The sequence below is a fragment of the Micropterus dolomieu genome, linkage group LG13, assembly GCF_021292245.1.
Source record: "Micropterus dolomieu isolate WLL.071019.BEF.003 ecotype Adirondacks linkage group LG13, ASM2129224v1, whole genome shotgun sequence".
Classification (NCBI taxonomy): domain Eukaryota; kingdom Metazoa; phylum Chordata; class Actinopteri; order Centrarchiformes; family Centrarchidae; genus Micropterus; species Micropterus dolomieu.
In genome coordinates this window covers 11,891,516-12,001,968 of record NC_060162.1, presented here as the reverse complement: position 1 = coordinate 12,001,968, position 110,453 = coordinate 11,891,516, and the positions used below count along the sequence as shown (strand labels likewise).

Here is a 110,453-nt window from a genome sequence, read left to right as displayed (position 1 = left end):
TGCAGTTAGCTCACTCTGTAGAGCGGTCGCTCTGTACAAGGCTTACTGCAGTGGCCTGTGTTTGAGTTCAGCCTGCCTGTTGTCCCCCGTTGTTATCCACTGTCCTGTCTCTCAAATTAAGGCAAAAAAGCCCCCAAAAGATCGAAATTACCCTTTAAGCACATAACCACAATGTTTGATGTTACCTGCTTCTTCCTCTTTCTCCTGGTGATGTAACCTCTAACACCTTACAGGCTGCTCTTTTCTAAATATTTCATTGTGAGCCCATCCATTGTCCTTAGTTCACACACATACACACACACAGACAAACATAACATGCGCGCACATGTAAAGGCAGATACTTGTGTGCATGCGTGCGTGTGCGTCTCTCCGTGTGTGCCCCGTGTAAAAGGAGACCAGCTGCAGATAATAGACGTCTGTGTTTAATATTGGAGGAGTTTGAGGTAACCGCAAACCTGCAAACCTGGGGTCACTGTGTGTGAAGCTGGACACCTGATCTGCAGCACTACTGAACACAGCTATTGTAAAAAAAATAAAACGGTAGACGGGATGACTGATATCCTTAACCTGATTTTTGTTTCATTTGCCCCAATCACATTTTAGGGTTTAGGAGATGTAACCATTTTGCTATCCACAGCTATGATACTGCTTTTCTTCTTCATGTGAAATATTTGAATATGAAAAAGCAAAAAATGAGAAACATTCAAAGGAGAAAAACGCTAGTGAATACTGTTTCTTTCTTCCAATAAGAGGCAGGTTGTTAAGAGAGCTTCAGGAATCCCATAAACACTAATTGACACTGGTAATGTCCCGTCAGCTAGCGAAAAAATATGAGGTACAAGGGTGATAATTCAGACACTTAAAGCCCTCTGCTGACGTCTGGAGCAACAGAGAGGGGAGATGTAGGAGGTAGGTGCGGACAGCTAAGCAGAAAGATAACTTTTGCTGCCAGGTGGAGGGATAGTGGAGAAAAAAAGCTACTAGAATGAATGAGGTGTAGAATGAATGACGTTGGAGAACTGAAAGATTTAATAAAATTAATGTGAAAAGTGAAAGACTGGTTAAAACGAAAGGCAAACACTTGTAACGCAAGAAATAGGGAAAGTACAGACAGCCGAAGTGACTAAGCAATCAAGCATTACTGGGGTCCATATTCTAAGGTAAATGTGCAGCTACTACAGGACAAGGTTTGAAACCTTTGTGATCTTAGCTGCTGTAATCAATGTTTTCATATTAACACGGATCTGATGTGAAACATAGTGACCCAATCACACAGGCAACTCTACAGTTCGCCTCAGCTCTATGCAGCTTTGTAGCTTCTTTCAGGTCATTGTTGTGGTTGTACAGCACACACCTAGGGAAAAGCTCTGATAAACTCACCGTACGCTACTAGCCAGGCACAGAATGGCAGGCAGATAAAGTTAGTGACTAGCTGGTGAACATAATGGAGCATTTAGCTGCTAAAGAGCCAGATATTTCCCCCAGGAGTTGGTGACCAGACCAGAGCCAGAAGCAGCAGCAGTGAATATTGGACTTGCATTAATCAGGCTGACACAAACACAACCCCAAATGAATGCTAATGTTGCCCAGTATCCGCTGGATGCGTAAATGGGCAACTGTTTGTTTCCTATATTAACTTTAGAAGATGACAGTTGCGTTTACAGCATGTTGCTCCACTCCCAAGAAAAAACAGTTAATGCAGATTTAACAAAGTACAAAAAACTATGCATTTGTTATTATACAGTACAATATCAATAATATTCATCTATGCTCTTTTCAAAAGTTTTCCCTTTAAATTTGCTGTCTAAAACATGTGAAATTGTTTTTAGTTAAATGTTGCTCAACACTATTAAACTAACAAAGATATTACATAATTAATTAAAACTGCACCTTCCTTAATTAGACATATGGACCTGAGTAAGGTTATGTTTCATGTCTGGATCTTTAGTAATTTGCATCATTAGAAATTCTGGTTTGAAACAAAAAAGTTGTTTAGAACTTTTTAGAGCTGTTTTCCCCTTTTAATCCTTTCATTGCTTTGTTGGTGGCAATGATGCAATGAGGTTAAGTCACCTGCTCTCCTGACCCTTGACCTTTTGACCCCTGACATCATGTTGCTGGGAGCAGCGTGTGGAGGTATTTCTTTCTGGTGGCTCAGGCGGATCTGGATTTGGCAGGTTAAAGGAAGAGTGGTATCCGAGCTGGGGTACTTTTGTACTTGCTGTATCATTAATAGGGCACCGATAAAGATACGCAGATCTCCTGGCACTTTGCTACAGATTAGGAGACAGGCTTCGAAAACCGATGCGTTTATCTTGTGTTTTCTATCTAGGCTACGTTTTGGTTCAAATCACATGTGGGTCTGGCTTTTTTAAAATTGATGGCCGTACTGTAAGTGATACAACAGTGAAAAGACATTGAGTGACAATAGTGACCTATGTTGTTAAAAAGTGATGTGAAATACTTTTAAAAAAGAAAAGATATCCGATTTCTTATTTTTTTAAATTCAGTAAAGAGTCTGGTTTGAAAAAATCCAATATGAGCACACAGCTCAGATGTCAGACCTCATATTTTACCACTGTAAAGTAATTTGCAGCATAAATCTTCTTGCATTAAAAATGCTCTCTTGAGCTGGTCAAGAGGGTTGATGGGGCAGTGCAGTCCCAGCGTAAATCAGCATAAGTGATCGAATAGATTTTTCTGTGTTAATGTAACGTAGCCTTGGCATGCACAATAACTCAGACCCAGGGAGGGAGAGCGAGCGTGTCCAGCATCCAGCCCTCTATTTGCCAACGCAATGTGGTTGGGTCATCAAATCGACAATGTGATTGACCCATCAATTGACCCCTGCTGACCTCTCTGGCCAATCAGGCTAATGGCGGCTAGTGGTTTGAGCTTTACCTCACTAGTATCCTTTCACTTGCACTCTTTATTTGTGTGTCCACACATACACACACATGCAAACGAACATAGGCTGACATCCAGTCCTATCTCACACCCTAGGTTTCTAACCCATCTCAATTTTAACTGCCTGTATTGGCACCCCCTTCACTGAGGGACCCTCGTTAGCGTTGACCTTTCTCTCTCTGCACACTAAAATCAACAGGCCCTTGATCAGTTCACTTGCCTAATACAACAACATGATAGGACTGCTAGTCAGGTCGGTGATGGAGCAGTAGATAAGACACATGCCTATGGTGTAAGAGAGAGGTTCAATTCCCCACTGTGACACATCCGCAAATGATGCTCCAGAGGCGTGCAAACTCCGACATAGCAAGTCGCTTTGAATAAAAGCATCAGCTAAATGTAAATGTAGTCTGTTTGGGAATCAGTCTTCTGTAAACTGAACAAAATGCTATATTTGGGACCCCTTGTTCATATAATTCATAAAAAATGCTGAATCACCATATTCCATCAAAACTTGCCCCATGTGGATCAATATGTTTCTGCATATTGAATCAATTTTATAGTAAAATGCTGTGTGTGTGTGTGTGTGTGTGTGTGTGTGTGTGTGTGTGTGTGTGTGTGTGTGTGTGTGTGTAGATGGGAAGTGGGTGCTGTATTGATCAGAACCGGTATGTGGCAACTGTATCATGTTTCCACTTATTTGATGTAATGATAGTGTATGGATCCTTAATTGACAAGAGGGTTTACATCAGGGGTGTAAAGGTGGACAGGCACTGTAAAGGTGGACAAGCCAAACAATTTTAAAAAGGTTCAGAAACCAAACCCCCTTGGTAAAGAGCACCTGTACGAAGATTTTAAGTGCCCATTGTCACCTCTTAAACATGCCCGAATCACAGAGTCACATGATACAGTAGCTGATATTAGCCAAACAGATAAGCAAATGTTTCCAAAATTGCTCCTTTTCTGGACAGATGGATTGTGCCAAGATGTAGCTGGTGTATGGGATTTTACAATGAAAACATTTGATAAAGTTAACAATAAAGTTATCTCATGAGGTAATGTGTAGATTAGTTCAATAGCATTTTAAGCAGCAGTAATCAAAAGCAAAAAAGCTTATATTAACACATTAACACGTATTAACACATAACACATCATTTTTGACTTCTTGGTGGTGGATATCTGCTAGAGCTCTACTAAAAAAGGTCTACGTGTCTATGGCCACACATTGTGTGCCATGTACTTAACATTAACACATCTTACTTATAAAGAATTGCATTGGCTTCAACCAAGAATAGTGGACAACAAGACAAAAGTAATGATAGAGTTGATTTGAATTTGCTCAAATCAAACTGCCATGTGCTTGCAACACACTCTGGTCTATCATGATTTATGGTAATCTAGAAACCTTTACCCAATACCTGTTTTTCAGAGTGCCGTGAGAGAAACATTTGCCCTGCCAGTTCTTCAGTAACCTCGTGTCAGCCGTCTTTCTCTGCAACAATCCGTTCTCTTTCTCTATCTCCCTCTCTCTCTCTCCAATATCAATTGAAATAAATTGCACATCTTTTCCAAACAGAGCAATTTCTCCGCCATCTGTTCGCCAACGTAAATCAGGGCTTGTTGATGTAAACCTCCTCCTTCTCCTTCCAGTGAGGACTGAATCAGGCTTAATCCCCCAGTCTCCCCTGCCCTCTAAATCATCCCCGCATATTAATAGCTCTATGCAGATAGAAACGAGTCTATATGCAAAATATGAAAAAACACAAAACTCAGGCCTTGGTCTTATTGGGGCTCATGATGAGCAAGAAGAAAAAGAGATAGATAGATAGATAGATAGATAGATAGATAGATAGATAGATAGATAGATAGATAGATAGATAGATAGATGATAGATAGATTCATTCTAGCATGCTTTTTTGTGCCAGTGCAATTAAGAAACCAAGCAAATGCCACATTCTGACTCCAACTATCCTTCTCGTCTCCAACCATACTGTACCTTTGACAGCAGCCTCACCACTCCCACAGTCCACCCCAAACACCAGCTCCTCCATTTCTAGGTCCAAGTTTCACATCCCTCTCATCCACCCCATACAGATGTTTCCACATCAGTCGATAATCCAGCCTAGCCCCATTATGCCAAGGATTAACACTAGCCAGGCCCAATTCAGCCACATGTGGCTGGGGACAGAAGATGGACAAGAAAGATAGATGAGACAGACCAAAAAGGAAACATCTGCATCAATGATGCCTATGAACTGTCCTCTGTTTTGTCTGGTTTTATCCAAACATTTACAATTTATAGGCAAGATTTGCAGGCCAAAAAATGTTGGCTAATACTACAGGGACCAATATCACTTCTGACACGTGGAAACTTAACATTTTGGCCAAGCTGTTCAAAGGTGCTGAGGTTTGTGCAAGACAACCAGCAAACCTTTCATATACAGTAGTTCAAAGTAACATCTGGCCAGATGAACACTAGGGATCTATGGTGCAACAGGAGCAGGTTTTAATGCCAACAGATGGCTTGGCAGGATTATGAAACACACACAGATGCGTGCATGTAACAGACACACATGCACAAGAGATGATGAAGCCATAAGAGAAAACACTGAAGGAGATTGAAAGTGTTTGAATGGGCTTGGAGCTATTTCCTTAATAATTCAACTTTATAGAGCAAAGAAACTTGGAAGCAACTGCCTGACCCGACTGCCGGCATCATGTTTTATTTTAATTAGTTTAATTGGGTACTTAATTTGCTCTCAGAGGCTTGGCATCCTCTGCACACCTAACTGTCCTGGAAGTGGATCAGTGTTAGGCACTTTTCTCATCTTTTAATCTTGTTTATTTTAGGTTTTTTTTTTTTTTTTTTTTTTTTCATAAATAATTTGATTCCTCAACAGAAAAACATGCTCAGGCCGAGGGGACAGAGGGACAGCCACATGCAGTACATTCCTTAGAGACAAATAAAAGCGAGGAGAAACTCTTATTACTAAAATGGAACTAACAAGTGCATGAAACCAGGGACATATTTTCATATATGTGGCCAAAGTTTCTTCTGACAGGCCTAATGGATATTTCTATAGGAGATCCATTGAGCTGCTTCATAATGTAGCACAGCTTAAACATGGCTTTGATTAAACTTTCACTAATTAAAGTCTCCCTCATCTTATTAGCCACGACTAATTGATTTAATTTGTCTTAGCTTCACTATTGGCTGTGACCTCTACTTAGTTAATGAATTAATTGATTTAGCCCAAGTGTATTTGGAGGAGTCAAAGAGGATTTTGACATGTTGCCCCTTTAATCTTGCTCACTCTAGACACTCTTTGGGTCATGATGGCAATGTATTGGCAAAGGTTTGAGGGGGTGGAGGGCGGATGGCTGTGGATTGCAATTGCCACTCCACAAGGCTCCACGTACAGAGGCCTTCTGCAGTTCGTCAAGGAATGAAGAAGGAGCCTCGGCAATGACATTATTTAATTCCATTCTTCAACTACTTGGAAAGAAACTTAAACCTACACAGAGTCTGCTTTCCCTTACCAACCTCCACCTTTGGGAAGATGAGGCAGTACTCTAAAGGTCTTCATGTTTGGAAGAGAAAAATATGGTTCAATAATATTGCCATAATGCATGATTAGAACCAGGAAACATCCTTTACAGGGGCACTTTGATGCCTAAATCACAAGCATCCACTTTATTGACATCGTTTTTCTTGATAATGGTAGGAGACAGAGGAGCTTCCTCAACTTGGATGCTGTTATTAACCAGCTGTGTGTGTGTGGGAGGGGGGAGGCAACATCTACACTTGGCACTATTTAGTGGTATTTGTGCTGTAATGGTGCTGTATGTGTGCATTTATCACATATACATCACACAGCAATAATGTAGGCGCTGGATTTTGTTCAAATACGTCTATATAAGAGGGAAGCAGATAGCTTGATGCCATATGCCCTTGAATGTGCTGTTCCTCTTAAGCGTTCCATTGGAAAGCGCTGTCCAACATGCAGTGAAACCTGAGCCAACAGCTCCCTCCAGTGGCAGAAAATCAAAAACATTTCTGTTTCTCATGAATACATGAAAATAAAAAGAAATGTTAGAAACAATGCAAACAAATGTAAAAAGGGGAAAATATTGGGTCTCTGATAATATTATTATACTATATGACTGATATTCAAACTACAATAACACCGTAGGATTTCTTTCACTGTGGGCCTGTTTTCCTGTGAGCAGATTATGTCAGAGCGCCCCATTGTGAAACATCAATTTGGAACTTGGCATCACAGCTAAATTCAAACTTTACTTTGTTCTGTTTGATCAGTGAGCCTTGTAAATAGGTCAACTTGTGTAATTGCGACTCATTTAAAAAACAGCTGATTGGCGATGGCAGGTTTAAGAAGTGCCCTTGTCAAGAGTATACTTGAATTTGTGCGCTTACATCAAAGTGTAACCAAATTAACTGCAACATTTCCTTTGACATTTCTCTTGAACTAGAAATTTTCTTTTTACAAGTTTCTGTTTTTTTCAGATTGGTCCTCAGCTGATGAAATAAATCCATATTTGCATAAATTTAATGCCCATGTTTGCATATCAGCATGAATGTGAACTCACATGGAGATCATTCTGATGCCTTGTCCTCTACATTTGATCTACCTGTGTCCTCTCCTGCTATGCCAACATTATTCATCCGTGAGAAAGGGATCTAGTTCTTCACTACCTGACAAGCAAGCAAGGATAACTGTCAAGTCATTTCTTTTCTAAATGGCCACCATTAATCTTCTTACCAGAAAATAGTGCAACCCATTATAAGAACACCTCGCGATGGAGTTACAGGGGAAGATACGGAGAAAAGTTTCTTCCCAAATGGAATCACCTCAGCTAGGGGGGAACATTGCAACAACCTGCACAGAAGGATCTGGTCCCAAAGGGATCAAAAATCCAATTCAGAGCAAAGTTAGAAAACAGATTATTGCTCAAAGGAAGGGTGTTAACCAAGTTACTGCCAAACATGTGCGATAACTAAGTGATTTACAGTACAGGGAACTGATTTGTGTGGCTACAGGTGAACTATTTGGCGTATACAGTGATAAGGTTAGTCCACACGAATAAGCTTTGATGGTACAACTCATAAATAGATTTTCAGCGTGTACATTAAACAGAATGATATATGGATGAGGCCTCAAGTCAGTAAGTAGCCATAATTATATGTTTGGGTTTCCGTGACAAATTTCCCGATGTGACATGTGTCTATTAATATTCAAAATGAAGAGACGTCTCTATTTTCTGAGGCAAGAGTTGTGAAAGTCAAATAGTATGAATCATAAGTTTGATAATTTATTCATTCTGTTAAGCATTACGTGCCTTTGTCCCTCTCTAGGCATGCTCTTGGAATGATTGGCTTAGACCCCTAGACTGAAGAGATATCTAGGCTTGAGTGAAAACAGGTGCTACATGTGAGACTACTAGATAATGTGAGTTCTGGTTATGTCAGCGCATGGACAAAGCATGCTCAGCTCATGCTATACACATGGCTTTTTACAATTGTGTGAAAGTTGTTATCTTTTGATAGACAAATATCAAGTTTGCACAGAAGCAATAACATTACATGAGCAAATGGGAGAGCACTGACAGCAGCTGATTCCAATGATTTCTACAGATGTGCTAATGATGAACCTGAGCTTTAAAAACTCTTTATCAGGGAACCTTCATGGAGAATACTAAGCTGTTTAGGTAAAAGTATCATGCAACAATACTATCGACAACATGCTGAATATAGATGGCTGGTGGTAAGAGGATTTTAAGGCTGCAGTCAGTTGCCTCTGGCCAACACACACTTTTAGTACAGCTTTGATGTCGACTAAGGTAGCAGATGACACTTTGCTTTCATGGGAACAGATGAGATTTGATGAACTGATTGTTTGTGAACCAGGATTCAATATAAAAGTATCTCCTGTACACAAATGGGATTCATTCCAGCCCAGTATGGCACTACAGTAGCGGACAGTGAGTGCTCTCTTGTGAACAAAGAAAATACTCTCCATTTTAATAAATACAAATATTTTCATTTGTGTGGCCAAAACTGTCTTCAGACTTTGGCTGCCACTCAAAATTATTATGCTATGGATTTCATTACTAAACTCAATCATAATGTGAAAGCACACCGATTAATATATTCAGCCTCAGTGACAGCTTTATGTATGTTTGATTAAATATTATAAGGTTTGTTTTTCTAATTTTGCATAATACACCTTTAAACTTCTCAATAAAGTGATCCAACACACTATTAACAACTGTAATAAACTTCTTTTTTTTTATAAAACGCTGTATTTATTGTGATTTATCATCACCTGCTACCATCTGGCTTGCTGACAGATAGCTGGGATGTAATCATTCGGCCAACCCATAAATCTGCACAGTGAAGGTTACTTGATATACAGAGTGAGAGGCTGGAACACGTTTCAAAGGACGTGCGTGTGAGCGCACTGTACAACCTTGTGTGAGGTTTACAAACACATAAAATGCACACATGACCTTTGCCACATCTTTTTTCTTTGATCGAACTGCTGCAGGTACAGTATAGTCATAAGACTTTACTTCCTCTGTAACAAGTATGAAAAGTAATGGAAAAGGTAATCAGCCCTCTGCAGTTGGGTAGCTAGATAGGTGATAGCAATAATACTGATTACAAGATAATGTGATAAACATGTCCACCGACTTGGAATTAATCAGAAAGTGTTGAAAATTAATTTAACGCTACATGATCAATGTGATGTTTTAGTGTGTGAATCTTGCGTATTTGTTGTCAAATTTCTCCAAGACTGCAAAAGTACAGTTTTGAGGTACTTTATTTTTTTCCCATTTTATGATACTTTACTCCACTACATTTCAGAGGGAAATATTTTACTTTTTACTTCACTACATATATTTGACTGCTGCAGTTACTAGTTACCTTTCAGATTAAGATTTTACATAAAAAAACATATGAGAAGCTTATCCAATTCAATGCACTGTTAAAGATTAAAAATGTGGTTCTCTACCTTTTTCTTTTTCTTTTGATTTTCGTTTGAGCTTCTTGTCTCTTGTTTCAGGTGTCTTTGAGTTATTCCACCAAAAATGGCTTTCCCCTGTAAACTTCTCACATGGTTTAGTTTAAATTATTATTTTAGTCCAAAGAGGTCAAATGATCTAAACTTTTTCAAAAAATCAAAGACTAGAGAAAAGCGCAAAGAAAATCTGAAAACAGATTTGTCTGTCAGACTTTTTTCTTCATCCGTTATCCATGAATCCAAAACCACTGGACTAAACTAGATAACTGTGCATAAAGTGGTTAAAACAAGCTAAACCTAGAATAGTTACAACAGTAAAACGCTGCTTACGCATCAGTATTAAAAATCTAATAATGTCAGAACAAAGCATCAGTCTCACTGGACATTTTACAGCACAACAAATACTTTTACTTCTGATATTTTAAGTACATTTTATGACTAATACTTCTGAATTATAAATGCATGGTATATTTTTACATTGTTGTATTGTTACCTTTACTAATATAAAAGCTCTGAATAGCCAATTTCTTCCACCACTGCACTCCACAAATCTTGTGACATATTGGAGGGACATAATGATTCATTGCTTTATTTTTTTAAGCCATCAGTGCTGTAGATAATTATTCTATAGACCAGGTGGTTGTGAAAGTGACCTTACTTTCCCTTTGTTGTAGGGAAGTAGACTATGGAAAATTACTCATTTTCCCAATGCAGTTTAGGACCTAGACGCAAACTCAGATCATCTGACTTTTATTTCCCAATGCACTGTGGCAAACCTACACACACAGAAACACACACACACACACACCCACACACACATACACACACACACACAAACACACACACACTTTTTATGGTGAAATCCTGAAAAGGATGGTCAAGCACCCAAATTACAGTATAAGGATATTACATTTTGAGTAAAAAATGGAAAATGCTATGATAGCTTGATTATTATGGCTAAACAATTTATTCACATGAATGAGTTATTTAATTGTAAAAAAGCATTACAGTAGACCTACATGTATAAAAATCAAACAAGCCTTGGTTATTCATAAGAACGTATTTGTTCATATGTTGTTGAGACTTTATTTTATTTATTTAATTTACTTATATTTAGTTAATTTATCTTTTGTAAGAATGTTTTCTATCGTTATATGATAACTTGGCAGCTCAGTCTATGTTGTCTGGTTTGTAATGTTTAACATGAGGTGTTTGCAATGGCCAAATATATAACAGTATATCCGAAGCGAGCTTCCTTTCTCGGGGAGCACTTCCCCTTTAACTCGACAGCTGTCGTCACAGCAGGATGACTCGTATATGTTGCGACAGGACGTAAACGCACCGGCTCGTCGTCGCTGCCTCATCTTCGCTGGCATTTAACAGTGCATCGTGAGGGGGAATAAAAACAAAATAAATCCCGTGTGTTTATGTCACAGCCAACTGTTTATAATGTGATACAATGATCCTGTCGTCTGAGAATCAAACACCAGCTTCTTTGGTGAGGAGGCGGAAGACGTCGTAGTGTTCCATGTAAGGTTAATACCATTGGTTCTGCACGATCATTTTAGACCAGAACATGGATGAAAGGTCCTTTGTGGCAGGGGATACCGCGTGCTAGCTGTGATTTAGTTATTAAAACATAAAAGGTAGCTTCATGCTCAGTCCGTGGTTTGAATCTGTCTCTTAAAATGTATCTATACTTGTGTTTTCAAAATGTATGAACAGGCCTGCATTTTTGGAACAGTGTATGCATGTGCATTTTCAAAAATAACATACAGCAACAATGTGATTTCTTAACAGAACCTTGCTGCATTCGAAGGAGAAAACCTTGCTGCGGGGAGTTCACAGCAGACCAACACGACCAGCAGCTACATCTCACTCCTGGGGCTCCTGTAAGAGCCACCTTTTGCACCACAACCAAATGAAGCTACTTACCTCCCCAGAAGCAGCGCTCACAGAGGACTCCACCTGTAACTGGGACTCCTGTGCACTACGCTGGGCTCCAGTAGCCCATCCATGCCTGTGATCCCCATCCCACGGCGGGTGCGCAGCTTCCATGGCCCCCACACCACCTGCATGCACTCGGCCTGTGGGTCGACGCACACTTCCAAGCTAGTGCGCACCAAGTACAATAACTTTGACCTCTACCTGCGCTCTCGCTGCATGTACAGCTTCCTCCGTTTCCTCCTCTATTTTGGCTGCAGTCTGCTCACCTCTCTGCTCTGGGTGGCTCTCTCTGTACTCTTCTTCCTGCAGTACGTCAGCGTGCGCGTACTCCTGCGGCTGCAGTACAAGCTATCTGTCATTCTGCTTTTGTTAGGGCACAGGCGCCTGGATTTTGGGGTGCTTAATGACCTGATCATCTACAGCATGCAGATCACCATGTTTCTGGTGGGGGGGCTTGGCTGGTGCTTCATGGTGTTCGTGGACATGTAGCTGCAATGTGAGCGACGTAGGAAACGTGGTGTATAATGTGGATGCTTCACACTGTAACTTCAGCATTGTGTGGTGTTACAGGACAACGTACCACTTTAGCATGTCCTGTCAGACTGCTCTGTATCTGTATCTGAGCTCAAGTAAAAAAGACCCATGTGACATAGACTTAAAATCTAATTGGTTTAGTTTCAGAAAAGATAGAATCCAGTTAGAATCTGTGTAACATCTATATGTACAGTCCTTTTACAATTGTCGGTCCTATATAACTGAGAGAAAACCCCCTGGTTGCTTAACATAAAAAAGGATGCATGAAGTCGGTCAGAACATGAGTCAGACCTGAGTCATCATGTAGGACTGTTAAGGGACCAATAAGGTCAAAATCTCTATTTTTTCATGCCATTTGTAAATCGTTTTAACACATTTTAAAGGGGCATTCTGTCTGGAAACCCATTTGTTTACAATAATGGAAAATGTGACTTAAGTGTTGCATGGAAAAGTGACTTAACATATGACTGGTGTGCATCATGGCGGGATCTGATGCAAGACAGTCATTTGTGCCAAAACACGAGTTGGGCTCTAAACTCAGAAGTGTACCATGATCCCCAGGTTGAGATGATTTCGATAATGTTGTACTCAAAAAAGACACTTGTAAACTTGTAACACAGAGATGAAGCTGCATATACGTTAACTTACGGTGGATAAAGCGACCAAAAAACAAGTGAAGTCGTCAACAGTGTATGTGTGTAATGTGCTTTTGTGGAAAGGCTGGGGCAGAATAGGAGAACATCAACTTTTTTTGTAAAGTTATTAAATAAATTTTTTGTTGATGAAATGTTTTGGGGTTTGTTTTGCTTTAAAACGCATTAATGTGCTAACTGTGTTGACTTACACCCATGATGGCATGCCTCGAGCTGTGTCATAAGAGTGTGTGACAGTTCAAATTGAGAACATCTTTGGGTCAAGTGTTCCATCAGTCGCCCTTCACATTGTTTCAGAGCTGCTCTGACAGACTTCTCTGTTTAGCTTCCTCCAGCACACAAACACCAGCCACAACTAGACCCCACTGTTACTGCCAAGCATAACAATGGAAATGGCTGTGTCCCAATCACCTTATATAGCCTCATTTCCACATGGCATGAAGTATGCTTACAGGATCTAACGAGGGCACAACAGGTTGAGGCACTGAAATAAGCAGTTTACGCTTAACCTGGTATAATTGTGAAGATTTGAATTTTGCGTATGTGCTGTCATGCACAAGCATCAGCATAGACTTCCATGTTTATCACCGGTTATTGCAGGAAACCAAGCAAAAGAGGCTGGAAACTCCCAGCCTGCCATCTTTAGATATGAACTTTCGACACAGTGGCCTGACTGAGACATGCTTGAGACTGGTATGGCCACAGGCTGTAAATGGATAATCGGGGGGCAACAATAAGCTTTTGTTCAGAGGATCAACACATCATATGCCTCATACTCTGAGCCAGGCCAAATTTCACCAGAGAAATAGAGAACATGAATCGTCTTGTGATGTCAATATAGTGCAATAGGTAGGCTTGATGATTAAGTCATGGCCTACTGATTTTCATTTCTTCTTTTTTTTTTAAAGTTGTTTGCTTAGTCTGAATGACTTGCCATTTTTGTGTCTTGACCATTAATCAACATTGGTGCCACTTCTTCTATGTTAGATTACCTTCTTCCAGTCCAGACATTGAACCCTTGAACGCTAGCCTGGCATAGCCAATCAGTTCAACAGTTTCGCTTCTGGACACAATTGGATAGACCTACAACCAATCAGAGCAAGGAAACATGTGATGTTGCGTTGTTGGTCAATTAAAACTACCAAATCCTGTGGGAAATGCACAGCAAAAGCTTTAAGTGCAGTTCCTCTTTTAGTATCTGCCAGAGCAAATGAAACATGAACTCACAGATTTCACTGGCTCCCAGGATACTTGATTCATGAAAAATATATAACACTGCATGATGCGTTAATGTGTAAACCATTTAAATATCGAGCCTATGTTGGATCACCCTGAATGAATTAGAAACTGATGATTTCACACAATCATGTCAACTTCACTCATGTCATTCACAGCGAACAAAATAAGCTGCCATTTTATTAGGCTACAGTTTTACTAGTTCAGCTGAACAATAAGCCATAATGAAAACCTTTAATTTCCTTATAAACATTAATGAGAATATAATTGTACTAATGGCATAGACCTAAAGTACAATGAGGTTATCATAAACACCACTGATACCACAACCGCATGATTGTCCCTATAGGAATATTATAGTGGTACCATACACTTTTTAAATACCAAGAAGTACAATAAGGCCATCAGCCGACTGTAAGCTCATATAGAAATATCACAGAGTGATTCTTCATTATGGTACAGATAAATACATTTCTTTTGAAATTTGCAGAAGACTGGGTAGCACATACAAGTACTTTTAAACAGTGAGATGACAAAAGGTCACGGAATACATTTGACGGATCACAAGATGATGAAGGACTTAGGAAAGAAACATGTCTGCAACAAAAAACTATGACACCTATGGAAGCCCTAAGAGGCAAATGAGAAAAAATGTGGCCATCCATTTTCTAAATCTGATCTAAATTGTTTAAGACTTAAAAAAAAGAAGAAATAAAAAAGGGTTTTGCCAGGATAATCTTTCAAAGTTCCTTAAAACATCTTTTATCTTTGAAACAGGTGCAAAAAATGTTTTGGCAGATGAAAAAAAAAGTTTTGCCAGGATCATTTTTTTAAGTTACTTTTTTTCATCTGTGAAAATAAAAACGTTTTTTATCAGGATAATTTTGTTGTTGTTGTTACTCATTTCATCAGAAGAGGCTGGAGTGCACCACAACCCCGTGTTCTAAATAGCTTTTGTGTTTTATTCCAGGTGATTTTTAATATCTCCATGCACTCTAAACCAAGGGCAAACTGCAGTTCCTCGAATGGCCACTTGAGTTTGGCCCATTACGTAGTATCTGTATCTTAAAATTACAGCTTAAAAATTATTATTATGGTACAGTGACTTCAATAAGGTGACTGGTGTCTCTTTCATTGCTACTCCAGGCCCGGGGCCCTTGATATATCTCTATGTACCATTGAAATCCTGTGTAGGAAATCGATTGCCTTACAGCACCACATCACACCAACAAACCTCTTCAGCAAGCTAGATATTAGAAGAAGCAAAGAGTATAGAATGTACAACATAAGTTATTTGGAAGAAGCTAGCTCAGTAATCTCAGTATGGATATTATGGCAAAGGCTGCGAAGAGACGGAAGAAGACGTTCTCTGATATAGCAAGGAAGAGAAGTGAAAAAGAGAGTGGCCATGCAAGACACCGGACAAAAGAAAATATCAGACTGGCTTTTACTCGTTGGTGTGAGTGGTTGAACGAGTAAGCAATAACTTATTAGATCGCTTGCTATGCCAGTTTTGCTTGCCTGTCGAGAATTGCATGCACCTCCAAATAATGTTTTTAAATGCTATAATATCCTTTGTGGGGTTCATCAATGGTGATAAATGATTCAAAGTATATATTTTATGAACGTTTAGAGTCGTTAATATTTTATTCTACTTAGTAGAAGTAGCATTCATTGAGATTCAGCAAAAATATGCAGTGATAACCCCGTTTGATCAGTGTGCAGAGCAAAGTATCTGAAAAGGACCTTTAAGAGGTGAATGAATAATTCGGCGGGAACAGATGATGAAGGCTACCTGCCAAGATTTGCATCTACCTCTTTTCTCAGCACAAATGAGCGTTACCAGCCGCGAGGTGCATGAAATTCTTGGTAGGCATTCAGAACTCTGCACAACCGGGCAGAAACTGCTGATGAGTCCTGAGTTACAAATTCGCTACATCAGAACGCCACATCCCACAAAAAAACAAGTCTTACAAAAGGTTCCTTTAAAATGCCCAACTTTACAACAGAAATAAATATGTTTACAGCCTGGTACAAAAAGCAGTGTTGGTCTCTATAGCTAATTTCCCCCTTCATGACAACTGTATGGGGGTGATTTTTCATCCCCATTTATATTATTTAAAGACTTATAGTTAGGCATAAATCAGGATGTAACCACCCACATTGAGCTTCACAACAACTCTTCAGAAACCAAGGGGGGACATCACGTACACTACGTCCATTTTTTATAAAGTCTATGCTCTAAACACATACATAGAGATTGTGTTTGAGCAAGTTATGTAACATTACTGTCATGTCTTTCTTTTGGCTAGAAATGTATTTGAATCTGCGCTAATCTGCCGTTAGCGTTAGCTATACTGGGGTAGTGGTGCATTTCTGCCTCTTGTGGCCAAAATGAGTATTACAAAAACAACAACAACAAAATTCACCTGCCAAGACTTTTTTATTCATCAGCTTTCACAGGCGAAAAAAAAAGTTACTTAGAAAAATTATCCACAAACTGAGGTTGGGCACTGATTAAAATCCAAGTGAATACAAGTTTATTTTGATTTTTCTTGTTTGCATGTTAGTTCTAAAAGAGATAAAATGCAAGTGAACCCCCAAAATATCAAAAAACAACAATCAGCCATAAATAATTAAAACAATCAAGGGAACCTCAAATCACTTGAAAACTCTTTTAGGGACTTCCTCACGCGATGTTTCATTTTATTTAGATTTTAATACATTTTCCAACACAGGGTAAGGGTATGGCTATTAGTATGAAGTATATTAATATACTGTGGGTGATACTCTGCTGTGGATATGTACAAAGAGTAAATCATGACAAGAAGTAACATATAGAATGTTAAACTATATTAAAATGTTAATGCAAGGTATTGTAAAATTTTAAATATAATTTTGCATTCTATGTCAATTGACCATGGTGACCAGAAAGATGTTAAAGACGAATATTCTGCCATTATGAAGTACAGCAGGCCCTGTAACAGTGATTTAGTGGGCTGTGGCACTGTGATATTGTATGCCTGCAGTAAAGAAAGTTGACTTGAGGTCACACTGCCAGCAGTTGGCGCATATAATTTAGCAGAATAGCACACATGCGCATCATGTAGCTTGAGCTGCCAACACGTAAGGACACGCGAGATAACCACACATGTAAATGTTCTCTAGGAGCACAACAAGGCAACCCTGTGTTACTTGTAGCTCCAAGTGTGCCCACACGTTGTGTTTTCGTAACACATTACACGCAGTGGTGGTCATCTGGTGGGTTTGTTATAACCTACAGTACAGTAGTCTGCACCTTTAAGCCCACAGGAGTGCACCGGGTTCATGTGTCCGTAAAGGCGCACGATATGACCGAACGCTGCTGACCGCGTAGACTACAGTAGGACAGTGTACCTACAGTAACCTGGCAGGTCCTACCAAAAATGTCTGTGTCTTTAAAAAGAACTCTTTACCGAGTGGTGCATGATGTCAGGCTGCTTGCAGTCCGTATACTGTTCATGTGAGCGGCGTTCACTTCCTGCAAAGGGACAGAAGCGGGCAGAGAGAGAAAGAGAGAGTGGGATAGAGAGATGGGGGACGAGCGGCCAAGATAGGACTAGAGTGATAGAGTGAGCCAGCGGACGAGGGGAAACCGGGGCCTGCTTCTTTTTTTTTTTACACCCCGCAAACTTTATAGGTTATTCGAAGAGAAAGACCTGCCACATATGCGCCAGCTGACAGCCGCAGTTGATGGAATAGCGACATATCGGGTAAATATCCCCCCTCTGTCTTGGCTTGATGTTTACAGTGCCTGATTTGTATGACGCATAGGTTTTACCATGCATTATTCCCTCGCTTCTCCTCCTTTAGATACGATAGGCAGCTGCACACGCCGGACAATCTGCTGACATTACAGCACGAGAGTTAATGCTGATAAAACTACCAGATAAACTTAGTTAGACTCTTAAACTTTCGTCAAGTAATGTCACGAAATGTAAAAGATTTTTTTACGCGGAGGATGGCGGGTGATACCCGCAGAAGTGCAGCCTACCACGCGCCACTAGAAGAATTTAATCAGATTTGTAGTCTTTATACCACCCAAAATTGTAGTCTAATGTTAATGTTGGGCAGCACTTTTAAACCGCAGGAAATAGTGTTGTCATTAGTTTCAACTGGAGAAAGTGGCATGATATGATCGGTCTTGCATCACGATGAAGTAAAAAAAATAAATAAAAGAAAATCCCCACCCATAATGCATCCATTGTAGTGCGATTCCATATGTTGCATGATTGCTACAAGGAATAGCCTACTTTACGCAAATCTACTGAAGTTGCTCGCGTTGTCAACATTATTTCACAAGTGGAGTGATCCAAATACAGTTGGCATCTCAAATCCTCAATCATAAGCATTTTCAGTTAGTTCTTGCTGCTTCTTTAAATTATGATTTTGATTTTAAAATAGCAACAGACATAAGACCAAGCTCTCTATAATATATATTCATTTCCAGAATGGCATGATATGGGCTATAACATGTTTGGGCTGTGAAACAACAAGGATCAGTAAAAATAATAAGGTTAAGGATAGAAAAGCCAGAGCGATTGCAATATTAAGAATACATTTTAAAAGTTAAAAACAAGTTTCACTGCTGCACTTTACTGTTCCCTGCTGTAGTGTCAGATCTGTCAGTTGTGGATCTGTTAACCTTAACTGAACCCTGTGGGGAGCCATTTGACTATAGGCTACATACAATAAGCCCCCCCCCCCCTACATGGGTGCATTGTGTGGCTTGCCGGCATGTAGCTTGTGGCAATTTTCTTCATTTCCTGTCACTTTCCTTCCCTCTCACATGCTCTCATTCTTATTCAAGTCTGCCGTCAAGCACAGTGTGTGTGGTTTTTTTTGGGTTTTTTTCTCAAGATGACTGTAACAAAAAATCCCAACTATTTGCAAGTTTTGTTATGGTCTACGTATTATCTTTGTCATGCGGTAACAACCCAGACCAAGTGTGTAGCTCATAGTATATCTAGCAGCCTGGTCCCTGACAGGTGTCACACAGGTCAGATGTTAAAACTACTACTTAAAGCTTGATTTACAGAGTCATATGAATAATTTAAGTAGTGTTGTGTGAACATCACATCTTACATCCCTCACCAATTTACAGGTTTACAGTCTTGAATCCAACTTGAGAGTATTTGAGCATTTTAGTGCATATCTGTTTCTGCTTCTCCTGTGTAAAAATATCATTGGGATAACAAAAAATATTGCACTTCCCTTGTGAATACTCAAATCAGTGTGTATCTTTAGGTGTACCTGTCAGTCCTGTAAGACAATACAAAGACAGATTTTATCATGGTTGTTTATGATACCCCATAAACTAACAAGATGTACTGTACTTCCCTAAATTAGTATGTATCTATAGGTGTAGGCCTACCTGTCAGCCCTATATGAGATTTTACCAAGGTATTTTGATACCCCCCTCCAATACGGGGAAATCAGTTTGGGGTAATGCAGGATATGAGTTTGTACTGCCAAGATTCTATTCGGAGTTTAACACAACATACATGGAGAATGTGGGACTTTTTTTCTCTTTTTCTCTAAACGGAGGCCTTCCAACACCACTCGTCTTTGATTTGGAAGTCTGCCAAAGGATTGTGATGGCTCTCAACAGCTGTATTTGTCTGTGTATGTGCGTGTGTTGGCGAGTGTGTTAGCGTGTGTGCTCTCGCTGCGTCCCGGGATGCCCTTCCTCCATAGGCCTCACACTATACAGCATTCCACAAGGGGGCCCGGGGCTGTGTGCAAGTGGGGAGTGTCAAGGAGAGAGAACGACAATACAGTCTCAGATATAATTGATGCGGATACTGACAGAAAGAAGGAGAAAATACAAAGACTGTGAGGTTCTTGCCTCATTGAAGGTCTTGCCTCATCGCTTGTTAGGCCCATAAATGAACAAGAGTTGATGTTGTCTCAACACATGGACACTGTAAAAAAAGAAAAAAGAAAAAGGAGATCCTCTATAAAATTCCTCTAGAGCTTTGTAAAAGATATACAGTAGCATTTGCCATCACTTGACTAACATGTCGACATGCTAGTTTTGGTCTCAAGCCTTACTGTATTTTACAATAACAAACTAAAAAGAAGAGAAAAACTGCATGCTACATTTATAACCTGGAGACCGTTTTTGTCCTTGCTTCGTTTGCTCTGTGTGCGTGCCCTCCGCCTCGGTGCACTTTTCTTTGTACTGTATATGCATGCATACTCATGTGGGGAGTGTGTTTACGTGTGTATGATTTTCCTTTCCTGAGACAGTAATGAGTCATTGCTGATGGTATGCGATACAGGGCACCAGTCATACATCATATTCTCATACATCAGCGGAGGGCAGAGCCTGTTCTAGTTAAACTCTGATGGATAAAAGAAAAAAAAAAAAAATGCTGGTGTGTCCGGACTTGTTGGTTGCTGTTAATGAAACTGAAATCCAAACAGTTAGGATTAACTGTGAAGAAATGTCTTTCTACTGAATGTTAAGCCGCAGAGATCCAGTACAGATCAGTCCATCAAGAAATTCTGTGTATCTGCATGTTCTGGACTAATCAGTTGGTCTCCACTCTACAACACTTTACACAGTAGTTTCTGATTGACTGTGTAGGTGTCAAGGTGGTTTTTCCTTGCAAATTACACTTAACTGTTTCCAGCTCTGTATGGCATGGGTTCTGTTTTGGCAACATACATATGTTTTCTCTTGTAGTTATTCTTCTTTTTTAGTTTTTTTTTTTTACTCTTAAACTATTTAACATACCAGAGAGAGACTGAATAGAAAGTAAGATAGCTTGTGTCTCTTCTTAGTGAAGTGATAGGACTAGAGTTCAGTATAAATGGCTGGTAAGTCTGTAAATCTGAGATCATTTTGATGTTCACCGTCCAAAAAGCTTTAAAGATACAAAAGCTTCCTGTAGAGAAAGAGTATCCACTCAGCTCCATGTGTGGGTTTAAAGGGTTATAGGTTCTCAACTCTTGAATAGTAAACAAAATTAGATGCCCCGGTGACCTCGCCTTGTCCACATATTTTCTTATTAAAGACAAAATTAAGTTGGGAGTCACACCAAATCAAATTGACTGCTAAATGGGTGAACTTGGCAGCTAAATTACCTCCAAATGGCCGATGTGTCCTGCTGGTCCGTCTTGCAACTAATAGCTGCCCAGTAGGTCACATTTGTCACCCAAATCAATAGTAAAAATTGTTTGGTCAGGAAGAGGGAAAAGAATAAAAAAGAGAGCTCTTTAGTTGTTAAGTTGTCTTCTGATGATATACATACATACACACACACATATATATGTGTGTGTGTGTGTGTTTAAGACCTCACTGATACAGTTGGCACCAGAAGATTTGCATATGCATGTGTCACTTTTGACAATATTAGTTTGCTGCCCCTACTTGCGTGCCACATGTTGATGGTGGAAAAGGTGCGTGCAAAACCCACAACAAAAAGGGTTGGGCAGTTCCTCGAATTCACTGCTCATTTAATATGTAATGTGGTGGAATTTATTTCTGGGAATTTGCTACAAGCTTTTGTCAGTCCCTCCTACATTCCACCTTACTCGAGGAAAACACAGATTTGAGATTAAGATAAAACATAAAGAAATATGGGTGGTTGTAAATGAATTTCTTATTCCCCCAGTGGTTTGTTGTCCACGCAGAGATAATTATGTAGCTAATGGATCTACGTTTCTGATACCATAAAGTACAAATAGTCCAGTTTAGCTTTTTTTTTTTGTCATTTACTATGCACAAACACACACTCGCGCAGTGCATTTATGTGCATGCTGAAATACAGAAAAGTGGGGAAATAATGCGGGAGCAAATGAGAGAAAGAGAGGATCAGCAAAAGCCATTAGGAATCTTGCAGTGTAACTGATTTAGGCTGCTTTGGCTCGCTATGTGCTTTTCAGGAAGCCTTCCAAGAATTTAGACAATGAACAGTAAACATGGCATGTTCCTCAGAACAATTCCACATTAGATCTCAAGATCACGTGTCTCTTTTTTTTCTCAGAATCGACAGCCCCCACACCACAGTACATTGCAGATAACTGTGGCAGCTACATTTCATGTTCCCTGTGTATGTACTGTACTTACACTTGACAAGGAGCTCACACAAACTGACTAATGTGCAGAATCTCTCTGTCTCTCTCTCGCTGTCTCACTCTGTCTCAGAGATTTCTGGTAAGTGACATGTTTGGCCGTTGGCATAATGCCTAGCAAGATCACATGGCATGAATGTTGTGCCTGTGTTGTGTGAGTGTGTGTGTGTTTGTGTGTGTGTGAGTGTGTATGTCTGCATTTTGTGCTTGAGTAGAAAAAAAGAAAAGAAAGGGAGCCTGTGCACATTTGATTGTTCCAAGTATTTTCAGCTTGAATAGGAGCACGTAGCCATAGCAGAGAATTACAGAGTGCTGAGAAGTATGACGAGGATGTGTTTCTGTTACAGTCATGAGATCGCATTCTCAAACAGGAAGGAAAATTAGATTTTGCACAATAATAACTTAATAGTCAAAGCTATTTTGCTTCATTTGATGGTATTGTGGCATCAGGACATACATAATAAATCAAGAGTATGTAGCCTTACAGAGAGTTTACTTCACTTTAAAGTAGTGTGCATTAGGAGCAATTCTGAAAAGCTTAGATGATTTCCAAGTTGTTCATACTTGTGTAATGATTCTTAGTATTACCTGGTACTTGATTTCCAGTCCTAGAACCTTAGTTGAACTCCTTTTGTATATTCAGTTTACCGTACGTCAAGGCTCACAACCATAAGGTCACTGGCATTCACTTAAGCATCTCTGGAGAAAAATGTGTGGGCTTAAATACACTTTTTAAACTCCCCCCTTTTGTTGCAAAGGCTTCATTGTAACAGAAGACAGTTGCCTGAATAGGTTTAGAACAATTTTCTCAGATCCGTAGAGTTTCAGTGAGGGGACATTAGATTTACTGTGAAAGTCAAACCTATAATTCCGGGGGATGACGCACACAGTCATGCACAAACACACACGCACTGACAAACACATAAATAAACCCCACAGAATCATGCAGATACACACACACACACACACACACACACACACAGAAGTAGACAGAGAGAGAGAGCACTGTGGATGGCATTTATCCTTGCAGCCCACCTCAATTTTCCATGCTCTTTTGCTGTGTGCTGTACATAATTAAATTGCTGCAAACTTCAAGCCTCTCTCAAGACTGCTGCCAGTAAACAAAGCTTGCTAATTAGTGTATAAGGTAGTAAGTGAGGAAAGCAAATAGGCTGGCCCCTTTTTTTGTGGCAATGACCTGTCCTGTATGTGCTCTTCATGTCCTAACAGCCTGGCAGAATGCTGGTAGGGGCCAGTGGAAAAAGACAGGAATCTGAGGCGGGTAGTTTTCACTACACATCCCCCCCACTATTCCCATTTCCACAGCTAACATGCGTTAGCAATTACTGCTAAATCACAGCATTACCTACCTGATGCTAAGACTACAATTGTGTTCTCTGCATAAGGTGGAAGCAACACAATTTTATCCTGACATTTATTGGTTTCCAATATATTTAAATGCTAGAAATTTGTTTTGTGATTATTTTGATGGTAACAGTTAACATTAGAATCCCTTAATGTACTGTTTTTGTACACTTATTTCTAAATAGTAAAGTAATACACTGACATTTAGGGAGATGTAATCGTTTTCTTGCCGAGATTTAGATTAGAAGATTAATTCCCCTCACTTCTGTCCTTTCCATATGTAACTACAGCCAAGAGATGGTTAGCGCTTATAGCATCAAGACTGGAAACAGGGAAAACATCTAGCTGCCAAAGATTTAAAAAAGAGAGAGAGAAGAAATCTGTCTACTAACACCTCCAAAGCTCACTATTTAACACACTGCATCTTTGTTTTGTTTCATCCATACAAAAAACATTCATTGTCTGGCAACCTCACAACGACACCAGTACTCTGCTCACAGGAAGTCACTGCTCCTAGCCAAGAAATAGTCCAGCACACAACCAACCCCCCGTAAAACCACACTTTTTTTGTAACATTTAAACAAATGAGATATTATGTGTTAAATTAGTGAGCTTTAGAGATGCTGGGTGGTAGATTTTTATTTATTTTTTTACCTATGGACAGAGCCAGGCTAACGGTTTCCTCCTGTGTCCAGTCCTTGTGGTAAGCTAAGCTAACTGGCTGCTGGCATAGTTCCTGGAAACACTATAGAAATCTGTTTTGTAAACACTTCTGTATTGTGTGTGTTCATTTTGTGGAACCATACCATGTTTTAGCTGCTGCAATTCTGACTTGAGACAGAGATTATCCAGCTCCGTCTGCGTAGGTCAGCCAGGCTCCTTTTCAGTGTTTTACCAGTGTGACGAGGTAAATCGGGGTGACATGTTATTTGAGCACATGTATGCTAGCTCAGTCTGGTGCTGACTGGAAGACTCTTAGGTCACATTAAAGTGTGCGTGCGTGTGTGTGTGTGGGTGGAGGGTCGGTTGGAGGGGTGTATGCACCCAAAATAAATGTGAATACTGCTGTGCACTTGAACGTCTTTTATGATACATGTTAACACTAACCAACATTATGATTTTTATTATGGGAAAGCTTTGCTGCATGTCATAAGATGTTTCTTTTTGAGTCACCTACCCTGATCATGACATCAAACAGCATTTCGTTCCCCTACTGTTTTGTGTTGTTTTGTTTTTTTGCCCATGCAGTAGAATGAATTAAAGCATTCTGTCTGCTCTAATTGAAAAATGTACATGGAGCACTCAGTTGATGTGGGCACTGCTCTCTCTGTATGTCTTTGTGTGGGTGTGTGTTTGTCTGTAGACAGTGGGGCACTGATGCTGAAAGATGTGTCCTCATTTCTGTATTGCACTGGGCTCCTCTGGCGGTCATGTTGTGCTGCTGTGATGTCATGCATGTGTCACTGCAGAACATTCAGCTCAGAAATGACAGCGCGGGCCGATCAAAATGGCATGTTTATTCTCTCCATAGCTACGCTCCCTCTCTACACTCATGTGTCACTCTCTTCCTGCCACTCACTCATTTACTCATTGTCGGCGCTATATGCACTTGAAAATTTAACAAGCAATTTGTCCTTCAAGTTGTTTTGTCATTATGCCCCCTCTTGTTAGAATCCAATTTATTTTGTTTTTAATGCGTAGAGATACTTCATGAGGGGAAAGAAGCTGAGGTTTTGCTGGGGAGGAATAAAACACTGCTTTCACACTTAAAGGTGCGACAATCCTATCCGAGCACAACCTCTTTTTATATGTTTTTTAAATTCCTCTCACCTACAATTGACAGTGTTGCTGGAGCTGTTTAATTGTTCCTCGATGAATAGCTACCTGCATAACCTGTCACATTCTTTCAATGTGTGAATACCTATAGACCTATTCATTGAAATTGCAACGTGTCATGTGTTTCCAACAGGTAAATACCTATAGACCTCCTAACATTAAGAAACACTGCAGGAGGAAGTAAACTTGCACCCAATTAGACACGTTCATATTTGAAGTCCTGAAATGGTCCATAGAGTTAAATGGCAGAAGGTAATGAAAGGGGGTTTAAACTCAAACTAGCAAATAAGAGCTAGTGACTCAAAGGAACACCCCAAAAAAATCTCCAAGTTACATTACAGGTATTTTCAGATGACTTCCATTTTGGTGGTCAAAATGTTAATAATAATAATAATCATCATCATTTGTTGCTAAGCTTCTTTTATTACTTTCACTAAACACTCTGTGTATTTCGTTTATTCCTGTTATTGGTGTCAAATTCTCCCAACAAATACAAATGATGCTGTATGAGCTTTAAATGCTCGGGAACCACCTGTCAGTAGAACCGATTAAGCTCTTTAGATGAGTACTAAAACAGCAAATCCAGCTGGCTTTGACTTCTTGATTGCATTTGACCTGGATGACTAAGAATCTCCATAGACAAAGATCACAATGCTAATGTAAAGACCAACATATCCACCACAACAGTCTGCAACAGATGAGTGGAAGATGAATGTCGGGTATGGTAAACACCTAAAATGTTAAATATTTCTCGTTTAGTGTCACCATTAAACGTACTCTGTAAAGTTTTTGACCACATTTTTATGAGTGGGTCCCAGTTTTGGGTTTGATGCAATCCATACTCCTGCTACTGGATCCACGCTATTCCACTGATAAACAGTTGGTGGTACTAAACATAGCAATGCGCCGACCTAGGCTATAAAGAAGACGACTGCAAGCTAGCAAACGTAAATGTAAACAGGGCTGCAACTAACGATTATTATCATTATCGATTAATCTGTCGATCATTTTCTAGATTAATCGATTCGTTGTCTGGTCTAGAAAATGTCAGAAAATGTCTCGGTGTTTCCAAAAGCCTAAGATAACATCCTCAAGTGTCTTGTTTTGTCTAGAACACAAAGATTCACTTTACTGTTAAAGATGAGCAAAGAAACCAAAAAATATTCACATTTAAGAAGCTAGAATAAAAAAAATGTGGTCCTTTTTATTGCTTAGAAAATGACTCAAAACAATTAATCGATTATCAAAATAGTTGCAGATTAATTTAATAGTTGACAACTAATCGACTAATCGTTGCAGTTTTAGATATAAACAATTCCAGATTTGAAAGAATAAGAGGTGTTTTAAAGAAATGTCATCAGTGGGTCAATTAGGACTCAAGGATGCACACAATGTGTTATGGTGAGTAACACTGAACATAAACATAGTTTTGTTTGTTTACAAGAAAACTCAACAGGGCAGCTTTAAGTACTGCTGGGGCAATAGGACATTTTGAGTTACTGAAAAGTCAAGACAAAACAATCAATAAACAGCAACATTTTGATTATTGTTTTATATCCAAGTCAGTATTCAACAGATCAATATTAGAATCCATTTGGTATGTACAATAAAATCTGTATTTCCTCACCCATTCCATTCACTTGGTGTCTCTTTTCTGTATAGGATGTGTGTGCGCAGGATCACCAATGATCTGCTTTTATTTCATGGTGATACATCCTGTTTCCTCCATGTTTTACTGTCTCATTCACCATGAAATCAAATCATGTTTGGAACAAATGCATAGGGAGTGTCACCACTGATGCACATACACTCGCAAACGTACAGACCTCCTGTGAAATCTAACCTAATTGTAGTCATTGTGTGACAGTCAGTGACACTCAGCAGGCCATCTCATGGCCCCTGTTGTCCCCAGATGAAGGTCATCCTGAGGTTTTAGGGCCCTGTGCTTTTGAAACAAAGTGCAAGCACCTGCACAAATCCACCGTGTTTTAGCATACTTGAGTATCAAATGTCTTGTGGCCAGGAGCGCTAGCACAGCAGTGATACACCTGCTTTGTAATTGTACTTGCAAGAATAAATTATCATGGTGCTCTGAAGGCAGGCATCAACTATAACCAATTAGCTCCTTCTTAAACCAGTGCACGCCCTGCCTTGGCACAATCACAGTTTGGAGATGAAGAAGCACATGCAAGATGCCACAAAAGCTTCTCCCAAGTGTAAACCGATGTCTTTGTCAAAGCAGAGTCACAAGGCAGGAGTACATCACCCCTACTGTGATGCCAAGGGCAAAATGTTGTTTGTTTCAAATGGAGTTCACTTTCTGGAGATGGACAGTTATCTGTTCATGTACACCTAACTTTGTTCCCACGAAAAAGTTTTATAATTTTCTCTGCTGCTTGATTTATAAAGCTGTGATCACACTGTTGCCAGTTTCGTAGGTACACCAAGCTAATGGAGTCTAGAACAAAAGCCTTGCATTAAATCCTATCTTAGTGAAGATTAACATAAGAAAAAACTGCATAACTATCCTCCTTTTTTTCTGAACAATAATTTTCATACAGTCCCTAGTGGTGCAATGAAACTGCAATTAAAGATGCCACAAATACCCAAAATGACACCAATATTAGTTTTGCTCTCCACTGACTAAGTCCTGTCCCAGAAATCCCCAAAATCTGAAGAAAATCTGCCTGAACCCATCCATACTGATGCAGAATATCAGTGCAAGCCAGCATGAAATTAGGACCCGTAGGCTCATGGAAAATGTATAGTTCTGTGTTATATTTCGGACACCCACCAGTCACATGGCAGCTGCAAGCCGATGCCAATGTAGAGGATTTATTAGTAAGAAACCGAGAGATATCACATGACAGTCATGGTGCAGTATACTGTGTCCTTGTGTGAACACACAAATGCTGCTGCTTAACATACACACACTGATTCTACTGATGCCTCCTGAATAATTTTTTGTGTTTGTGGACTCTCTCTTCCTTCATTTTCTTCCTGTGCTGCTTACGTGGCTTCCTTTTAAGTTGGAAATCTGGAGGGGAATTTTCGGTCTTGTGTCAGTGTTTGTTCAAAATATCTCAGTCTTGCGTGAGTCCTGGGCCTGAGTTTCCTTGCCGCTCTGACGTCACACGTGTGTGTTGCCATAAACTGGAACGACCTGTAGGCCCCCGTGGTTCTGCAATATGAGCTTAGTATTACCGAAAAATCTGTATTTGTCTTTGCTTTTAGCGCTTTCCCCTGTTGTTCTCATGTTGTACTGTATTCTCTTCACTTTTCCGCTGTCACGAAGCAGGGTTTTCTTTACCAAAAAATGGCAGTCTGGGAAGCCTTCTTGGTGGAGCTGACATTTTGGAGTCAATAATGTGGAGGTGGAATCTCTTTTGATTAGAACAAAGTGTTAGTTTGTTGATATTGCTTGGCTTCGACTGTTGCCTTACTCTGAAAAGCAGGTACCAAATGCATGCAGCATGCAAAGGAAATATACCATATACCAAGGTATTGCCCATTATGATCAAGTCTTGAATGGGAATGTGATTGACACAGTCTATCAAGTCTGTGTAGCCTTCAGCATTTTCTTTTTGGGCCTCTTTTTACTTTTTGTCATCATGGCTCAAAAAGGTTTCTCATCCAGAACTCTTTTTGAGCTTTACCTTTTGCTATCACTCCGCCTCATTTCCCTACTCCTCTCTTCTCCCTGTTACTGTGCTTTGTCAACTTCTCTCTTGTTCTTTTCTATTTGCATCTTTCACAAACACTCCCTCTCTCTGTCCTCTCTGCTTTTGTTCGTCTATCGCCTCTATTCTACTCCTCCTTTCCGCCACTCTCAGTTTAATCTCCCCTTATGTACCTTTCAATTTTCTCGCTCCTCTATTTCTCTCCCAACTGAACACCCTGCAGCCATCATGTATGTTCAAGGGTATGTGGGCTGATATGTTTGTGTGTGTGCAGCCATCCCGATGTCCTAGTCACCAGAGTGTGGTGTGATGTAGTAGCCGCTGCTACTGTTTGTTTGTTTACCTCCCACAGCCACTTGGAGTTCATTAGCAATGCCTTTGCCTCAGGAGGATCACTCACACTCACAAGCGCACATGCACGCACAAGCACACGCACACTCTCTTCCTCAGTCATTCCCACTGTCTGGTTTTCTCTCACTCACATCACCACGGCTACAAGCTAAACTGACAGGTAGCCCACCGTAACAGGAGTTTTCTGTCACAACTTTGTGTTTGATGAAGTCCACGACTACTGTCAAGTGAAGTGAAGTGAAGTGAACTTGCTGCTGTGCTGTCTTCCTCTACAATGCTGCTGCAGATTTACATATGTATATTTGTGTATACATGTGCACATGTTAGTAGTCATCCCTTGTCCCTGCACTTGAAAATGGATGGATATTACTATTCATTTTGCACAAATGACAACTGACAACTTTGACTGAATTTAGGGGATATTCATGGTGACCACTAATTACAGTACAGCAGGCAATAATATAGTATGTGATTTCAAATCACCAAAATTATGAATGTCTTACAAATCCAAGTTTCAAACTGCTGATTTAATTGTCTGATAATGATAATGTAATAATTCTCTGTGGGTTCTTTGACATGACACATAGTTGTTTGATACTTTATTATTATAACAGTATTGATTGTAAGTGCTTTAATTGACAGCTGACTTCAGATTAATTGTCATGGTAATGTTACATATAAACAACAAAAGTCCAGAAAACTCAAAGTGGTTATATTGTATTTATCAGGACAAATTAATCAGACAAGAAATAAATTATCAGGCACTGATGTATAAACATTTTTTTACATTTAAAATTATCTAACTTATTGTGACAAGTTATTATGATACATGTTTTACGTCACATCATCCAGCCGTTGTATGTGGTTTTATACATAACATTATATTCACATGGCCACAAGTTACATTATTGGTGTATATTGAGTGAATACAAGTGGAAAGATACCAGACAATATTCAGCCCACAACAAATCATTTCATAGTTGTCTGTTTGTTACATAACTGTGCTGTGTGAATCATAGGGAGATTTTTTTTCCAGTATTTTATTTTTTTTTTAAATAAAAGATGATTTTGATCCTGACTATGTGCAGACAACTTCACCCAGCGGGGTCTATACACAGAGAATGATGTTGCATTATAAGCAGTGATAAGCAGCCTCCCTCACTCACTCACTCACTCACTCACTCACACTCTCTCTCTCTCTCTCGACATCCCATAATGATACTCAGACAGACTCAGGCAGACACTCGCTCGGTCCCGATTGGTAGAACTGTTGCCAGGGAGCGTTGCCGTCTCAACGTGGATAGAATCTGTTGTCTGGTACACTTTAGACATGAGAACAACTGCAGGATCTGAATATTTATAACGAAGGGACTGTTCATATTGAGATTGTATAGAGGCAACATAGGCGAGACGGGAAGGAGCTCCTATTGGGCTCACTTCAAATTTTTCTTTTAGTTTAGTTTTGTGGATTGCTGTACTCTAATTGAGATATTAATTAATGGTACCCTGTATCCGTATTTGTCTTTGTATGTTTGTCTTTGTTACATTTTGTTATCTACATCTTGAATTAAAAGTTAGTGTGACACCAACTTACCTGTAACTTCAAGACTGTTCCATAAAGTGCTAAATGGTGAAAGCATGAATTATAGTTGTGTATGACTTTTATGGTTTTATGTCTGAATGTTACTCCATTGTCATTTGGTAGGTAGCTACAGTATGACTCGTAATTAAATCTGTGTGTATGTTCGTGTGTGCATGTGTGTGTGCCATCTGGCGAATCGTCTCACTTCTTCATATTATTCAAATATGCCTGGACCTGCTGTTACAGTTAATAACACTGTGCGTAGGTATGAATCTTTGATTAAAATGGATGTAACACATTCCAACAAAGCAGACAACGACAATCAGAACCGCGTTCAAATTTCATATCTCAACTCAGAAGCACACACACACACACGCCTGACATACAGTGCCAAAAGTCACAGCCGAGTTTATAATGATGATTATAAAAACACGCCTTGGTGTGCGAGAAACTTTGACATGGAAATGCAAACACACGCAGAAGGAAATGAGGACACAGGCAGCAGAGAGGCATACCCACTCGTTAGCAAGTTGAGGGAGTGCATGCCTTATATTTTTTTATCAGGGATGTGCAAAGTCTATATTTAATGCAGGAGGAGGTTGCAATTTCCGTGTGAATGTTTTTTGCGCGTGTATATGTGCGCTTAAATGTGCACGTGTGCGAATGTGCGCGCTTACCATCATGTGCATGTATGTTTGTTTCATATTCATTCGTGCATACATTTACATGAACATGCAGCTGTGTGTCTGTGTAAATGTGCTTGCTGCCGTCCTGTCTGCCTGACTCAACATATTCTCCGTTCACTCTCCTTTGCTCCCCCCCATTCCTCTTCCCCCCCACCCCACCCCTCTCCTCTCCCTCTCGCTCTGCCCGGCTGGCACGTACATGCATGTCTGTAGACTCTGTACTGTGCTTGCTGCCGTGGCACGCGCCAACCTCACTGCAATGCAGCCCTGTGTGCATTAATTGGCAGAGAGACAGTGGGTATGTGGTATGCAGGGCGGAAAAGAAAGAGAAAAAGGAGAGGGGAGAGCGGAGAGGCGATGTAAGGACACAATAGTCACAATGACTGATGGACGGACCGATGGACAAGCAGCTGTCTGGCAAGTTCACAGAGGGACAGACAGACAAACAAACAGAATGTGTATCGCTGAGTGTGCACAGGGAGATTACCTGACTGTGTGTTAGCGTGCGTCTGTGTGTGCGTGTGTGTGTAAGAGAACAGCGGGAGTGTGCATATGTCTGTTTGCATTAGTGTGTTTGCGGATTTGTGTCTCCTGCGTTTGACTGTGCTTCTTGTGTGTGCTCACTCATGTGTGCCTGTGTCTGTCGTGCAGATATCACACTGCTGGGGCAAAGCTCTCTAAACCAAAGTCTGACTCACTGTATTCAACGCTTTGTGATATCCTCCCTTTCATATTTCCGCTGTGACTGAAGAGTAAAAGTTTGCTCAGTTTAGCACAACTTTCTCCACTTGAGGTTCCTTTTGGCAAAAAAAAAAAAAATTAACTGCAATGTGTCTGGATACTTTTTTTTTAAGATTGTGTATTGTGAGGTTAAAAGATGGATTTTGAATTAATTTTATGAAATGTTTACTGTCTTCATGTCTCTTCCACCAAAATGCAGCACAGAGGTCAGAGAGCTTCCTCTGTTGTGTTGTTGCTCTGACATGCAAGAACAACATTTACGTGTGTGTGTGTGTGTGTGTGTGTGTGTGTGTGTGTGTGTGTGTACATACTGTTAAAATGCACATACTCCTCTGTCACAGCAATTCAGCGCTCCTATCCTCCCACACACATATTTCTGGAAGTTAACCTCTCTGTTAGCTGTTGTCTTTTATCTTTCCTTCCTTCTGTCAAAGGCTGTGACATCTGGCTCCTGTCCTCACTTATCCACATCAAGCAACATTTCGGGAGGCCTTCCATGTTCTGGTCCCCCCCAAAAAAACTAAACACCAGAAAACACAGAAATGTCATAAGAATAAGCTGAGCCACCAAAGTGGAGGCGTAAATTAATCATTTCATTTATCAATTCATGTAGAAATACAAAATAGTCTTGCGTGAAGACAGAACTTCTCTCCGCTTGTGTGTAGGTGTTTGGCAGAGAGGTCCTTGCATGATTCAGAGGAAAATACACAACACTTGCTCAAAAGTAAACCCTTTTATTTTTAACAATTGTCTTCCACAGATTGTAAGAAAATGGGAAATGCCTTGAAATTACAGTGTTTTTGATGAACCTTTCTGATTCTACAATTGGACGCATTAGCGGGTTACTGCATCGTGTATATTAAAGCTTCCAGTTTATCTTTTACCAAGATGTGACGCATTCTCTCCAGACTTGCGTCAAACAGGGATTTCAGAAGTTTCAGTATTCGATGTCAAATTAATTAATTGTGGCTATGACCTCTGTGAGCTTTTCTCATTTCTCTTTTGTCTTAGTCATTCTCCCTCTTTGTGTTAGACCATATAGGCGTGTGTGTCCAGGGGCAAGTGGCAGAAGTTGCTTCAACCTAATTGTCTTTCTCTACTCGTACTGTCCTTAAATGACTTTCTCTCTGTCTCAACTCTCCCCTCCCTCCCTCCCTCCCTCCTCTGCTTCTCTCTAGCTCTGCCCAGTCTCTGTCTCCGTCTGTAACTGTAGCCTGTGTTTTTCTCTCCCTCCCACTCCCTGCGACGTATAGATACTGCATTGATCAGACACACGCGCGCAGACACATGCACACACACACACGCACACACTGAGCCTCCCACTCCTTTCATCATTGATTCGCTCCGCTGTGCTCTGCTTTCTTTCTTTCTCCCCATTCTGTCCCTCTCTCTCTCTCTCTCTCTCTCTCTCTCTCTCTCTCTCTCTCTCTACAGCGGCACTTGTTGAATTCAACCCTTGGAGAATAGAGGGGGGGGGGGAGAAACAGAGAGAGATAATGACAGGGAGGCAGAGGGAGGCTTTGAGACAGCGCTAGAACAGACAGTGAGCAGAGAGAATGGGGCTTTGGAGGATATAGAGATAGAAGATAGGCTGGGGGAAGACAGACAGACAAAAGTCAGGCTAGCAGAGAGAATCATCTTTTGAGTCAGCGGGAATGACACTTTAAGTGAAAGAGAGAGTCGACCAGACGGAGTACATCAGAGTGCTCTCCTTCCATCTCTTAACTCCTCCTCTTCTGTCCTGGTCCTGACTGCTGCTGGTGTGTTTTTGTGTGCCAGGACTCCATGGTGTGTTTTTAACCAGAAGACTGGCTTACACAGGTCAGAACTGTCTGGGATAACAGTGAGCCCCTTTTTCTACATTTGTGCATGTGTGAGAGACTGTTAGCAGAGCAAAGTCGTGTGCTGGTTTCTCCAGGTGAGTGCTTGTGTGCCAGAGTACACAGTAATTTCCCTATGCAGCTTGTACTGTATGTGTGTGTGTGTGTGTGTGTGTGTGTGTGTGTTTATGTGTGTACACTTTTACATAAGTATGCCAGAGTGCATGTCTGTATGGAGTGCATGAAGTGGGAGAGAGAGCGAGAGAGAGAGAGAGTGTGTGTGTGTGTGTGTAAGAGAGGCGGTGACATTTTTTTCAGTTTGTATTCCTGGAAACTGTTCTGCAGCATTGCTTAATAATGAAACTAGTGCGTATATGTATGTGTGTGGGTTGGTGGGGAGGAGGAAAAAAAACAATGACACAAGGTACAGGGAAGGAAAGAAGGTGCAAATAGGCCTGGAGAATGTTACTGAGGAGCAGAAAGGGGAGCTACTGTATCTAAGTTAATGTGAAATTGTGTATGTGACATGAGTTGTGTTGTTTTGTTGAGTTTAGAAAGAGGACAATTGCTGACAAAGGTGTAGAGTCAGCAAAATAAAAGAGTATCTCTAAACTGTGACATGGAAAAACTGGTTGTATTCGGTGTGGTTCAAAAAAGTTGTCAAGGCTGACTTACAGGTCATGAAAGTCCATGCTGCAGGTCTGTTGTTGATGATGCATTAAGTGCAATACATGGAACGAGTCCAAGGTTCTAGGAATTTTAGTCATGTAAAACAACATAGCCTTAAGCCTAAAGGTATTTCACAACGTTCTCATGTACCATGGGCACGGCATTGTTTTCGCTTATTTTTTGGTTGGACTGACTTGACTCCTCCTTTCGCTCTACTGCCTCTACTCTCTCACCCACTATCTCGGCATATCCATCTCTCTTTCACACACCTCTCACTTCTCCTTCAACTGTATTCATTTTCTCACTTCATCTCAACTCTATTTCCATTCTTGCGCTTTGCTCGTCCTTTAAAATTCTCTCAATTTTCCCTTCTCGCCTCTCTACCTCCCTCTGGCATGTCTTTTCATCTTTCACGCATTTTCTATTCACTCCTTATTTATCACTGTATTTTTCCTCCCCAACGCATTCTCCATACCTTCTTTCTTTTTTTTATTACAGATGCCTCTCTCAGTGGCAGAGTCTGCAGGAAAAATCTGAAGCACCATCTTCCTTTTCTTCTGCGGCCAACATGTCCCAGCAGCTCCATGTGGAGATCCCGAACTTTGGAGCCACAGTTCTGGGCTCCCTTAATGAGCAGCGCCTGCTGGGACACTACTGCGATGTATCCATCCTGGTCAAAGGTTGGTTAGTAGGAAATCTGGAGATTTTATTTTATTTACAGAACTTTGAATGATATTAGATTTTTTTAAATGAAGATCTCACTTTTTTTCCTGTTCTGTTATTTCTATCAAACAGGTCAGGCTTTCAAAGCCCACCGGGCCGTTTTGGCTGCCAGCAGCCTCTACTTTCGTGACCTCTTCAGCAGCTCCACCAAGACCCAGTTTGAGTTGCCCTCCTCAGTCACACCGGCTTGCTTTGAGCAGATACTCACTTTCTGCTATACAGGGAAGTTAACAATGGCAGCTAGTGAACAGCTGGTGGTCATGTACACAGCTGGCTACCTCCAAATTCAGCATATAGTTGAAAGAGGCATGGACCTAATGTTCAAGGCGAACTCACCTCACTGTGACTCGCAAACTGCAGGTACCTTAGAGGAAACAGGATCCGAGCCGCAGAGTCCTTGTAATAACGGTAACGGCCTTGCGGTGGCTGCCCTTTTGGGAACCCCGGGCTGGTCTCCATCCCTACTCATGCCGCACCGTAAGATTAAACTAGAAGGGGGTGACCCAACACCCTTGACAATACCCTCGACACAAAGCAAGATTTCATCTTCGGAGTTGGGGAGTCGTTTGGCCAGGGCCAGTTCACTGTTCTACACGACGGCTGGTGGGACCCACATCCCTGGTATGCCTCCTTACCACCTTCAAGGGGCCGGTGGCGGCGGGGCAGGAATTGAAAGGTCAAGTCCTGGAGCATCCAGCCTGCCAACCACTGATAGTCCTACATCCTACCAGAACGAGGATGAGGAGTTTGAAGAAGAGCCCTATGATGGGATCACAGAGGATGCCTACAGTCATCTCTATGGACGTTCGGCTAACCCGTACGGGAGTGAGTATTATGTTACATTGATGCTTTTAGAAGATTTTTGTGAAGTGTCGCAGTGCTTAGGTGTATTTCAACCAAACCATTGGCATGTTTGGTGGAGAGCACTCATCACTGAAGCTTCACTCTGGAACGTTTTTCAACCTTCTAAAACTTCTAAAAATACAGTATGGTCTCATTTATAGTCAAAAAGTAATATTACATTTTTATCTCACAACAAACTCAATAATAATTTATTCCACTACACTAACTTTTATCATGTTTATTTCTTAACTCCAGTAAATTAAAGTAGTTTAAAGGAAAAACTGGTCAAATGACCAAATTCTAACAAGACAATCTCAATGGCAAATCTCGCTTCACTTTAATCTTTCTAGTCATGTAAGATCTCACTGAAAGTGAATTACTTTTTCCATTTGCCCTTGGCTCAGATGGAGGATATTCATTTGATATCAGACCAATCTAAAAGTAAAACCCGGCATGACTCGCAGAACTATATGACCATAAATGCAGGGTTTTGGGAACATAGTTGCTCCTTGTCCAGACTTGTTACGTATTGTGCAAAAAAAAGAAGAAAAAACTGATGCTAATTCCTTTTATCCCAGTTACATTATTTAATCTTTCATAAATCATGTATCCTGAGCATCTTGAAAAAACAGGATGTTATGCCTCCAGTGTGTGTGTGTGTGTGTGTGTGTGGGTTCTCTCAGCATAAAGATAGCTTTATGGAGTTATGATTCGAGTGCATCGTGACCAACAACACACTCTTTATCACAGCTACAACAGCTGGTCTGTGCTGCTTTTTGTTATGGTTTTCTACCACACTGTCATATTGGTGCAGATTTGCCTACACAGGCAGGCGAACATTCACTTGTGTTTGCATTTACAAAACAACACACAGACCGGGTACCACTGGACAAACTCAAACTCGCATATCATACACACACACACACACACTCACTCACTCACTCACTAACTCACTCACTCACTCACTCACTCACTCTCTCTCCATCATTCTTAACATCCTGCAGCTCAAAGGCATCACACAGGTTTGTCAAATTCTAGAGTTTCAGATATTTATGAAATCCACTCTATCTGCAATCAATCAGAGCACCCCAGGGTGACATTGTGGGATATTTGATAACCATGCACATCTTTCGTGTGTGTGTGTGTGTGTGTGTGTGTGTGTGTGTTTGTGCGCAAATGCATTAATCCACACTTTTCTGTATGCGCTATGTGCATGTGTGTGGCAATTAATGGATTCATTTCTCATGTTCTGTGTGTGTGTGTGTGTGTGTGTGTGCAGGAAGTGTGTGAGTGTGCATACACTGTCAAGTCATCTCAGAGGTTAGGGGAAACAATTTTGTGAGTGAGAACCTAACACCGAACATTGAATCTGTCCCCCTCCAAAACCCAAGTTGCTGATCCAGCATCGTGACTTATTTGGGATACATCTGCAATGCTCTAAAACATTTATGAAATACAACATACTTGTATGAAATTACACCAACCTGCTTTCCTAATTAAAATTTTGCAACCTCAATTTAAATAGGGGACACAAAGGGTATGGATGATGGCATAACTTTGTTTATAGTCTGATAAATATACGGGTGTATACGTTTATATCTGTGTCTGTTCTGCTGAGCAACACAAAACCCTCTTAGTTTTTCTAAAGGTTTCTGAACCCTTTCTGTTCTTGCTTGCTTTCATCAGTCCAGGACAAGCCAGAGATGGCAGCAGTGCCCTTGGCCTTGGAGAACCGCAACTGTGTGCTGATCCGCCGGGACCTGGTGGCGCTGCCTGCAAGCCTCATCAGCCAGATAGGCTACCGCTGCCACCCTAAGCTCTACTCTGAGGGAGACCCTGGGGAGAAGCTGGAATTGGTAGCTGGTAGGCACACACATGCAAACACACGCATCCATTCGCGCCCATTTACATTTTATCACATGCACACAGAGAATAACTTGTATGCAATGAGTTTGGAAAGTATTTATACCTCCCCCTTTCTGCATATGAAATAGTTTTAAGTTAGGGCTGCAACTAATGATTAATTCAATTTAATCTGTAGATTATTTTCTTGATTTAATTGATTTGTTTTTTGGCTTATAAAATGTCAGCAAATGGTGTATAATGTTGATCAGTGTTTTCCAAAGCCCGGATGACGTCCCAAATGTCTTCTTTTGTCCACAAGACAAAGTTATTCAGTTTACTGTCATAGAGGGAAAAAATAATAATAATTATTTACATTTTAGAAGCTGGAATCAGATAAATTTTCTATATAACTCAAACCGATTAATCGATTATCAAAATAGGAGTTAATTGATTAATCGTTGCAGCTCTATTTAAAAGTCAATAGTTGGTCAAATTAAATTTGACTGACTGAACTGAATCAACTCATAAATTCAGGAGCTTAAAGAGCGCCATTATACTGAAGTAGAAACCTTTTTTAAAATCAAGTATTTTCCTAGAGCTGGCCATATGCCCAAAATGAGTAGCTTGGCAAAGAGACCATTGATTGAGAAGGTTACCTATAACCCAGTGACTCTTATTCAACCCATGTATGAGACTGCTGTCAGAGGTTAATCTCTGGTCATTACAGTGACTTGAGTCTGCAACTCCAGTGTACATTCTTCCTAAACCGTATAATTAAGACATTTTGGCTAAATTATGTTTAGACGTCAATAACATTAAATTAAATTGTCGTCCCCAACGACAAAACCATTTGGTAGCGTCTGACTTTCAGATTCTGATTGGCCACTAAAGTGATCTTGACCCACATTACTGTGTTGACCTGAAAGGGACAGAACAAAGCTGCGGTTTCTCTGCAGAGATTGAAAACCGTGACAGAAGGACAGCCATCTCTGCAGTACTCATCAATCAGGCCTTTATGGTAGAGTGACTAGACAGAAGTCACTCTGGAGTAAAAAGCATATCACAACCTGCCGGAAGTTTGCCAAATGGGCCTTTCAGTGCTCTGAAAGCATGAGGAAAAAGATTTTTTTTGGTATGATGAGACAAAAACTGAACTCTTTGGTCTGACTTGCCAGATATCCCTCTTGGCAGTCAAACCAGATACTTTCAAAGAGACCAGGTAGCCCTCAACATGGACATAATATAATTCCTACAATGTAGCATGGCAAAAAAGTTTAATCAATTTAGTATTGAATCTTTTCAGACAAAAGAATGGAGTCTGAATACCTCCCAGTGCACTTTACACACAGGCACAGCCTAGCACAATGACACATGCAGATGTAGTCAGTAATGAATCAAAAAACGTAGCAGTACAAGAGTTAAAAGTTACGACATGCTCTGATTCAATCAAATTGTAATGTAATTGAATTAAAACAGAATGGAACACAGTGGAAATGTGTAATTCAATTCTGTAGTGTGCGTATAAGATACAGAGTACAGTACATGCATGTGAAAGAGATGGTTTCGAAATGAAAGCAAAACCAAGTAATTTGATAGGGTGCTGTTTTTATGGCCTCCAACTATGATTCCTCGCCCGATTTCAGATTCCATTCTGGACAGCTGAAGCTTTGTTTAACTCCGCTGAAGATCTCTGTGAACATGAAATTCAAGCGTAGCAAAAGAATAAAAAGATAAACTGATAATTGGACCAGAAAACAGAAAGGACAAACCCCTAGAGTCTTCAAAGACAGAAAATGGATTTTAACATGAGCAGTTTTTTCTCAGCTAAATCCCTCTTTGTTTTTAATACCACTCCAGGTACACAGGTGTTCATGACTCGAGGCCAGCTGATGAATTGTCATCTATGCGCTGGTATCAAACACAAAGTCTTGCTCCGCCGTCTGCTAGCCACGTTCTTTGATAGGTGAGTATAAAGGCAGGCACAACTAAGCAGAACAGTTTCTATTACTGTTGAAGGGCCTGCTGTAAGGTTTGAGTTCTGTGTATGACTCCGACACCATCGCTGTTGTCACAAACCAACTTTCACACTCCATCTGTGGCCATGTTGTGCAATGCAGTTAGTTGTGTATGTGTGTGTTCCCATGTTTAACTCCTGTGTGTGCCTGTTGCTGACTCTGCCCCCTGGTGGTTGACTCTGTGTCCCTGCAGAAACACTTTAGCCAATAGCTGTGGGACAGGTATCCGTTCTTCTACTAGTGACCCCAGTAGGAAACCCCTGGACAGCAGGGTCCTCAACGCTGTCAAACGTAGGTTCATCGTCCAGATCACCTAATATATGTGATGGAATTTAGAAGATATAGAAAATTTGTCTTCATGGAGTTTTTTCTTTTCTCTCTTTTACAGTCTACTGTCAAAATTTCAACCCTAACTTCAAGGAGAGTGAAATGAATGTGATTGCTGCTGACATGTGCACAAATGCGAGGCGTGTCCGCAAGCGATGGCTGCCCAAGATCAAGTCCATGCTGCCTGATGGCATGGAGGTGTACCGTGCAGGAATGGGCATGGGCGCTGCTGTGGGTCTGGGCCTGGCGCTGGGTGCCCCTCAACCAGGGGCAACCCTCCCCTTCGAGCCTGACTTCAAGACCCTAGAGCAAAGGTTGTATCCAGATCGCAAGGACCCTCTTAGGACTCACCCAGCCTTGACAGAGGGCAGCCCTGGGTCTGGGGCAGCTGGAGCAGAGGCTGAAGGTGAAGGTGAAGGAGTGGTCCAGGAGGAACCGGAGGAAGATGAGGATGAAGCTGGGTTAGAGGGTGTAGACGGATCACTGAGTGCCCCATCTTTGATCCCAGGAGCTGAGGCAGGCAATTGTGGTGACACGCCGTCTGAGCAGGAAGTGGAAAGTTTTGGACAAGGTCTGAGGGTGAACGGACAGTGAATGTCCCTTGGGCTGCCTCTCACATTGTGAAATCTGTTTAACGCCGCATTTTTCTTTCGCTTGCTCCCTTACTCTAACATGTCGTCCACCACTCTTTCTTCTCCTCTGTGCTTCCTCAAAAGGAATTATCCGGCACAAAAAGCTGAGCTCGTAGGTCCTACTATACAGGAATTTGTCACACATGCATGCGCACATGTGTACACGCATACTTACTGATAGTGGAAGTAGAACACTGATAGTAGAGGTAGACACAGGCATGGCATTTGCACATTGAGAAAATCAGCCCTTTCTGCTCCACCCTTTTTCTTCGTGTATTCTGTATTTACTCAGTATTTCGGCACCTGCAGCAATATTACACAGGCCTGATAGCAGAACAAATGGCTGTAATGATTCATCATTTCCGTGCAATACAAAAGCAACAGCTGCTTTGCTGGCAGTTTATGGAGTGTGGTATAATGGTTTGTAAAATGATTCCGTTTTCTTGGGAAGCTGTATCTGAAAATAACCCATGTAACCTTGGGGGGAAAAAAACAGATCAGAGAACAGCTCTCTTAAAAAGCATCTTATTTTGCAGTGTTTGGCCACTTTATATCATATTGTTGTATGGTAAATATATATGAACATATAACAAAGATTGTATTATAATTAAAAGTCAAGTACTGTATTGCCACCATTAAACAGAAGTATTTTTCTTTTTTTTGAAACGGCACGTAATTTTTTTTATGACAAAGATGAGAAAACTTTTTGTTTTGTTTTAGTTTTTTTGCAAAAGCTCAAGACACAATCTAACAATAAATCTATCGCAGGGAGTTGTTTTTTTTCATGCACATTTGCCTGTGACATTTTGGATTAGATTGTCAATGTGATGCCTGTGTCTGCTCCAGACTGCCCCTCCCAACCACACGCATACAGACGCAGACACACACACGTGCGCACATTTTTCACCTTATAATACTAGACTTTAACATCTGCACCAGTGCATTAAAAATACAGTGTCCAAAAAAATGTAACAATGCTTTTTAACTTTGAAAAGGTCCTTTTAAATTAAATAATTCTGTCTTGGAGATACAGAGAGAGACGTGAACAAGAACATGCACTAAAATCCAAGCTTGCATGCATGAACACAAACAATGGATACAGAGAATTATTGAAAACAACAACAAAGCCACAAACCTGCATCTAAATAAGAAAACAGCTACTGTTGCCTCGAGATATGCCATTAATGCGCAAAATGACTTTTTATCTTTTTCTGACTGGGATCTGACCTCAGTCTGACACACGTTAGAACTGACCTGGTTGCGACCCAGGATTTACTGTGTATCAGTTGGACTGTCTTTTTTTTAACTACGGAGCGTGCTGTCACCACAGGTAGAGGAGACTGAATGTACGGAGTAGTAAGAGGAAGTGCACTACACACTGAGTGGTAGAAGGAAAAATGCCAGAGAGAAGCACTGTTTCACCTTGATGTGGTGGCGTGATCGGCACCTAGACTACATAGTCCTGCTTCCATCCTCTTTTGTTTTTACTTCCTTGGGGGGATTGGGGGGTAAATTATTGAATAAAACTTATAAGAGCAATTTCTGCTGGCTTATTGCATTTCCACTCAAAAGAAAGCGGGGGGAAACTAAGGAGTTTGGCAAAAATGTGACTGAAAACTAAAGAGAAAAACTGGTCTTTCTGACAATAACTGTATATTTTGGAAGGAGGTTGAGTGAGGCAATGTCGGAACTTTAACCTGTATTTGTCATAGTTTTTTTATTATTATATGTATCTGTTTTCATGCTTTCTGCCATGCATAGGGACGCAGTCCAGCTTTTATTTTTATTTTTTTGTGTATTGATTTTAAGCAGTTCACTGCTGTATGTTTTCTTCTGTTTTCTGGGTTTTCCTGATCCCTGTCAAAGCACATCTAATCACAATATCAGACCTTCAACTTCAGTTGATAAATGAACCCCAAAGTTATTTTAAGCCGCCAACATTTTTGAAAGCATAGCTACTTTTTAGGTGGCTGAAAAATCAAATTAATCAGATTGTTTTTTCACTGCAGAAAATGATGGCATAAGCTAACAAATGAGCAAAAAAGAAATCCTGAACATGCCCCTGGTATATTTGATCTTTTTATGCTTCAGCGCTATGCCCCTTGGTTAGGTTAGGCCAGATTATTCTCCGTCTGTGTTCTACGTATCTTGTTACGGATTCTTTAGGGGAAGCTTTAAGATGGCCCTGCACAAGAAACACAGGCTTATAATTGCACTAGGTCATAATAATGACAATTAGAGTATCTTTTTTTTCTTTTGGAAGAAATATGATCTGCCATTGATAAAAGACAGTTGTGATAGAATGGCTGAGATGATGAATGAATGTAAACTGTAGCACTGCTTTGGCGAGGGCTCCAAGCCTTGATTGAATACGATTAAAGACTCCATCTCTTTTTTATGAGTCGCTTTTTCCTCAATTGTAAATGGGCCATAATATATATAAATTTGACTGTGAGGTTTGAAACCTAAAGCTTTAGTGATATTGTGATTTTTAAACTTATGTAAACAGGTCTTCCAATGTGGGAGTGGTTCCCTAATATACCGAAAACTGAGCGAGGTTTGAGTACAGACTTTTATAACTAGGGGTGGGAATCACCAGAGGCCCCACGATACGATATTATCACAATACTTATGTCACGATACGATATTACTACGATTTTAAACATGTTGCGATGTATTGGAATTTATTACTTTTTTCCAACTTAAATTGTGGAAAACTCTTTTTCTAGCGGACTGAAAAAGCAATTGATTATATTATTATAGTACCAAAAAAGTAAAATTCTAATGTACATTTTATATAATAAAAGATCGATACTTGGCGTCCATGTATCGATACAGTATTGCCACGCAAAATATCGCGATACTATGCTGTATCAATTTTTACCCCCACCCCTATTTATAACTCTATTTTTATCCCAACAAGCTCCTCATTTTTTAAGTCTTTGGACAATTATGTATGTATTTAGTGTTGAAATGACTCAGTATAGATATATTTATCAGTATAGATATAAGAATTTCTTTATCTAAATTTAATTTATTAAGCTTCAGTTCCTAAAGTTGCCTCCTGTAAAAAGTAAATAAAGATATTCAGTTGTTTATTGGAGCCACTACTGCATTTACTGGACTTTTGAGAGGATCACCTGTACTTCTGCCAACCAAGGTAACAGTCTTCCCAAAATGCATACATACTGTATGTAATTTTGTAATAAAACCTAATTCAGTTGTTACTTTAGATCACAAAATAGCTTGCAACCTAATTAACCTGCCGCCCAAAAAATTGAAACAGTATTACATATAAGTTCATTCAGTTTTTCTCTCTATTTTCATGTACAATAAATCTATGCTTTTGGTTTTGCCAAGGTCTATTTTCAAACATGCAGAATTTTGCATGGCCGCTACTTTAACTTAGAGAAATTTGACTCCAATTTAAAAAAAAAAGTGGTAATTAATATAGGGAAAATAGGGTGGGAAACGTTGATATACTCCACTGTAGTGATAAAGGGGTGTGGAGCAGTGCCTTAGACTGTGATTGTGTGGGTGCTGTGATGTGAACCTTTTATTGTCAGAGACAAACAAGAAACAAAGTACCTGTAAGGGTAGAATGCAGACAGCGACTGATTTGTTATCCCTTTACTGAAGTTATAATTCTACTAAAATTGGCCTCCAAGCACCTTTGTTCGGTATGATATGTGTAGTGTTTTATTCACTTATTTTCTTACTTTATGTTTGCCATCATCTCATTATTTAAGGACAAAGTGTGCACCAGCCCAATTAAGTTGAACTCATTAAATATTAATAAATTAATTAATACTTGGATGCACTCAAAAGCTAGTCAGCAACAACCTGGTTCGCCTGGATTGACATCCTCCTTTATTTATACGATTGACAGACCAAGTATGATAAAAAAACAAAACAAAAAAAACATGTAATATCTATTGTAGTCAAACCTGTTCATTCCCTTGTTCACATTTAAATATGAGATTTTTGAACAGTCTTCCTCACAAAACAATCACACATGCATAAACATCTGACATTTATTTCCCTTGATGCATTGACATTTCAGTTTGTTAATTTTTCTTGCTGCTCTTCTGCTTAGAGTCTATTTTTATTTAATTTTTTCTTGTGCAGGATGAATGATGTTGCACTATTAACTGAGAAATCCTCAGAGAATGTCATGGATAACCCTTGGGAGGATGAGCTCTATTTGAGGTGGCTGAAAGGAAAAAGTCCTGCAAAATGTATGTAATGTTGTGTATTTTACATATATCTTTGATTTAAACCAGTGTGTCGTTCACAGCAAACTCTGTAGTTAAGTTCTTATTTTATGTTATTTTTTTTAGAGAGAGAGATTTGTTGTTTGCAATATCTGCCGTTCACCTGGATGATCACTGAAAATGACAAAAATAAGAGATAGGATGGGATTGTTGGCTGAAAATAACCTATTTTCACAACATTTCTTTGCAAATAAATTGTTACTTACTTTCTAAAACCTTACATAGTGCTCTGTTCATCTCCCATTACTGTCAAACTAATGGGCACAGTAGTTTTTTGTTCCATTGAGTGGTTTATCCCGAAAACAATACATTTATATGCAAAGAGACACTTGTATCATAAAATGCATGCCATTCAGACACTCACCCTAACCCAATGAAACCTCTGATCTTTATGCACCATGTATTTTATGCTGAATAACTGTTGTCAAAGACTGTGGAGTCTTGCAATGATGAGGGTTGTATTTTTATCACACACCCTGGCCTTTTATTGAATGTTTGTGTAAAGTTGAATCTATTATTAATTATTATTGGCAGAAAAATAGTGATAAAGAGTGGAATACATAGACTAACTACCCAGTTGAGTGTGCGTTTGAACCTTCAGCAGACTCAGAAAAAAATGCACTAAAAGTTTGTATGTGTATGTATGTGTCCTTGAACATAATGCCAGCACTTTAGACAAATGAAAGAAAGGAAAAAAAGTCAAAGAGTGGCCGAGGGTTTGGCGAAGGGGGAGTAAACGCAACTTTTTAAGCCATGTGTTCAGAGCGCTGACAATCAGAATAGGGATGAGACCCAAAGTGCATTATGGGAGATCTGACATGACTTGCTGTGCTCTTGCTGTTTGCTTTGTCTTTCTCCAGCTTGCTTTGGTCTGTGCTAGCTTACTTTCCAGAGTGGAGGAACATGGTGATATATCCAGCCTTCTTGGTTATAGGCATGTGTCTCTGCAACAAGGACTGACTGATATTTGACTGAAAACCTTGGTGCTTCGTGAACAGAGTTGTCCCATGTTGACATGGACCATATCTGTAATGCTCTGGTAAGCATGGGCCGAACTTGGTCCTAAGTCTGGGCTTATTGGTAACAATGGACAACAGTCCATATGTCAAAAGAGGATCGTATCATGCAACCCTACACTTTTATCATGGTACCATTCTTTACTATCAATAGGGCTTGGACCAGGCAAACTGGGATGGGACAATTTCGGTGTTAATACTGCTTTATGTTTCAAATGAAAAATGTTAAAATGTTTATGCGCCTTCTGACTCGAGCATCAATAATATATACAACGGAAATGCAAGTTGCCACTTTTGATGTTGCATAAGAATCTACCTTTCATTCCCATCATGGTGTTCATCATCATGCCATCACCAGTTTCAGTTGTGTAGTCCAAGAGTAACTGATTTCTTTAAATGCAATACAGAAAAAATCTGCTTTCTAATAAAAGTCCTTACTTCACCATATACTGCCCTCCCTCATATGTCTATTTGTATGCCGTTATGTTATTTCTAAGATAGCCGTGTTTCCAGAGCAGAATAGCTACTTTCAGGGATTTGCGCCATGATGACCCCTAAATACTCCATTTGAAAATTTTTCACTCAGGGGAACCTTGTTTGAGAAGAAATTCACACAAAGGGCCATCATAGTAAAAGTAAAAAAAGGAAAGTAAAATATCACTCCCAGAAAAGAGTTTTTTGCGCAAATTATGGAATTACGAGTTTCTGCATGAAATAAAACAATCAAACACGTGCTAGTCAAGTGGTCCCAAAGGCAATGTATAAATGAATGATCCAGTTGTCTTCGGGGGAATTCTTGGGAATCCTTCAGCAAAATGCTAGATCATTTGATTTAACACATATTTTGCATTTTGCTGAAGGATTCCCTGTCTTTTCACAGAAGTATAGAAAACAAGAAAAGCATACATGCAGCTTAGAAAACACACAGGGGCATTTCTTCATTTTTAGTGAGCTCTTCAAAGTAGCCTAATATAAATATTAAAGGATAAAAAACATTTTGATCACACCAGACCTTTAGTGATACCTTAAACTTTAATCGTTAGAAAAAAATTGTGCATTGAGATTAAGCAAGAAGCAGGGCAATCACACCTCACCTTGACAAAATAACAATTCAGATTATTTTTTTTACAGACATAAAGATCGTCAACTTCTTTCATGTTATAGATATTAATTAACTGAATTTACTGGTACCTTTTGTCAAACAATATAATTTTATAAGAACTTTTAATTATTTTTATTGCTATCAGCAATCAGGGAAACAGCCAGTCCAGCCAGTCACTATTTTTGTTAAATGCTATAAGACCGACCGACAGTTTCATTGCAAAGTCGCCTGTCGTGTTTATTATTAGACTGAAATTCATCCCAGCAGGAAGGAGAAGTCATCAGATGCCAGATAATGTGCCCATTTTCTAGAGCGGGTTTCTAGGTTTTTAGCGTGGTGGTAGGTGTTGGCTCAGTGTTGTGGTCTCAGGGTGCTCTGCAATCTATTCGTCGTCCTACGTAGCTGTGACGTTCGTTGTACTGCAAAACCGCGCGGCGTGTTTTCAGATGCGACTCACCAGACATCTGTCTCAAATACGTACTAAGAAGGAATAAAATAAAACAACAGATCGTCTGGAAAAGCAACAGCCTTTCTCCTTCAAAATGAGCGATGATACAGACTCCCCTCCTGACAGGGAAATGAAGGTATGCTGTTATCCATAAGTTGTGTTGAAATGTTAGCATGTGAAAGCTAATGTTTGCGAGCACTGGGTCATATCATCTTCAGTGGTTCTGGCTAGCTTAGCTGTTTAGCCAGCTGGTCGGGTTTAGGCTTTCTGTTTAGTTCATCCTAACCTAACCCTAACGCATTTACAGAACCATATCAATGTCATTAACACAATTAACATTTAGAGAATTGGCTAATGTTAGCAGTTTAAAAGTCTGACATGACAAAGTTGTGACGGCAACTTTTACCTTTTCAGTTTGTAGCCAGCTAACTATGCTAGCACGGTAGCTATTAGACTGTTATATATCATATCTGTTCCTTGAGAGTTGAATGCTAACTTTAGGTTAAGTGAATAAACAATCTCCCATGTGTGAAACAGAGTCATTAAATACTTGTTCTGTCCAATATATTTTACTATAATGTTATTAAAGAAGCTTAGCATCATTAGCTAACGTGACGTGACTGCACGGCATGTTAGCTAACAACCAAGATTTTAACTTTCAATTTTAGGATTTGCATAGCTGTGTTGTTGACAAACTACTCAAGTTATCGTTGTTTTACGCAGTTAAAGGCTGTTATGTCATGCTGTCAAGCTCTTTTACAGTATGTTATTGGTTTTCTTCATGGAAGGAGGTACGGATTAGTTAAAGTTTGCTGGAACCACATATGTTTACCACCCATAACTGGTCATCCTGAAATAACCAACAGTGCATTTTCGTTTTCAGGATTTTCAGTTTCGTCAGATGAAGAAAGCAAGGGTTTTCGAGCCCACTGGAGATTTGCCAAAAGAAAGATCTACTCTGCTTACCGTCTCAAACAAATTTGGTTTAACTTTTGTTGGGCTTGACAGAACATTCAAAGTTTACCTAACTCGAGACATTCTGTCTGCAGATAAAGTTGACGGACACTCCAACGAAATAGGTATGAATATGACGCATAACATACCGGTTTGAATTTGAATTTTTATCAATTCAGCTTTGCGCATTGTCAAGTTACATTTATGAAGAATATATCTTTAGCGTTATTTCCATTCATGTCTCTCTGACTCTCAATTCACTCCTATTCTAGTCGAGGGGATAGCGGCTTTGGCGGTGGTGACTGTGGACCTGGCTGTGCACCACTTGGCTCTGAGTTGTGATGAACTTACTTTGTCAGTATGTGGCATGTCTAAGGAGGCGGTTTTGTCCCTCACATTCTATGATGTCCGCACCTTCATGAACAAGGTGACTACTTTACTCAGTGTATTTAATATGCCAGCGTATGAGACATGTGCCATGCCTGTTGGACTACAGTGACTACAATGACTACAAAGAAATAAGTGATCTGTTCTGATAAAATGTTGTGCACATTTTAAGCTTTTAAGCTCACGTTGTCGTTTAGAGCTATCCAGCATGCGCAGCAGCAGACTCGCAGATACTCCTAATGTGAAGAAACAGCAATTATTGTACTAACTAATCTACATAATTTGTAATTAAATTCGCCACAAAGTGTCCAAATAATTCATCTACCTTTTTCATTTTGACCTTTATAAAATACACAGTTTGTAAACCTCTACTGCAGACGGGCATATTGAGTATGCAACTAACAATTAAGCTATTAGAAGGTAGTACATGCAATTAAATCAAGATTTCCAGTTTCACACATTTCATTTTATACTTGATTACTTTTGTTATGTACATGTATGCATATTTGCACCTGTATATCGTATCCACCTCCGACATGTACATAGTACATTATTCTGCATCCTTTGCACTCTGTTCATTGCACTATTGCACTGTTCTCTCAATCTGTCTGTTTTTGTTCATAGTGTGTATATATGTGTTCTCTATACTGTAGCCTGTGTTGTTATTATTATTGTCCTACTGTATTATTGTATAAGTAAGTACATTGTGAGCAATGTACAATCCAGAGTCAAATTCCTCGTATGTGTACACATACCTGGCAATAAAGCTGTTTCTGATTATCCAGATATTCACTTAATAAATGTAGTAGTATCTGCCAGATTTAGTCATTTAAGCATTTGACCTATTGATATTTTTATTTATTTGTAATTTTATTCCTTTCCAGGCAAGACCACAGAAGCTACCTTTTGCCTCACTGCTGCCAGCAGTATCCCCCAACACTTCAGTGCAGGACCTGAAGTGGAATCCTGTGCTGGCATCCATGTTGGCTGCCTGTCTGTCTAATGGCAGTATGATGATTTTGGATGTTACTGATGGTGTCAAAGTGCAGGCAGAGCTACCTGCTTCAAGTGGCATCACATGCAGTGAGTGACACTACTACGGTTTCGTATAAATGAGTTTACCTGTACTCAGGATTTCTGTTGTTGCTCAAAATGAACTTGTCAATGTGTCACACAGTTTGCTGGAGCCCAAAAGGAAAACAAGTCGCTGCAGGAAAAATGAATGCCACAGTCATCCAGTATACACCAGTAAGTCAACCTAAAACCCCATCATAAAAAATAACACCTATAATGCTCCCTGTGAGCTGCAGCATCCAGTGACTGACCAGAAGAATAACTGATTTTCTCCTCTGTTAAAAAGGAACTAGATGAAAAGAAAGTTATCCCCTGTCCACACTTCTACACCTCTGACGAACCTGTCAAAGGTTAGGCAAACCTACCATACCTAATTAATGAGATCTGCGTTGTATGCCCATATACTAAGATGGATTTAATAGCATATAATGACTATGTTATAAATACAGTATATCTTTGCCATTATCTCTCACAGTTCTGGATGTACTGTGGCTGAAAACCTTTGTGTTTGCGGTGGTATATGCCGCTGCAGATGGGTCCCTTGAGACCCCTCCTGAGCTGGTGCTGATCTCCATCCCTGTGAGTATGCCCACTGAACTCACCTTATCACATCTGTATTTAAGTCAGGTTGCCCCCCTTCCAGTCTTCAGTGCCGTCTTGCTCATCACCTAAGTAGGTTAATTTGACCATATAGTACTTTTGAAAGTGAATGTGACTTGTTTGGGTGATGATAGTCTCTCGACCACAACAACAAGGTGAAGAAACGGATGTAACATTACCATATTTTTTTGCAAGCCAATGTGACAAAGTGCGATATGTTTTCATTTGTTTGTCTTTTGTAGAAGAAGGATGAGAAGGTGGAGACAAAGTATGTCAACTTCAGTGACACGGTGTACGGCAGTTGCACTGAGCGACAACACCACTACTTCCTTAGCCACGTGGAAGACTGGTAAGAATGATCCCAATTTACAGGCTTGGGTGGTGTAGTTGGCACTGTTGAGATTGAATGCGATGTTTGTTCTTTCACACTCCTCGGTTTGTTTTATTCTAATGTCATGCTAAACTGGTGTAATGTTTTGCTTTGCCTCGTGTATTTCATCCAGGGACCTTGTGTTTGCGGCATCAGCAGCTTCCATTGAAGTCAGCATCATAGCCAGACAAGAGGACAAGGTACCTAATTAAATAAAAAGCTTAAATGACTAACTCTTCTGAATATAGAAAATGAAAGGTGTCTATCACTAAGATGGATACCCATTTCAGTTCCAGGAGAGAAGTTTGAGTTACATAACTGTTCTAAAAAGTTCTTCTCCCTTAAAACACTTTTCCTTTTAAATCATTTATGCTAGCAGTGTGTCCCTCGTCTACAGTCAACAAGCCTAATGCAAAATACTTAACTAGCCTCTTGATGACAGTTAGGCCAGCTTGTATAAGGTGCTAAGGCTTTTTCAATTACTGTAATAGGTCTCTGCTCCAAACAAAATAATGTTATCTTCGGTCTTGAGTGTTGAATTCGACTTGATTTGATCAAAGCTACAACTGATTAGATGAAGTTCTGATTTTATTTAGCTTTAATTTACAGTATTTTTGAATTCTTTCTGTATGGTGTGAGGGAAAACACACCAAATGTCTGTAGACTGTGATGACCACAACAGATGCTGTCCTTTTTAGATCTGGGAGCTTTGGATCCTGGAGGATGCGAGTAGAGCCGAGCTTCCAGTGACGGAGACAAATGACGACACTTTTCCCCTTGGCTTAGCCATAGACTACACCAGCCAGCAGGAGATCCACATCAGTAAGTGAATTTGGCTTTCTGTGTTCTCTCTTCACCTGTCTGACCAGATCTGCACTTACCCTAATTTCTATTGAGCAAAGCCGGCACTCAAAGATGGTTGTCAGTTATTAAGTCTGTTTAGTGCTATTAGCGCACACACACACAAAAAAAGTTAGTTGTTTTGAATGAAGTGTGTTTGACAATGATCTGCAGGGTAAAATTATTGTTCCCCCCCCAATGGAGTCTGCTGGTGAGCGAGAGCGTTATAACTGCTGTTTCTGGTTAAACAAAAGGGATGTTACTGTTTAACAAAAAGGTCTATCTCTGTAGGCATCCTCTCCATAATGGCATGTTGCACTTTTAGTGGATGTATGCTACTTTGATGTGCGCATTTGTCTCCAAGGATTACGTTGCAGCCATTGCGGCTTGTTTTGCAGCTGCTTGTTGAGTTGTAGAGCTAGAATATTTCTGTGAATTATGGGTTTATTTCTTTTAAACCAGAGTTGGTAATTGTTGGAACAGTGGAAAGACTAATAAAAACAATTTTGGTGAGTTTTATTTTGTCTGTCTAGTTGGAGATTGCCTGATTTTGTGGCAGCTTTCTAAAAAATTCCGATGAAAGTTGTGATGTTTGGGGTGTTTTTTTGCAATGAAATTGTGGGAATAAGTGAAAACTGCAAAGGTAGATGATATAGTGATGTAGTGATTTTTTTAAAATTTATTTTTACTTTAGATTATAGTTGAATTATTAAACGGTCCCTCCAGGATTTTGAAGGCCGAACCCTAAGCATGCCTATTTAAATCAGCTTACCTTGATTTTTTTTCAGTGCTTGCAATTGACTGGGATGCAACAGCTTGTGTCACAGTAATTTGTCTAATCTGATGTCCTCCCATGCGTTTTTGCCATTCTCTGTGTATGTTTTGTGGTGACAAAGTGTCAGTATACGATTTCCTTTATGTTCAACCACAATACAGAATGTTTTGCAAAACAGTTTACCCCCATTTTGGTAAAGAACATCTGGATACTGTTTTTCCTTTTTTTGTGTGTGTGTGTCTGCGAGACTTTGGTATCACAAGTTTGCGGCGTCTTGTCAACAATGAAATGACAAGCTGACAAATGACGGCGATGATAGGTCAAATTTGCTGAAAAGTTGCGGTGATTGGTCAATGTCGCGCTGAATTCAGGGGATTTGTTGAATTTGTGTTAATGGTTGCGATCGTGCCTGGTGGACCGTTGCGGTCCACCAGGCACACGGTCCATACAGCTTCTTAAAGGAATTTGGGAAATTTATAATTTTATTAGTGATTGACCAATATGAGTTTTTCTATGTCCGCTGGCCGATATATAATACCAGTGTATATGTATAATAGGGTTGGGCGACGTGTACAAAATTTCCATCGGACGATGTCTACATTGAAACATTGTGATAGACGATGTCATCGGGAGTGTGGGCACGCAGGGGTCGGCGGGCGTCTTATGTGCATGTGTTCTTGCACAGACTTCACTCGGTAAAAAAAACGCTAGACTATTAACTTACAATAAAAGTCGCGGTGGATATTTTACGCACGCAGCAGTGACCACACAGGGTGCAGATGTTGGTTTCAGTTGGCTATGTCATTAATAAGACCACGTGCGTCTCATCTACTGCCGTGATAACAGATCGCGGGTGGAAATATCAAATATTGTGAAACAATCACAATCCCGGCTCAATGTGGTGATGTCTGTCAGCCGTTGCCATCATGGCTGTCATTTAGAATCGGCATAACATGGTGACCTTCAGAAAAGACGACTAGGAAATTTAGGGCTCTAAACAACAAACTTTTTTGTCACTTCCCAAAACTCACAAGAGGGAGCGCTAGCATTGTTCCACAGCAGCTACACTAACTAGGAAGCCTATAGCTTTGTCGGAAGACATTTTTTGTTTATCGGCCTCGTGAGTGCAGGCATTGGCCGATTATCTTAAAATGACAGATTTGGTCGACCGATTCACCAATATTTACCGTCTATCAATATCTTTAATCACAATTATGTTGTTTTTAATCAATCTTGTTGTAGTGGCAGAATTATCTTATAGTGATATAAGTTCTGAGCAGAGCAGCAGTAGGGTTGGGGGTATGTCATTTTAAATTAACTTTAATTTCATAATATTTGGTGTTTTTGCTTGTACTGCATTCCAGTGTCTTTGTTTAAGCTTCAAAGCATTTTATGTTCAACACTCAGTTAATGATCAGATGAAGCACAAATCCGCCAGGTTTCTTTGTGCATACAGCATCCACTGCAGTGCTCCATTGCAGCATGTGTAAAGAATAGTGATAAGCTACCGTCTCGGTACACTGTTTTATCTCAAATGTCCTAGTCTGCGAGACATTCACGTAGAGCTGCTGTTGCTGTCTAGTCACATCTCTCCCTGCTCACTCTAAGAACTCCCTCCCCAGCAAGAAAAAAAAAATCCTGCAATTTGAGCAACATTTTGACATGATTGTAGTCTGATCAAAAACCTTTATCCGAAGTGAGACATTAGATAGGGAAAGCGAATGGAGAGTAACGAGAGTTATCTGTGGAGGAAAAATGCACTCATTAAAATGGCTCAGACAAGCTAGAGGACCACAACAAACAACAAAGCCCAGACAATCCTGTTGCAGAATGCTGATGAGGTTTACCGTGTGCCTCTCACTTCTGTTCACTTTCTCTTTCACCCTCTCTCTTTGCTTCTCTTTATCTTTCAAACTATAGTTTCATAACTGAGATGAAACTTAACATTAGACGTTTTACTTTTGTGTTTTTGGTCTATGCATTCTGTGTATACTAAGGATCAATGTTTCTTGGAACATTATACTAATTAGCTTGAATGTATATGTTATATATGGAATCTGTATTTCTGTATGTGGGTGTATTTGTCTGCTGTAAATAGAGGTTTGAATTTATGTAGACAAAAATATACTAATATATGGTCACAATGTCAAAAGCATACATGGCAGTGCATGGACTGAATATACAGTAGATGCAAAGTATAGGATAAAGTCAGAGGTGAGTCAGTGGTAATTAATCAAACACTGGAATGTATTGAGAAAGAGCAGCTACCTCTTTTATCCCCTGATGACAGTGAAAGTTATACTTCAGGAAAAGTGTTAGATATGAGACACAGCTGTAGAGAGAACAAAGAGGACAAAGCGTTCAGTGTACTTTTTTGACATATCTGAAATGCCTACTATTAACTCTGACTAATGCCTCTTGATGCGTCTTTTTTTTGGAGGGGGTGTAAATACTCAGTTTCATCATTTAAATGTTGGTTTAGTCTGGAGTTGCCATTTTTGTCTGCAGCCTACTGCACACTGCGTGAGTTTGCAAAGTGAAGGAAAGAGGGTGTGAAGAGCAGAAAAGAGTTTGGGGGTTTGGCAAGAAGAGGAATGTGGCGGAATTTGTTTGACCAAATGAGGCATCTTTGGACAGTTGTCTCTGTACACGACTACACCGGGCCTTTTTGAACTGAACACTGGGTACTTATTTTAACCACTGGAGGGCACAAATGAGTCAAGGCCAATGAGATAAGCACCTAAAGACGGTCTTTGTGCTCAAATTCCATGATCACTTTCGTGGTTAAAGTGACAGACAGCATTTTGTCATCATGAACTAGTGAGCAGACGACACTTGCTGTAAATTGTCTCCCTTGTGCGGTGGTGTGATTTGGAAGCACAAAGCTGTGCACACTGCTAAATTATTTATAACAAGTCTTCCATAGAACTCTCAGTTAATAGACACAAGACAAAATTCCTCCCAGAGAGCTATAGAGTCTTCCTGGCTCCCTGATCTATGGAACGTTGCAAAATAGGTAAGATGGGAGGAAATTGGGTGGGGGGAGGGGGCGGGATCAGAGCGTTTTTTTTTTTTGGGAGTGGGAGTTATGTGTTTGGGATGTTTTGTAAAATTAGTCTTTTGCTGCACATCATGTACACTAGAGTTTTTCCCTGTCTGAATGTCTTTTGTCTGCCTCTGTCTTTATCCCATCTTTCTTCAAAGCTGATGAGAAGACCTTGCCACCAGCGCCCATTATGCTAATGCTATCCACAGAAGGATTACTCTGCCCATTTGCTCTGCTTAACCTCAATCCTGGGGTTAAGCAACTGGTCTCAGCCTCCACTACCCTCGCCTTGGAGGGGGAGAGACTGCCCAAGCAAGGTAAGAGAGCCAGTGAACTCGACAGATGTTTCAGTCTAAAATGTTGTTCTGAGGGCTGCACAATCCACACTCTACAAAGTTTTTTTTTCTAATCTAATAATTTCTTGTTTTTCCAGTTACTAACATTTATTGAATGAGACTAGTTGTTTTGATCATGCAAGGATCTTTGACTAGACTGAAGTGCTTACCTTTCTACAAAGCTAGAAAACTAGCAGTTTTACTCAGCCAAACTTATTCAGAAAGAGGCTTGACAACATTTGTGCAAACTCCTTTGAAGTCTGATGTGGCTGTCAGTGTTTAACCATGAAAAATGTGGACTTGTTCTTCCCTCCAAGGTGTATCCAGGTGCTTCTAGAATTAGCAACCTTTTCTTGCAAACAAAACTTGCCCAACATGTGTTGAGATCAAATGAAAGCAAATTTATTATCTGTATACAGGTTCTTTGGCAACCCAACCACCCAAAATTGCTGCCTTCACCCCATCTGCCCCAGCAACATTCCCAAACCTTGGTCTTACTTCAGCAGCTGCTTCCGCCCCTGCTGCCTCTTCCTCTGCTGCCCCATTCAACGTTGCTGTCACAGCTCCGGTGTCATCGTCGTCGTCATCAGGCTTCATTTTCTCTGTTCCAACAACAAACGCCACCTCTGCCCCTTCAGCTTTCTCCCTGGGGGTAACTGCACCTTTTGGCTCAGGATCCTCAGGCTTCTCCTTTGCCTCCAAACCTCCCTCTGACACCCCCTCAGCACTTTCAGCCTTTTCTTTCACCCCTTCAATCAAACCATCAGCAGTGGCTCCTCCAGCATCAACACCACAGAGCATTGCTGCTGCCTCTCCACAAATGGTGAAAATGAATCTAAATGAGAGGTAAAATGCTAGTTTTGACCTTTCATATATTATGATATTTAATTAGAAACTTGAGGTATGTATACGTACGTACATGCAGTAAGTACATAGAAGGACTTTAAAAGTTTGCTTGCTCTTTCCAAAGGTTTTCAGCACTGGAGACCCCAGCACCAACCCCGCAGTCTTTCTCCTTTAATTCCTCGCTGCCCAAAACAGTGGTCTCCAATTCCACTTCTTTAACCGCTCCTCCACTCTCAGTCACTAAGCCACCAGCTGTATTAGGTAAGAAAGTCCTGCCTTGCTTCCTTGACTATTACACTTTGCACAAGTATGTCATTCTGGTTATATGTAATTTTTAAGTGTTAATGGCTTGGGTTTTGATTCTAATATTGTTGGTGGTTTTGCAGCCCCAGTGCGCCCAGTTCAAACCAGCACACCACCCACGGTCGTCCAGAAACCTGCTCCTGCTGTCCAGGGTGGTGTCCAAACTCCACAGGTCCTGTCTCTTTATTATGAAGGAATTATTTTATGTAGAGAAAGTTAAATTAAAATAGACAGCAGTTTTTAAATGAAGCAATTGTTGGTTAAAAGGTTATTGGATAAAAGTTTTATACCAAAAGTAGTCCTTGCTGCAGCTGCCCCGGGTTCGAGTTCGACCCGTGGCTCTTTTGTGGCATGCGTAACGTGTCAACAAAATCAAACAATGATTTTGTACCTGTCTTAATCCAGTGTTCAGATTTCACAACGAGCGTGCCCTTCACCAAAATGTCCGGTTCTTTAAATAGATGCAAATTATATAATAAATGCATATTTCATTTATTTGCACATTTAAACCAAATATTTCAGAAAACAAAAAAATTGTCTTAATGTACTGTAAGTAATGCAGTAACTAGGAAAGTTTCATGGTGTTATCTATCCACCTGTAGAGTCTCGCCTTAAAGCCCATGATGTACTTGCATTTAACTATGCCTTCGCTTACGCAAGATGGCTGTCATGCGTTTCTTGCGTTCCTTTCAAGTGTAGGTTGTGCACGTCTTCAGCAGGGGTGGAAACTAACTTTTTGGCTCACCTTCCAAGGTGGCTGGTAGACGAAAAAATCCACCATCCACCTTGGAAGGTGAGCCAAAAAGTTAGTTAGCGTATTTTTTACCTGCCAAAATATAAATAGCCTTTTGTGTTACATATACATTTGTATCCATAATTTTAATCAAGATAATAAGGTATCAAGTCAAATACAAACTTAAAGAAGAGGCCAGAGTGAAATGTGAAGCAATATTATATTATTGCTATTAAATGTACTTAAGATATAACAGTAAATTATTTTCTAAACTTACAAGATGCTTATTAATCATTCAACTTCATTATCAATGCTCACTCTTAATCATGCTTTATCATTTAACTGAAACGTCATCAGACTGCTCACTTTATAAGGTATGGAGCCGGAAAGGGGGGTTCGATGTGATCCATCTTTGAGCCGGGAATGTAGGTGACAGAGATGAGACGGAGACCGAACGATCTCTGTGTGAAGGACATGCCGCTGATGCGGACTGCTATGTGAAAGCACACATGGTTGCGGGATAATGCTGGAATCTTTTGTTCAGTATGAATAAGCAAATGCAGAATATATGCTGATATTCTTTCAGCATTGATCTCCGTACGAAAGCGGCAACAGTCTCACTCTTTCCCTGCTGTCCCCAAATGCCCACCCCTTTACAAATCTACGCCAATAAAACACAAGTAACATGAAATGAACATAAACAACAACCAATGAACCCCCTAATCCGTGTGTTATACAATTTAGAACCCTTTGGTACATCGGGGACCAATTTAAGTGCGACACACAACCAACAAGAACGTCTGTCTGCTGCTAATTACTATCAAACAGCTATTATCTGCCGATATCATGCTGAATACTTTTACCCGCCAATGTGCCGGGTGGCCTTCCAACATTTAGCTACCAAACAAAAAAATCCAGCCGCATTTGGTGGGTGTTAATTTCCATCCCTGGTCTTAAGGAATCAACGCTACGAGTCTGCAACATGCAATTCCCCACATAAATGTTGGATGTTAGATGCAGAATGAGTTTGAAGAATTGATGTAATGATTCAAAGCAAATGTGGAGCAATTTGTTTATACTAACCTATAGTGATACCAGCAGGAGAGTCAGCTAATGTTACATTAGCTCAGACCTTCCACTGTTTGCTAATTATTGATCAATTTAAATTTCTTGACGTTTTACTGATACTCAGGTACTCAACTTCTCCACCGTCTCAGTCGCTGTAACTTACGTGACCCACATAATGTACAGTACTGCAACAAAACGGCGCAGGACAACAACACGGACAAAGACCCATCCACTACAGTAATGTTATATACTGCAGTCCAACTGTTATAAAGTGTTATTTATAATATTCAGTCTAAGCTACAGCTTGGAATGCTTGTTCTTACGCATTTATTGCGGGATCTCTGTATGAAAGCGGCTGTGTTTCAGATTATACTCACTCATGAGTTCAAGCATGGGTACAATTGCTACAAGCCCCTGCACTGGCAAGAATGGTAGTGCGAAAGGCCAAGAAGAGTCCAAGGATCACCACCAAGGCCATCCTGATGAATCTAGAGCTGCAACGATTAGTCGATTATTCGATCTCAAGAAAATTAATCGACAACTATTTTGATAATCTATTAATGGTTTCGGTCATTTTTTAAAGCAAAAATGTGGAAAATCGCATGTTTAATCTTTGCTGCTATTCTTTTTCATTTATGACGATAAATGAAGAGTCTTTGGGTTGTGGACTGTTAGTTGGACAGAAGAAGCAATTTAAAGACGTCACTTTGGGATCTGGAAAGTTGTACAGTTAGCACACGTATTTTTGGTAATGTTAAATCCACTGAAATTTACCAGTGCGAGCTGACAGGCAGGTTAGTGACTTTATCCTCATTCATTTTTAGTAATTTTCTCTCTTTACAAAGACAAGTGTTGCAGAATGGGAGTCCTACATGAAGAGAGGCTAAGAAGTATTTTTGTTACGCGATACGAGACTCGCATACATCATTATTCATCAAATTGGTTCAGACTTGATGAATTTAGCGTGAGGATACACATGTGACAGCGTCCGGTTTTCAAAATAAGGTGTCTATATACTATGGAAATAAGAAAACAAATGTGAAAAACCTTGTTCAGTATTTGGGAAAGTTTTTCATCATATTCGCTTTCAGCTTCGGTCAAGAATTTTCCTTTCGGTGCATCCCTAATCTTAACTTCATTAGAACCATAATCTCCTTGATTGTCGCCATGTTTGTTTACGTTGTGCAAATACTGAAGTTATCAAGGAGGATATTCAGGTGTCTGCTATGGATGATTTGGCCCTGATCTGCCTCCTAGTGGATAAATGTTAAATCCTCCAGGGACATGCAAAGTACGCAAGCAAGTATGTGAACTATTAAATTATGTCGGTGTAGTTCGTCTACGTGTATGCATTGTTTAAAAAGCAAGTATATCAGCACCTTTAAGAAACAAAAATTTAGTGATAGATCAATGTTCGGTCCCCATAGAAACTACTCCACAACAATAATTCATTCTAACTAATTCATGAAGCATCCAGTAAACAAGAAAATGTGAAAAGAGTAAAAGACATAATGTCAAAAGTAAGCCCAAAAGTAATTTGAAAATGTAATATTAGCATCAGACAGCTAGGATAATGTCTAGATTTGAATCATAATATAACAATTATAAAATGGCTATAATAAAGAGTACCTGATGCTCAGTAGATAAAATATGCACGATTTTCATGGTAACAGATCTGACAAAAGGTTAGATGTAATAATCTCAGTTAAATTGCAACTACATACTTGCGGTTGCTACTAGCAACAGAATGTTCAACTGTCGGGGACAGAAGAATAGTGTGAATCATTTTACATTACAGACACTTGTGGGTTTTTTGTTTAAACCTATATTGGTTCTGTGTATTTAATGGTGTGTGGATCTTACTGACTTTATGTACTTAACCACTTCTTGATGCAGGCAGCTGTTAGTGTGAAGGCCCTGGAGAGGCAGCTGCAGCAAAAGAAAGACTGTGATCCCATAATGGCTGGTATATTGGAGGAGGTGAGTCATATCATCCAAGAACTGGAGTACCATGTAGCACTTTTAATTGCTGAACTTGTGAAAAAAGAGCCTCGTTACCCAAGTCATGTGGGGGGAAAATACTTGCTAGCTATATGCTTGTATTCATGTTGCAGGTTTCCTTGTATAATTTTTCCTACTGATAAAACTTGATAGTATGTGAAATCTGTAAATGTATTTAAGGTAACTGTGCTGTTGGCTTGTTCTTGTATTTTTATTAAGGTACACATGTTTTTTGTCACAACACAATTTCAGTTGAAATTTTCATGCAATTAGCGTTATATGTTAGTATTAAGGGTCACAAATTAAGTTTGGTGGCCCTGCGATGGACTGGCGACCTGTCCAGGGTGTACCCCGCCTTGTGCCCGATGTCAGCTGGGATTGGCTCCAGCCCCCCCGCGACCCTGTACGCAGGATAAGCGGTTGACGATGGATGGAAATTAAGTTTGGTTCCTTTTGTCGCACCAGCTCTTCTAAAGTTCAAGACTAACTTAGTTATAACATCAGTGTTTACTAAGTGGAACTAGTTACTTTACCACACAAACTAGTTACCAAGTAGTAACTACCAGGTGTAACTGCGACATACAGTTAGCTAACTGAACTAGCTAACAGACAGCGCAGAAATTAGCTTGCTAATATATGACCTGTTCAGATTGAAGAATGAAAATATAAATATGGTCGCCATATATGTCCTGAGACTTTATCAAAAAGCTTTTTAATATTCATATAAACAGTAGGCTTTTAAAGACATTTCACAAAAACACAATATACATAATATTATAAAGCATTATACTGATAACGTCAGGCTAATTAGCTCAGTTTGGATACCTTGTTTGGCTATTTCTCACTGCCTCTTAACTGCATAAACACTACGTTCTGTGAAACGCATAAAGCGAAGTAATACCCACATTTACAAAGGATTGCCATTAATGTTACATAGTTAACAGTCAGTGCGACAAATGTTTTCTGGCAACTGATTTATATCAATATATACTATAAATAAATATACATACACATATTTCTTGTTTTATTGCTTACATACATGTATGTCTAAGTTAAGACATTTATTAGCTGAAATGGTGCAACCCAATTTAGTTTTTCTTCCTACTATAGTAGTTGCTAAGAACTTAGGATGGACTTTACATAAACATGAAGGATTTACAAGTACCTGGAGCAACTCGCTACTGGTCATCATTAACATAGCATGTTATGTACACCCTGTGCCCAAATGAGTCTGGACAATTTATCCTCAAGTTGTTTTGTCACGAAGCATGTCCCTGACTTGTCATCAGATCGCACACTTCCAGAAGGAGTTAGATGACCTGAAGGCACGAAGCGCAAGAGCTGACTTCAAAGTTGGCACCAATGAGGAGATGAAGGAGTTGAGGAAGGAGTCAGAGGACCTCCATATTTTCACCCTGGAGATAAAGGAAACAACAGAGGTAAAACCGTGTGTGAAAAAACAAAAAAAACAATCAGCTGTTGCTTGAGGATGACCCAAATCCCTATTGGCAAAATTACACTAGCCGGCCAAATACTATCCTCAACAGCTGCCTCCTACTCTGTATGCAATGGTCTTAGCAGAACAGAATCACTGTCACAAGTTCACAGTGTTAGGATAAATAAAAATACCAGCATGTGCACCATCTTCTCCTCTTGTGGCTGTGGGGGATGATGCATACATTTTTGGTATTTAGATATTATTGTTTGGGCTAGCCCTTTTAACAAGAAAATTTTTTCAAAGTATGTAGCCTATGTTCTGCCTGTGCTCTTCTCCCATTTTAACTTTTGATCTTGAAAAGTGCACCGAACAATGGTATTGTGGACAACCTTAAATATTCCATTCTTATTTATTAACTTGTATGACTTATACTACAGAAATATGCTTTTGCATTCATCTCATGTTGTAATACTTTTGTGTACATTTATTTAAACTCAACATTAGACTTTTTTGTATTGGCAGAATTATAGTGTGAGCTTTTTTGCATTGTCATAATTATTTTGCTGGTTCATTTTAGTAGTTGTTTCATTTTCTTCTTCTGATTTGCAGTCTCTACATGGGGACATTGGTATACTGAAGACCACCCTACTGGAGGGCTTTGCGGGGACAGAAGAAGCCAAGGCCCAGAGTGAGTTGAGGAGAGACAGAAATTACAGGCAGCTGCTGTACAAAAAACCTCTGGACCCACGCAGTGAGGAACACCTCAAGGTGAAAAACAGGAGGACGGATGACTTAAACATTGTTTACATGAAAGGAATACTTTTTGTAAAACCTTTTAAAAGCATACATTTGATCTATTTATATTTTCCTTTATGCAGGAGATTCGCAGGCTGTACCAGTATGTTTCGTTTGCTGTGGAAGATGTTAATGACGTGTTGGATGTGGAATGGGAGAAACACCTGGAAAATAAGAAAAAGCAGAAGTAAGCACAAAAGACCAGCTATTTGAGTATTTGATACCAAAAGGATTTGGGTTAAGTATCAATTGTCATGAAATACTTCACTTCTTCACAGACACATGGTCGTGCCAGGGCGTGAGGGTCTGTTTACTACACTGGCCAACAACCTGTACATTATCAACCAGCAGAAGAACAGATTGGACCAGTTGGTCAAGGAACTCTCCTCACTGCGCCTCTATAACAAGACTACCACTTCAGCTGTAAACCGCAATACTGCAACTGCAACAGATGCAGGGTAGGAGCTGGCTAAGCACACAAGTAGGAATGTGAAAATCTAGGGATAATTTGTAATACATTTTGTAGTTCTTTTTTGAGAAGGAAGATTCTGCAGAATAGGTTTGGGAATCAGAGACCTATCTAAAACAGCTTTTGAATATTAAAATGAAATACTTTCAACTCTTTTTTTGTTTTCATAACTGGATGGCATAATAGCTAACAATATAATCAACATACTCCATAGGTAACATAAAGATTGCACAAATGTCTTTCAGTGTAGCAGCCAACATCAATTTCTATTTATGTGCACCAGTACCCTACAAATAGCCCTTAAAAAAGGTGGTGTTGTTTGCAACTTGAACAACTTATTTCTGTGTTTTATGGCAGTTTGGAAAGCGAGCTTGAGAGTTTAAGGGACGCACTCCTGAAAGCCAGACTGGACACCACCCCCCCGAAGACCAAATCCAAATCACCAGGTATCAATCTTTATATAGTTTTGATGTATAAACAATATCTCCTTTCTTAATTTCAACATTTACTAACTGTAGATGTTTGTCCAGCAGTCAAGATATCGCCTATGAAACAGTCCCAGCTGCGGAACTTCCTCTCAAAGGGACAGATGCCTCCTGTCCGCTCAACTGCACCAGGTATACATATCCTGCTCTAACTAGTTTAACAAGGGGTACGTTAATATCCATTGGTAGGAATCTTTCCTGTGTAACTTTACTGATTTAGAAATTTGCAGTGGTGGACAGTAATTAAGTACATTTGCTCGAGTACTGTACTTACACTAAACAAAATTATAAACGCAACAATCTTGTTTTTGCCCCCATTCATCATGAGCTTAAGACTTTCTCTATGTACACAAAAGGCCAATTTCTCTCAAATATTGTTCACAAATCTTTCAAACTATGTTAGTGAGCACTTCTCCTTTCCCGAGATAATCCATCCACCTCACAGGTGTGGCATATCAAGATGCTGATCAGACAGTATGGGTATTGCACAGTTGTGCCTTAGGCTGGCCACAATGAAAGGCCACTCGAAAATGTGCAGTTTCACTGTATTGAGGGGGATCTGGGGGGGGGTCTGGAAACCAGTCAGTATCTTGTGTGACCACCATAACCTCACACTGTGCAACACATCTCCTTTGCATAGAGTTGGTCAGGTTGTTGATTGTGGCCTGTGGAATGTTGGTCCACTCCTCTTCAATGGCTACACGAAGTTGCTGGATATTGGCAGGACCTGGAGCACGCTGTTGAATACGCAGATCCAGGGCAACCCAAACATGCTCAATGGGTGACATGTCCGGTGAGTATGCTGGCCATGCAAGAACTGGGATGTTGTCAGCTTCCAGGAATTGTGTAGAGATCCTTGTAACATGGGGCCGTGCATTATCATGCTGCAACATGAGGTGATGGTCGTGGATGAATGGCACAACAATGGGCCTCACTCACTCTCGTCACTGTATCTCTGTGCATTCAAAATGCCATCAATAAAATGCACCTGTGTTCGTTGTTCATAACACATGCCTGCCCATACCATAACCCCACTGCCACAAGGTTGACATCAGCAAACTGCTCACCCACACGACTCCAGACACGCTGTCTGCCCATCTGCATGTACAGTGATAACTGGGGTTCATCCGTGAAGAGAATGCCTCTCTAAAGTGCTAGACGCCATCGCATGTGAGCATTTGCCCACTCAAGTCGGTAACGACGATGAACTGCAGTCAGGTCGATCAGCAACATGATATGCCACACCTGTGAGGTGGATGGATTATCTCGGCAAAGGAGAAGTGCTCACTAACACAGATTTTGACAGATTTGTGAACAATATTTGAGAGAACTTGTCCTTTTGTGTACAAAGAGAAAGTCTTAGATCTTTGATTTCGGCTCATAATCAATGGGGGCAAAAACCAAAGTGTTGCGTCCATGATTTTGTTCAGCCTAAGTACAAATTAAACTACCCAACAGTTTATACAAGTACAGTTGAAACAATTAATAGATTGACACTGAAATTAACTGGCAACTACTTTGATTGTTTAAGATATTCTTCATGTTAAAAAAAGGGGGGGGTTCTTCCTTCACAAACATGAAGATTTGCTGCTTCTCCTTTTAATTATTTTATTTCTAATAATTTTGAGCTTTGTACTGTTGGTTAGACAAAGCAAACATTGTGAAGTTGTCTCTGTAGGCTCTAGAATTTCAAAAATTGATTAATGGAGAACATAATCAGCCGATTAATCCATAATGAAAATAATCCTTAGTTGCACTCGGATACTCAAAAGTTAAAAATGAGCTCCCTCTCAACAATTACAACAGTAAAATCCAGCTTTTACATGAATGCATGAGGACGAGTAATAATCTAAAAATAGTTTAACAGTCACAGGACATGTTTCTCTTTAAATACATTTTCCTGATTATACTTACATACTTTTACTTTAGTAACATTTTCAATGCAGGACTGTATCTTTAAATTCTCTTTCTCATGTCTACTATTTTTAAAAGCAGGTACTTTAGTACTTTGAGTCAAGTAGATGGGTTTTTTTTGTATTTAAATTGAAGACTTCTACTTTTGAGTAATGTTTAGCAAGGGTATCTCTACTTTTAATCAAGTACAGGATTTGTGTACTTTGTCCACCACTGGAAGTCTGTGGTTGCATGAAAGTTTAAGAATGTAGTTTTAGCTTTGCCATCAAACTCTCAAGGGGACTTTAATATTAGCCATCAAACAAATAGGAAGAATGTTCACTTAAATAGGGATGTTTTAGGGTTACAGTCATTTTAACAGTGCAAAATACCTTGTCAAAATTCAACATTTGAGGAACACTATAATGTCAGTGAGATTCATGTTGAAATATTTATGTTCATAACAGTGTTTAAAACAAGAAATTACCATAATGCAGCTCAGTTATTAGAGATCCAAATGTTGTTCATCTATTCTCTTTCAGCCAACCTGTCTCGCTCAGCCTTCCTTTCACCTAAATACTATGAGGACTTGGATGATGTGAGCTCTACATCCTCCCTGTCCCAGTCCCTGGAGCCTCACCCGGCTCACTTGGAGCGGGAGGAGGAGGAGGAGGAAGAGGAGGAGGAGGAGGAGGAGGAACTACAGCCAGAACCCCTTCCCCTTGTCATTCCCCCAGCATTGTCAACCCCCCGCCACCCCACAGTGGTGAGGACTCCCTCTATCCAGCCAGGCTTCGGGGCCATCCAGTCCACCCCTTTAACCAAGCTTCACTCAGTACAGGGTATGGGCTTTGGACTCAGCCCTATTGCCAGCCCTGGTGAGTAAATCATACCAACTATTGCTATTCATTAAAGATGCGATGATTGAGTGAGGCACGAGATGACTTCTTGTAGATGTCACATCTAACACACATTGCAGCTGCTAGTAGACGTGCTTTGTTTCATAAATGTCACTCCCTGTATTGATGGGGTGGTGATGGCGCATAGATAAGATCCTTGCCTGTGGTGTGGGAGACCTGGGTTTGATTCCCGCTGTGAGACATTCGCCGTTGTGTCCCTGAGCAAGACACTTAACCCCTAGTTGCTCCAGAGGCGTGCAACCTCTGACATGTATAGTTGCTTTGGATAAAAGTGTCAGCTAAATGAATAAATGTACATGATATTTCAGTTCCAACTAATAAGATCAACCTCAGCGGGGCTGATAGCACTGCCCTTGCCACAAAGACAGTGAAACATGGAGCCCCACCAACCGAGAGGACCATCCCTGTCACCATCCCTGCCCATCAGGCTGCAGCCAATGCTGCTCTACGCAGGCAGATGGCCAATCAGAAGTCGGGTAGGAAGAACATGCAACAGTCAGCCTTTCAAATATTTGTTTAATTTTAAATGGTTTTATGGGTAAAAGTGTGTTTGTATACCGAGCTGTTTATTTAATATTGTATTGCTGTTCCCACTGTCATTCACCAGAGGGAGACACAGACTTCCAGACTTAATAATGTGAAACTGGTAGATTTATGTGCCCCATTATATCTGAGAATCACTTTCTAAGCTGTTACTTTCATTATAATTCATACCAGGCTTAAATTGCCATAGAAACACTGGTATTGTCTTTTTTTAATATAAACACTGTGTGTTTGTATTAACATATCTGTGTGGTGTTCACATATGCGTTTGTTTGTTCCAGCTGTTGTCAGTACTTCCTTGACAGAGTCCGCTTTGAAGACAGTTCCTCAGGTGGTCAATGTCCAGGAGTTCAAGGACAAAGGGCCTCCTGCGCCGGTTTCCAATATCGTCAGGTAAACACTCGCAGATTATACATAATTGTTAGCCCTCGAATCATTGTCTGCAGACGTGCTGTTTGTTTCTTATCAAAGTACTTCAAAACTTCAAAACCAATATATGTCCTAACTGGTTTTTGTGCATTTCACTTTGAATTAAACTGGAGTATTTTTTGGCACATGTCACATTTGGCAGATAAAGTTAATTAGCTTTTTGGTGTTTCCCATTTTACTCAACATCTCATTGTAATAAAGTACTTTCTTATCTATCTAATCGGTCTCATCTATATATTTTTTGTTTAAATTTAAGCATGTTATATAATACATATGGCATTAAATCATGCCTGTATCCGCTTGGATCTATTTCTGATACGGTGAGCAGACAGCCTGTCACTATGAGTCCTCGAGGGGTCCAGTGTTTGTTTTGAGTGTGTCTCCTCGGTATAGATTTATCAGGTCACTGACTCCACCTACACTTATCCAATGCACACAAACGGCAAAGGCCAGGGGGTCTCTGACAACATCTTACATTTGCATCCTGACTTGTATCCTCAAGCACGAAATCTCTTCCATATTTATATTTATTAGTTTTTAAATTTAGTCTTACTTTCCAATGTTAAGGGATTTTAAATGAAACAATCACTATGATATTAAAGTCCTGACTGGTGTTTTTAAGGAGATCTGAGATATGTTTGTAAGCTTATTGTGTGATCAGTGTATGAAGGTTATGGTTGTGTATTAATAAAGGGTACAGCTTAAAGTTAACACTACAATCTTAAACCAATATGCTGGAGAAGGGAGTCAAAACAAAACTGTGTGAATACTTAGACTGCACTGGCGAATGGTCTATTTTCATACCATTATCTTCTTCACTTCCCTTTCTTCATGTCTTTCACTTGGCTATTTATTCACTCCATGATTCACGCACTTTTTTTTTTTTTGCCCTTTCCTGCCTCCTGCACCTTACTCTTTCTGCCTCACTGTGCTGTGCTCCACTTTTGTGCTTGATATTTCGGCAGGCCTTCCCTCCTTGGGGCTTTTCCCAAATAAAGCCTCCTTACAATAACAAACAAGCAAAGCAAAGCATTGTGAGAGTAAGATGATTATGACTGAGGGCTTTTCACCGATTCCGCACTAACATACTTTATTGTTTCTGTCCTCGAATGATTCCCTGCTTTATATAGAGACCAATATGTGTATCTTTTATTTTACCTGAACTAAATTCTTAATTTATTTTGTTAATCGCTAATTGAGACGTGAACTGTGTGAACCAAGCAATCAGAATGAAAATTGTGCGACAATAGGCTTCTATAGAGGAAGTATTATATAAAGGAAATATTTGGTAGCAGATAACAGGTTTTTGGTGGTGGACCCTCATTTTATAAAACCTGAACACTTTATTTACCAAAATCTTCCGGTGTTTGTGAAGTTATTCCATGTGGATGGAAAAACACTGTCCGTCTTTTGCTCTCATTCCCAGCTCATCAGTACCAGATCCAGCAGCTCAGGTCTTTGCAACAGTTTCTTCCAACCAGGCCAAACGAGTGAGTACTATATCTATCTGTTACACACCAAGCTGTTGGTCACCTTTTCATATATTTGTTAACCCACACAGCTTCATCTCAATATATGTATTATTTACGTGACATGTTATCCTTGAAATAGTTCAGAAGAAAAAAAGTCATGTGTTATTATGGAATTAATGAAACATAAAAGTAATGTCAGCATTGTCAAAATACAGTGAGAGGATACATTTTTTATCCAAGCCTAGCACATATGCTTAAAACACTTTATCTGCTCCTCTCATAGCACTTAATAATAATTACCTAAAAGGAAATATGAAAATACTCTTTGTAACTATAAAGAACATTCAGCTAGCGAAAATTCACAGATTGCTGACAGCTTTGCATATGAAGACACACCATTAACTGCGAGGGTGAGAAATGTCCCAGCTCCCTCCCATGTTGATGTTACAAATTACAGTTGGGTGACAGGGGAACTCCTTGCACAAATCGTCACTGTTCAGGCCCAAGTTCAATTTAATACGAATGACCCAAACATTCTGATCTCCAGCCACATGTGTGGACATACACACGTTTTGTCTGTACGTATGCCGTAAGATTGCATCTTACTCAATAGAACCTGCCTAATAATTTTTTTTTAATATTTCATACATATAATAAATATAACATGTTTTTTTTCTGTATTACGATTTGTATAATTAAGTTGTAAGTGGCTTTTTAAAACTGTCTCTGCAGAATCCTAGCCAGGGTATCCAGAAGATGTCCACTGAAAGTACAACCCCACTGGGAGGCTTCATGTTTGGTAAGCACTGGTTAGATATATGTGCATACATACGTTTCCTCCTACCTATTGTCCAGATTTGGTTATACATAAACAAAATTACAGTGTAGAACATTTCTTATGATTCTTCTATTCTAAAAGATTTTGACTGACTTCATAAACTTCTGCGTCCTTCAGGTCAGTCGTCCAAAACAGATGTTTCCGTGGCTCCTGCTAGTTCAGCAGAGCAAAGCTCCAGCAAAGGTTTCTCCTTCACATCAGGGTGAGGCAACTTATAAATATTAAAGAAGACTTCTGAAATGTAAAGAAGGCCTTTTGCTATATTATATCATGAATTGAAATAAGAAAATAAAAATGTTCATGAGTTCTTGTGGGTCGAAGTAGCTATTGCAGCTATAATGGGCTGTGTACCAAAAGAGTGTGGTTAGGGTCTAATTTATTAATTTCTTTCTCTGCCCCTGACTCCTAATCTAACCAGAGAGGTGGAGGTGGACAGTCATCTACTACACCTCCCTTTTGCTGTGATTCTACAGCAATTTGATCAGATCCTTCTCAAAATGATACCTTGCCCACATATTGTGTTTCACTCTGAAACATTAGAGACATTTTAGTTTTTGTCACTGTTTCATTGCGACTTTACTTGTCTTATACAGGTCCTCGGGCTTCAGTTTTGCTTCAGTTCCACAGGTAGCTGGAATTTCACAAGGTAAAAACAGCATTGCTGCTTGGTATCAGAAAGAATGATGTCAAACATCATCATTTAACAGTTTTTCCCCTTATGTCTCTCCAGTGAAAGATGTCAATAAATTTTCCTTTGGTGGAAATGGCAAGATAATGTTTGGCCAGACTGGAGAGGAGCCATTCCCTCTCACCCCAAAGTCCACCTCCCCTGCTCTTGGCTCTGGGTCTCCCACCCTGCCTCCATACCCGTCAGTAGAAAAACCCACCTCCACCGCAGCTGCCCTCAGGATAGAGCCACAGCCGCCACCTAAGACAATTGGAGGAGAGACTCTGGGCAGCTTCTCTGGACTACGTGTGGGCCACGGAGAAGAAGCTAATGATTCATCCACTAAACCTGCTGCTGCCTCATTTGCATTTGGGGAAGCTGGACTTGGAATGGGCAAGGGAGCACCACAGTTCAGCTTTGGCGCAGGGCTCCAGAAGTCTGTAGAAGATTCTACAGGAGCAGACTTGTCCAAGGGGGCAGGGTCAGGCAGTTTGTTCAAGCCTCCTGATTCCAACCCCAAGCCGGCCTTCTCTGTTCCCCAGTCTAGCTCAGCTGCCCCATCTTTACCTACATCTTTCAGTAGTCTTATTGCAGCTTCTTCAGACTCCTCAGAGGAACCGAAAGCTCCTCCACAACCATCAGAGCCCACGCCACCCCCTGAAAAAGAACCTGCTTCTGAACCAGCCATAGAGAGCGGCAGTCCCCTCGTAGTAACTAAGCCAGCAGCAGATGTGGCTGCCACAGAAACCACATCAGCCACAGTTACAGCATCAACACCCGCACCTCCTTTGGCCACAGCTGCACCCACACCAAACCCTCCCTCCTCCTTCACCGCACCAACTGAAGCAGCCCCTCCAACACCAGCCAGTGCGGCGCCTACAACAGAAGCCCCCCCAGACACCACCACTGTTCCTGTGCCCGCTCCAGCTGCTGCCACCCCTGCTGTAGTGCCTGTCTCTCACATAGCTCCAGCAGCATTCCAGGTGCCCAGTTCTGACAAACCAGGATCCATTTTTACTCAGCCTGCTCCTGCAACAACAGACAGCAGTTCCCTTGGAGTTACACCAGTTATCAACACAGTTGCCCCTGCAGCCACCACTCCCACCGCTACTGTTGTTAACAGTACAACAACAGCAGCTGCCAGCATTGTGTTTGGGCAACCTGCTGCACCTCCAACTTCCTCAGCCCCCTCAGCCCCAGTATCCACAGAATTTGGCTCAACTGGGTTTGGCACATCAACTGGAACTGGGTTTAGCAAATCCGTGTTTGGCCAGGTGAGTGGCTTTGGCCAGTCTGCTAGCAACACTGGATCAGCCAGTGGCTTTTCTTTTGGCCAATCAGCATTCGGAGCAAGTTCTAATGGTGCGACTACCGGAGGAAGTCTTTTTGGTGCTTCTACTCCCAGCAATGCCAGTTCCTTCTCCTTTGGCACGAGCGGTGCCAACACAGCCAGCAGCACTGGCTCGGGGCTGTTTGGACAAAGCACAGCACCAGCATTTGGCCAGAGCTCTGGATTTGGTTCTGGGTCTGTGTTTGGGAGTAACACCACCACATCTTCATCTACAGGATTCAGCTTTGGACAGTCCTCAGGTGAGTGTGAGTTTGCACTTGATATCTTATTGGTCATTTTGTAAAATACAGTAAGAGTTTGTGGCTATCAGTTTTATTTCTTTTCACTGAGGAATGAAACCTAGTATGTCTGTGGTATACAATACTAGTATAGCTATAGAAGCAAGTGTTTTGTAAAGATTAGGGATGTCCTTTTTGGCCTTTATCGCGATTGGAGACCTTTTAACATCAATCCAATCTGATACTTTGATTTACTTAAATGTTTAAATTATGTATGTGACACATTTAAATAACAGTGGTAGCTACTAAATTTGAGACACTACTTGATCCAAATACTTGAGGTTCTGGTTGTATGATGTTACATGCAAATTATAATTTCATTGTCAGCAGCTAGTACTACACTGAACCTGACTCACTGAAGTGAAGCAGCGCAATACATAATTCATCACAACACAGCATCTTCAGTTCACAAAATTCATACTGGCTATTTATAAGTTAGAAAAATTCCACCTTCAGGCTTTCAAAGTAATGGGGTTCAAGGTTCTCAATTTTAGACCAGTCAGCCGTAGAAAAAACAAACTAAAAACAGACACGTTTTTGTCACTCAAAGTGGTGTTACATTTACCAGTCAGAACTACATGGCTACAAACAGTTGTCATGTCTGACAATGTTAAAGCTAACAACGTCTGTAAGGGCAGTGGGCAGTAAAGGAGGGCTGTGTGAAAACATCAAGTCATTGAGCTGACCATCATGCACACACTGTGGTGGTTGAAAGTTAAATATGAAACTTCTTTTTGTTGAAAGGCCATCAACTTGCAGGAGGGACAAATCAATTTTGTCTGTGCTGCACTACCAGCAGTGGCTGCGGGATTTGGGGTGGTGTTGGGAGTCTAAGTAAGGAGGGTGGCATGAGGGGAGTTGTCCCATTCCCAAAGATTCTCTAAATTCCAAACGCAGTATGGGAATGTCAGTGTCTCTGTGGACAGCTGATGTTAATGCATCAGCTCGGCAGTTAGACGCAGCTTGTCTGGTGGGTCCGAGTTTCCAGAGTCAGCTGATTCTTTTTCAGGGCACTGGGGGTAGAAAAGGAAGCTATATAGTGGTGACTAGAAAAAATGTATGTGGTATCACCGGCTACATGTCATCTAGAGTGCAGAGTTAACCAATTGATTAGGTCTTGAATGTGTTTTTCCTTTCCTTGTTATTATAGCTTTTGGCTGCTCTTCAGCCACACCTGTGTTTGGGCAACAACCTGGCAGTGGGAGTGTATTTGGACAGGTAATATCCACTGATCAAGCAACCTATTAATAGTATTGTCCTTAAAATTTTAGATATTTCTTCTGCACACATTGTATAACTAACATTTCTCTCCCAGCAGCAGCAATCTTCTGGTGGGAGTCTTTTTGGTTCAGGTTCAGCCAACACAGCAGGCTCAACTACTGCTGGAGGGTTTTTCAGCGGCCTGGGAGGTAAACCGAGCGAAGACGCTGCCAACAAGAACCCATTCGGCACTGCAGCCACAACTGGAGGGTTTGGACAGCCTGCTCAGACAGGTAGACTATCTGTTTTTAAAAAAAAAAAAAGAGAGAGAGAGATTTTTATTCTAACCTCTGTTCATATTGGGAGAAAAATGGAACCTGTTAAGCATAAGTACCAGAAACAAACTTTACTGTACTTGAAAGGTACATTTATCTGCGTATTTCTCCTCTAGGTTCAAACAGTCTGTTTGGGAATAGTGGTGCCAAGACGTTTGCTTTTGGACAGTCCTCCTTTGGTGAGCAGAAACCTAGTGGAACTTTCAGCACCGGTGCAGGGAGTGTCGCAGCCCAGGGATTCGGCTCTTTCTCTACTCCAACAAAACCAGGTACAAGTTTCCCCATATTGCATTTATTCTAATAGTACTTAGGTTCTTTAGTCCTTAATAGCCATGTTTCCATATAATTGTCATGCAAATTTTAAGCAGGCTTTTGAAATGTTGCAAAAAGAAAAAAAAAAGTAAATGTGAAATAAGTGCGTTTCCTTAAGCTGGTCTGGAGCGAATAAACCAGGGTACGGCAAGTGTAGTTACGTCAGTAGTTGACGTTACACGTGGCTGTAATAAACAAAACGTATGGGTTCCAAACCAGAAACAAAACCAATGGCATGGACCTGAGGACCACTGATCTTAGAAACATGGACAGAGGTCCTCAGAAATGTGTTTCAAGAAGGCAAGTTGCTACCAGCCATGTCTCCGACTGCTGTGGGAATATCCTGCAAGACGCCGACAGTAGGAACTGCTGATCAGAAGTGAGTTACAAGTTCGCTACGTCAGAACTTATTCAGCAAAAGTGTTTCCATCACCCACTTTGCACATTTACTCTTTTTCGACAAAGACAAAACCCACCTCAAGTAAGTATAAAAACTTTTGTGTGAAATTAAGGATTTTTTTTTTTTTTTTTAATTTTGCCGTTTCCATCAGCCTTTTCTCATGCTATACTTCAAAATGTGCATAAAAAAACGTTGACGGAAACACGGCTGATTTCTCATCCTCAAGACGATCTCATCTACTCCTTGAAAGTGATGCTTTCTTGTACTTTGCAGTTAGCATTTTATCAGATACTTCATACTGCTGATATTTCCAGACCAGACTTGCTCCTATGTGCTGTTCATACTTCCTTAGGTTAGGGATTCATTTTCTTTATTAGAATTGAACAAATGGCCTAGCAAATGTAAATAGTGCTGTTATTGGGTAATTACAGAATTCCACACTTACACACGTTCTCCTGCTTGTATTAGTGATGTTTGATATTCTCCTTTCTTTCACATTTTTCGGGCTCTGGCTTAGGGGCGCTGGTTCAGTGAGGTTCAGTGATGTGCCTGCCTGTGATAGACACCCCATGCTCTTGACATCGCTTTGTCCTTTATTATCTGAGTGCCCTTATCTCCTCGCCCAGCAGAGCAGAAAGTGAGGCGTCACACTTCGTTATTACCTGCCGGAATACTGCTGATTCAGTGTTACATCTCAACGCTGAAGTCACAGTGGATCGAGTGGAAGTTGTGATGACAAGGATTTTTGAAATTACTCTTTAAAAAAATGTTCTGGCCCTATTAGGACTCTTTACTTATATAATATATATATGTAATTTCTGCTGCCTTCCTTTCAACACGCAGCCCCACTCACTCACCGTAGCAGCTCCAGTCTCTTTGCCCATCTGTGGCGCAGCAGCCTTCAGTGTTGATAGGCTATTACTTGTGACGTGTAACCAATCAGAGTGACGTGGGCGGGACATTAAACAAGACTATAAAGTGGTGACTACAGATGCACCAGAGACAAAGTAGCGCATTTAAAAAAAATAATAATAATTTTAATCCCATACATGACTCAAAACCAATCCAAATTGTAGGTCACCCCTAGTCTAAATTGCCTACAATGCTCCTTCACATAGAAGCTCCAAGACTAACTAGCAGATTAACAATTTAAAGTGGATTAAGTGTAAATTAAATTGGATAAAGAGCAAGTATGAAGAAGTATGAAGAATTAACTTTCTTTCCCAAGTAGTCTTCCTCAAGATGGAAATTTAGCTTCTGTTTTATTTTTTTTGCAACTCTTGGTAATAAGTAGTCATAATTGTAGCATCCATCCAAGCTATCCCTTAGCTCCACTGGGATACTAGTACCACTCAGCACGCTGATGTCCTATCACTGGCCTACGTACAGGGAATGTAATCTTGTTACATTAGATCAATCAATTATTTACTGGGGCATGCTGGCAGCCAGGCTGTAATTTCAGTACACTGTTTCCCCACTGCCACTCCTGGATCCTGATGCTTTGAGTTGGACTGAATCCTCTTCCTGTCATTAAGCTGTCACAGTTTGTTGTTCCAAAACAATAATGTACAGTACACAACAAGACAGGATATAGTATATGTATTCACCATGCTGAGACATTTTCTTGTGAGAAACAATGGGGGAAAAATAAGAACTTTTATTGGAAATAGGATTAAAATGCTCATTGTGAATACTCCTGTACAGTTATTAGAATTTAGGTAGTGTAGTGTTTGTACACACCACATGTGGAATGGATATTTGCAGTGTCCAAGCAGAACTGTTTGGCTCAGAAAAAAAATGGAAGAATTCTCAGAAAGATCAACATAGGACGGATTCCTCTCCCAGGACAGACATGCCGTATATGTCCTGTGCACAGAAAAGACCAATGTAAAATTACAGCATCGACAGTCAGAGTGACAGAAATATAGATGAGGTATCACAAAACAGATGTAACCTCAGCCACATGACATCATCTCCACTATGGAGACCTGGGAAAAGGACTGACAGGACAGACTCACAAGAAGCAAAGCTCACGCTCACCAGTCGCACAGACACAGAAAGGAATCTAACACAGAGGGAGAGCGTGACAAGGACATTTACACAAGAGACAGGCAAGAGGAGAGGATTAAGATTCTGATCCTATGTAAATAAGCTTTAATCACGTCATGCTTCAAAAGCCACAGATATAGTGTCCTGACTGACCTGTGTAATTCACCTATAAACATGTTTCCCTGCTTTCAAAACGAGCACTTCTCTTCTTTTTCCCTCTTTCCCCCCTCTACAGGTGGCTTTGGCACTGCTCCAGTATTTGGGAGTCCCCCTTCCTTTGGTAGTTCTCCAGCATTTGGTGGCGCAGCATCATTTGGCTCGAGCCCTTCCTTCAACAACAACATGGGTCCCTCAGCTGGTAAAGTGTTCGGAGAGGGAACAGCCGCTGCTAACATGGGAGGATTTGGGTAAGAAACCTTAAATGTTCTCTGGCAGGTTTAAAAAAAGATTTGCTATGAAAATAGTTTTTTTGGAATACGTACATACATACATGACACAATATAGGTCTTTATGTTTTGTTTTTACTAAATTAGAATATTTCCCTTTCTCTTTTTAATTGCCAGTTGTTAAGATCCTTACTTACATACTAGTACAAAACGTTGATGCGTTAGGGTGACAATGGCAGCCAGCCAGTGTACTACAAAGACACAGGCTTGGCTATAGTATGAATACATCTGGACTCACTCGGCAAATATAAACAATAGGGCTGTCACTTTTTCAAAAAGTCAAATTTGAAGCAATTAAAACTAACATAATTTATTTGAAGTAATTTTAACGCAACCAATAAAGCGTACTGCTCACCAACCCCACTTGCAGTGTAGAACCCCAAATACTTTCTCTCACTACTTCTCAGATGCTTTGGTTTTGTGATTATCCATTACATTTAGCATTTCTTATTAGTTGCTTCCATTTGTTTTGTATTAGCTTAATTTACTGAAGGGTCATTATGGCATGCAATAGGTCAAGCGACTTCAAAACGGTCTGTTGGTCTTACATGTGGATACAATTTTGAATTCAAAAAGGTCATTACTTTCTCTTTTATAACGGTGGCCTGTGGGGAGAATGTGCTTTTTTTTAAATTTATTTATTTTTGTTTGCTGCAATTTGCGAGTGTCCACTAGGCAAAATAGAAAGCAAGGCTCAGTGGCAGCGCCCTGTCCAGGTATTATTATCCATGTATGGATTTATGTGTCACTTTTTTTGTTACTAAGTATAATAAGACATTAAACCAACCAATCATTTTTGGTCATTACATTGTTGTAATCACTAAACATTTGAATGTCGGTGTCACCAAGCTATTTGTGCAATACGGGGTGGTGGGTGGGGGTGCATAATTTTGCCTGCAGTGTGGAACAGTTTTTTGGGAATCAGAACATCTGTGTTCTCTCCCGCTTAGTGTGCCATCACACAAGCATAAGGCATAAAACATCTGAAGGGAAACATTCAGTACAGTGTTAAACGCTCTATTAACACTATACTGATGGTGTGATCAAAATAATCCAAATGGAACAAGCCCCATTGAAATCTTGTCCATTTACTAAGGGAGGATCTACTGTTGTATTATACACAGCAATTATTTCTTCTAACCCCAAAAGGTAAGACTTGAGTTGGCAGGGGTATCCTTAACAAGTTTATTTGTTATTTTTTTATTGCCTTCCCTGACAAACATCTTTACTCAAGATCCACTTACTGAATGGGAAATCCTTTACAGCCCCCAGCAAGTCAGCTTTATTCCAGTGGAAATGTCATTTTAAGATACAAGGAATGGGGTTATTTGATAATTTCCACTCTGGTGATTTCCATAGCTTTATCAACCTTGTGTGCACACAGTGTGCATGTTGTTTTGTTACAGTGAGCATGGCTATGAGCCCAAAACTATGGAGCCCTGTGCAGGACCAGATTATTCCCCTCACATAATCTCGCGGCTGCCTGCAGATTAAACTGCCCTCACCCTCCCATTTTGCTTATTCACAATTTTCACTCCCTTTGGAGTCAGCGGGTGTGGGTCATGTAGAAGGGATTAGTGCTTTAACCCCCTTCTCTGAATCCTCACATGAACACACACACCTTCTGCCTTGCTAACATGTTTATTTGGAAAGCGCTAAACAAGAAATAAATACGATAAAGTAATTTCTCTTTCGTGTCAAGCGGTTCTTCAGAATGCACGGCGGCAGAGAGGGCTCTTCTGTGGCTTTCAAATGTCCACAGAGGCTCCTCAGATTTTTGCTTTCCTGCTTTCAGAGCGCTGCAGCGCGTGGCAAAATCTGTTCCCATGAACAAGTGGATGACGATATTCCAATTCGCCAGCCCCCCTCCTTTCAACAGGGTGCTGTAGACTGTCATGTCATCCCAGTCAGAGACAGCTGGTCTGATGGCAGAAATAACAGAGCTGCTGTCCAAAGGAGCTATTTAAGTCCCGCCAAGACTTGGTACCCAAGAAAACGGGCAGAATGAGACCGATCCTGGATCTCTCCCTCTTCAACAAATGCATAATGAGGAGGCCATTCCACATGCGAGCATGTTTTGGAATGTGTGCATCCCGGTGATTGGTTAATATCCATCCATCTAAAGGACACTTATTTCCATGTCCCCGTCATCCCCAGCCACAGGAAATTCCTATGTTTCTCTTTCAGAGGGGCCCAGTTTCAATGCAATCGGCTGCCTTTCGGCTATTCTCGGGCTCCGCGCACATTCTCCAAATGTGTGGAAACGGTTGCTCGAGCCACTGCGCAGGTCAGACATCAGAGTGTTGTTTTTATCTGGACAACCTGATAGTCATGTCCAAGGAGAACTCTGCGCTCCCCTCCCAGTCACTAATTTATCTGGGAGTGCATCTGGACTCCCAGATAAATTAGCCAAATTATATCCAGCCAGACTGGAAGCGCTCTGCTTTTACGCATCGCTCCTCACAAAGTGGTAACTGCTTTGTCTGTGATGCGTCTACTGGGCATGATGTCTGCTAGTCACGTGGTGATTCCTCTGGGTCTCCTCCACATGAGGAGATTGTTCGGCCGTCTCCGCCCCAATCCGGTAAAAGTCAAGAGATGCCTGCTGTCCGTCCCTCCCTCCCTCCAATCAGTCAGACCCGACGTACTGGAAATCCCCTCACGAGCTTTCAGCGGGGGTTCCCCTCGGGTGAGTGACGTCACATGTCAGGTTACACAGACGCGTCTCTCATTGGTTTGATGTGCCATTCTCGTGTGGTGGGAGGGAAGTGGCCATATCCCCTCTCTCTCCACATAAACTGCCTGGAGCTGTCCACAGTGCTGAAAGTACTGAAACACTTTGCTCCACTGCTGAGAGACAAACATGTGCTGGTGAGAACAGACAACATGAACAGACGCCGCCCTGACGATTTATGTAAGCGGCGGCGCTTGCATAAATCGTCAGGGCAGCGTCTGCTCGGCTCAGCTACTAGAGATAGCCAGGATCCTGCTGCTGTGGGCTCACATGAACCTGCGGTCTATGAAAGAGCTTTACATTCCCGGTGTTCTGAACTGAGCCGCGGACCTCGTGTCACACGACATTCCCTCAGAATGAGTGTAAACTATATTCCACTGCCTCTGGGAGGCAGAGATAGATCTGTTGGCCTCACGAGAAAACGCACATTGCACACTGTGATTCTCACTGTACGCAACGGGACGAGCCGCTACGCCATTAGGCATAGACGCCTTCTCACACAGCCCGTGGCCCAGAGCTCTACTCTATGCTTTCCCCCCCGATTCCTCTGAACCCCTTCCTTCTGCCGCGCATTCAGGCGGTGCTCCTAACAGTAATTCTTGTGGCACCGGAACGCACAAGCACATCATAGTTTCCAGCGACGATTCAGCTGCTGTCATGGGGAAACCGTGGCAGCTGCTGTGGCGCATAGCTCTCACAGCTGGATGGCGTCATCCTTCACTTTATAGACTTGAAAGACTAAGATTGACCCTCAATGTGGTGCGCACCATCCAAGGCGCGAGGGCTCCCTCCACTACTGTCCTTAAAAAGCAAAGTGGTCCGATTTTCAGCACTGGTGCGTGGAGAGGGACATGGACCCTGTCTCATGTCCCTTATCTCATGTTCTGACTTTCCTCCAGCTGCTGGTGGACAGAAATCTGGCTTTATCCATGGTCAAATCATACTTGGCGGCCATCTCATCCTGCCACGAGGGTTTTGGAGAGAGATCACATCCGTTGGTTAAGCACTTTTTAAGAGGAGTGAGAAGACGCCGACCTGTCACTTGCTCCTTGGCGCCACAGTGGGATTTACCGCTTGTGCTGCGCAGTTTGGGCAATTCCCCCTTTGAACCACTGCCGCAAACCTCTCTCCAGACTGCTTTCTTTCAAGACAGCACTCCTTTTGGTGCTGGCCTCTGCTAAGAGTGAGTGATCTGTGCGCTCTCTCAGTTGCTCCATCTTGCCTCGCTATCAGAGCTGACGGGAGCTCAGCCACCTTGAGGCTGAACCTAGCGTTCATGCCCAAGGTTATAACTAGCTCCTTCAGATCACGGATTATTTCCCTGGAAGGTTTTTTCCCTCCCCCTCATTGAAATGAGGTGGAGGAAGGATCTCATTGTCTCTGCCCAGTCTTACTATGTAGCACGCACAGCGACCCTCAGGAAAACTCAACAGCTGTATGTGCATTACAGAGAGCATTCACAAGGCAAGCCTCTGTCAAAACAATGCCTGGCTCATTGGCTGCGTGAGACCATCACACAGTCGTACATTGTGGCTAGGGAAGACCCCCCCCGCCACCCAGCATCCGTGCGCACTTGACAAGAGCCATGTCATCCTCCACAGCACTGTTCAGCGGGATAGCTGTGGAAGATATTTGCACAACCCTTTTATCCGTTTCTATCTACGTAATGCATCTGAGTTTTCCCTGACACACTCTGTACTGAATGTTCTGGAGATCGAGCGCGACGCTGCCAGTTTGGGACACATTACACACATGCAGCCTTCACTGTAGACAGATTCTATAAGTATAGGCATAGCCCTCTAAGCTGCGGGCCCAACTGGTCCCACCAACTTCGGCTGAAGGGGGAAAAAAAGCTGACCTTTTGGGAGCAGATCTCTGGTCACACAGGTGTTATATAACCTATATGCAGACCTGAGAGAGGTCTGTGCACAGCACATGAGTGCAAAAGAAATCTTCAGGACTGCGCATGCGTGCAGGAATGAACCCAATAGCGACAGCTCTTAGATGCTATACTCATAGCATATTGGGTTATAATACTTAACCAACGTTGTTATCTGCCTCTGTTTTCAGGTTTGCCTCGCCTCCCAGCGCCCCGTCTTTTGGCGCTCTAGCCAATCAGAACCCTCCGTCATTCGGGGCCCTGGCCCAGCAGGGCTCTGGGTTTGGAAGTCAGCCCAGCAGCTTCTCAGGCTTTGGACAACAGCCGCAGACAGGAGGTGAGAGTACTTTACTTTTTTTTCTTTTCTTTTCTTACCTCGTCATCTTCAAATGTCCTCTTGCTTACCGAGCCTGCTCAAGTGGAGTCGGCATGCAGTTTTTCCAACATCAGTACACTTGAACAGTCATGACGACAAACCATCTTCTAGTCTTTGATATCAGTACAGTATTTACCTCTTTTTATTCTATAAGTAATAATTGTAATTTCCCATCTACTATGTATTGGGTTATATTGTGTCTGTGCACTTAATTTTTTTGGCTGGTGATGTTGGGAGACGTACATGATTGACTATAACAATAGTGATTGAAATAAAATTTGTACAGCCCAACATTTACTTGTTTCAGTGCAGTAATTAAAATGTACTGTAGTGCAGATGTAGATGTTGTCAGTAAGAACAAACCTATCCAATGAGTTGACATTAATCATCCAATTTCCCGCCGTTGGATGTTGCTCCGCACAGATGATATGCATGTCTTTGAGTTTGCACGCATGAACCTAATTTGTTAGCAGTGTTCTCTTGCTTTTTTCCTCCCACTTACTTCAGTGTGATTGTTTTTTTTATCTCTCTCTTTTGTCGCCTTGTTCGGTCACCTTGGCTTTCCTGCAGCCTTAAACAGCTTTGTTGTTGTTAGTCATGCTATCACATACTGTACATCAGACCGTCCAGTTGCCCCTTTCATTTATTCATCTTTCTGTACCTACTTCCTGGGTGGCAGAGCTTAGACAGACACACAAATGTGGTGTTATTGATAATACATGCTGTGTAATGCGAACTAAATTAGGATTGTGGGTTTACCTCTTTCGGCACTCTGACAGTCATAATGTGTTATGTGCTAGCATCACCCAATCAATCACCTTTTCTCCTTTTTGTAGGATTCTCTGGAAACGCCTTCGGGTCTACAAACCAGTAAGTGTGGTCAACACATTTACTTTTAATGTCTTCTGTTTGTGTTTTCTGTGTGTGTGTGTTTGTAGGGCTGGGCAATAAAACAATAATGATAATTATTGCAATATAATTTTCCTCAATAACAATATAATTAATGTTCAATATATCGTCAATAAATATTTGAATTGGAATCACGAACAAATTAGCACTTAAATTTTCTATTAAGATATTTTGTTACGGAAAAGAGACTGAAAAAAGATTTACTAATCATATTTGTTGAAAAAGATTTTATCTTAATTGTTGAATGTTCTACCTCAGATTTGCGAGGTGATCCACTGTTTGTCTTCAAGTGTTTGTCACTTTCTGACCATAAAGAAAAGTTTAACCATCTGGTTTCTTCAATTTTCACTCAGGAGTTCAATCAGCCTTTAAACTTGAAAGAAGTAATGATGTGACACATATCGTGATAATTATCGATATTGAATAATATTAAATGTTTTTATTGTGAAAACATTTTTGGCCATATTGCCCAAGCCTATGTTTTTGTGTGAACAAATGAGTACACGGACCCACGTTTCTCTCTGGCAGCAGTGTGTTGTGAATGTGGCGCTTGAACTTTAGTGAAGTTCACATCTTTCTTCCACAACATGGCTCCATATAGAACCTCATCCACCCTCATTCATTTCCATTTCCTATGTCTTTTCTGCCCTCTTTATTCATTTAGAGACAGCTTCGGCATTATTGCTATTTCTCTGTAATGAAATGCAATTGTGTTTTTTTTTTGTTTGAAACTTTCGGCCTTGAATAAAAAGTAAAATAAAAACACAAGAATAAATGAATAATACATTACATCATGTTAAAAATACATGATCCCATAAATAATACAATAAATACTGAACAATGCTGCACATACTCAATATACATCATTCTAACTCCCTGTGGAAAGTCGGTGTCCCTGAAATTGGTGGTGCATGGTAAGTGATCCAGTAGCACAAACTATTGCCCCCTTGTGATGAGATTTTCATTCCCATCCTCTTCTTTCTCATTTTGTCTTTCATCCGTCAATCCCACTTTCTACCTCTCCCTGTCTTATGCGCCTCTCCCTCCGTTTGCTGCTGTGTGTCACATGGCGCCCAGTATTCCCCGGGGTGTATTCCAGTGGAATGCACTCTGAAGTGTGCAGGAGTGTGTGTGTGTGTGTGTGTGCAGACGAGGGTTAGACTATTGGACACATTCACATGCTGTTAATAATCCTTCTCTCTCATTTTTATTTTAGTTTTGCTGTTTTGGTCTTCCTCCTACAGCATATTCATCTTTATGATTATTGTGTTTCTTTGCTAACTTGATATGCAGTATCAATGTTGCGAATACACAAAACAAGCCTCCATCATTTTTTGACTGAAACTGAAATCAAACTCGGGGTCGTTTCGTACCACAATGTAACTGCTCACCACATCCACACTGGGGTAACCTCCCCCCAAAAAAACAAACTTCTACTGCCATTACTTAACAATTGACTGAATCCTCAACAGATTTATTTATATGAAACATTCAAAATCATCCTGCCATTTTATTTCCATTGATATTTGATAATATATTTGTGTGTGTTTGTGTTTACTTTTGATATCAAGCTGTCTGTCCAGGTCTACTGCTCGTTTATTTTTCCTTTTAAAATACCCAGTTTCCTGTTATCGTACCCTTTAAAAAACAAAACAAAAAACCCCCCACAAAACTCCTCAGTATCACTCAAATTATCTGTCTGGTGGTTCCAACACTTTATTGAAGCTTCAGTGTACTAACGTTGACAGAATTATTCAAATCTAATTAGACAATAATGGCGCTATTACATCAAATGGAAAATTGTGCAGCTCTTGTGGTAATCCTAATAATTCTACTACTAGTGCCGTTTCAAGCATTGAAACTCTTTTTCAATAATCTCTCACTTTCTGCTTTCTGTCATTTCTTCTTCCAGATCAAGTCCACAAACATTTGCCAGTTGGAGAAGCTAGTTTTATTAAACCTCCATGAGCTAGACGCCACTGCTACAGTACTATCTGCAATCAAGCTCTTTGTGCCACGCAATGGGTGGAAGGAAAGGGGAATTATTGTTACGTTTAGGTTAATGGGGTAAATGAAGTGAATTAGAAGATATATTTAATTGCATTTTCTTTGTAGAAAATGTTTGTATAATTACAAGTTTTTCAAGCAGCTTGCAGAGTGCAGTTCATTCTCTACATATATACATTCATTTTGGAAGTTAATGTCATATTACCCTATCTTAGTATTTTCTTAGACAGTAGGGTTAAGTACTGACATCCATACGTGTAGAAGACAGGTTAGTGTGACGTACGAAGAAAAAACAGATTTTCTATAATGTGTTTGAAAATTTATAGAAAACTGAAACATAATCATTTTGTAAACAGGTTCATGGCCTTCTTCAGAAAATGTAGTACATTTTGTGTCAGCACGTTTTTGTTTTTCTACTTTTAAACATGGACATGCACCAAAACGTTCGGGCTCTAAGTCTGAACATTTCACTCTTTCATTGATTAATGTTAAATGGTGTTCTACGCGTGGTTATATGATTTAAAATCTAATTCAGTCGTGTCATGAACAAATGGCATAAAGTACAGCCATGTAGAATGTACCAAAATTAAGCAAAGAATTGTGGTTTGGGGGGGGGGGGGGGGGGGTTATATTTTTCTTTTCAAATGGTTTTTGCAGTAAACCTCAGCTTAATGTATATTTTTACATGAAAAGGAAATAAATGACATTTCTCAAATTATTTGTCTACTCAAAATTCATTAATGCAGTCATCCTTAATGGCTCTTTGATTTTGTTGACTCTTGATTATGAAACTGAGATCAAACATTGTCTGATCGTACTGTGACTTATTCATGTGCTTCTCGACATTTTTGGAAACAGATTTCAGCAGTGGTGGTGATGGTGGTTATAAGTCTCTGTCATTGTCAACATCTAATCTTGCAAAGTGGGAAGATGCTACTTTGATTTTCATATTTTATTGAATATAATATACAGCACACAATCTTCAGCACTTCACCATCAGAGTCGTAAACAAGGCATCACTATGCTTAGTATGTCCTTTTAATAGAGAGGAAAATAAAATCTGAATATTAGCCACATGAAACTAATTAGTTTAATTCGAGGTGACATGAAGAATAGCATAGCAGTAAGCCCTAGGCCATCTTAAGATGGTTCACTTATTAATGCAAAATCCTTCATGATATGCAGGTCATCCACTGACTCAGACCTAAATTGGGTTGTGGGGAATCTATAGCTTGTGTCAAGAGCTGAGTCGATGTTGTGGCCGACATCTACAGAATTCCATTCCCAGCTTGTGGCTGTGGAGCATGTCTCCGTCACTTTGTTCACTCTTATCTAGCGTCTCTCACCAAACGGTTGGCAGAGGTCCTGGTTGTACTGAAGTGGCGCGGGAATGTCAGGTTCATAAAAAGTGACCCGAACCACCCCCATCTGCTGAAATGGTCTAAATCCACATTCCCCAGTAGTCTTTTAATAGATATAAAACAGTAGATTGGAGTCATTGGCATAATTGGTGTCCACATGTGAAAAAATAATTGTCTATAAATCAATTGTAAATTTGTATTTTGTTGTTTTTATTGTTTGATTGGTCAGCCAAATTATTTTCTAATTACTGTAGTTTTGTCTGAAGAAACGTAATAAGCAGCATAATAATACAGTGATTACAATAATGTGGGATCAGCACCAGATCTAGTTGACGTTCAGGTAAAGATGGACACACTTACGGATTACAGAGCCCGAAGTCTGTAATGCTTTCAGCTAAAGCGAATGAGCTTATGAGATTTTTCAGCACGAGCTCCACAACTGGGGCTCCGTGACAAGCTATAAAGCTTTAAAGGCTATGTTTTAAAAAAAAAATAAAAAAAAATGTATTATACCACAAAACATACAAAATTAACAAAAATACCCAATAGTGGAAATACTACTTATTTTTTGTATCACAGTTCCTGTTGATGGATAGTCTCTCAGACACTTGGGAGGATGGCAGCTGTCTTCATGGAATCCAGATAAAAATAGCTAAACCCCCCTCGCTCTTCCTCCAACCTCGCCCAGCCTTATTCTGTTTTTATTTTTTTCCCAGCACCCCCCTCCCCCCTCAAGTGAGTGACGATTAGCAGCTCTTAAGCACATCCTGACTTGCTTTTCTGACATATTCATCATCTCTACATGTGCTGCCGCACTCCCCAGCATATGCACCTTCTGGGTCTTCAGGGAAATTTCATGAAGTGTGCTGCTCCTACGGTCAATGCTGCTGATTCTCATTTCGTCATACTGTACATAATGTACTGGTTTGGCTGTTCAGGTCACACTATTGTGTGAGAGCAGTAGTTCTCCAGAGCGTTTGTGAGCACCGGCTCCTCTGAAAGAGCATGCTTCAATTTTCCCTAATGGGTCATTTTATCTGCACAGATAATCCAAATCCAATAATCCTCTAACGGACAAGGGAGACCTCACCTCCTGTTTCTCTTCTCTCTGCACACAGTGCTGACTTAGTGGTGCACTGTGGATCACTTTTCTAACCCTAACCCTACTTTGCCATAATCAATCATCATCATATTTAATATAATAGTTATTTCAAATTGTATTGTAGTTATAATCCTTTTTTTTGTGTGCCTCTCCCTTCCAGTGATGTGTTTGTCCCTTCTTTACCTGCTGTCACACAGTCCTGCGGGTACTGGTACTATTAAGTTGCAGAATGTAAGGACCTGAGCGCTTTGTGTGCTGATATTCATGCTTAAATGCTAGTGCACAGCTTTGAGCACTGTAGCGCCGCTGATGTGAACATAATGCATGAAAAATAACACCCGAGCTACAATACCAGTTAAGTCCACCTCAACCTCAAACCTTTACTTCCTCTTCTTTCACTCTCTTTCCCTCTCTGTCTCTAACCCACAGTTCAATGTCATTACTTATCCTGATACTTCAAAGGAGCTTTATACTGAAAGTTTTAATTTCAGTCAAACTCCATTTAGTCTTCCAAGTATGCACAGTCTCCAGAAAAAGAGCCCTGCCTCTGCAAAAGTAGTAGACACGACCTCACATGTGACCCAACATAAACAGATGCATGCTACAGCAATTTGAACTCCGCATATGAATGGATTACAGAGAATGGGCTTAAAGTATTACCTAATAGACTTGATTGTGGATGTCAGGCATTATCACAGATGTGGGGGGGCTTTTAGCGTCACCAGAGCCACACTGAGTCTCTGAGGCTTGTGAAGAATGCAGTCTCAAAAGGCAACGACTATTCTTTCTGGTGTCCCCGTAAAAAGTATTTAATGCTTTCTACTCCTATCCCATTATTCAAATCTGAACATTGGGGAACATCTAAAATGTATGCAAGTGCATGGCTTGCTGAGAGAGAGAGAGAGAGAGACTCTTTAACAAGCTGCTTGAGACGTCCTCATTCATTCACACTGACTGATGTGCACATGAGGGTCAGGCTTTGGCCACAAACGCTGTTTTTCGTGTAAGAGCCAAGCCACAGCTGGCCTCCCCAGCATCCCCTCTAAATTTCCCACTCAGGTGAGCATTCCCTGTTTCTAAAGAGCTGTCATCCAGTTTGAGCTTAAGCTTTGGTGTCACTCATCACCCTGACTTCACCAGCTTGGTTAGAACTGATGCCAAAAGTGACTGGGTTGTTAGCATATCCAACCTCTGGGCTCAGTGGTTTTGATATAATTTATGATATTGCAGCACAAGACTTGGTTAGCGCATTATTTCATTAACATCCCTTTTGAATCTCAGTCAACATTTAAAGTACTTAATTTTATTATTTGCTGATTCTAGGACATTCCCCTTTTCACTAAGCAAGCATCTTGCATTTGAATGCATATTTAAACACTGCTGGTGTCAGCATATGTGTTGTACTGCCCAAATATGGGGTGCATAAATTGAGTAAATCCATATATGCCCCTAAAATTATTCCTTTCTTTTCATCCAGTTTTTTTGATCATTAATAAAATCTGAAGGCCTACTGGTAAGACATTCCAAAAGATTCAGCACAAACAGTTTTTAGTGTTTCCAGACACTGGCATGTTTGTCACAGAGCTCTCAGGTCTGTTCTCTAACAACACCATGTTAACTTAAAAGCCCATGGCTTGTGTTAGGTGCTTAATGTGCGACTGTGTGTGTTACTGTATGTGTAATACACACACACACACACACACACACACACACACACACACACACACACACAGAGATTTAGAGAGGTGATTGTCGAGATAGATTATCATGATACAATCTTTCTTGTATGTTTATTTTTTCTGTGTGTACCAGTCAACAGTGCCCCCCCCCCCATATGGGTATAAGCATTGGTATCATATGCCATGTGTTCACTAAGCTTTTACAGTAATTACATCCAAACGTGTTTGATTGCAGATAATGCCAGAGTCTGTCGGCCAACATAGGTACTGATCCAGTCTGTTATTGTATTACTGGATGTTGTTAGAAAAGGATTAACAGCAACCATTGGGAGTTTTAACAAGAAACGTGTGTTCTCTTGATTTATAAAGCATTATTAAAATATTTATTAACCATTAAAAAAAATAAATTTGTCACATCTTATAAGCCCATTATAAAGAGTTCTAGAAAATGGTACTAAAGATTATTTTACCAGGGAACTTGACTTGAGTTCAGTTCCTTTTTTGTTAGAGGACAACATGGCTTGTTCTATGGAGGTGCTACACATGGCACCTCGGCGTAGAATGACGAGACATGACAGGCCACAACCATGAATTTTGTTTAAGCATGATGGCTTGCTTGAAGAATGTTTCTCACTTCTCTCTCACTCACCTTACTGCAGTCAGTCAAAATTAAAGGTTTTGATGTTTTTGACAATTCTCAACACTCTGAAAACCACCCGAGAGATTAAAAAGAGAGGGTTCAACAGCCAAGACACGTGAACATAATATCACCACCTGGCAGCACATCAGCATCTGGGACCGTGCTGCAATAGCATGCCGACGCAAATTAGCCTGACTAAAATGAGTCTGTAATAGGCTTACTTAAAATGATTCATGAATTGCAGCTCTATCTGCTTTTTCTCCCCTATTTTAGACCCGCCCCTAATCCCATTGCTTTTTCCCAAACTTTTGTAAGCTCCTTTTAAATTGTAAACTGGCGAGAAAGAGAGAAATTAAAGTAAATAAAAGGCGTACGAGTCTAATGTTTTATTAATGTGAGTGAAGGTATTAATATTCACAGAATGAATTATGGAGTTGGTAGGCACAGGTCAGATGAGGTGTTCAGCTTAACTTCAGCCTATAATTTTGTAAAGGACCTAGATGCTTTGCCTCAGGAGCTGCTTGTGATGTCGGTTTATTACAAAGCCTTGGCAGAGTGTGGGATCCAACTACATCACATACTATAATTACACTGATGGCAATTAAAGTTAGCCCATAAGCACTTATGTCCCAGCTTGTGGAATGCTTAGTGTTTAATGGCAATCATTAAAGCTAGGGGAGGCAATTTATTTCAGTAGAATTTTTTTGGTATATTTGTTGAAATTATCTTTACATCCCGACGGCAATCAATAAATCAAATGCTCTGACACACTCTCACACACACACACACACACACACACACACACACACACACACACACACACAAAATCCGGCATCTGTGGCTGTCACAGGACTGTAATAAGCACGGACACAGATTGGCTGGCCTAGGCCCAGCTTTAATATAAATGGAAATCTAATTACATTGAATAGTTAGCAGTTATTGGCCGTATTCAAGGTTTAGTTTACAGTCCAGATGTAGTCCTAATGTACATGTTGGTTAAACATCAATCTCTTACATAACTGCAGGTGTTGCAATGTGAGTGGCTGATTAATCCGGTTTGCTGCAGCATTGCATTTAAATAGAAGTTACATAATACTGTCTGCAAAGTATCTGCAGACCTTGTCTTAAAAAAGCATTCATTTGAGCTTCCTGGAAACAGAACATTAACAAATTTCACATTGAAGTTACAGAAGTCTCAAATATTTTTTCTTGCCTGCCGGGGCCAGTAATTGTACTTAAACAATGTTTTTGGTTCTGGTTTTTCATCATACTTTCCTTCTGAAGCAGAGTCTGTTGAAAATTGTCACAAGTCGATCTTTCCATTGGACCTGTTTTTCATTGATAGATGTTTTCACTTGTGAGGTGCATCTTCAACCTTAGCCCAAGTTTTACAAAGCCAGGGGCCTCATTTATAAACGGTGCATACATACAAGACAGGGCTGGAAACGTGCGTACGGCACTCAACAGGCAAATGTTGTGATCTATAAAAAAGAATTTGCGGTCCTCCGCGCAAACTCTGAATCATGCACATAAACTGGAGAAATGGCAGAAGGATGAAACTGTTTGAAATGAGTAGGCCTACTATTGTGAAAAATAAGTTGAAATATTGCCTCTGAGTATTGCAGGCTTAAAGCCTCTCTTAATAAACACCCATTTAATTGATTTCTCCGAAGTGTGCAAAAAAAACATCATTAAGATCATTTGCAGCGCACACAAAAATAATCAGATTTAGGATCAAACACAAACAGAGATCTGTTTCTGCAAAAGAACGCCTCAAATAAGTTGTACAGTTTAATCGGGAATCATGTTAATTAATAGGCTACTTGCATGCCGTGCAATTTATTCTCATAAATAAGGTGAACAGGAGGACAAATTACATTTAAATTGTTTCAGTTTTTAATTCGTCAGTCGAGCAAATACAAGTGCAATGTATTTCACATGTTTGTTGTCTTGTCAAGCCAGCGTTTGGATGTGATGCGCTGCTTGTAAAAGAAACGCGTTATAGAAAATTTAACACAATTTATTAAGTAAATCTTTCAGTGTGGCACTTAGGTCATTTACAACAAGTCATATTTCTTTTAACTCATCAGCAGCCTCATTAATTCAATTCAGTTCAATTTTATTTATATAGCGCCAAATCAACAACAGTTATCTCACAGCACTCATAAAAGAGCAGGTCTAGACCATACTCTATGATGCTACTTACAGAAGCCCAACAGTTCCCACCAAGAGCAAGCACTATGCGACAGAGGCAAGGAAAAACTATCCAACAAAGGTTAAAGTCAAGGGCAACTGGGCTTGGTTGAAGATACTGGAAGACACTTCGTCCCTCATCCAAAGGACTTCTTCAGTTCTGACTGACTGGCATAGGAAACTCAGCTATTTAACCTCAGTGGGGTAGTTTGCCAGGATCTTCGATACTGCTGGTTCGTTAGTATTCCTAGTTGCTGTAACGACTATAACGACTGTCGTTATGGTTTGAAAGAGGTGTCAAGGAAGCCATCTACACCAGGGTTGAGAAGCCGTCATTTAACAGAGGAGGGGTCTACGCCACCACTTATCCCCCACTTACAATGCTGTCCTTTCATCGCTTCCCAGGAAACTCAACAAACGTAACCTATTGGCCTCAGGTGAAGATACCAACGATGGTCGTTCAGAATCTGCTTTATTGTCATACAAGTATGTGTACACATAAGAGGAATTCGACTCAGGACTTCAGTCTTGGCCAAGGGTAATCCTAACGACTGTAACGATTGTCGTTACAGCAACCAGGAACACTAACGACGATCCTGGCAAACGACCCCACTGAGGATAAAGAGTTTCCCTACCAGTCAGTCAGAACTGATGAAGTCCTTTGGATGAGGGACGAAGCGTCTTCCAGTATCTTCAACCAAGTCCAGTTGCCTTTGACTTTAACCTTCGTTGGATACCCCTAGTTAAATCAATTCTTAATATTTACTACCATAAAACTTCCATTAATAGCCGTGTCCCAAATAGCTGCCTACCCCGCTTACTGGCCTGGTGTGGGAACACATTTTGACAAATAAACGCAGGTCTCCATTAAACACCTGGCTTGGTTTTTATATAGTTCTTGCGATGTATAAAACCTCTTAAACTGATACATTGATCATATGTTTAATGTTTAAACATATGATCAATGTATCAGTATGGGCATGCTACACACTGTTAGATCGGCTAGATTCTCCAGTTTAATCGTTCAGTTCATTTAACGGAAACAACAAGCCCCAAAGTCTGATTCTAATAGATTTACCGGTGTAACTGGCATGGTACAAAAGATGAAGAAAAAAAGTGCGGACTACCATTACTGTTGAAGCGCTTGTTAAGTCTGAATGTGTCTGTTCCTTGATTATTCATTAATTAATAATTTATTCATGAACTAATCATTAATTATTTTTTAATATTATTAATCAAAGTTTTATAGTAATCTGTTCCGCTAAACGTGACTCATACACATAAGTTTTAAAATCAAGAATGAAATGGTGACATAACGTGTAAACTAAGTAACAAGTTATATAGAGGTCAGTGCTGGTAGATGGAAGTCTTTTCAAACCAAAATAGCAGAGAGTAAATTCCTGTGGATCAGTGGCTAATAAGCAGTGTCGTCCCAGAGATCATAAAGAATGATAGAGAGCTATTGCAACTCTAACATTGGCACCATGGGAGTATTAATAGTAACGTCTGGTGCCAAAGAGACAGTGATACAGAGATTATTTGGTATTACAAATAGGGACAGGTGGATGTGTGCAGGGAGACACAGCAACACACTCAGACTCTGAGCCAAGTAAATATAGCTGTGAATGTACAACTCAGGAATGTGACCAGGATAGCGTTGAGTGCAGAGGCTGCAGGTCTGGAACTAAGTCCAACTACACATCCAGAAGCTGCTGTAACTGCTGGACTCAATGTTTTGTTTTGTTTGTTTTTTACACACACAAACGTGACATTTATATAATCACTTGACCATTTTATGTGATATATGGACACATCATAAGATCAATAACTTTGAGTAAAACAGCCATTAATCCCAAGTATAGTATTACTTTACCTTATCAGCCCCTCTGTCTTTCCTATTCACTATTATCCAGAGTCTCCACAGTTCTCATTAAAGCCACTAGTGGCTAAATCCCAAACTTGTGTTAAGATTTGTGAGTCAGTGTCCTCTTTATCTGCAGTGATTCTCTGAGCCTGCACTAAAAGGGAAAATATCAGTACCCACTTACGCTGTAGACTAGAGATACATTGTTAAGCCCATACCTATGTGCTTAATGTGCTAATATTAGATGCCAAGTTATGAACAGAAAATTAGTGAACCTAATAGAGGACTTTTGAGAACTGCTTAAAGAGTTATAACTGAGGTGCAGTGCAGAAGGGGTGAAAAAATGTCCTCTGCGATTATTGCTGTTCAGCAGCACCTGTGCCAATTACTTAATTCAGATTTGCGCATTTCTACTCATTCGAGCCAATGATTGTGTGTTAGTAAGATACAAAGAGTTTCCAAAGCCACTGAGTAATTGCTCTATTGTAGCTCATCTTATATAACACTGACGCTCAGAATTTAAATCAAGTATCCCTTTTGATATAATTTAAATAGAAATATGACAAATAGGGGCTCATACACATAAACTGGTAATAATAACAGTAGAATATATGAAAGGATGAGACCAGAGATATCCTATATTTTTCTTATAGTCGTCAAATCCCGCGAAAAGTAGTGAATAGTGAGATTTTATGAGATTTGATTTGATCCCATTCTTTTAATCTACTTGTGCCATTTTCTTTATTGCTTTTAATCACTACCATCAAAAAATAGACATCTGTAGAGCATTAACATCCTTTCCAATGCTATAGAAATCTCTTGACTGACAGAGGCCTACAGAACACCATGTGCTCAACCATGTGTGTGTAGCCTCTGGGTTTGTCTATACAGTATGCGTGCAGGCTTTCAAGATTTCACTTAAGAGTGCGAATCTTTATCCTGGCTCTGAGGGTATCTGGTTCTTTTAATTTACGCAGAGTGAAGGAACACAAAGCCTAACATGTTTGAAAAGGAGACCACCCTGAAGTGACACATGTATGGAGGAAACTAGTATATTCATGCAGTATAATCAGTCACTAAGCATCAGGCAGCAAGAAAAACTCATTGTTGGATTCAGTTTGAATATAAAAATTAGATAAGCAAAGTGAGCTATTAATAGAAACATTACATTTCTGAGAGATATATTAGCTATAATAGTTCTGATAATGGTATACAAGGCCTTAAACGTAACCTGAAAACATTACAAACATCACTTTACCTCTGAGGGTATATGACCATATGAACTGACAAACATGGGTGTTGCTTAATTTTGTAATTTTCAGTTTTTGTAGGGCACCTTACTATAACAAAAAATAATTAATAATGCACATCTCCACATTTAAGCTAAGAAGAAACTGAAAGACAAAAGATAATATTTGTAAATTTTATTCATTCATGAAAAATACTTTTTTGAGGGGTTGTTTTCCCAGTGTTGTGCATTTTCACAGTTTTAAATATTTGCCAGAACTGACCCATTTTCAAGTATTGGTGTAAAAGTAAAAGCTGAACAAAAGAACACAAACTGCGTTAACAATTTCAGTGCTGTATTTCCAGACAACAAACCAAACATTATGAGAAACGTACATAGTTGTTCATATTATCGTATGTGCTACATTTAGGGTTGTATTTAAACCATGGGACTATTATTTTAATTTCTGAAAGAAAGAGAACAGCAAGAATAACTAACTTTTCTTTTTCATGATATAAAACCAAAAGTAAAAGCCAAGGAAATGAAGGCAGGTGGTCCTGAGTGTGAACTTATTGGTTTAAACAAAGGGAAGATGATTCACTGATGTTTCATGGGGGTTAAATAACAACATAAACATTGGTAGCAAAGGTAGCAGCCCTCGGAAGACCTGTAATGTTGTGGGTTTAGGAGAGGAGGCCTCATTCACTTGGCATAGCCCTGCAAGCAGAAAACACTACAAGGAGTCTCCCTTATGGCTACATTTTGTGTTTGTCGTGTTTCTCTGGAAATACAAATACACTAAATGCATTTAAATGTATTATTAAATACCAAGAGGTGTTTGCGTCTGCGAGTCACTAACTACGTCGTACAGCATAGTTTTGGCTTCGTCCAATTTTGGCACTTTTTGCCATTCATACAGCAAACGAACAATGTGTGATTTTGTTTTTCTGCGGCTTAGTTCTGTGAACAGAAAATACACATCTTTCAGATTCAGACACACAAACAGAAGACAATTAGTGCCCTTTGTCCTACAATTTAAGATGAAATGCTGTTGATAGTTGACATGCACCTACTCAGTCCCCTCAATACTTAAATAGTAAAATCGGCTCACTGTAGTTTAACAACACAAACAATAGATAGATCACCTCCTGTTTATTAGTAAACTGGTGTTTGTGCATATGGCTTTGTAGCATGTGCATGTGTTAGACGGTCCACGTGCAGAGCTGATAAATGAGTTCACACTGCCAATGTGACACTGCTGTGACAATCAGATACCATGCCAGGCCTGCTCCTTTCCCCTCAGGGTGTCTGTGTGTGTGTGTGTGTTTGAGGGCAGGCTCTGCCCCTATTTTATGACAAGGACGTTACCTTCCCTGCACTGTGTGTGTGTGAGAGGAGAGAGACAGAGAGAAAGAATCATGACTCAACAACAGCAGAAGCACATCAGTGAAACTCCTTATACTGCCTAAATCCCTCAAATAGGATTTAACACACAGGCTCACATGAATATACACACACATGTTGTGAGTGCGGGCCACTCTGCATGTCAAGGTTTAATTACATTACGTGTAGTCCAGCTTGAGTACTCTCCAGTGTCCATAGGTCATCGCAAGATATTACAAGAAAGACAGTCCACGATACAAAAATGGCCCCATACTACTTTCGGTCAGAAAGGTCAGTGAGTTCATAACATGAGCTGCGGCCCTCTCTACTGCCTTCAAAACAAACTGCAAATTGAAATAACTTGTGGTTGACATCTAAGTTGTGGTTGACAAATGTCAACGTTATTTTAAGATGGCTTTAATGTCTAAATGGATTAAATGTGTTGTCATGTTCGTATTCATTCCCTCACTGCCACTCGGCTATCTACAAGAACATTTTAGGACTTTGACATCTCCCCTCAGACAAACACTTTGACCCTCACCTTTGCGATTTGACCTAACCTAACGTAAACCTCACCCATGAGTCCAGCCAGCCCTTGCCTTGCATAGCATTACTCGGCACAGTTCAGTCCATTTCGGGCATGTAAGTGTGTCACTGCAGATCTAATTATGACAGCAGTCCCCCCGTTAGCCTAACTTCTCCTCTCCTTCTACCTCCACCACCCACACCCTGCGTCTCAGCCTGGGGCGGAGGCCGAGCCTGATGTAGCCGTGTGTGAGCTCTGGTTCAGCTAGATATCATCTGTCGTTAGCCTTTAGCTAGCTAATTCTCCATAGCATGTAAGGTTGTCTTTCTACTCCCATACCATTTGGATTTACACCGGAAGCCACATGGCTAAAGAAATATGTAGACATAATACTTGCTTTCTTGCCAAGAGTTAGATGAGAAGATTGAGACCACTCTCAAATATGTATGCTAAATAGGAAGCTACAGCCCGGAGATGGTTAGCTTAATTTAAAAGACAGGAAACACAGCCTGTAAAATGGCACAACTTGGCCAACTTGTTTTTTGTAAGTATTAAACAAATGAGATAAAATGTGTTTATTAGTAAGCATCATAGGTGCTGGTAAGCATATTTTGTTACCTTTGGACAGAGCCGGGCTAGCGGTTTCCCCTTTCTTCCAGTCTTGCTAAGCTAAGCTAGCATACAGACCTGAGAATGGTATCGATCTTCTTGTCTAATTCTTGGCAAGAAAGCAAAAATGTCAAACTATTCCTTTACAGGCTTGGTAGAAATAGCAGCAACATCAAAGAACTTTTGAATAAAGTCACAAAATAATTCATAGTTTTGTAATGGCAGAATGGACACAAGATCCTAAAAAACACCAAGAAATGTGGCCTGAACCAAGTTTGACGGATGAATGCTTTGTGCACTCAATAGTAGAGAGATGCTAATACATTGAAACAGCAGCAGCAGACTGATCTTTGTGAAATACATGAGCAGATCAGACTGGCATGCAAATTATTTCTTTGGTTGGAGCCAAAACACAGGGACTAGATGGGCACAGTGAACTGAAAGTATCAAATCTGAAAGTGAAAAACTGGCCATTAATGGAACAAACTCTTACAGAGCTCATTAACAGATTTAAAAGTATGAGAGATTTCAGGTTGCAGTTAAAGCCCTTCTCAAAGATAAACAGTTAAATGGGCTTTATATTGTTTAATGTTGGTATTTAGCTGACCCGAGATGCTTGTTTATGTGTGTTTGTTGTCTTACATTTGCTGGCGGTGAAATAAAGGGAAACGAGCCCCACATTTCTGCAGCGAGAGCTACAACTGGCAAAGCAGAGAAGTGGGTCATCTATATGCCAACCGAGCAGTCAGGATCAAACTTGCATGCCTCCTGCTCTGCTTTTCAGCCTCGACAGATTTAAAAAAAGAGAGAGAGAGAAAGAAGGGGGGAGGAAGAATACTGGTGTAGATGACGATTACAGATGAATGAGGATGAGGGACAAAAATTTCATTTAAATATGAAAGAAAGAAAAGGGGTGTTTTTGGTTTAAAGGAAGGCAACAATAATAAATACAATGTGTATAAGATTGTCAGACAACTGGAGATGACAAACACCACGGAAGGATATATTCTTATTCTCCAGTTATTAAGAGTTATTTACTGTGACTGCTTATTAATCAAAGTATTGATTGTTCAATGTGAGTAATGGAACCAGTTACTCATGGTTGCAAGAAATAGTAGGCCAGACAGAATGGATGAAAAAAGAATAGGGAAGGAAGTGAAAAGGGGGCCCTGAGATGGAGCAATTCAGAGAAAGGAAAACCTTTTTAGATGTTGAATGCTACAACTGCCTATAAACTGAATAAGGTGAATGAAATGTGGTTAACTGAGGAGTGCTTTATTTGTTCTTTTTGCTCAGGTTGTTATTGCACTTTATTGTGTTGAGTGCTATTGACAAGGGTTGGCTTTGCTGACGTTCCCTGCATGTCCATCAGTACAGAGCATCTCTGCTGTTGCATAATACACTTGAAACGCAACTAGTTAGCTTGGTTGTGTAACAGTGTCTACACTTAATGCTTGTTGTACTTAATAGACGATACATTTGTCAAGTGAATGCAACTTGAACATTAAAGCCTATAGACTATAGACCCGGGGTCTTCTTCTGTGGTATAGTTCCTGTCCTAAACCCACACATGCCAGCACCAACGGTCTGGAGAAGACAGGTGAAATTAGCTAAATACTGCATTGCACTTGGTTTAAGGCGAAAACGTTTGCAGTGGAAAGCAATGTAAACTTAAGGCAGCATGGATTGAATGTCTTGCATGTTTGTTTTTTTTAAAAGTACTAAAATCTAGTATTTCACCCAATGAAATTCGTCATGTGAAGCGCACGACAACAACAAAGTTAAATTCACTCTCTCCCAGCCCATAAATAAAAACTCAACTGGTATTCATACACGAGGTTTGTGCACATCCATGTATGTTGCATTTGCGCAGACATGGTCATGTAAATACTTCAATCCACCCACACTCACAAACCCCGTATCACTTGGCCAAAACAGCCAAAATGTAGAACTAAAATAAAAAACAAAGAAATGTTCTAGTTTTTCATTTTTGCAATGATTTCATTTAGCACAGTGCGACCCGACCCAGTTTGAAGGTAGAATGGTTGCAGTTTGTTCGCTCCAGTTTTAAAGGTGTGTTAAACCCCTGGCTCAAAGCAACAGCTGGCCTTTTTCTCAGAGCTGGTTTCATTCGTCTCTGCCTGGTTTTTCTCTCTGTCTGTCTTTTTATAACATAAGAGAATAATATTGAGGCAAAAAGAGGGAAAGGGATAAAGCAGTGAGAGCTGGTGATGAGCAGGAACAAAAAGAAAGGGAACAAATAAGAGATGATACTGTTAAGGTATCCAAGGCCAGTCTGGTCAGTGTTTGGGTGGGATGACCACCACAGGGTCACCATTCTTTGGCCGCCACATCAGCACCTGGGCATCGTTGGCGTTGGGCTTGACCATGGCATTAGTGGGGATAGACTCATTCTTGCCCAGAATCTGAGGCTGTTCCTGAGCCACGGGCTCATTCAGAACAGCCCTGTGACCCAGAGGCTTCTCCGGGTCCACGTGGATGTGAAGCCGCATCCTCCAGCGGATTGTCTGCAGGACAAGTGTCTCTGAGGTGGCCTGGTTGATGGCCACCAGCCAGGTCGTAAAGCTCTGGTCACGGTGGATGCTGCTAAGCTGAGGCACGTTGCTGTCACTGACGGGCACACCCCAGGTGACGCTGGGGTAGAAATTGTCATTCATACTAACGGTGAACTTGCTGTCCTTCTTGGTGGGCCCTACGACGGTGCAGGTCTCCGTTGTGTTGCCATACCACGGGTAGTTGACCCCATCCGAATCACTGATGGCCTGGATCTTGCCATCCCGCAGGTCGGGGAGCTCCCAACTTGACCTTAAAATTGAAAGAAGTCACAGGTGAGGATTTAGCCAGAAATGGAGCTCATTGACATATGGTGGCTGTTTTGGTCATTGTTTCTGTCAGTTATGACTGCATTGGATTCATCATCAACGCTATAGCTAAGTCTGACTGGGGAAGAAGCACGAGCGAAAAACAATCAAGCCAGTTTTTATTTAAACCACTTCCTTTGGAGGTAAAACTGAAAGTGAGCATATGTGAAATGTTGCGTAACTGAACAGTAACCCAATATTGAACCAGGAAGTTTTCTGTAAACTGAGATGGAAGTTTTCAACTTGCAGTTGGCCTTTGTTTTCGTTTCCAAATAGGTTATGTTTCTTGACCCATCTGACTACTTTATAGTGATGTCATAATTTCTATTACGGATACAAATCATGGCAAAAAACTACAAAAATAAGATCCAGGTTGTAATAAACCAGAATGGTCCTAAACCAAAACAAGATTCATCTTGTAAAAAGCTCTACTGTCTAATCCTTTCTGTATAAATAGGAGAGAATTTGCACCTCAACAGTGTGATGAGTCTCTTCTTTGATGTCACTGTATATCTAACACGTTGCAAAAACAAGGAGTTGACTCAAAGGCTCACAGTTGGGCCTTTCTTCCAATTTTCAAACTGCAGAGAAAAATACCACACAACAATAAAATATTGTGACACACACAGAACTTAAGTGACCTGGTAACTCTGATCGGTCCATCTATCGATTTTCTGCTCGCAGCAGGAAAAAGATTACCTTTCATTCCCTGAAGCGGAGGATCAGCGGGACAGAGGAGATAACAGTGTGATCACCAGCCACATGACTTACTGCCTGCTTGGCCTGGCCTCACATTGTGATTTATGTATTCACCCAGGGGGTGAGATTAGCATGTCAAGCATGATAATAGCTGGCCCGTGTGTGAGTGTGTGTGTGTGTGTGTGTGTGTGCATATGTACACTTCTGTTCTGAAAAATCACTTAATCCTCTCAACTAATGCCTCCAAAGCAATTTGCAGCATTTTCCATTTTGTCATGAACTCACAAAACTCCACTCCTCAAAATATGTCAACAGTGAATATCTGTCCCTGATTCCCAGTGGCAGACTTCTCTTATTTATTATTTATAAGCACATGGCTTGATATAAATTTCCAGCTTTTTAACCATACAGACAGTGTGGCCTCACAAACACACAGCTGAAATTATCATAACATATAGGGCCAGATTTACTAAAGGTTTGTGTGAGTAAAAGCGTGTGCAAATTAACATGTAAGCTGATCTATTAACGGTGTGCACGCAGAATGACATCTTTCAAAAGTATAAGATGGCACCTGTCGTTCATTTAACAATGGGAGGGTAACATGCAAATACATTTATTTACTACATGCAGTCGGATCTACAAAGCCTAAAAGCAATTTCATGTGAGTGCAACAGCATCTGTATTTAATACGTTTGAAAGGAAGGTGCAAACCGCCAAATGTTGCGCAGAGGTGGCTACTGTTATCGCTGCGAGAAGGAGACACAGCCGTAATGAAAGAGAACGTAGAGAAATTAACAATATTAGATATTATTCTATATCCAATATATAGAAATACAATTATTTTATTTATATGATGAACTATATGAATGGTTTTTTTGTATTTTCCTTTAGCTTTGGCAATACTGTTGTATTAACATTCATGGCAATAAAGCAAATTTCGTTTTGACCCGACTTACTTTCTCCGTGAGATGGAAGAATTTAGAAAGTTACGTGGGAGAGCCCCCAGCTGCAGTAGTGCATGGATCATGTGAAAATTCATGCAGCCAGACGGAACAATCACCAACTGTTCACAGCGTGCCTGTCGTAATAGCGACACAACCCAATGTAGGTATTGGAGAGGGAATGGGGCGTACAGGGACAGGAGATTGCGGAGCGACCGGGCACGGTGTGGACGGTCAATGATTGTTCCCTCTGGCTGGATGAAGCACGATCTGCTGGCATTTCCTCGCGTCTGGGTCATTCCAGCATTCTGTTTCTGCTGGGGTTTCCCAAAGCAGTTTTTCCGATGTGCTATCCCAAGTACTTAGTGCAATCTTAGGCAGGATGGGCAGGTACATACAATTTCCACATACTTGGGACGCACTGAATGAGACAAACCAAGGTTTTTACGCCGTGGCTGCTTTCCCTCCCGACTCTCCATGGTGGAAACCATTAAAACACGCAAAACCCTCATTTAAATACTGCCACCTCCATTGAGTTTGCTCCTGTTGTCATCTACACAATAATTCTTAGTAAATCACCCACAACAGGTACTACAATTGCACATGCAATTTAGTACTCCTTATTAGGGATGTTAGTGAATCAGGCTTATAATAATTTCCTTCATCAGGTGCTACTTTCATTGAAAGTAATACACTAAACTGCCTAAATGCTGGCTTGTTTTACAGACAAACAGAGACCTGGCCCTGTGCATGAATTTCTATGAAACTGTCCTGGCAAACAAGTAATTTGTAATGTACATCAAAAACAAGAGCATACTGTTCGCAGCAAGTGGAAATGGCGTGGGGGGAAGGCAAAAGCACATCAAGCCGAGTAGACTGCACACAGATAAAATGGGGACTCGTCTACCGGCTGAGGAACTTTGATCATGAGCGGGGACAATTGCAAAGAAATGGCTTACTTCCTGTTTGTATCTTCACACGAGTGTAGGTCACAGAACTGCAGCGATGTTAAAAATGATTCACTCAACAAAAAAAAGTATGTCAGTTATTGTAAATGTTGCATGCACTCTCACACATTGATTACCCACAAGGGGTACTTGCAGCCCAGGGAGTACTTTAGTAAAATTGTGAAGTAGCTCAACTAAACATATTGAGTGAGTTGTAACACCTGCGATTGAGAGTGCGTGAGAACTAGTTAGCAAATGAGCATTTAAGTCTAAACAGTTTGCTAAAAGTAACGGTTAAATGGTTGAAATCGATAGCTAATTTTAAAAGGAATATAAATGGTTCAAACAGTTAGCTAAAATTATTATTACAAGTGGTTGAAATAGATAGCTAAAACTAATGGATAACCAGTGGAAATGTTTAGCTTAAAGCAGTAAATGGTTGAAATTACTGAAAGTAATCAAAATATTGAAATGGCTAAAAGTATATTCAGTTAAAAATAGCTAGTGGATAAATGATGTAATGGATAAAAGCTTTACAGTTAGCTAAAAGTAGTGAATGGTCTAAACGTCTAGCGTCTGCCACCAATGGTGCTAATGCAAACTTGACCCAACCAAACTAAATTCTGACAGTTCAATTGTATATTAAAAATATTGTAACAATATCATAAACATTCAGTTTAAAATCAGTTAAAATGAACACATTTGTGGTGTTGATGAAGGGGTGCCTGAGTTCATTTGATAGGGCTGACGGGTGGGAACAACTGCTGTAGTACATGGTTGCAATTTCCTGTTCACCTAGGACTTTAAAGCTCCTGTGATTATAAGCCATGTGCTCTACACCTCTAAATTGAAAGCTCTTTAGCAAAGGTTTGCCTGAACCAATTTTAAATGAACCCCAAATCACCAAGTCACAACCAAATGTATGACTCTTATATGTATGAGTATAAGAGCCATCTTGAATAAGCCGCTCTGAATGCATCCAAACATCTGCTTTCTTGCAATAAAGTGTGAAGATTGCATCAACTTTGCAGAAGTACCACAGAAATGTTCTTTTTTTTTTTTTTTTTGACAAACCTGTAAATGGAAATTGGTTGCACGTGCTGAAATTGACAAGCCTAGATTTGCGATATGTAAAAGAGTTCAAAGCTTTATGTCTGATCACAACACTAGGATAATTTAAGTTTGAAAACACTTCAGTGAAAATTCAAGTATCTACCGAGCAACGCGGAAGCACAGCTCATATCCTGTTTCTGCAACTTTGCTGCCACATTCATTTGCATGTCATAGGCAAATGGTTTGGAGTATCAAAATGATGTTAATAAGACACAATAATGGCATCCAATAGATGCTTTCTTTCACAGATGGTGAAGATTGGATCAACTTTGGAGTGGAAGTGGTGCCAATATAATAAATTAACCAATTACAGCATGCCTAAGCCTCACCGTGTGTGTGTGTGTGTGTGTGTGTGTGTGTGTAAAGAATATTGGCTCTAAGTTTTGCATGCAATGTTCATGACTAAGGTTAACATGTGAGTCATTGTCAGAAACATTATCAAACTTTTACAACAGATAAATATTTTTCTTTTTTTTAGCTTCATTTTAGTTTCAGTTCCTATTTTAGCACCTTTCAAATTTTAGGGTAACACAAGAGGCCTCATAAAATTACCAAACGGGCATCGGTATGTATATCGGCACGCTCCTGTTCATAAATACTCAAACCCTGGCCACCTTGTACCTCAGTAAAGCCATTCTAAAAGACGGTGACAATTGGAGGAGAGACGACGAATGTGTCCAAAATTCAGAGAATATCATCCAAAGCCAACAGAGAAATAATCCTCATTACCATCCTCAGCTGTTCTGTCCAATTACAGCGCGCTGAAGCTTTATTGCCATCAAAGGAACTACTTAGAATAAGAATCTCAGCAGTGAGAGCAGACTCATGTCTTGCATACAAAAAGCGACTCAGGAATAAGTGTTTTTATATATATATATATATATGAATGAGAGAGAGAACACTGCACAAAGAGGGGATATGCCTTTGGAAACACTGCTGCAAAGGTGGATGGGTGCATTCCAACACCCCTATATATAGTGCAACATATATATGTATCTGTTACATCCATGTTGGTTGGATACAGCTTTTGATCGCTGTCCTTCTGTGTCAGTGTGGTCTGTCTGTATTTACCGCATGCTGACGTGATTTTTGAGAATATTATCTCTTAAATTGGTGTTTGGTGGCTGCAATTTGGGCACCACACAAATTTGTCTCATTTTGCCTTGGAGCACAGATTATGTGTGGAAGTGCTGATTAGCATTGGTCTTTCATAGCTGGCAAATGCTGCTAAAGTGATGTTTACTTTTGTGCCTGCGTTTGTAATTTCACAAAGTCCTTTTCAATGCAGAGTTCACGCTATTTTGCATTCTGTTTGTTGGTAGTTTGTCTTTAAAGGAATCTTGTACAACTTGAAAAAGTAGAGAAAACCATAATATTGATCATCTGTTCTTTCATCTACTGTGAGCCCAGTCAAGCACAGAACACTGGAAGTGGTAACTGATTCCAATGTTATATTTTGGGCTTCAAAATGGGGAGCTCTTCCGCTTTTTGTTTATGTTTCAAAATTGGATGTCTTTGAGTGTGTCTGTGTTCCTTTATATAAAAACATCCACTAAAAAAAGAACTTGAGTGTTCAGCTAGATTATAAGAGTAAATATGTACAGCACTAAAGTGTAGCTTAGATAAAAGAGGCAATTACTGAAAACACACATGCAGTTTACAAAAGGCATTTATCATACTGGACTTTAAGAGAGTAAGTGAGGGTTCTCTCACTTTCTCACTCACACATACTGGGGTGGGGGTGTTGGGCAGAGGACTGTGCCTCTAATCTTAGACCCGCAGCTCTCAAACATCCTCAGCTGCAACGTCTACAGATAAAGCATATTCTGTCATACATGTCAGCTTATGGTTGCCTGCTAGGGATGGGCAATACCAAAGTTTTTTTAATTCGAGTTGATACCGATACTTGTTTTTTTTACAATTTTAACAATAAGATACTGATAATATCTTAAAAGGGGATTTATTAGAGATCATTGCACTTAAAGTCAAATTGCATGTCACATACCGGCCACTAATAACAAATTTATTACAAAAGCGCATATGAGTAGGCTACTAAGAAATACTAATAAACTAAAAAAAACTGTGTGTGGCTGTTTGACACCGTTTTCTCAACGCTTCATCTGTATGTATGTGGTTCTGATGTTTTTCTTTTGATACCATGTTTATTGACATTTTGACATAAAGATTTTTTAAAAAGGTTGCCCGCTCGGTTCTCACATCACACAGGTTTTTCACAGTCATGTGCCACTGGGCCAGCTAAATATGTCAGGGCTATTTATGAGCACCAAATTTTTCATCACAATACCCAAATCTTATATCTGTTAGGTTTTGAATTACTTTGTAGCCACAAGCCCAAATACTGTACATAGCTGAGATACAGATTGAATATTATAGTACATGTAACTAGAAAAGTCCATTTATTTTACTTTTCTATAAATCTATTACTTATCTTCCTAAATACATATGTTAATATCTGATATTTTGATATTTCTGATATTTTGAGACTGATGCCGGCGTATAACAGGGCAGCCCAGATGTAACCACAAGTTTCCCTGCTGAAGAATATTTCCGCTGAAGAATAATTTTAGCATTAACCGTAATACAAAAACAGGAACACCAACACTCTCACAACTCAGCCCATTGAATTAGACAGAAACAAAGGTTCTCTTTTGGTCACTGGCACAGACCGTCTCATCTGTCCATATTTAGGAGTTTAGCAGTGAGTGCTTGAGTTAGGTTTCTTGTCCTGCAGTCAAATCTGGATAAAACATTTCTTTTTCTGATATCAAGGATGGTTTATCTTTTGGACTGCAGTCGTCACACTTGAAAGTGAACACTTCTCCAAAAAGTGTCTTAAATGGTATTGTGTTTTCATCAGAGGTGGATGGCACATATAAAATATATCAGTAATTTATTTATGTTTTTGGCAAAAAACAAAATGCTGTTCATCTTCAGGGTCCAGCTTGTCAAATGGTAGGTTGTCAAATATAGAAGGTATTTGTCACATTACAACAGGGTGTAAGATGAAATTAAGTTTGTGCCTCCATTCTGCTAGGTAACGACGATATACAGTAATACAAAAGCAATCATAAAATGGTAAACAGAAATAAACTATATTCAATGGAGCAGTGCTGAGGATGAATTTGAGTTTAAAGTCTCATAGCTTGGGGGAAAAAGCTGCTCTGCTAGTGGTGCGACAGCAGAAACTAGTAGCCTATATATCTCTTCCCAGAAGGCAGCAGGGTGAACAGGCTGTGGCTTTGGTGGGTACTGTCTCTTTTGGGTACTGCCTTATTATCATAAACTGAATACCTTTTGAGTTTTGGTCAGACAAAACAAGACATCACCTTGGGCTCATTGAAGTTGTGACTTTTTTTTGTGTGACTTTTTTTGTCCTCTTGTCTGTGGATTCATACCACACCTTTAACAAAATAATCAGTTTCTGTAACCAGTGATGACAGTTCTAATGAGTTAAAGAGTAACAACATCAACTAACAATGATGGTCGCCAGAGACTGACAACACAGTGAAAAAAAGAGCTGGTGATACTCACATCCCTTTGTTTCCGTAAGTATTGTAGAACTCCATGTGATTACAAGCTTGAATCCAGCCGATGGTCCACGTCTCTTTACCGGCCACTGGCGGTACCAATACACGGGCACAAGCTCGGAAGTGCGGTGTCCGGTAGCGCAGGACCACGCTGGATGACTCGTCGATGCTGGTGGGGTTGGGGTCGATGGAACTGTTCACCTCCAGGACGATGATACTGTCTCGGAAACTCTTGGGCTTACACCTGATACTCTGGATACAGCCCATTGCATTAAATAGCAACACAATCCACAACAACGTCCAGAGGTCTGGAGAAGAAGAAAGATGCATGGAAACAGCAAGAACACCTCAGTTGGATCCACATCATTTTCTCTGCCCCAACCCCCCAAAAATAGCTTACCAGATTAAAAAGTGTTTACTTATAGCAGACTGTCATTAAAAAAACATGCATCTTTGATCCAAAACTACTTTCACAAAAGAAGGAGTCAGGCCTAGAAAATCGTCATATTTGTAGAGCGCATGCTTTCCGGTGGGTAAACGCAACTTCACCAAACAAGCTCAAGTACAAAAACGAGACATATCCGTGCACCGATGTGTTCATGCCGTCAAGATGAACGTCATTGCCTCCGAAATGTGCTTTATCACAAACGACTTGACCTTTTTGGCAACGTGCATCCATTGGAAAGATGCGCGTAAAAGTTTCAGGTTAATGATGAGCTAAATAATTAACAAACACTACTGATGTTACATCTTGGCGTCATATTCTCGTCTGTGTGATTCTTTGTGTCATGAACAGCTAATCCCTGGACTGTGGCTAATGCTCTATGTCCAGCTGGTGACAAGAATCATAATCAAAAATGTGGTGCTGGACAGTGCACGCGGACAGTTAGAAACGCCAAATGGCAGCTCAGAGGTGACGCTCGCATTATTCATTTAATCCGCAATAGCCTCCATTCCCCACAGTTAAAAAAAAAAAAAAAAAAAAAGTGCAATTTAAGAGCGTTACACTGAACGTGTGTACACATTATACGCTCATGCAGTGCAATTGCATGAACTGTGTTCTATTTTTAGCCGAAAAAAACAACATGCAAAAAGAAGTCTACCTATAAAACAATTCGCTGGAAAGTCTCCAGTGTCTTCAGCAGGGTCAGGTCCTGGAGAGATTCAGAGCGAACGGCGGCTCGCACAGTTCTTCGGTCATAGAGGTAATTCCGTTATCTCTTTCACGCCCGCTCCCGTTATTCCTCCACTATAGCTGCAGATGATTCCCCCGTCCCACGGAGAGAGGGGCAGTAGCATTTCCACAAGCACTGCAATCTAGTCGAGTTTGAGTCGGAGCACCGCGACATCCAAAGGACACCGCCGGGTCAACTTTAGCACCCATTTCACCGCATCCGTTCTTAGATTTAAAAATAAATAAATGAAAATAATATATATAACGCCTCTGGAGGGAGAAATGCCAGCTGTCACATAGTTCGACCGCGCCGACAGTTGCAGTGCTGTCTGTGAAGGGATGCAGTTCAGCCTAAATTCCTGCACAGGCTGTCATTTCTCCGTGCTTGTCCCATCGCTGCCTCGGCAGGTTCACCCATCTGCGCATTGGTCTCTCTCAGCTGCCTGGTGAAGCAGCTTTATAAGTATCTTTCAGACGACACTTCCGCTCTGAGTAGCGGGCATGCTGGGAAATGTAGGCATGGCGCTTTCTGTTGGAAATGATCAGTAAATAATGTCCGAGCACATTAGGATACAGTGCAGCCCGATATTAGATAAATGTACGTTTTTTTT

General features: G+C 40.4%; 4 protein-coding genes across 13 annotated transcripts in view; 3 read left to right on the top strand and 1 right to left on the bottom strand.

Annotated features, from left to right (window-relative positions):
• Window positions 1–11,253: 11,253 nt before the first annotated feature.
• On the top strand, window positions 11,254–13,218 carry LOC123981760 (transmembrane protein 250). 3 transcript variants are annotated; one of them, XM_046066900.1, is made up of 2 exons: window positions 11,254–11,448; window positions 11,751–13,218. In XM_046066900.1, exon 2 carries the CDS (start codon window positions 11,967–11,969, stop codon window positions 12,384–12,386), a length of 420 nt encoding a protein of 139 aa, XP_045922856.1. In that variant the 5' UTR covers window positions 11,254–11,448; window positions 11,751–11,966; the 3' UTR covers window positions 12,387–13,218. The 3 variants fall into 3 exon arrangements, with proteins under 3 accessions (XP_045922856.1, XP_045922853.1, XP_045922854.1); XM_046066897.1 differs by having other exon boundaries at window positions 11,254–11,480; XM_046066898.1 differs by having other exon boundaries at window positions 11,254–11,596.
• Window positions 13,219–17,496: 4,278 nt separating this feature from the next.
• Window positions 17,497–47,293, top strand: LOC123981849 (nucleus accumbens-associated protein 2). Its single transcript, XM_046067058.1, has 7 exons — window positions 17,497–18,072; window positions 35,670–35,851; window positions 35,967–36,719; window positions 38,424–38,600; window positions 40,440–40,545; window positions 40,791–40,888; window positions 40,986–47,293. Exons 2-7 carry the CDS (start codon window positions 35,740–35,742, stop codon window positions 41,516–41,518), a joined length of 1,779 nt encoding a protein of 592 aa, XP_045923014.1. The 5' UTR covers window positions 17,497–18,072; window positions 35,670–35,739; the 3' UTR covers window positions 41,519–47,293.
• Window positions 47,294–48,262: 969 nt separating this feature from the next.
• Window positions 48,263–86,563, top strand: nup214 (nucleoporin 214). 6 transcript variants are annotated; one of them, XM_046066019.1, is made up of 36 exons: window positions 48,263–48,532; window positions 49,280–49,475; window positions 49,623–49,777; window positions 50,622–50,820; window positions 50,915–50,985; window positions 51,098–51,161; window positions 51,287–51,390; window positions 51,654–51,760; window positions 51,915–51,981; window positions 52,480–52,603; window positions 56,601–56,759; window positions 57,197–57,623; window positions 57,748–57,884; window positions 58,010–58,098; window positions 61,624–61,707; window positions 63,018–63,167; window positions 63,776–63,934; window positions 64,045–64,148; window positions 64,240–64,419; window positions 64,788–64,876; window positions 64,964–65,047; window positions 67,351–67,686; window positions 68,037–68,204; window positions 68,553–68,664; window positions 70,127–70,190; window positions 70,905–70,971; window positions 71,128–71,212; window positions 71,604–71,656; window positions 71,741–73,273; window positions 74,457–74,524; window positions 74,622–74,799; window positions 74,958–75,110; window positions 77,838–78,009; window positions 82,853–82,998; window positions 83,874–83,907; window positions 85,859–86,563. In XM_046066019.1, exons 1-36 carry the CDS (start codon window positions 48,491–48,493, stop codon window positions 85,893–85,895), a joined length of 5,997 nt encoding a protein of 1,998 aa, XP_045921975.1. In that variant the 5' UTR covers window positions 48,263–48,490; the 3' UTR covers window positions 85,896–86,563. The 6 variants fall into 6 exon arrangements, with proteins under 6 accessions (XP_045921975.1, XP_045921976.1, XP_045921974.1 ...); XM_046066020.1 differs by having other exon boundaries at window positions 48,264–48,532; window positions 64,961–65,047; window positions 74,625–74,799; XM_046066018.1 differs by having other exon boundaries at window positions 48,264–48,532; window positions 64,961–65,047.
• Window positions 86,564–96,201: 9,638 nt separating this feature from the next.
• Window positions 96,202–110,453, bottom strand: part of fam78ab (family with sequence similarity 78 member Ab) — a 15,014-nt gene continuing 762 nt past the window's right edge. The window contains exons 1-3 of one of the 3 annotated variants that reach the window (XM_046066027.1): window positions 109,772–110,294; window positions 108,673–108,976; window positions 96,202–101,364 (exon numbers count right to left, since the gene is read on the bottom strand). In XM_046066027.1, the coding sequence (XP_045921983.1) occupies window positions 100,839–101,364; window positions 108,673–108,935 (789 nt within the window). In that variant the 5' untranslated portion in view covers window positions 108,936–108,976; window positions 109,772–110,294 and the 3' untranslated portion in view covers window positions 96,202–100,838. Of the gene's footprint in view, window positions 101,365–108,672; window positions 109,743–109,771; window positions 110,295–110,453 lie in introns of those variants that run through there. The other 2 variants (XM_046066028.1, XM_046066026.1) reach the window with 2 other exon arrangements.

Bases quoted from the DNA above. Each gene is read 5' to 3' on its own strand.
- LOC123981760 (XM_046066900.1), top strand. From the start codon at position 11,967: ATGCCTGTGATCCCCATCCCACGGCGGGTGCGCAGCTTCCATGGCCCC.
- LOC123981849 (XM_046067058.1), top strand. From the start codon at position 35,740: ATGTCCCAGCAGCTCCATGTGGAGATCCCGAACTTTGGAGCCACAGTT. The intron at 35,852-35,966 runs GTTGGTTAGTAG...TCTATCAAACAG, and splicing joins TGTATCCATCCTGGTCAAAG to GTCAGGCTTTCAAAGCCCAC. The intron at 36,720-38,423 runs GTGAGTATTATG...TGCTTTCATCAG, and splicing joins TTCGGCTAACCCGTACGGGA to TCCAGGACAAGCCAGAGATG.
- nup214 (XM_046066018.1), top strand. From the start codon at position 48,491: ATGAGCGATGATACAGACTCCCCTCCTGACAGGGAAATGAAG. The intron at 48,533-49,279 runs GTATGCTGTTAT...TTTCGTTTTCAG, and splicing joins CTCCTGACAGGGAAATGAAG to GATTTTCAGTTTCGTCAGAT. The intron at 52,604-56,600 runs GTAAGTGAATTT...CTTTCTTCAAAG, and splicing joins CCAGCAGGAGATCCACATCA to CTGATGAGAAGACCTTGCCA.